Here is a 129,623-nt window from a genome sequence, read left to right as displayed (position 1 = left end):
TCTATCCGTCATCGGGATGGACAAAATCCCACTCTTGATCGCATACTCAGCTTCATACTTTCCGAATACTTAATCACCTTTATAACCACTCATTTACGCGGTGGCGTTTGATGTAATCAAGTACCCTTCCGGCACATAAGTGATTTACATGATCTCATGGTCGAAGGACTAGAGCTATGTATCGAAAGCTTATAGCAAATGAACTTAATGGCATGAATGTATGCTACGCTGTGGGTGTGTGTCCATTATATCATTCACTCAATGACATAGCCTTGTTATTAATAACATCAACTTTTTTATGGAATATAGTTTTGGTAATTTGAAACGGCCCAAAAGTGGTATAATTTTGGTATAAACGTGAGGCATACATATTTGGCATATTTGGGGGATTTCGGTGAATGGATTATTTATCATCCCTCTAACAATTATCAACTTTCTTTAGCATTCCTTTTCATTTAGGGAATATAGTTTGGGATATAGTTTTGGTTATTTGAAACGTCCCAAAAGTGGTATAATTTTGGTATAAACATGAGACATACATATTTGTGGGATTTCGGTGAATGCATTATTTCTTACCCCTCTAACAATTATCAACTATCTTTAGCATTCCTTTTCTTTTAGGGAATATAGTTTTGGTAATTTGAAACGGCCCAAAAGTGGTATAAGTTTGGTAGAAACATGAGACATACATATTTGGCATATTTGGGGGATTTCGGTGAATTGATTATTTATCACCCCTCTAACAATTATCAACTTTCTTTAGCATTTCTTTTCTTCTAGGGAATATAGTTTGGGATATAGTTTTGATTATTTGAAATGTCCCAAAAGTGGTATAATTTTGGTATAAACATGATGCATACATATTTGTGGGATTTCGGTGAATGCATTATTTGTCACTCCTCTAACAATTATCAACTATCTTTAGCATTCCTTTTCTTTTATGGAATATAGTTTTGGTAATTTGAAACGGCCCAAAAGTGGTATAATTTTGGTATAAACACGAGGCATACATATTTGGTATATTTGGGGGATTTCGGTGAATTGATTATTTATCACCCCTCTAACAATTATCAACTTGCTTTAGCATTCTTTTTCTTTTAGGGAATATAGTTTGGAATATAGTTTTGGTTATTTGAAACGTCCCAAAAGTGGTATAATTTATAAACATGAGGCATACATATTTGTGGGGTTTCGGTGAATGCATTATTTGTCACCCCTCTAACAATTATCAACTATATTTAGCATTCCTTTTTTTAGGGAATATAGTTTTGGTAATTTGAAACGGCACAAAAGTGGTATAATTTTGGTAGAAACATGAGACATACATATTTTGCATATTTGGGGATTTCGGTGAATGGATGATTTATCACCCCTCTAACAATTATCAACTTTCTTTAGCATTCCTTTTTCTTTTAGAGAATATAGTTTGGGATATAGTTTTGGTTATTTGAAACGTCCCAAAAGTCGTATAATGTTGGTATAAACATGAGACATACATATTTGTGGGATTTCGGTGAATGTATTATTTGTCACCCCTCTAACAATTATCAACTATCTTTAGCATTCCTATATTCCCTATTCGTATTTTTATTTTTTTTGGTAATTTCGGTGAAACAACTACAAGTACATGTAACTGAATAATGGATTTGTAACAAGGGATCCCTTGTAACAACTTCTAGCGCCTGATGAGCAATGATAAGAATATGATCGCAATTATACAAAAAAAAACAACCAGCCATCAGATTAGCTTGCTTCTTCAACTCGATCAACTGTCTTAACTTCTTATTCATTTTCTTTAGTTCTCCCTTCACTTCCACCAGTTCTGCATTGGGAGCATTAGGCATAATCGGAATGGCTCCTCTCTCCGCCGCATTCTCTACAGCAAGTCCCCCCCTCACAAATAGCGCTCCCCAATAGCGCCAATTGATTCCTGCAATTGAAGCCTCTGAACGTACACATCGATCCACTCGAAATACCTGCATTTCTTCAGGACCTGAAAACAACAACGTGAACCCTAAATCCCAAATTCGAGTGAATAACAAGAAAATCGAGAGAAAACAGAGCAACTGGAGCGAGATCTAACCTTATCCCCCTCTCTATATGGCAAGCTCTCGCATGCAAGGAACTCACGTCCACTGTTGCTGTTGTCGTCCGTCTTACAGATCAACCGCTTCAGAGGCTCTTGGCGTGGGCAGTCAGGGCATCTTGTCAAAGGCACGTGTCCATACTGCGGCCATGAAGAACGGGAGGTCGAAGAGAAACTAGACATCACCCGCCTGCCGGAGAAGGGCTGCCGCTGGCGGAGAAGAAGAACAATGTGGCACGGGGAAAGAAAGGGGAAGCAATGACACGTGCACAGGCGCGGGGCTGGTTCGGGCTCCCATTTTGCACGGTCATCTGGGTAAGCTGTGGGTCTGGCGCGCTAACGTGGACAAGTTGTGGGTCCCACGATGATCTGGATAAGTGGAGACGTGTCCACTGCGGAGCACCAACAGCGGCCCCACTTGCCAACACCAACCAACGGTCAACTAAACGGGAATCCTCCCGTCCGAGCTCCTTTTTCGGGTTTCAGACAAGAGTTTAGAGAAAACTGAGGAAAAACTAAGCGGCTGGAGAAAACTGAGCACAACTAAGAACCCGAGGACATAAAAATAGAAATCCCAATATTTAAACACGAGTCTTTCTACCCTAGTCAAACAGTTCAATACGATCTTGTGAAGCTAGTGGCCGTGATATTAGTTTTGTACAGTTTGTTTGCTGATTTATGATCGATGATTTCCATACGACCTGTGTTATGTTCACTGTTTCAGATTTTCAGTGGTATGGTTTTCATATGATTGAACATAGCTTCAGACTCCACCTATTTTGTTGTGTTCATAGTTCCAGACTTTCAGTGGTATGCTTGTTCTTATGACTGCACATAGTCTTTGAATGAACTTATTTACTGTGTCCCTAGCCTCGGACATTCAGTGGTATGTTTATGGCCGTCGGTTGTCTCCACGGGAGATTACGTTTGAGATGAATTAGCAGTGTAGTTTATGTTAATGGTTCTATCTGGATCTAGGATTTGTGCGCACGAAACAAGTGAACCTTTCAGCTACTCTGCAGCTGTAATGCCCAAAGACTACAAACAGTTGAGCAGCCAATGTCAATGCTAGTTGAGCTGCAGGGGTAGCTCCAGTAAGTGCCACTATGGTTTAAAATGCTCTGATGGGTATGGAAAAAACTTGTACCCATTCTGGGCATGGGTAAGGGTGATGGGTAAGATTTAAGACAACAGGTACGTGTATGAGATGGCTCTACCTGTACCCATACCATGCGGGTGCCATCCCTAAGCTCCACGAGCTTTCATCGTCGACGGAGGACCGAAAGAGTAACCGTCGGCGCATGCCGCAGAGAGGATCCACCATCTCAAAAGATTTCAAAAAATTATTGCTTTATCCATACCAAAAGAAAAGAAAAAGATTCATTCTGCAAGAGATTTTATCACTTTACACCACAAGTTGAGAATTTTTATCATAGAACCATAATCATAGAATTTTGTTTCACAAACACCAACATTTAGGGTAACTGTTTGCTCAAAACACATAATCTCTGATTTCCAGAGTGTAAAAGAATCAAAGTGCATCGTTTGTGATTTTCTGAAGACGATTAGCATAAGAGAAAGCGATGTTTGATTCCTGTACTTGCTTACCACCTGGGTCGAGGTTATTTAGAAGCTACTTTTAGTTTTAGATACAAGTAAGTTTGAAAAAAAGTAAACTCCAGCATCTAACTTGTAGTTTCATATTTGTGACAATGATTACTTATTTAGCAGCAATTTATTATTCTTACTCTTGTTTCAGAAGTTCTCTCCGACGTAAAAGGCAGGTGAGTAGGCTCTTCACCTCCTCCCGCTCGGCGATCCTGCTCAATGACGTCCCTGGCAAGTGGATCCGCTGCCTGCGCAGGTTGCGGCAGGGCGACCTTTGTCTCCCTACCTCTTCCTCATCACCGCCAACGTGTTGTAGCGTCTCATCCGGTGCGACGATGTGCTCCAACACCCCTTGGTGGACGGTTCCCCCTACCCGGTGCTCCAGTACGCCGATGACACCTTTATCATCATGCACACCGCTTGCCGTCTGCCCGTGCTTCTCTGCCAGTTCGAGCGCGCCACCGGCCTCTGCATCAATTTCTCCAAAAGCACGCTAATGCCCATACATGCCAAGCCAGGCGTGTTTTCCTACATCCAGGACGCTCTCCCAATGTTGCGTGGAAGGTTTTCCCCAGCCCTACCTTGACCTCCCGCTCTCGCAGGAGAAGCTGCGTCTGGCTGCTTTCGCCCCGCTCATTGCTAAGGTGGACAAGTACCTCTCTAGCTTGGAAGGCCCTCCTTTTCTCCTAGGGTGGACGCCTTGTTCTTCTGAACACGGTTCTCGACGCGCTACCCATGTTCTCCATGGGAGCGGTGGACCTTCCTCCCATTGTCCTCGCCGCTCTGGACAGGTTGCGCCGTGCCTTCTTGTGGGTGGTGGCGACCGCATCACCGGCGTCAAGTGCCTCATGGCATGGGATTATGTCGGCCGCTCCAAGGAAGAAAGGGGCATGGACGTGTGCTCCCTCGCCGACCAAAACTCCTGCCTCCTCTTGAAGCTGCTCCATTGCCTCCATAGCGCCCCAGGCGAGCCCTAGCCTCGCTGGGTCTAGGCGTCCCTGGCTGGCTCTCCCTGGACACGGCAGGGCGCTCGCTGTATAGCGTGCACTGGGCCTCGCTTCTCCGCCTCCTACCGCTGTACCGCAATGTCTCGCGCGTGAAGCTCGATGATGGCACCAGGACCACCTTATGGCTCGACAACTGGCTCCTCGACGGGTGCCTCGTCGTGACCATGCCGGAGCTCTACTCCCACTGCATGCTCCCGTGCGTGACCGTGCGCCAGGTGTTCATAGACGGCATCGACACCTTCCTGGTCCCGCGTCTGTCTACCCCGCTTTCAGACAGAGGGGAGCTCTCCTCGCGTTGATCGCGTCGCGGAGGCTCTCTGATGCCGCTACCAGCGCTCCCTCCCGCTCTGCGCCAAGGGCGGTAGTGGTCTAAAGACCGCTGCTCTCTATAGGTTCTGCACCTTTGGTGGTGAGCTCGACGCCTACTACGCATTCGTCTGGCGCGGGTTTGCCCCTCCCTGGGTCAAGTTTTTTTGACTGGCTGCTGATGAAAGGCCGAATCCAGAGCCGCACCAACCTACTCCGTAAAGGGATCCTCTAGGAAGAACACAATGTCGCCGAGGTCGCCACGTGCGCTCTTCTGCTCTCCGCTCCTCCGGCCACTGATACGTCTCCAACGTATCGATAATTTCTTGTGTTCCATGCCACATTATTGATGTTATCTACATGTTTTATGCACACTTTATGTCATATTCGTGCATTTTCTGGAACTAACCTATTAACAAGATGCCGAAGTGCCGGTTCTCGTTTTCTGCTGTTTTTGGTTTCAGAAATCCTAGTAACGAAATATTCTCGGAATCGGACGAAATCAACGCCCAGTGTTCCTATTTTACCCGGAAGCATCCGTAACACACGAGAACCGCCAGAGAAGAGGGGCAGGGCCACCGGACCATACCCCGGCGCGGCCAAGGGGGCGCCCCCTAGGGTGTGGGCCCCCTTCGACCTTCCTGCGCCGCCTCTTCGCCTATAAGAAGCCCCCGGATCGGAAAACCCTATCACGATTGACGAAACCCACGTAAACCTTCCGGAGCCGCCGCCATCGCGAAGCCAAGATCCGGGGGACAGGATCTCCGTTCCGGCACCCCGCCGGAGCGGGGAAGTGCCCCCGGAAGGCTTCTCCATCGACACCGCTGCCATCTCCACCGCCATCTTCATCACCGCTGCTGCTCCCATGAGGAGGGAGTAGTTCTCCATCGAGGCTCGGGGCTGTACCGGTAGCTATGTGGTTCATCTCTCTCCTATGTGCTTCAATACAATAATCTCATGAGCTGCCTTACATGATTGAGATTCATATGATGATGCTTGTAATCTAGATGTCATTATGCTAGTCAAGTGAGTTTTACCTATGTGATCTCCGGAGACTCCTAGTCCCACGTGTGTAAAGGTGACAAGTGTGTGCACCGTGTGGGTCTCTTAGGCCATATTTCACAGAATACTTACTCATTGAATGGCATAGTGAGGTGCTTATTTATATCTCTTTAAGATTGCAACATGTTCTGTATCACAATTTATCTATGTGCTACTCTAGTGATGTGTTATTAAAGTAGTTTTATTCCTCCTGCATGTGTGCAAAGGTGACGAGTGCGTGCACCGTGTTAGTACTTGGTTTATGCTATGATCATGATCTCTTGTAGATTATGGAGTTAACTATTGCTATGATAATATTGATGTGATCTATTCCTCCTACATATGCATGAAGGTGACAAGTGTGCATGCTATGCTAGTACTTGGTTTAGTAGCGTTGATCTATCTTACACTAAAGGTTACTTAAACATGAGCATTATTGTGGAGCTTGTTAACTCCGGCATTGAGGGTTCGTGTAATCCTACGCAATGTGTTCATCATCCAACAAAAGTGTAGAGTATGCATTTATCTATTCTGTTATGTGATCAATGTTGAGAGTGTCCACTAGTGAAAGTGTAATCCCTAGGCCTTGTTCCTAAATACCGCTGAGTTACTACTGCTTGTTTACTCGTTTTATCGTGTTACTACTCGCTGCAATACCACCACCATCAACTACACGCCAAGCACTTTTCCGGCACCGTTGCTACTGCTCATACTTATTTATACCACCTGTATTTCACTATCTCTTCGCCGAACTAGTGCACCTATTAGGTGTGTTGGGGACACAAGAGACTTCTTGCTTTGTGGTTGCAGGGTTGCATGAGAGGGATATCTTTGACCTCTTCCTCCCCGAGTTCGATAAACCTTGGGTATCCACTTAAGGGAAACTTGCTGCTGTTCTACAAACCTCTGCTCTTGGAGGCCCAACACCGTCTACAAGAATAGAAGCTCCCGTAGACATCAAGCACTTTTCCGGCGCTCGTTGCCGGGAGGAAAGGTAAAAGGCTCTCATACTACGGTCCCGTGTAAAGTATTTTTCTGGCGCCGTCGTGTGTGTGCTCAAAGCTATTTCCTTTAGATCCTGCAATTGCATCTTTTTGTTTCTTGTTTACACTAGTTTGGCATAATGTACAAGAGTGAGCTTCTTATTCTATTTCCTGATTTAAAACATGGATTGTTTGATGCGAAAATTAAAAAACCTATGAAATCTTATTTGCATGCTCGGTAGTAATATTAGTATGAACGCTTTGAACACCATTGTTGATAATGATATAGAAAGTTCTAAGCTTGGGGAAGCTGGTTTGCATGATATTTTTAGTCCCCCAAGCATTGAGGAGAAAATTTTCTTTGATGATACTTTGCCTCCTATTTCTGATGATGATAATGATAGTGGTCTTTTGGTACAACCTACTATGGAGAGTAAATTTTGTTGTGATTATACTATGCCTCCTACACTTGATGAGAATAATAATGATAGCTACTTTGTTGAATTTGCTCCCACTACAACTAATAAAATTGATTATGCCTATGTGGAGAGTAATAATTTTATGCATGAGACTCATGATAAGAATGCTTTATGTGATAGTTATATTGTTGAGTTTGCTCATGATGCTACTGAAAGTTATTATGAGAGAGGAAAATATGGTTGTAGAAATTTTCATGTTACTAAAACACCTCTCTATGTGCTGAAATTTTTGAAGCTACACTTGTTTTATCTTCCTATGCTTGTTACTTTGCTCTTCATGAACTTGTTTATTTACAAGATTCCTATGCATAGGAAGCATGTTAGACTTAAATGTGTTTTGAATTTGCCTCTTGATGTTCTCTTTTGCTTCAAATACTATTTCTTGCGAGTGCATCATTAAAACTGCTGAGCCCATCTTAATGGCTAAAAAGAAAGAACTTCTTGGGAGATAACCCATGTGTTATTTTGCTACAGTACTTTGTTTTTATTTTGTGTTTTGGAAGTTGTTTACTACTGTAGCAACCTCTCCTTATCTTAGTTTTGTGTTTTGTTGTGCCAAGTAAAGTCTTTGATAGTAAAGTAAGTACTAGATTTGGATTACTGCGCAGAAACAGATTTCTTTGCTGTCACGAATCTGGGTCTAATTCTCTGTAGGTAACTCAGAAAATTATGCCAATTTACGTGAGTGATCCTCAGATATGTACACAACTTTCATTCAATTTGAGCATTTTCATTTGAGCAAGTCTGGTGGCCTAATAAAATCCATCTTTACGGACTGTTCTGTTTTGACAGATTCTGCCTTTTATTTCGCATTGCCTCTTTTGCTATGTTGGATGAATTTCTTTGATCCATTAATGTCCAGTAGCTTTATGCAATGTCCAGAAGTGTTAAGAATGATTGTGTCACCTCTGAACATGTTAATTTTTATTGTCCACTAACCATCTAATGAGTTGTTTCGAGTTTGGTGTGGAGGAAGTTTTCAAGGGTCAAGAGAGGAGGATGATATACTACGATCAAGAAGAGTGAAAAGTCTAAGCTTGGGGATGCCCCGGTGGTTCATCCCTGCATATATCAAGAAGACTCAAGCGTCTAAGCTTGGGGATGCCCAAGGCATCCCCTTCTTCATCGATAAATTATCGGGTTCCTTCTCTTGAAACTATATTTTTATTCGGTCACATCTTATGTGCTTTACTTGGAGCGTCTGTGTGCTTTTGTTTTTGTTTTTGTTTGAATAAATTGGATTACATCATGCTTGTGTGGGAGAGAGACACGCTCCGCTGGTTCGAATGAACACATGTGTTCTTAGCTCATAATATTCATGGCGAAGTTTCTTCTTCGTTAATTTGTTATATGGTTGGAATTGGAAAATGATACATGTAGTAAATTGCTATAATGTCTTGGATAATGTGATACTTGGCAATTGTTGTGCTCATGTTTAAGCTCTTGCATCATATGCTTTGCACCTATTAATGAAGAAATACACAGAGCTTGCTAAAATTTGGTTTGCATAATTGGTCTCTCTAAAGTCTAGATAATTTCTAGTATTGAGTTTTGAACAACAAGGAAGACGGTGTAGAGTCTTATAATGTTTTCAATATGTCTTTTATGTGAGTTTTGCTGCACCAGTTCATCCTTGTGTTTTTTTCAAATAAGCCTTGCTAGCCTAAACCTTGTATCGAGAGGGAATACTTCTCATGCATCCAAAATACTTGAGCCAACCACTATGCCATTTGTGTCCACCATATCTACCTATACTACATGGTATTTTCCCGCCATTCCAAAGTAAATTGCTTGAGTGCTACCTTTAAAATTCCATCATTCACCTTTGCAATATATAGCTCATGGGACAAATAGCTTAAAAACTATTGTGGTATTGAATATGTAATTATGCACTTTATCTCTTATTAAGTTGCTTGTTGTGCGATAACCATGTTTATCGGGGAACGCCATCAACTCATTGTTGAATTTCATGTGAGTTGCTATGCATGTTCGTCTTGTCTCGAAGTAAGGGCGATCTACACCGAGTTGAATGGTTTGAGCATGCATATTGTGAGAGAAGAACATTGGGCCGCTAACTAAAGCCATGATTCATGGTGGAAGTTTCAGTTTTGGACAAATATCCTCAAATCTCTAATGAGAAAAGAATTAATTGTTGTCAAATGCTTAAAGCATTAAAAGAGGAGTCCATTATCTCGTTGTCTATGTTGTCCCGGTATGGATGTCTAAGTTGAGAATAATCAAAAGCGAGAAATCCAAATGCGAGCTTTCTCCTTAGACCTTTGTACAAGCGGCATAGAGGTACCCCTTTGTGAAACTTGGTTAAAGCATATGTATTGCGGTGATAATCCAGGTAGTCCAAGCTAATTAGGACAAGGTGCGGGCACTATTGGTACACTATGCATGAGGCTTGCAACTTATAAGATATAATTTACATGATGCATATGCTTTATTACTACCGTTGACAAAATTGTTTCATGTTTTCAAAATCAAAGCTCTAGCACAAATATAGCAATCGATGCTTTTCCTCTATGAGGACCATTCTTTTACTTTCAATGTTGAGTCAGTTCACCTATTTCTCTCCACCTCAAGAAGCAAACACTTGTGTGAGCTGTGCATTGATTCCTACATACTCGCTTATTGCACTTATTATATTACTCTATGTTGACAATATCCATGAGATATACATGTTACAAGTTGAAAGCAACCGCTGAAACTTAATCTTCTTTTGTGTTGCTTCAATACCTTTACTTTGAATTATTGCTTTATGAGTTAACTCTTATGCAAGACTTATTGATGCTTGTCTTGAAGTGCTATTCATGAAAAGTCTTTGCTTTATGATTCAGCTTGTTTACCCATGTCATATACATTGTTTTGATCGCTGCATTCACTACATATGCTGTACAAATAGTATGATCAAGGTTATGATGGCATGTCACTCCGTAAATTATCTTTGTTATCGTTTTACCCGCTCGGGACGAGCGTAACTAAGCTTGGGGATGCTGATACATCTCCAACGTATCGATAATTTCTTGTGTTCCATGCCACATTATTGATGTTATCTACATGTTTTATGCACACTTTATGTCATATTCGTGCATTTTCTCGGAACTAACCTATTAACAAGATGCCGAAGTGCCAGCTCTCGTTTTCTCGCTGTTTTTGGTTTCGTAAATCCTAGTAACGAAATATTCTCGGAATCGGACGAAATCAACGCCTGTGTTCCTATTTTACCCGAAGCATCCAGAACACACGAGAACCGCCGGAGAAGAGGGGCAGGGCCACCGGACCATACCCCGGCGCGGCCAAGGGGGGCGCCCCTAGGGTGTGGGCCCCCTTCGACCTTCCTGCGCCGCCTCTTCGCCTATAAGAAGCCCCCGGATCGGAAAACCCTATCACGATTGACGAAACCCACGTAAACCTTCCGGAGCCGCCGCCATCGCGAAGCCAAGATCCGGGGACAGGATCTCCGTTCCGGCACCCCGCCGGAGAGGGGAAGTGCCCCCGAAGGCTTCTCCATCGACACCGCTGCCATCTCCACCGCCATCTTCATCACCGCTGCTGCTCCCATGAGGAGGGAGTAGTTCTCCATCGAGGCTCGGGGCTGTACCGGTAGCTATGTGGTTCATCTCTCTCCTATGTGCTTCAATACAATAATCTCATGAGCTGCCTTACATGATTGAGATTCATATGATGATGCTTGTAATCTAGATGTCATTATGCTAGTCAAGTGAGTTTTACCTATGTGATCTCCGGAGACTCCTAGTCCCACGTGTGTAAAGGTGACAAGTGTGTGCACCGTGTGGGTCTCTTAGGCCATATTTCACAGAATACTTACTCATTGAATGGCATAGTGAGGTGCTTATTTATATCTCTTTAAGATTGCAACATGTTCTCGTATCACAATTTATCTATGTGCTACTCTAGTGATGTGTTATTAAAGTAGTTTTATTCCTCCCGCATGTGTGCAAAGGTGACAATGCGTGCACCGTGTTAGTACTTGGTTTATGCTATGATCATGATCTCTTGTAGATTATGGAGTTAACTATTGCTATGATAATATTGATGTGATCTATTCCTCCTACATATGCATGAAGGTGACAAGTGTGCATGCTATGCTAGTACTTGGTTTAGTAGCGTTGATCTATCTTACACTAAAGGTTACTTAAACATGAGCATTATTGTGGAGCTTGTTAACTCCGGCATTGAGGGTTCGTGTAATCCTACGCAATGTGTTCATCATCCAACAAAAGTGTAGAGTATGCATTTATCTATTCTCGTTATGTGATCAATGTTGAGAGTGTCCACTAGTGAAAGTGTAATCCCTAGGCCTTGTTCCTAAATACCGCTGAGTTACTACCGCTTGTTTATCTGTTTTATCGTGTTACTATCGCTGCAATACCACCACCATCAACTACACGCCAAGCACTTTTCTCGGCACCGTTGCTACTGCTCATACTTATTTATACCACCTGTATTTCACTATCTCTTCGCCGAACTAGTGCACCTATTAGGTGTGTTGGGGACACAAGAGACTTCTTGCTTTGTGGTTGCAGGGTTGCATGAGAGGGATATCTTTGACCTCTTCCTCCCTGAGTTCGATAAACCTTGGGTATCCACTTAAGGGAAACTTGCTGCTGTTCTACAAACCTCTGCTCTTGGAGGCCCAACACTGTCTACAAGAATAGAAGCTCCCGTAGACATCAGCCACCGCCTCCACTTTGCGTCATCTTTGTCTCTAGCATCTCTGGAAACACAGAAATAGCATCGTCTTCAACGGGCTTGTTACCTCGCTCTCCCTCCTTCACAAGAACTGCTGGGATGATGATATTCTCTCGCGTGCTAGACTCCCTATGGATCATCAGGTTGACATTGATCTTTGGCTCACCTACCTTGTCCCCCGTGATCCGTTTTTGTAGTGTTGTTCTTCTCAAGCTCGCCCCCTAACATTGGGCTGTGTCTACCTCTCCAAACCTCCTATACATCTGTTGTTATCTTTCACGGGGCTACCCCGATCTCTTTTGATGAAATGGAATATTCATGCGTGGGCTTTTGCGTCCTCCCGATGAATACTAAAAAACCTGGGTTTTGAGAGATTATGTGTTTTGTGCAACCATTTATCCCCAAAAGGGTTAGGGCACGTTTGGTAGGCTGCAGCTATTTCCTGCACCACTGGCACGCAGTGGTAAGAAGCCCCCTGCGCGTCCAAGACGGGCCATGGGCCATAAAAGCCATGTTGTTTGGTGGCCTGCGCAGAGTTTTTCGGCCCCGTGGAGATCTGGGCTCTGCCCGTTTGGTAGGTCGGTTTTCAGGCCTTGTAGCAGCCAGAATGGCGCCAGTACTGTTTGGTTGCAACCCATAATCCGCTTCTTCTTACGTCTTCCGTTCAGTGATGAGATTACCAGCGATCAACAGCACAAGCAAGAACACAATCATAGACGACACAGAACTTAGTAGTGATCATAGACGACACAAGTTCAGGACACACCATTTTGCAGACACGATCATAGTTCTGGACACGACAGACATGATCATAGTTCAACACACTAGACACGAACAGCAACTAGACACGTCATGGTACCAGGTTAGCTTCAGACATGATGCTCGGAGACGACACACCTGGTGTCATCGCCATGGTACGGGCACCTGCTCACCACCTCGGTGCAGGTGTGGTCGAAGATGACCACACTCTACTCCTTTTTTTTTGCGAATGGACCACACTCTACTCCAAGGAGGACACCTTCCTAAAGGTGAGGAACTGGCCTACCTTGAGCTGATGGGCGATGGCGAAGACCGTCCATCCCTGGTCGATGAATGCGTCATTGCCTTCTCTCCTCGTAGTCATCCGCCAGTTGCATCTAGTGTTGGTGGTGACAATGATGTTGGAAGGAATTTCTCTGAACCACTTGACGAAAGCTTTAGGGATCATGAGCCGGCCGGAGGTGGGCTTGAAGCTGATGCGGAGGAAGTGGTCCGGCCCTGCGTCCTTGTGGAAGTGGCCGGCCTTCCACGACGCTTCTTCGCCGGTCCCTCGCGGGGAATCTCAGCAGGTGACCCAAGCATGATCTTCTCAGTCTGCCAGAAGAACACATGCCATTAGAGGTGTGCCTGCTCACAAGTAGTTTAGATGAAAACGGACATTGATAACATTAGTAAGGCCTCATACATGTGCTTACACGGCAGACACAGGGAGTGGCCACAAACTAAGTGTAGTCTGCAACGACTATGGCACACATGACTAAGTTTGAGGCCACCACCTAGCCTTCCATTGTGCCTTTATTGAATCATTGGCCAATGCACTAGACAAAGCAAAACGAGGCCTCATATGTAGGATCACACCGAAGGCAAAGGGAGTGTCTGCAAACTAAGTCTAGTGTGCCAGTAATATGACACACATGACTAAGTTTGAGGGCATCACCCTGCATTCTGTTGTCCCAAAGTTAAATCATTGGCCAATGCACTAGACAAACCAAAACGAGGCCTCATATGTAGGATCACACGGTAGGCAAAGGGATTGTCCGCAAACTAAGTATAGCGTGCCAGTAATATGGCACACATGACTAAGTTTGATGGCAGCACCCTGCCTTCCGGTGTGCCATAGTTGAATCATTGGCCAATGCAAAACTGCAGAAGCGGAAACATGCAAAGCAGGGTATCAAAGGACTCATACAATTAGGACATATGAAGGAGATGTTTGACCAGAACCAATTGCATGGTCATGTTAAGTCATGCCATAGGTTTTGATCAACCATCTCCTCATACTATGATCCGATGTTATAATCATTGGCCTAGTTCAATCAAGAGACAACACAAGTAGCAGTTCAAATTGAGTACATTACGAGTGGTACTTAAGGTACATTACAAATTCTACTTAGGGTACATTACAAATCCTCCTACAGTACATCTAGAACACATTCATCATCACTCATCATAAATAGCCTTGACCCTCTTTAGCTTATCCTTGATTGCAAAGTTCGCTTGGAGTAGATCGTATATGTCGTACTCTAGCTTTCTCTTCTCAGCCTCCAAAGCCTATTTTTTCTGTCTCCCATTCCTGTTTCTTAGCCCTCATCACTTGTGCTTGTGTTCTCTGCAGATTCTTGAGCATAGCTACTTTGTTCTTCAAGTCCTCCCACTCCTCTTGCGTCTGAACAAACTAGCGCGATTCAGCTTAATCTTTCGCACAACAATCTGAACATGCTAAACCCCAGCACAAAAACCCTTCCCCTCTTTGCATGCATAGTATAATCTGTCAATTTCACCAATCTACGATCCAATCTAGGAAGGATCTACCGCGATTGGATATTAGAGTAACAGATCTAAGAAAATCGAGACCGTGAACAGCAAGAACTGGACAAGAACAACAAGCAATGGCGAGGAACATGTTTCAAACATCAATCCGAACCATATCCTAATGGAAACCCTAGCAGATCTAATGTGCATGTCGTCACAATTGCCCGATTATGACATGTTCTAGCAGAACGAGTACTGAGGTGAGAAGGAGAGGTCGTTACCGCCATTGTTCTGGCTGAGGACGATCTCGAGGTCGCGGGCGAACTCGAGATGCCGATGAAGACCGTGGAGCAGGTTGCGGCGGATGTCGCGGTGCTGCTCGCCGAAGTCTCCTCCGGTACCCGGTGCTCGACCGTGCGGCGGATTGGTCGGCGGGAGGGGAACCACCGGGTGATGTGATAGTTTGGGGGAGGTGAGAGTGCGGTCACGAGTGAGAGGAAGGAGAGGGGAGCGTTGAGGCTAATTATGGTGCGTGTCCCCCAAGGGACGCGACGTTTCCACCTCCCTTCCCAACGCGTGCAGCCTTCTGGCCGCTACGGGACTGGCCCCAGAGAAACTACCATTCCGGGTGTTCCTCCAGGACTTGTCCCAGGAGTGCTTTGAGACCCGGTTCATGCAAGAACGCGGTGGCCTGTGGCCTACAGGCAAGCAAACAGACCAAAATTTGCTGGCCTGATGCGGGCCAAGTCGAATGCAGACTACCAAACACGCTCTTAGGGCGTGTTTGGTAGCCTGGATGGACTTTGGCTCGCATCGGCCCAAAAAATTTCTGCCCGTTTGGTTGCCTGCAGGCCGCCGCGTTCTTGCATGAACCAGGTCTCAAAGCACCACTAGGACATGCCCTAGAGGAACGCCCAGAATGGTAGTTTCTCCGGGGCCAGGCCCGTAGCGGCCAGAAGGCTGCATGCATGCGGAAGGGAGGCGGAAACGCCGCGTCCCTTCGGGAACACACACCATAATTAGTCTCACCTCTCACCTCCCCTTCCTCTCACTTGCGACCGCTCTCTCACCTCCCCCAAACTGTCACATCACCTGGTGGTTCCCCTCCCGCCGACCAATCCGCCGCACGGCCGAGCACCGATACCGGAGGAGGAGACGTCGACGAGCAGCACCGGGACATCCGTTGCAACCTGCGACACAGTCTTCATCGGCATCTCGAGTTCGCCCGCAACCTCGAGCTCGTCCTCGGCCGAAACAATGGCGTTAACGACCTCTCCTTCTCACCTTCGTACTCGTTCTGCCAGAACATGCCATTCTCGGGCATTTGCGACGACATGCACATTAGATCTGCTAGGGTTTCCATTAGGATAGGGTTCGGATTGATTTTTGCAACGTGTTCGTCCCCATTGCTTGCTGTTCTTGTCCAGTTCTTGTTGTTCATGGTCTCTATTTGCTTAGATCTGTTACCCTAATCTCCAATCACGGTAGATCCTTCCTATATCGGATTGTGGATTGGTGAAACTGCCAGATTATACTGTGCATGCAAAGAGGGGAAGGATTTTTTGTGCTGGGGTTTAGCATGTTTAGATTGTTGTGCCGAATGAGTCGCGCTAGTTTGTTCTAGATTGTGTTGTTTGTGATTGAACTAAGCCGATGATTGTAACCGGGAATCATAGTGTGTGAGGATATGATTGATTAGAACCTATGGCATGACTGAACATGACCATGCCATTGGTTCTGATCAAACATTTCCTCCCTATGTCGTCATTGTATGAGGTCTATGCTACCTTGCTTTCCATGTTTGTACTTCTTCAGTTCTGCAATCGCCAATGATTCAACTATGGCACAACAGAAGGCATGGTGCTGCCCTCAAACTTAGTCTTGTGTGCCACATGGCACGCCTGACTTAGTTTGTGGACAGTCCCTCTGCCTGCCGTGTGATCCTATATATGAGGCCTCATTTTGGTATGTCTAGTGCATTGGCCAATGATTCAACTATGACACAACGAAAGGCAGGGTGCTGCCCTCAAACTTAGTCTTGTGTGCCACATGGCAGGCCTAACTTAGTTTGTGGACAGTTCCTCTGCCTGCCGTGTGATCCTATATATGAGGCCTCATTTTGGTATGTCTAGTGCGTTGGCCTGTGATTGAACAATGCCACAATGGAAGCCAGTGTGCTGCCCTCAAACTTAGTCGTGTGTGTGTGATTACTTGCACACTAGACTTAGTTTGAGGGCAGTCCCTTGAGCTGCCGTGTGAGCCAATGTATGAGGCCTCACTTATGTTTTGAATGTTCGTTTTCATGTATATACTTGTGAGCAGGGCACACCTCTAATGCCATGTGTTCTTGTGGCAGACTGAGAAGCTGAAGCTTGGGTCACCAACTGAGAGCCCTGACGAGGGAGCATTGAAGAAGCGAAGGGTGGCTCACGTTGGCCACTTCCAGGACGAGGTATGGCCGGACAAGTTCCTGTGCATCGTCTCCAGGCCCACCTTCAGCCGGCTCCTGATCCCTCAATATTTCGTTCAAATGCTTCGGACAAATTCCTTTCGACATCATCGTCCGCAGCAACACTGGATGCAACTGGAGGATGACTACGATGAGAGAAGGCGATAACGCATACATCGACCAGGGGTGGGCGGGCTTCGCCGTCGCCCATCAGCTGAAGGTAGGCCAGTTCCTCGTCTTCAAGAAGGTGTCCACCTTCGAGTACAGTGTGGTCATCTTCGATCACACCTGCACTGAGGTGATGACCAGGTGCCTGTACCATGGTGATGCCACCAGGTGTGTCATTTTCGAAAATCATGTCCGAAGCTTACGTGGTTCTGTGTCGCTGCTACCATGTCCGTGTCTAGTTGTTGTTCGCGTCATCTGTTGAACTATGATCATGTCTAGTTGCTGTTCGTGTCAAGTGTGTTGAACTATGATCCTGTCTGCCGTGTACAGAACTATGATCGTGTCTGAAAAATGGTGTCGTGAACTTGTGTCGTCTATGATCGGTGTTCTTGCTTGTGTTGTTGATCGCTGGTAACCTCACCACCGAAGGGAAGAGGTAACCAACAGTGGATTTTGGGTTGCAACCAAACAATAGTGACGCCGTTCTGGGTTGCTACAAGGCTTGAAAACCGACCAACCAAACGGGCAGAACCCAAATCTTCACGGGGCAAAAAAAAAACTCTGTGCAGGCCACCAAACGACGAGGCCTTTCTGGTCCATGACCCATCTTGAACGCGCAGGGGATCCTTCCCACTGCGCCAATGGTGCAGGATTTTGCTGTAGGATACCAAATCACAGACAGGGCTGCATCGACCAATCGCTTTTCATTGAGAATAGGAACGAACTGCTTTCGTAGACCTAGCTTTCGTACTGATCTTTTGGATTCGCCGGCCTGCCTAGCCTAGGTTGTTGTATACTCAACTTGAGTTGGTTTTGTTCCTTCGCGGGGCACTTTTCATACTCAACTAAAGAGCAGGCGCCTTCCGGGGCCTCGGATCCAGAGGTTCCAGGAAGGAGGAAGGCTGAGGAACAATCCAATCTCATTTCGTTCCATTTTTAGTAAAATAGTGAAGGATATTCCATTAAAAATGCCAAAAGGGGTGGAGGGGATACGTATTTGTTGTTCTGGTCGATTAGGGGGTGCGGAAATAGCTAGAACTGAATGCGGAAAGTATGGAAAAACATCTTGTCGCGCCTTAGACTAGTCACAATGCATAATTTCATATAGAAATATCATGTGTATAATACTACTACATGTTACTATATCTACAATGCATGGTATCATATACTAGTATCATCGTCTTCTTATATTAAGTGGTTTGTAGAATCTCAATGCAAATCTATGTATCAGATGTATTTGACATTAAATTTTCTAGTACTACGTATTATAATACGATATCTATCTATGGTAGTACAATCATCTTTAATTGTACTTTCACATCAGTTTTTTGCATACATGAGATGTATGATACTACTATGATACTCCCATTGTGAGAGTCTTAGTGTTTTGCGAAAAAAATGCGGTTGTGTGATAAAACGTCCCAAACTTAGTGTAAAGTGATAAAACCTCTTCTCAACGGGGGACCTGCGTGTCATCCAGTTACCCGTTCCAGTCTTTCTGCCTCGCTCGAGTCCTACTCCTACAGCCGCCGCATCGCACTGCCCCCTCCCGCCGACCCGCCGACCCGCGCGCTGCCGCTGGCCGGCGACCACCGCTTCCTCCCCCTCCCCGCGCCATGGAGTTTCCTCTCGCCAACCCTAGCCGCCCGCGCGACCTCTTCCACGCTCCCGCTCCCGCCCACGCCCCCGCCCACGCGGTCGGCGACGGCAGCAACATCGCGCCGAACCAGGTAACCAATCCACCATCTCCGAACGGTAGCTGTGCTAATTCTTATTCTCGTTGGCCATAATTACCTGAAACGGATCGTCCTAATTTCTAAGTGCAAACGGTACACTGGATTTTCACCAATTTAAATCACGATGATGCACGCAGCTAGCCAGAACCCAAACTGTCTAACAATTCTTTGCTCTGTCAACCAAAGAATCAAGTATATATGTTACAAGGTAGTCCTATAATCCATGGCAGTGTTTTATGGTAAAAGTCTTACTATATTCTGTTGCACATGTAATACCACAAATTCTCATCCATGGAAATACATTTACTTAGATAAAACCATAACTAAAATATGCAGCACGAATTCTGAATTTTTGAGTGTTGTTACAGATTATCTAAGTTACCGAGTTCAGTTGTTCCGGTAAAACACTTACTATTGCACTACACAAAGAGCTGTTCATATTTTGTTGCATTCACCTCTCTTAATATTGCACTACACAAAGAGCTGTACCTTGAACTCATACTAATATAAGTCTGTTAATCCAGCGCTTCAGTGAACATACATGTTTAGATCCTGAATACGTTTCTGCTCTTTATGAGGTCTGATGCATGAGAAAGCGTCTAGGAATAGTGAAGTACTAAAATGGAACTCCCTTTTTAGAATCAATAAAATGAACATTTTATTTAAGCCCATACGTGGAGATATATTCTTCTGTGGTATACCAGTGGAAGTTTAATTTTTTAGCATTCTATTATCAGTTAATATGGTACTTATAAGGCTTGAACCTCCCAACATATCTTGAAACTGTACAACTGTTTTAGCACGAGATATAAACAGCTGGTTTACAGCTCCTCTGGCACAGCTGAACACAGTTGTGGTACTGGCCTTTTCGGATCTGCAATGGAATAGGCTCCCTGTTTGTATTAATGATCTGGAGATATCAGCTCAATATATATAAGCAACCAATTTTATACAAACATAAATAAATGACCTTGATGAATCTGAATGGCACTGGGTCACAAAGTTTGCTTGGGAGATATGTGGCTTTATCGAACTCTAGATAGAGTATTGTTTGTGTCACTGTGTATCTATTTTTCTGTTTGGGGTTTCTGTTATGTGGCAGCTAAATAATGATTCTGTAATTTTTGTTGCAGCACCTGGGCGATGAAGATAGGCTCAGCACTCTGACTGATGATATTTTACTGTCTATCTTGGGGAGAGTCAGTTCATGTATGGCTGCAAGGACAGGTGTGCTTTCTACACGGTGGAAGCATCTTCCTTGGTTGCTGCCTGAACTAAGCATCGATGTCAAGGATTTCCTATCTGTTCCATGCCCTGATCCTATTGAGGCAGATGCTATGGAGAAAGCTATGATGTCTTTGACTAAAGCAACCAAGAATTTCTTGGCTGACCATCGGAGGGAATCCACCATCTCAAGTCTGCACCTTAATCTCTACTTGATCAACAATTTCTTGTGCGAAGTTGGCTCACTGGTAGGTGACGCTGTTGACAGTGGTTTGTTAAAAGATTTGGATCTCGCCATTACTGATGAGACAGCTCCTCGTGACTGTAGTGAGGTGTATATGGTACAGCGAGGCAAAGAAATTGATGGTTTTTTCAGTGCATGCCCTAGTGTGCTCCATTGCCTCACAAAACTCTCTCTACGCAATTTATGCTTCATTGAATTGGACATGCACCATATTCTGTTTGACTGCTGCAAGCAACTGAAGCATCTAAGCCTTTATCAGTGTGATACTGGTGCTAGCTCTTTGTTTATGATTGATGCACCAAACTCAAAAGTTAGCGTTCTAGAACTCACCTTGTGTCGCTTTGTGAGACTTGAGGTGGTCTGCCTTCCTAAATTGGAGAAGCTCAGCTGGGATACTTGGATGTCTCCAGATATGCCATTGGCCATTGGTTTTGCCCCGTCGCTTGGAGAATTAGAACTCTCATGTGGTGCAGTATGTGCTAACAGTGGAACTAAATTAAGTGAGCTTCTACATGCAACCAGAGGCATACATACTCTTAGTTTGGGTTTCCAAGGAGAAAATGTAAGTAGTTGTTTACTTTTGCAAAGTTCTATTCACTGTGTTGTCGCATCTATCAAAGTTAATTCTAGATTTCTTCATTCATAATAGAGAATAAACATACCTGTAAATTCTGTGATAACCTCCTCTCTGCTTGCAAATTGTTAATTCTTCGTTTGCTTATCTTCTGATCAGATTTGGTTGCAACCTGAAACTAAGCAACTCTGCACAGCTTTCAACAAGCTGAGGAAGCTGTCTGTGCAAGGTATCTTTGTTGAATTTGACATTTTATGGACTACTGCCTTTCTTGTGGCGGCACCTTCTATCGAGCTGTTACAGATTGAGGTGACACAATTGTAAATTATTATGTTGCCATTCTTTTGTTCTCTGCTTTTAGAGATCTACGTTTTGATAAAACACTGAAATCCATCTACATATGTATCAACGTTTCACCCAAATAGGTATGGGAACATCCATGCGATGAGGAAGACTTGACTGATGAGGATAGACGACGTACAAACTCTGAAAGAAGAAATCCGCAGTGGGATATGGACTTCGACAACTCGAAGAATTGGCTGTTGAAAGAGCTAGAATTTGTTGGCTTCAGATCACTAGAACAACAGTTCACATTTATAAGATCTGTTTTGGAGCGATCTCCAAACTTGCAGAAGATATTTCTCAAAGATGACGAGGAGTGCTCCTTTTGTGCAGCTCTTGGCGCGCCTTCAAAATTCCCCAAGAAGGATGATCAAGAAATGATCATAAGGCGGATTACAGATGGCATATTCTCACCCCAGATAATTTTTGATAAGTTGTAATCATAAGGCTTATATCTCAGCACAAACAATGTTTGGTATTCAACGCGTGAAAGGCAGTTTTGTATGTAAAAGTTATTTCGAGATTAGATGTTTATCATATAGCTTCACCTACTTGCCCTGTACACAGTTTCAGTGATAGTTACTAGAGGCATATATTGTTGTTGTTCTTATGTCTTCACAGCTTCATATATTTCATTACACTTGTGGGGGTTTGGGAGAACTTGAGCCTAACGCTGTTAGTTTTGTACATTTGGTTAGTTGAGTTACGATCGATGGTTTTGATACCACTTGTGTTATGTTCACAGCTTCAGATTTTCAGTGGTATGTTGTTCATATGACTGTTCATAGTTTCAGACTTTCATGTGTTCATAGTTTCAGACTTTCAGTGGTATGTTTGTTCTTATGACTGAACATAGTCTTTGAATTGACCAATTTAATCTCTAGTATTTTCAGTCTTTATTGTTGAGAATTAAGAGTACTTGTATAAATTTTATTATGCCGAGTTCTAGATCACGTGATCCATACACTGATATTTCTTCTTATACCCGAGCAGGGTGAGGCTAAGAATGCAGAGCTGGTAGGCCATGCCATCGCCAACAACCTTGCTTCCGTCGCTCTCAGACCCAGGGAGATCGCCCATACCATCGGAAGCTTGAACAACAATGTGTTCCTGGACTTGAACCACCTACTGCTTGGGCTCCAGCAGCTCAATATCGCGGGCAAAGACAAGAAATGAGACCGTTTCCTGTCATGCATGTCATGAGATGAACGGTTCTATCTGGGTCTAGGATTCGCTCTCACAGAACATGAAAGACGCCCTTGCTGTTGCAAATTCCTTTGTGAATTTGTGAGATACTTGCTACTTTTGCTGTGTGAACTGATCATGCTGGCCCTTGTGAATGTCTTCTGAGTATGTTCATCTTCGCTTCAAGCATAACGCGCGGCATGTCTGTTTCTGAGATGCATATCATTGCTTCTGCTATCTTCTATGTTTCCTGATCAATGTGCGTGTTTACCAGAGCAATGTGGCAAACCTTCACTGTCTTGTTTCTGGGGTGTCTGCTGTTATTCTCAAATTGCTCCTGCTGTTCCTGTATCTTTGTAACTGGGCTTGTTATGGGCCGTAACAGAGGGCCCATGGCCCGTGGCTCTGGGACCCCTTCTCTTTCCCGAGTATCTCTTGCAGGTTCTGCTCCACTGATCAAGCCGCAGCATCGCACCGCCCCACGCGCCGCTACCGCCGCCGCCTCCCGCCGGCAACCACCGCCACCTCCTAGGCCCGCGACCACCGCCCCACTGCGTCCTTCCGCCCCCACCCCCTCCTCGGCCGAACCCTAAAGTCGCGGCGCGCCGACGACCTCCTCTACGCCACGCACACGCCTACGCGCTCGACGACGGCAGCAACAATGCTAGAGCACCAGCAGGTAATCCACTTTCGACGAGGCCTTGCTATTTCTCAATCGCGGCTTAATATTTCTGTAAGATTATGATGAACGTGTATATGTGTTACATATCATCCTCGTCTGCAAAGATTCTGACTAATTAGTGAACTCTACATATTCTCTGAATAGTTGGATTTAGTTACAATTCTCTGCATTCATTCAGTTTGAAATATCCTAACTACTATGTGGACCAATAACTGAAGTACTTCCTCTGTTGTCTGTTCCTAAATAGAAGACGTTTTGGCAAGCCAAATTTAGTTTGCCAAAATAACTTATGTTTAAGAACCGAAGGAGTATATCATAATTTTTCAGGTAGTAGATTTAGCTACCCTATCTTAAGTTTAGGAACGGAGGGTAGGTCCTGCAAAGTTGCACGTATGGTGTTGACTGGGTCAGGTCTGCAGCGGGTAGGCTCCATGTTTGCGTTAATTCTCAGGAAATAAAAGATCGATATACCCAATTTCATACAGACATTAATACAAAACCTTGATGAATCTGGATGGCTTAGGAGCCAGATACCAATAGCAATATAGCATGGAGCCATTCGGCTTAGGAGCCATTCGGCTTAGGAGCAGGTTGCCCAGATACCAATAGCAATATAGCATGTGTGCTTAGGAGCCATTCGGCTTTATCACACAATTCATGCTCTAAATAGAGTATTGTTCGTGTCACTGTGCACCTATGTTGCTGTTTGGGGTTTCTGTTATGTGGCAGCTAAATAATGTTTCCGTGATTTATGTTGCAGCATCTGGAGGACGAAGATAGGCTCAGCTCGCTGACAGATGATATTGTACTGTCTATCTTGGGTAGAGTCAGTTTACGTATGGCTGTAAGCACAGGTGTGCTTTCTACACGGTGGAAGCATCTGCCTTGGTTGCTGCCTGAACTCAGCATAAATGTCGAGGATTTCCTATCTGTTCCATGCACTGAACCTATTGAGGCAAATGAAAGGGAGGAGTTAGCTATGGTGTCTTTGACCAAAGCTACCAGGAGTTTCTTGGCTGATAAGCAGGGAGAATGCACCATCTCAAGTCTGCACCTGAAGCTCTACTTGACCAACACTTTCTTGTGCGAAATTGGTAAACTGGTAGGTGGCGCGATTGACAACGGTATGCTGAAAGATTTGGATCTCACCGTTCTTGACAAGACAAATCCTTTAGATCGTAGTGACGAGGATATGCTGCAGCGAGCTCAAGATATTGATACTTTCTTCGGTGCCTACCCTAGTGTGCTCCACTGCCTCACAAAGCTCTCTATACAAAATGCAGGCTTTGACAAATTGGACATGCACCATGTCTTGTTTGACTGCTGCAAGCAACTGAAGCATCTAAGCCTTTCTTATTGTGATACCGGCATGTACTCTGACTTTAAGATTGATGCACCAAACTCAAAACTTTGTTTTCTGGAATTCGACAAGTGTCGCTTTGAGAGACTCGAACTGGTCTGCCTCCCGAAGTTGGAGAAATTGATATGCGGTACTTGGGAATCTCATAATGTCCCAGTGACCTTTGGGTTTGTCCCATCTCTTGGAGAATTAGAACTCTCATTTGGTGCAGCATATTATCAATGTCCGTTTAAGTTAAGTGAGCTTCTACATGGAACAGCAAGCATACACACTCTGACATTGGACTTCCAAGGAGAAATTGTAAGTACTATTTTTTTTTTCGCTAAATGGTATTTTGTTTTTTTCATCATGTTGTCACAGCCTCGTAGCTATGAGAGCTATATGCTCGAGTTATGCACTGTACATAACAAACATAGCTGTGAACTCTTTGATAATCTTATTTGTGTATTCATTCTTCTTTTTCCTTATCCTGTGATCAGGTTTGGTTGCAACCTGAAATAGAGGAACTCCGCACTGCATTCAGCAAGCTAAAGAAGCTGTCTGTGTGTGGCATTTTTGTTGAATTTGACATTTTATGGACGACTGCCTTTCTGGTAGCAGCACCATCTATTGAAAAATTACGTATTCAGGTAATGCCTTTGTCCGTATTCATTCCCTTTTCTCCACATTTGGAGATTCAGCTTTTGAAAAAGAATAGCAGAAAAATGTTAAACTTATTCCAATTACACAATTGGTCACACAAATACAGGTATCGGATCATCCATGCGAGGCTGGTTTTAGAGGTGGCATGTACAGTGACAGAGTGACTCCTCAGTGGGAAATGCGCTTTGATGGCTCTGAGAACAGGCTGCTGAAAGAGCTAGAATTTGGTGGCTTTAAATCACTAGAACAACAATTTACATTTATAAGATCCATGTTGGTGAGATGTCCCAACTTGCAGAAGATAATTCTTAGAGGAGACATGATATGCGAAGAATGTGATGCTCTTGATGCATCACTTCGTAATTTGAAATTTCCAAAGAAGGATGAGGAAGAAATGGTGGTTGAGCGGATTAGAGGTGGCATATTCTTGCCAGAGATAATTTTCGATGAAGACTGGTCCCTGAGCATCTGAGATTTGTTTTTGCTCTTGTTACTGTTACGGTGTTACCGCACATTTGCACTTATGTTGACACTGTCAAAAATTAATCTTCAGAGTTCACTTTGGTCCAAACGACACTGGTAGTTTTTCATGTTTCATTTGTTTATTTGAAGAGCACCTGAACACTGGTAGCTGTATACATTTCATCCAAGTAGTGATGTTTGTTTAGCTTGTACAGGGTTAAGCTTGTTTTCTTACGCCATCGCTAGATTTTTTTAGTTTTTTAGTTTAAATTCCAGATACTTTTGTATAAATTTTGTTCGAATTTCGTATGAATATCGTTTTTAAAATATCTTTTTAAGTTTGAATTTCTATTGGGGCTGTTGTATGGGAGACGCCGGCGTGGGAGCAGCATCCCCAAATAAAGGATGCTCTGCCGGCGCCCCCCATACGGCAGTATCGGCATCTTTGCCGACGTCTATTTGGGGGCGGCCATTGAAGATGCTCTAACTATGCTTTAGACTGAATAATGTGTTTAGAGAGCTCCAATGATTCTTACCCTCCGTTTCTAGGTGTATACTTTTTGACAAAGAATCTGGATTATAAGGTCTATTGCGTTTGCATAACTTGTCTAGACAATGGTTTTAACTAGGCAATCTTTTTAAAAAATTGTTTGTATTTTTCTATCTTTTGAAAACTCGCCTATTTCTCGCGTCAATTTTTCATGGGTAATCCTGTCCAAACTTGTCATAATTTTTCCTCAACTTGTTTTCTTTAATTTCCGTGCCTTATATCTAAGAACGAAGGGAGTATTATGTTCCTGCCATATTACATATGCACTTGAGTGTTTGGCGGTTTGTATGCAAAAGAATTCAGGTCATTGATGCATATTGGTGAAATACTCCGGTTTCTGCATATGACAGCAGCGATGGGATAGAGCGCAGCTAACAACAACAGAATTTCCTTGATCATCCCTTATAACAGCAGCTGTACTTTTATACGTCAGATCGAGAGGAACAGAACCGGACGCTTTATTATACGAGTATAATAGCACAGAAAAATAAGAGGATTTCCTTTGGCCATTGTAGGGCCCGCGTGTCAGTCAGATACCCCAGGTGTGTCTTCAGTGCTCCAGCCGCCGCATCGCACTGCCACCGCCGCCGACCCCGGCCGCCGCCGCCGACCTTGCGTCCTTCCGCCACCTCCCGCCCGCGTTACCGCCGCCTCCCTCCCGCGACCACCGCCGCACCACTTCCTTCCGCCTCCCCGCTCCCCTCCTAAAGCCGCGGCGCGCCCACGACCTCCTCCACGCCACGCTCACGTCTACGCGCTCGACGACGGCAGCAACATGCCGCTGCACCACCAGGTAATCCACTCCCAACGAAGGCTTTGCTATTTTTCAATCGCTTCATCCACAATTACCGGCAACAAGTCGGCTTGATTCCTCAACTACAAAAGGTCCATAATTTTGTAGCAGCCGCCAGATAAGGAAGATAGGCCAATTAAGAGTGCTGATAGACGAATTTAGAGTCACAGTTCCTATTGCAAAGTAGCGCGTATGGTGTAGACTCCATGTTTGCATTAATTCTCAGGAAATAAAAACTTGATATACCCTGTTTCATACACACATAAATGCACAACCTTGGTGAATCTGAAGGGCACCAGGTTGCCCATGTGTGCTTAGGAGCCATTCACCTTTCTCAAACAGTTTACGCTCTAGAAAGTATATTGTTCTTGCCACTCTTCTAACTATTTTCTGTTTTGGATTTCTGAGCTCAGTTATTTGGCAGCTAAATAATGGACCCATTGCTTTTTGTTGCAGAAATTGGAGGAAGAAGATAGGCTCAGCATGCTGACTGATGATATTTTACTCTCTGTCTTGGGGAGAGTCAGTTTACATATGGCGGTCAGGACAGCCGTGCTTTCTACACGGTGGAGGCATCTACCTTGGTTGCTGCCTGAAATCAGCATCGATGTCGAGGATTTCCTATCTGTTCCATGCACTGAACCTCTTGAGGCAAATGATATGGAGGAAGCTATGGTGTCTTTGACCAAAGCAACCAGGGGTTTCTTGGCTGATCAGAAGAGAGGATCCACCATCTCAAGTCTGCACCTTAAGCTCTACTTGATCAACGCTTTCTTGTGTGAAGTTGGCCCACTGGTATGTGACGCGATCGACAACGGTTTGCTGAAAGATTTGGATCTCACCGTTCTTGATGAGACAGATCCTTTGGACCGCAGTGACGAGGATATGCTGCAGCGAGCTCAAGAGATCGATACTTTCTTCCGTGCCTATCCTAGTGTGCTCCACTGCCTCACAAAGCTCTCTCTGAAAAATGCAGGTTTTGACAAATTGGACATGCACCATGTCCTATTTGACTGCTGCAAGCAACTGAAGCATCTAAGCCTTTGTCATTGTGATACTGGCACTTACTCTGTCTTTAAGATTGATGCACCAAACTCAAAACTTTGTGTTCTAGACATCGACAGGTGCCGCTTTGAGAGAATCGAATTGGCCTGCCTCCCGAAATTGGAGACGTTCATATACACTACTTGGGTATCTCATCATGTTCCAGTAACCTTTGGGTTTGTCCCATCTCTCGGGGAATTAGAACTCTCATGTGGTAAATTATATGATCGATTCCCATTTAAATTAAGTGAGCGGCTACATGGCACAACAAGCATACACAGTCTCACATTGGACTTCGAAGGAGAAAATGTGAGTACTATTTTTATTTTTTGCTATATTGTACTCATTTTCTCTGTATTCATATTGTCACAGCTATGAAAGTTATATCATGAATGTGTTTATGCATGCTACAGAACAAACATAGCTGTAGATTCCTTGATTTTATCTCATTTATGTGCTTGCAAACTATTCATTTTATTTATTCTGTGATCAGCTTTGGTTGCAACCTGAGATGGAGGAACTCTGCACCGCATTCAACAAGCTAAAGAAGCTGTCCGTGTGTGGCGTGTTTGTGGAATTTGAAATTTTATGGATTACGGCCTTTCTCGTAGCAGCACCATCTATTGAAAAACTACATATTCAGGTGAGGTCTTTGTCGGTATTTCTTTCCTCTTGTCCACCTTTGAAGCTTTTGCATTTCACAAATTTTTATGGGAAAATTATTGAAATCTGGATTCCAGGTATGGAACCATGCATGTGATGTGGGCGAGTTCAGAGGTGATGCCTACCGTGACAGAAGCACTCCTCAGTGGGAAATGCGCTTCAGTGGCTCCGAGAACAGGCTACTGAAAGAGCTAGAAATCGATGGCTTTAGAGCACTAGAACAACAGTTCAGATTTATAAGATCCATGTTGGAGCGCTCTCCCATCTTGCAGAAGATAATTCTCAGAGGAGATGACCAATGCGACGACTGCAGACCTCTTGATGCATCACTCCTCCATCCTTCGAAATTTCCGCAGAAGGATGAGGAAGAAATGGTGGTTGAGAGGATCAGAGACGGCATATTTTCGCCGGAGATAATTTTTGATGAAGACCGGTCTCTGAGCATCTGATATTTGTTTTTCAGAGTTGAAATACATACACTTGGCACAAACATCTTATTATGCGATACTTCTAGGTTGCGGATTCTGTCTGAGTCTGATATTTGTTTGTACAATAATTTCGATTGGTGTTTCGTCGGCGCGTTCAGTTCAGAAACTGGAGCTGTTGATGTATTTGATTGTGATCCTAGTTATTTCGATTAGTTACATCAAAGCATTAGTTATTCTCTTTGCCTCTAGTAAAGAGAGAAAATTAGTTCCTAAATGTCAATTGTCGACCAAAAATAATTGTATAGTTGCTTTGCAGCAGGAGCACTGAAATAAGGAAATTAAGAAGATTCTGTTCAGGTGTTTTACATATTATATACAAAATGCCATCACAAAATACATAGATAGTTGCAATAGCAAACAACAAACACAAATATCATACTCCCTCCCTCCCTAAAAAAATTTGCTCAACTTTGTTTAGATACGAAGGTGTATATACATGTATTTTTTTTATAGATACACTGTAAAACCATGTTCTTAGCGTATGGAGATATAGTACACTGTAACAGCAAAATTACGCGGCCGATCGATCGACTCCGTGTTGGTACGATCATGCATGTTTGCACGACGACTACCGCGTCCTCTCTGAATCCAGCTGGGACTCGGAGAGAAGAGTCCGAGTTCGTCTTGGACTTAACGATCATGCAAATCCGGCTCCTAAATCCTAATGAAGACCATCATAAAAGAGGTCCAATCCAAGCCAAAGCAAACTATCATCTTCTGGCCGTTGCTCGATCGTCTTCTTCTGGCCAACGTTTCGGCAATCGATCGAGCTCTTGGCAGGTTCGGATCGATGGCTCAAGCCGGTGACCACCTCGCCATCCGTTCCCACGACCAGGAGCACCGTCGCGCAGACCTCCGCCCAAGGTTTCCCGTCCAAAACGCCGCCTCCTTCACGACCACGACGGTGTCCTGCAAGAGGAAGGCATCCGCCGGTCACCCGGAGGCTCCGCCAGCGGCCCGGCGCCAAACCTTGTTCGATGACGAGGACGCGCTGGCCGGAGAAATTGTCAAGCTCGACGGTGGCAGCGCGGCTTCCAAGAACGGCGGCACGGAGGCGCCGCCCATCGTCATCGACGACGGCGACTTGCCCTGCCCAGAACCAGAACCAGCGGCGACGTGGCACGGGGATAGTAACACGGTCGTTTCGCCGTTCGGCTACACGACGTGGGACCCGACCGACGGCGGCCGGTACGAGCTGCTGTCGACGTACACGCCTCCGCAGCAGTGCCTGGACGCGGACGAGGAGGACGCCCTGTGGTGGCTGGCGGCCGCCTACACGGCGCCTGAGCTCTACACGTCTCCGGCCAACGTGTTTTGGGGCACGCCGGACGGGGTCTGGACGCTGTGGTGATCATGGCTCTGGATGACTAGTTGAGACGATTATCTTGCTGTGCTGCTCCCCGTTCTTTTTAGGGTTTGAAATGATGTGCCCGCTCCATAGTTAGCATGATGATACACATATATCTAATTACGCCAGAACATATATGCCAATGGGGATTGTGGCATCCAATCCCAAGTGCGTGCGACTCTGTTTTGCCGTCGAGCTGTTAACTTCACTTGACTGGCGGATGTCCGCGACTTTTTTTTAATAATATTTTTTTTGTTAATTTTATAAATACTCGACTTTGAACTTTTTTCAAAAATAATACACCGTCGGGTTAGTGTTCCCCAATTAGTACTAATCGGATTCCCCGAACCTGATTGGTGCTAATCAGGAAACACTAGCCCGATTAGTATCAAGCACATGCATGCATGCACATGCAGCCTAGGGGGCAGTCGATTTCCTCTACTCCGACTAGTACTAAATCCGATGATACGTCCAAAACGTATCTACTTTCCCGAACACTTTTGCTGTTGTTTTGCCTCTAATTTGTGTATTTTGGATGCAACTAACACGGACTAACGCTGTTTTCAGCAGAACTGTTCTGGTGTCTCGTTTTTGTGCAGAAATCCAACTTTCAGGAAAAACCTCGGGATTTTGACAGAAGGCCCTATTTTCCCAGAAAACTCACGGAGCCAGAAGGGCAAGTCAGGTGGAGGCCCGAGGGCCCCACACCCTAGGGCGGCGCGGCCCGGGAGGGGGCGCGCGGCCCTAGCGTGTGGCCCCCTCGGCCGGCCTCCGACGCCCTCCTTCGGACTACTTATCGGCCTCGACCTAAAAACGCACGGGGGAAGTCGAAGTCGCCAGAAACCCTCCAGAACGCCGCCACATCGCGAAACTCCGTCTCGGGAGCCAGAAGTCTCCGTTCTGGCACTCCGCCGGGACGGGGAATTGGAGGAGATCATCGCCATCATCACCACCGACGCCTCTCCATCGACCAGCCATGTTTCCCCCATCCATGTGTGAGTAATTCCCCCGCTGTAGGCTGAAGGGGATGGTAGGGATTGGATGAGATTGGTCATGTAATAGTCATAAGATTGTTAGGGCATAGTGCCTAGTATCCGTAGATGTTACTTTTATGATATTGTTGCAACTTGTTATGCTTAATGCTTGTCACTAGGGCCCGAGTGCCATGATCTCAGATCTGAACATGTTATTGTTTCATCATGATATTCATTGTTTATGGTCTTACCTGCAAGTTGTATACACATGTCGCTGTCCGGAACCAATGGCTCCGAAGTGACAGAAATCGGGACAACCGGAGGGGATGGTAGTGATGTGAGGATCACATGTGTTCACGGAGTGTTAATGCTTTGCTCCGGTGCTCTATTAAAAGGAGTACCTTAATATCCAGTAGATTCCCTTGAGGCCCGGCTGCCACCGGCTGGTAGGACAAAAGATGTTGTGCAAGTTTCTCATTGCGAGCACGTACGACTATAATTGGAACACATGCCTATTGATTGATTAGTACTTGGATACCGTTTTATTATTATCTGCAAATGCCCCTGCTTTGACTGTTACATGAGTTTCTCTCATCCATGCAACGCCCGTTCATCCGTCCCTGTGCCTACAGTATTTTAATCCTGTTGTTTACTATAATCACTACTGTTGTCTCTGTTACTTTGCTGATGTTATTTCACTACTACTACTGCTATAAAACTGTTACTACTGATAAACTCTTGCGAGCAAGTCTGTTTCCAGGTGCAGCTGAATTGACAACTCCGCTGTTAAGGCTTTCAAGTATTCTTTGTCTCCCCTTGTGTCGAATCAATAAATTGGGCAAGCTCGAAGTCTTCAACAGAATCAGAGTACATAGCGGCTTCAGAGGCTTCATCAGAAGCGGTATGGATGAAGAGGTTCATTGTAGAGCTCGGTGTGGTTCCTAGTGCATTGGACCCATTAATCATTTACTGTGATAACATGGGTGCCATCGCCAATGCACAAGAGCCAAGGTCACACAAGAGGCTGAAGCATATCAAGCTGCGTTACCACTCGATTCGCGAGTACATCGAAGATGGAGAAGTAAAGATTTGCAAAGTACACACTGGTCTGAATGTAGCAGATCCGTTGACAAAAGCTCTCCCTAGGGCAAAGCATGACCAACACCAGAATGCTATGGGTGTTAGGTATATTACAATGTAATCTAGATTATTGACTCTAGTGCAAGTGGGAGACTGAAGGAGATATGCCCTAGAGGCAATAATAAAGTGGTTATTATTTATATCTTTATGTTTATGATAAATGTTTATATATCATGCTAGAATTGTATTAACCGAAACATTAGTACATGTGTGATATGTAGACAAACAAGAAGTCCCTAGTATGCCTCTTAAACTAGCTTGTTGATTAATGGATGATTAGTTTCATAATCATGAACATTGGATGTTATTAATAACAAGGTTATATCATTGTGTGAATGATATAATGGACACACCCAATTAAGCGTAGCATAAGATCTCGTCATTAAGTTTTTTGCTATAAGCTTTCGATACATAGTTACCTAATCCTTATGACCATGAGATCATGTAAATAACTTATACCGGAAAGGTACTTTGATTACACCAAACACTACTGCGTAAATGGGTGGCTATAAAGGTGGGATTAAGTATCCGGAAAGTATGAGTTGAGGCATATGGGTCAACAGTGGGATTTGTCCATCCCGATGACGGATAGATATACACTGGGCCCTCTCGGTGGAATGTCGTCTAATGTCTTGCAAGCATATGAATGAGTTAATAAGAGACCACATACCACGGTACGAGTAAAGAGTACTTGTCAGGAGACGAGGTTGAACAAGGTATAGAGTGATACCGAAGATCAAACCTCGGACAAGTAAAATATCGCGAGACAAAGGGAATTGGTAATATATGTGAATGGTTCATTCGATCACTAAAGTCATCGTTGAATATGTGGGAGCCATTATGGATCTCCAGATCCCGCTATTGGTTATTGGTCGGAGTGAGTACTCAACCATGTCCGCATAGTTCTCGAACCGTAGGGTGACACACTTAAAGTTGGATGTTGAAATGGTAGTTCTGGAATATTTGTTCGAAGTCCCGGATATGATCCCGGACATCACGAGGAGTTCCGGAATGGTCCGGAGAATAAGATTCATATATAGGATGTCATTTTATGTGAATAAAATGTCGCGGAAGGTTCTATGGAAGGTTCTAGAAGGTTCTAGAAAAGTCCGGAAGAAACCACCAAGGAAGGTGGAGTCCACATGGGACTCCACCTCCATGGCCGGCCAACCCTAGTGGGGGAGGAGTCCCAAGTGGACTCCCCCTTAGGGGGCCGGCCAACCCCCACATGGGAGGTGGAAATCCCACCCTTTGGGTGGGAGTCCTAGTTGGGCTAGGTTTCCCCTCTTATGGAAGGTTTTGGTTTCGGGTCTTATTCGAAGACTTGGACACCAACACTTGGGATCCACCTATATAATGAGGGGCCAAGGGAGGGGGCCGGCCACCCCAAGACCACAAGCTGGCCGCCCCCATAGAGTGGCCGGCCACCCCTCCCAAACCCTAGCCAAGCTCCTCTCCTCCATATTGCCCGCATAGCTTAGCGAAGCTCCGCCGGACTTCTTCACCGCCACCGACACCACGCCGTCGTGCTGTCGGATTCAAGAGGAGCTACTACTTCCGCTGCCCGCCGGAACGGGGAGGTGGACGTCGTCTTCATCAACAACCGAACGTGTGACCGAGTACGGAGGTGCTGCCCGTTCGTGGCGCCGGAACCGATCGTGATCAAGATCTTCTACGCGCTTTTGCAAGCGGCAAGTGAACGTCTACCGCAGCAACAAGAGCCTCCTCTTGTAGGCTTTGGAATCTCTTCAAGGGTGAGACTCGATACCCCCTCGTTGCTACCGTCTTCTAGATTGCATCTTGGCTTGGATTGCGTGTTCGCGGTAGGAAAATTTTTGTTTTCTATGCTACGTTCTCCTACAATTTCCACTATGCTTGCTAATTACTCTTTTAATGGTAAGGTTCCAAAGAAGCTTGGCGACCCAGGTATACCTACTATTCCTTGTTCTATTAAGAATAATTATGTTAAAACTGCTCTATGTGACTTGGGAGCCGGTGTTAGTGTTATGCCTTTTTCTCTCTATAAGAGACTTTACTTAGATAAGTTGATACCTACTGATATATCTTTGCAAATGGCTGATAAATCTATTGCTATTCCTGTTGGTATATGTGAGGATGTTCCTGTTCAAGTTACTAATAACTGCTTGATATTAACTGATTTTGTTGTGTTGGAAATGCCTGAAGATGATAATATGTCTATTATTCTTGGGAGACCTTTTCTTAACACCGCAGGGGCTGTTATTGATTGCAATAAAGGAATGGTTACTTTCAATGTTGATGATAGGGAGCACACCGTCTATTTCCCCAAGAGAATTGGAAAAGCATGTGGAGTTAATACAATTTCTAATGTGAGAACTATCAAAGTGGGAACTATCGATTGTCCTATATATGAGCCTAAAGAAGAATATCAAACTCTTATGATTGGATCCATATCAATACAATTCAAGGTAACATGATCGATTTGAGGTTTATTTCTTCATATGCTATGTAAAATTTATTTGGTGGCAAGACTTGATCAACCTTGTTAACAAATACTTTTTATATGCATAGAGGAGGTAAACAACATTTCTTTCTCCCTCCACTTGCTCTAGTTGCTGTAGCACTTTTATTTTTCAAAGTTCCTTAGTTAATTAGAGATTTCAAAATTTTTCCTGGCCAGTAATAATAAACTTAATACCCAGAAATGTGCATTTTTCAAAGTTTTCAAAAATTCGCAAAAATTACACCGTTGGTCCTATTTTTCGACGAGGCACCTGGGAGCACCTGGGGATGACCAGTGGGGCACCCCAGGGTGGCACCCCACAGGCCGGCGCGGCCTGCAAGAGGGGCGCGCCACCTTGGTGTGTGGGCCCCCCCTTTACCCCACTTTAGCATCTCTTCCTCTCACACTCTTCTCTCTCCCGAAAAAATCGACACCAGCTTCCTCTCACTCGTGTTTTTGCTCAGGAACTCCAGATTTCTCGATCTCTTTGCTCAGCCCAGATTTCTGTCTGAGATTTGGCACATTTGCTCTTCGGTATGTGACTCCTTCGATTATCCTAGTAGAATTTTGTTTGGTGGAATATATCTTGCATATTTTGCTGCTGTAGGTAATATGTTTAGTGAGCTTGCATGCTTGTTCTAAGTGGTAGAAACTAGTTTTGATGCATGATTAGTACTCTAGCAAGTTCCTATGGTAGTTTCTCTCGATTATATGTCACCAAATCAAGTTTTATATTGTTTGTTGAAAAATTTCAGAAAAGGGGGATGGACAACTTTAACTTTGGAGAAGTATTCCAAGGGGAGACAACAAGCACGGGGAGGCCCTCTAGGTCATCCACCCGATGCAGGCCATCCTACAATGAGGATCTCATTGCACCAAGCTTCGCACCCGAGGAGGACAATGGAGTCCCTAACGCTGCATCTTTCCATGCTATGACTTTTTGAGTAATGCAGGGTTGTTGGATGATTTCTTTACCCTCGTCGGTAGGGCAAGTTTGACCACCTATGTGGGAGATGAGAGTGAGCAATACTACACGCTCACTAAAATCTTTGTGGAGAGCTTCAAGTTCAACAATAAGCACTTTCACCCGACAGTTTCATTCAAGATCTATGGTAAACCTATTACTATGAAGTTGGAAATTTTTTGTGCTGCATTGGGTATTGTCCCTGTAGGTACAGCAAGGAAGATCGAGGACAACCCAAGGGAATTGTTGGAGCTCTATCGAGGGATCACCAATGATGATTGTCGCACCATTCAGCGTGGCAAGATAAGAAACATTCAACTCCCCGCCATTAAGTATTTTGCTTATTACATTGGTACTAGCATTCTTGGTAGGGAGAACACTAGCAACATATCTAGCTATCACCTTGGTTTCTTAATTGCTGCACTCACTGGGGAAACACCTTATCATCTTGGTGCTCTTGTTGCTCGCCGCTTGTCTAACAAGGGGCCCATATTTGGAGGAATTATTGCTTCGCGCGTTCTAGCATATTTAGAGCTTCCTCTTGATCCTAATGATGTAAAAATAGCTCCTATGAGGCTCGATATTGCTGCTATGAAGAGTCATCAATTTGTTACAGCTGACTCTAGGATAGATAATATTGTCTATAGAGTGTTGTTTGTCGACGGGGAAGAGAGGGAAGTCCCTTTGCCCCAACCAGATTTGTTCAGTATCAACAGGAAACCATGGTCGCGCTCTAAGGAGGAGGTGGATGAGAAGCTGAAGATACACAACTTCCACCAGCAACATGACTCCGAGGACGCCAAGCCCTCCTACGACTACACCGTCACGTATCCGGGTGCTTCTTCTAGCACATACCCGGAATATGATCCATCTTCGTACTACGATGGTGCTTCTTCATGGGCACCATGGGGTTGATCTCCACTTAGGCCAAAAGCCTAAGCTTGGGGGGAGGTATACCGGAATCACTCATTCTTTGCATATTATGGTTGCTGGATACTTGTACATGCTTGTTTAGTCTCTTTGAGTGGTTTCCTAATGAGAGGGAGATGATATTTGGGGAAGTGCTGCCTGAAAACAGATTCTGGACTGTTACTAGAAAAATTCGTGCACACAGCCATAACGTTATTTTGAGCTGCCAATTTTTGTGCATGTTCCCCAGGTTTTTATCTAACTTTCATTAGTTGAACACTTTTCGAGCTGAGCAACGGAAGATTTTTGTAAAAATCGATTTCTGTACTGCTGTCAAGTTTTGGCAGATTTCTGCCATCTCGCTTTTCTGTGTTTCTTTTAATTTGCTATTTCTTGTTTTTGCTTTGTTTTTTTCCTAAAACACAAAAAGACCAAAAATATTTCTGTTGTTTCTCTTCACCACTTGTTTACTTTGGTTTCTTGCATTTGTTTCGTTTTATTTGTTATTGCTAGTTTGCTATAAGAAAACCCAAAAAGATTTTGCTTTGTTTGCTTGTTTCCTTTTATTCTTGTTCTCAAATTCGAAAACACCAAAAACATTCGCTGTTCTTCTTTGGTTTTGTAAAGTTCTTTATGAGTTCAATGATCTTCGGTGGCTGGAGCGTGGTTTTCATTTCATATTATCCAAGCTACACAAGTAAAAAGGCAATAATGACGATCTACGACAATCTGATTGTGGTGAGAGGCTGGTATGAACTCTATTTGTTTTCATTTTTGTACATATACTCATCCATGTGAGCATGCTTAGTTGGTTCATGTGAGGTATATGTCATTTAAGAAAGTCTAGTAGTTCATGATCTCTCATGTTTAGCTCCAATTTATTAATATGAGTAGCATGTCATGGATGTTTGCTTGCATTATTTTATTCATAGATAGGTATGATATTGTGGTATCCTCCTCCGAATAATTCGTTTGAATTAACTTGGCACATGCTCACGCATGCATATGACTGAACAAGAGTCAATTAAGCCTCAATGATTTACATTGCTTCAGAGTTCTGGTATCACTTTTATGCCTCAGTTAATTTATTTTGCCGCAAACATGATTATGACAGTTACTGCTCTCTTGATTTGTCGCTCCCTAGTCTTTTGCTAGCCTTCACTTGTACTGAGCGGGAACGCTGCTCGTGCTTCCAAACACATGAAAACCAAGTTATTCCAGAGTGTCCATCATAAATACCTATGCATGGCATTTCAAACCATTCCCAGTAAATTCTCATGCGCTACCTTTAAAACCTTCAAAAATGCTTCTCAATTTGTGTTAATGTTTCATAGCTCATGAGGAAGTATGTGGTGTTTAACTTTCAAGCTTGTCATTTACTCTTGACGGACTTTCATATGGACTAGTGGCACATCCGCTTATCCAATAATTTTGCAAAAAGAGCTGGCAATGGGGTTCCCAGCCCCAATTAATCAACTTTCACTAATAATTCTCTTCACATGTTTTGCTCTGATTCGTCAGTAAGCAACTTAATTTTGCAAATTGACACTCCTCCATGGTATGTGATTGATGGAAGGCACCCGAGGATTCGGTTAGCCATGGCTTGTGTAAGCAAAGGTTGGGGGGAGTGTCACCCATAATAAAACTAAAATATGTGTGTAAACAAAAGAGAAGAGGGATGATCTACCTTGCTGGTAGAGATAACGTCCTTCATGGGAGCCGCTCTTGGAAGTCCGGTTGGCGAGGTAGTTGGTGTATCCATTACCATTCGTTGACAACAACAAACACCTCTCAAAATAATTTTACTCCTGCTTTACAAATGAAAAGCTCTAGCGCATGTTAATCCCTGCTTCCCTCTCGCGAAGGGTCAATCTTTTACTTTTATGTTGTGTCTCCATCCTTTCTTTGAGCACTTTCTTGAGAGCACAAGCTGTCATTCTTAGTATAATATGCTTGTCTCAAAATATGATTGATTGTGGTATAACTTTGATGCTTTTATCTTTGACAATCACTATTTCTAGTCTTTCTATGAACTTCAGAGGTGCCTGAGCATTTATGTTTTGCTGATCAAATATGGGCAAGCGAGATACCACTCTATCATACTCTTTTATGAACATTTCAATCCTGCTTATATACATGATTCATGATGCTTATTATTAATTGTTGGTACCTTTCCATGATTGACATAGCTATTGGATGATCTTATTTGCATGTATCTTATTATGAACTGCCTAAGTGTTAGCCATAGCATGAGAATATTTACATCGATCATATGAACAAATGTGTTCGTAAAAGTTCTTTTATCGCTCAGTTGTTAACTGAATTGCTTGAGGACAAGCAATAAGCTAAGCTTGGGGGGAGTTGATACGTCCAAAACGTATCTACTTTCCCGAACACTTTTGCTGTTGTTTTGCCTCTAATTTGTGTATTTTGGATGCAACTAACACGGACTAACGCTGTTTTCAGCAGAACCGTTCCGGTGTCTCGTTTTTGTGCAGAAATCCAACTTTCAGGAAAAACCTCGGGATTTTGACAGAAGGCCCTATTTTCCCAGAAAACTCACGGAGCCAGAAGGGCAAGTCAGGTGGAGGCCCAAGGGCCCCACACCCTAGGGCGGCACGGCCCAGGAGGGGGGCGCGCGGCCCTAGCGTGTGGCCCCCTCGGCCGGCCTCCGACGCCCTCCTTCGGACGACTTATCGGCCTCGGCCTAAAAACGCACGGGGGGAAGTCGAAGTCGCAAGAAACCCTCCAGAACGCCGCCACATCGCGAAACTCCGTCTCAAGAGCCAGAAGTCTCCGTTCTGGTACTCCGCCGGGACGGGGAATTGGAGGAGATCATCGCCATCATCACCACCGACGCCTCTCCATCGACCAGCCATGTTTCCCCCATCCATGTGTAAGTAATTCCCCCGCTGTAGGCTGAAGGGGATGGTAGGGATTGGATGAGATTGGTCATGTAATAGTCATAAGATTGTTAGGGCATAGTGCCTAGTATCCGTAGATGTTACTTTTATGATATTGTTGCAACTTGTTATGCTTAATGCTTGTCACTAGGGCCCGAGTGCCATGATCTCAGATCTGAACATGTTATTGTTTCATCATGATATTCATTGTTTATGGTCTTACCTGCAAGTTGTATACACATGTCGCTGTCCGGAACCAATGGCCCCGAAGTGACGAAATCGGGACAACCGGAGGGGATGGTAGTGATGTGAGGATCACATGTGTTCACGGAGTGTTAATGCTTTGCTCCGGTGTTCTATTAAAAGGAGTACCTTAATATCCGAGTAGATTCCCTTGAGGCCCGGCTGCCACCGGCTGGTAGGACAAAAGATGTTGTGCAAGTTTCTCATTGCGAGCACGTACGACTATAATTGGAACACATGCCTATTGATTGATTAGTACTTGGATACCGTTTTATTATTATCCGCAAATGCCCCTTCTTTGACTCGTTACATGAGTTTCTCTCATCCATGCAACGCCCGTTCATCCGTCCCTGTGCCTACGGTATTTTAATCCTGCTGTTTACTATAATCACTACTCGCTGTCTCGTTACTTTGCTCGTTGTTATTTCACTACTACTACTGCTATAAAACTGTTACTATCGATAAACTCTTGCGAGCAAGTCTGTTTCCGGTGCAACTGAATTGACAACTCCGCTGTTAAGGCTTTCAAGTATTCTTTGTCTCCCCTTGTGTCGAATCAATAAATTGGGTTTTACTTCCCGCGAAGACTGTTGTGATCCCCTATACTTGTGGGTCATCACCCGACGGTGTATTATTTTTGAAAAAAATTAAAATCGAGTATTATTTGTAGATATAGCCATCATAACTTCGTCTTGTTCAGTCGTTGTTACAAAAATTATAGCCCGCTACTATGTTGTTCTTGCCAATTTTGTACTCCCTGAACATGTTTGTTTGTATTCCCTGTACTATAGGTGATGCCATTATTATTTCTATCTAGTTCATCGTAAGCTAACAAAGTAAGGACTTAGTTCGGCATGCTATCACTCTGATATCTGGCATGTAGTACAAATAAACTTGTCATACTACTAGATAATAATTTTGTGTGCTATCTTGTTCTTCAAAAGCTGCAATATTGACTTGTTTCTCTTACTTAGCATGACACTCACATATGAAATTTTCAACATATTGGTTTGCATTCCCTCTTCTACAAGTTCATATGCGATCCCACTATATTCTGTATCTGATCCATCCTAAACTCCAGCATTAACTATCCTCTATGTATTGCTCATTACAAGTTTATATCACGAAACATTTTGATTTGCATTCCCTTCACTACAAGTTCAAGAGTATTATTTAGTTCATGTCTAATTTAAAGTAATTACACTTTGCACATGTTGGTTCGCATTCCCTTCTCTTTAGCTTTTGCCATCGTAACTTCCATTTTTGGTTTATATTCCCTCCTCTGTAAATGTAGCCATCATAACTTCATCTTGCCCAGTCGTTGTTACAGAAATTATAGCATGCTACTATGTTGTTCATGCCAGTTTTGTACTCCCTGAACATGTTGGTTTGAATTCCCTGCACTACATGTGATGCCATTGTTAGTTCTATCTAGTTCGTCGTAAGCTAACAAAGTAAGGACTTAGTTCGGCATGCTATCACTCTCCTATCTGGCATGTAATACAAATAAACTTGTCATACTACTAGATAATAATTTTGTGTGATATCTTGTTCTTCAAAAGCTGCAATACTGACTTATTTCTCTTACTTAGTGTGGCACTCACATAGGCCTGCATGTGTGTATATATACATGCACACACATTCTAGGGAGATTCATGCCACATCATTCACTATTTTCGGTGTTCAATGCATGAATACCACCGGGACGGAGGGATTACATAATACTGTTTATCATGCTGGAACTCATATGTATGACTGGTCGTGTCTTGATGCAGAGTAACAAATAACTCCCTTCAGAAATAATGGCAACATTGGACATCTTCAAGTGTAGCAACCAGGTGAGCTGCATGGGACTCGACAGTAGTATGTCGGTTGTTTCATTCTGACGTGCTCGGTTATATTGGTTGTTGGTATGCGGTATGCACTCTTTATTTGCTTATTGGTAGTCTATATTAGCCCCATAAGGGTAGACTATCTGTACGCATTGCAATGATCTTGTTATAACGAGGAAATTGGGAGTTTCAAATTCTTTGGCAAACAACATTGTAGTGTGTTTGCCTTGCCATTGTTGTTGTATTAACTTATAATGTCTTTGTTTCATATATAGGTGGTGCACGAACAACATAAAAGATTGCCGAATCCGGTGTGTTTGCCTTGCCATTGTTGTTGTATTAACTTATAATGTCTTTGTTTCATATATAGGTGGTGCACGGACAACATAAAAGATTGCCGAATCCGTTCATTGTATTGCTAGGTTTAATTACCACTCAATTTCTCTGGGTTCTGAAATATTTTTTCCAAATCCTTGGAGCTGATGTAATATTTTTTCAAAGCCTTGCGGCTAATGTAATATTTAGTTAGTTTCTATGGTTCTTTCCCGCATTATTTCCTAACTGTAATTGGTTGGTTCTTGTGGTAAGTGAGGCTATCCGATTGAAATCATTTATTGTGTAAATATTCTCAGAATATAATCGACCGTTGTTGGTGCAAACTAAATCACAAATTTCCATCCCGACAATGGCCAATTAAGCGAAATCATAAATGGGCTGGTCCGAAAAATGCTAAAGCGCCTTACAGGCCAGCATGTTAACATAGAAAATCGCAGATGGGTTGGCCCAATAAATAACAACGGGCCTCACGCACCTCGGCCCAACAAGCCTATTGGGCCTTACTAGGCCCACATATATATGTTACCTATTGGGCTAATGGACCGACCCACAAACTAAACGGTCCGAAAAAGATTACACTGGGACGGCCCATTAACAAAATGGACCACTAAAATTATCAGTTAACCGGTCAAAAAAATGAATTTAGCCCGGCTCACTACCTAAAAGGGCCGGCCCAGTTATCCCGCTGACCGGTCAAAGAAGACATTAGGACCGGTATGTGCTTAATGGGCTGGCCCAGTTATCTTGTTGACTGGTCAAATAAAGACATTCGGGCCGGTCCATATGCTTATTGGGCGGCACAGTTTGCCTGTTGACCGGTCAAACGAAGACATTCGGTCTAGCCCGCATGACAATTGGGCCGGCCCGTTATCGTGTTGACCGGTCAAACGAGGACATTCGACCTAGTCCACTTGTTCAGTGAGCCGACCCAGTCATCCTGTTTGACCGGTCAAACGAAGGAATTCGGCCCGGCCCACATGCTTAGCGGGCCATCCCATTAAAATTTTGACCAGTCAACCTTAAAAGTTAGTCCCGGACCACGTACCTAATTGATCAGCCCAGTTATATAGTTGACCGATCAAACTAAGTTAGCTGGTCCGGCCCGCAAACTAAATGGATCAGCCTGCTTAAGGCGTGTCACGCCTTGTGTGGGTTACCATCTACCACTGGATTTCAGCCGGTTAACGGCGTTAACAGACAGTTAACGGCGTCTGCCACATGTTAGTTTGCATGACATCAGCAGTCAACGGCCTCTCGAAAACGCTTCTGCAACGGTCTGATTTTCCGTGGCCAAAGGGCACCCAAACGCGACGCAACGAAAAATCTTGCTTCCAAGTACTTCGCGCACATGTTATTGATACTAGTATCATATCAATTCTATTACTCCCTCCGATCCCTTTTAGTTCACTCGGGTTTAGTACATAGTTGTACTAAATTTTTTATTGTTTGAATTCCACATGATTCGTTTAATAAACAAAAGTGAAGATGTAAAAAATAATCTTAAATAAATAGATAAACAATAATTTTTAATTATTTTTAAATTTTAATTAATGTTATTTTTTTGGCAGAACCTAAAACCTGAAAATTTGTAAATCTAAAAATTTGCTAATTTATGGTTAATTAATTGTAATCTTTATGCAGGAAGGAATTATTAATTTAATTTTAAAAAGTAAAAATATATAAAATCCTTAATTTCTGGCAAAAACTTAAATGTTCATGCTTTCATATTTCTATTTGGAATTTTGAGAATCTAAAAATTGGCTAACCGGATAATCCCGGTGAATTCGGATGTAACGTTTTCCCAGGATCATTTTGATATATTATACGTTTTTTTTCAACGTCGTATGCAACTAGAAAAACCGTTTTACCTTTTTCTAAACTTTGTTTTTGCAAAAAAAAAGTTAAAATTAAATTTTGTTAATTTCTCTAGGTTGCGTAACATACATGAATCTCAAAAGATTTTACTTTTTGAATTTTCTATCATTTTCTTTTATATTTTACAAAGCTAAAAAAGGCAACAGGGGAGTGCGTGGGGAGCAAAAAAAACCTTTTACACCAGTTCGTGCCCCGAACCGATGCTAAAAGGTCCGGTTCGTGGCACGAACTGGTGCTAAAGGTCCCACACGAACCTGTGCTAAAGCCTCTGACCTCTCGAACCGGTGCTAATGCACCCTTTAATCTGGGTTCGTAGCCAAACCGGTGATAAAGCTTCGGACAACTCTGAACAAAAGTCTCTTTTTCTAGTAGTGTTCGTGTTCATGTCTACATGGTAGCTTTGAAAACGTTTATTGCTGCTACGTTTTCAGTGAAAATTGGCAACTAACACTACTACTCATTCGCAGGACCTAGACGATCCTTACCCCAGCGCACCTTTTTTTTCCGCCAGTGGCATTTATGGGCGCCGGCGGGATCACTTTTTTGGGATCACTTTTTTGACGCACCGGCATTAGCTTGGGTCCTATAAGGGCATCTCCAACGCTGCGATCCAAACGAACGCGTTGGGCCGTTCGTGCGCGGACACGCGGACAACCCCCGCATCCGCGTGTTCGTCTGGTCTATTTCAAAAAAAATAATATTTAAAAAAATATAAAATAATATCAAATAAAATGTAGCATGATCAAGAAACAAAATATGTCATAGTTTGAACAAATATAAAAATTGCAAATTAAGATTGTCAACTCAATTTATACGCTCTAGGATCTCCTTCTACCCAAGATCGACATTAAAATATTATCAGTCAGCGAGCTGAGCCTATCTTCGTCCTCCAGACGCTGCAACATAAATCACGGAAACATTACGTAGCTGCCACATAACAGAAATCCCAAACAGCAAAATAGGTGCACAGTGACACGAACAATACTCTATCTAGAGCATGAACTGTGTGATAAAGCCGAATGGCTCCTAAGCACACATGCTATATTGCTATTGGTATCTGGGCAACCTGGTGCCATCCAGATTCATCAAGGTTACGTATTCATGTCTGTATGAAGTAGGGTATATCGATCTTTTATTTTCTGAGAATTAATGCAAACATGGAGCCTACCCACTGCAGACCTGGTGCCATCCAGATTCATCAAATGAGGAAGTAAAGAGCATCTCTACGGGGCGGCCCCATAGCAGTTTTCATAGCATTTTGGGGGCGTGCATCGAAAATAGGCTCGCACCAGCGCGTCCCAAAAAGCGCCGGCAACCCTGTGCCGGCTCCTTCGCGAAGGGCGCGAATCGGACGCGCCGGCCTTGCTGCACAACGGTTTTCGCGGGTGGGGGCGCCTTGTCAGCGAGAGGACGCGACGGTTCGTGTCGAAAACGACGCGGGAAGGTTGGTCGTCGGCGTTAATGGCCTCCCGCGCAGAAACCGAAGCGACGAGCCGGAGGAGTTCTCGGCCAGAACTTCATCGTCGACCGCTCCGTCGAGGAGGACTACCGACAGATGATGATGGACCCGGGCAGGCCGCGTTGTGGTCCGCCAGGGACTACGGCGCCAACTTCGTCGACCTCGTCGGACCTTCCGAGCTGCCGGCGCCAAAGGAGGAGGATGATGACCCACAAGTATAGGGGATCGCAACAGTCTTCGAGGGAAGTATTACCCAATTTATTGATTCGACACAAGGGGAGACAAAGAACACTTGAAAGCCTTAACAGCGGAGTTGTCAATTCAGCTGCACCTGGAAACAGACTTGCTCGCAAGAGTTTATCAGTAGTAACAGTTTTATAGCAGTAGCAGTAGTGAAATAACAGCAGCAGAGTAACAAAGACAGCAGTAGTGATTTTAGTAAACAGCAGGATTAAAATACTGTAGGCACGGGGACGGATGACGGGCGTTGCATGGATGAGAGAAACTCATGTAACAATCATAGCAGGGCATTTGCAGATAATAATAAAACGGTATCCAAGTACTAATCAATCAATAGGCATGTGTTCCAATTATAGTCGTACGTGCTCGCAATGAGAAACTTGCACAACATCTTTTGTCCTACCAACCGGTGGCAGCCGGACCTCAAGGGAAACTACTGGATATTAAGGTACTCCTTTTAATAGAGTACCGGAGCAAAGCATTAACACTCCGTGAACACATGTGATCCTCACGTCGCTACCATTCCCTCCGGTTGTCCCGATTTCGTCACTTCGGGGCCATTGGTTCCGGACAGCGACATGTGTATACAACTTGCAGGTAAGACCATAAACAATGAATATCTATGATGAAATCAATAACATGTTCAGATCTGAGATCATGGCACTCGGGCCCTAGTGACAAGCATTAAGCATAACAAGTTGCAACAATATCATAAAAGTAACATCTACGGACACTAGGCACTATGCCCTAACAATCTTATGCTATTACATGACCAATCTCATCCAATCCCTACCATCCCCTTCGGCCTACAGCGGGGGAATTACTCACACATGGATGGGGGAAACATGGCTGGTTGATGGAGAGGCGTTGGCGGTGATGGCGGTGATGATCTCCTCCAATTCCCCGTCCCGGCGGAGTGCCGAACGGAGACTTCGGCTCCCGAGACGGAGTTTCGCGATGTGGCGGCGTTCGGAGGGTTTCTGGCGACTTCGACTTCTCCCCGTGCGTTTTTAGGTCGAGGCGAATAAGTAGTCCGAAGGAGGGCGTCGGAGGCCGGCCGAGGGGGCCACACCACAGGGCCGCGCGGGCCCCCCCTGGGCCGCGCCGCCCTATGGTGTGGGGCCCTCGGGCCTCCACCTTACTTGTCCTTCTGGCTCCGTCAGTATTCTGGGAAAATAGGCCCTTTCGTCAAAATCCCGAGGTTTTTCCCGAAAGTTGGATTTCTGCACAAAAACGAGACACCATAACAGTTCTGCTGAAAACAGCGTTAGTCCGTGTTAGTTGCATCCAAAATACACAAATTAGAGGCAAAACAATAGCAAAAGTGTTCGGGAAAGTAGATACGTTTTGGACGTATCAACTCCCCCAAGCTTAGCTTATTGCTTGTCCTCAAGCAATTCAGTTAACAACCGAGCGATAAAAGAACTTTCACGAACACATTTGCTCATATGATGTATATATTCTCATGATATGGCTAATACTTGAGCAGTTCATAATAAGGTACATGCAAATAAGATCATCTAACAGCTATGTCAATCATGAAGAGGTACCAACAATTAATAATAAGCATCATGAATCATGTATATAAGCAGGATTGCAATGTTCATAAGAGAGTATGATAAAGTGGTATCTCGCTTGCCCGTATTTGATCGGCAAAACATAAATGCCCGGGCACCTCCGGAGTTCATAGAAAGACTAGAAGTAGTGATTGTCAAAGATAAAAGCATCAAAGTTATACCACAATCAATCATATTTTGAGACAAGCATATTATACTAAGAATGACAGTTGTGCTCTCAAGAAAGTGCTCAAAGAAATAATGGAGACACAACATAAAAGTAAAAGATTGACCCTTCGCAGAGGGAAGCAGGGATTAACATGCGCTAGAGCTTTTCATTTGTAAAGCAGGAGTAAAATTATTTTGAGAGGTGTTTGTTGTTGTCAACGAATGGTAATGGGTACACCAACTACCTCGCCAACCGGACTTTCAAGAGCGGCTCCCATGAATTATTTGCATGTTTATGTGGCACTCCTTCCAACCTTTCTTACACAAACCATGGCTAACCGAATCCTCGGGTGCCCGCCAACAATCACATACCATGAAGGAGTGCCTTTTTAATTTAGTTTTATTATGATGATGACACTCCCCCAACCTTTGCTTACACAAGCCATGGCTAACCGAATCCTTCGGGTGCCGTCCAACAATCACAAACCATGGAGGAGTGTCTATTTAAGTTAATTAATTCGGGACTGGGAATCCCATTGCCAGCTCTTTTTGCAAAATTATTGGATAAGCGGATGTGCCACTAGTCCATATGAGAGTCCGTCAAAAGTAAATGACAAGGTTGAAAGCTAAACACCACATACTTCCTCATGAGCTATGAAACATTAACACAAATTAAGAAGCATTTTGAAGATTTTAAAGGTAGCGCATGAGAATTTACTTGGAATGGTTTGAAATGCCATGCATAGGTATTTATGGTGGACACTCTGGAATAACTTGGTTTTCATGTGTTTGGAGGCACGAGCAGCGTTCCCGCTCAGTACAAGTGAAGGCTAGCAAAAGACTAGGGAGCGACAAATCAAGAGAGCAAGAATCGTCATAATCATGCTTGCGGCAAAATAAATTAACCGAGGCATAAAAGTGATACAAGAACTCGAAGCAATGTAAATCATTGAGGCTTAATTGACTTTTGTTCAGTCATATGCATGCGTGAGCATGTGCCAAGTCGATATAAATGAATTATTCAGAGGAGGATACCACAATGCCATACTTACTTATGAATAAAACAATGCAAGCAAACATCCATGACATGCTACTCATATTAATAGATTGGAGCTAATCATGAGAGATCATGAACTACTAGACTTTCTTAAATAACATATACCTCACATGAACCAACTAAGCATGCTCACATGGATGAGTATATGTACAAAAATGAAAACAAATAGAGTTCATACCAGCCTCTCACCACAATCAGATTGTCGTAGATCGTCATTATTGCCTTTTCACTTGTGTAGCTTGGATAATATGAAATGAAAACCACGCTCCAGCCACCGAAGACCATTGAACTCATAATGAACTTTACAAACCAAAGAAGAACAGCAAATATTTTTGGTGTTTTCGAATTTGAGAACAAGAACAAAAGGAAACAAGCAAACAAAGCAAAATCTTTTTGGGTTTTCTTATAGCAAACTAGCAATAGCAAATAAAGCGAAACAAATGCAAGAAACCAAGATAAACAAATGATGAAGAGAAACAACAGAAATATTTTTGGTCTTTTTGTGTTTTGGGAAAGAAACAAAGTGAAAGCAAGAAATAGCAAACTAAAAGAAACACAGAAAAGCGAGATGGCAGAAATCTGCCAAAACCTGACAGCAGTACAGAAATCGATTTTTACAAAAATCTTACGTTGCTCAGTTCAAAAAGTGTTCAACTAATGAAAGTTAGATAACAACCTGGGGAACATGCACAAAAATTGGCTTCGCAAAATAACTGTTCTGGCTGTGCGCACGAATTTTTACGGTAACAGCCCAGAATCTGTTTTCAGGCAGCACTTCCCCAAATATCATCTTCCTCTCATTAGAAAACCACTCAAACAAACTAAACAAGTATATACAAGTATCCAGCAACCATAATATGCAAAGAATGAGTGATGCCGGTATACCTCCCCCAAAGCTTAGGCTTTTGGCCTAAGTGGAGTTCAACCCCATCGAGGGTTTGGGTTCCACGCCGGTGGATCATAAATGGAGTAGTCGTAATAAGGTACTGATGCAGAAGAAAAACGTGGAGGCTCCTCATGCCCAACTGTGTGGATGCGAAGAGCTTGCTGCATCGGATGACGAGTCGAGGTGTTCCTCGACCTCATCCGTGTTGTCTCGTGCACGATGGCTTCCTCCCTCGATGTATGCATTAACCGCACTTTCCGTGACTGACCAATCCTCCCTGGAATCAAGGTTAAACAGAGAAGGTGCAGGCAATCCTACTAATTTTTCAACTTTCTTAGTCCTTGTCCAAGATTTCTTGTAAAATGTTATTCTATAAGACAGGTTCCCTAAATTAGACGAACCAGAAAGAAATTCATGCTTAATCATGGAAGCTATGTCAAGTTTCTCCATGGGGAGCGGAATATCAAGATGGTGAGGTCCCACATTATGCATAGCTAATAAACGAGAGGCGATGAGACCCCCACAAATTCCTCCCTTCTCACGGTTAGTGGCAAGTCTGTTGGCTATCAAAGCTCCCAAGTTATAAGTCCTATTACCTTGTAATGCAGCAGCTAGAAAGGCTAGATCCGGGATAGTTAATTTACCTCCATTCTTTCTCGCTAGAACGCACTTGGTAATGAAATAAGCAAAGTAACGAATAGCTGGGAAATGAATACTACTGATTTTACCATCATCCTCTGAGAAGCTTCTTCCATGACAAATCATCTTGAAGAGGTCCAAGAGCTCTTGCGGCGATCCCTTTATCTTCTCGCATGATCCCCATTGCGGCACTCTGATTGCTGCACAAAAATCACCGAATGGCAAGTTGACAGTTTTATTATAAATTTTGTACTGAACCATGGGGTTAGATCGTGACCAATTGAATTTAAAATCTTGCACTACTGACATAGTCAACTTCACATATTGGCATGGTTCCCCATCAACAAAATCATCCAATCCCGCACGAGAGATTAAATTTTGGACGTCCCGCAAGATCCCCGCACTTCTCATGAAATCCGCACACGGATAGTAAGTGGGATATACTCCTTCTTCTCGGTGAACTCTCATGACCTGTGGCACCTCCAACTCATGTTGGTTGAGTTGGTGCCTACCTCCTTCCATTTTCTGAAATTTTCAACAAACAATATAAAACTTGATTTGGTGACATATAATTGAGGGAAACTACCATAGGAACTTGCTAGAGTACTAATCATGCATCAAAACTAGTTTCTACCACTTAGAACAAGCATGCAAGCTCACTAAACATGTTACCTACAGCAGCAAAATATTCAAGATATACTCAACCAAACAAAATTCTATTTGGATAATCGAAGGAGTCACATACCGGAGAGCAAATGTGCCAAATTTCAAACGAAATCTGGGCTGAGCAAAGAGATCGAAAAATCCTGAGCTCTTGAGCAAAAACGCGAGTGAGAGAAAGTTGGTTCGAGTTTTTTCGGGAGAGAGAAGATGCTGGGAGAAAGAGATGAAGTAGTGGGGCAAGGAGGGGCCCACACCACAGGGTGGCGCGCCCTGTGGTGTGGCACCCTGTGGTGCCCCACAGGTCATCCTCTGGTGCTCCCAGGTGCCTCGTCGAAAAATAGGACCAACGGTGTAATTTTCGCGAATTTTTGAAAACTTTGAAAAATGCACATTTCGGGTATTAAGTTTATTATTACTGGCCAGGAAATTTTTTGAAATCTCAAATCAACTAAGAAACTTTGCAAATTAAAAATGCTACAGCAACTAAAGCAAGTGGAGGAAGAAAGAGATGTTGTTTACCTCCTCTATGCATATAAAAGGTATTTGTTAACAAGGTTGATCAAGTCTTGCCACCAAATAAATTTTACATAGCATATGAAGAAATAAACCTCAAATCAATCATGTTACCTTGAATTGTATTGATATGGATCCAATCACAAGAGTTTGATATTCTTCTTTAGGCTCATATATAGGACAATCGATAGTTCCCACTTTGATAGTTCTCACATTAGAAATAGTATTAACTCCGCACGCTTTCTCAATCCTCTTGGGGAAATAGACGGTGTGTTCCTTATCATCAACATTGAAAGTAACCTTTCCTTTATTGCAATCAATAACAGCCCCTGCGGTGTTAAGAAAAGGTCTCCCAAGAATAATAGACATATTATCATCTTCGGGCATTTCCAACACAACAAAATCAGTTAATATCAAGCAGTTATTAGTAACTTGAACAGGAACATCCTCACATATACCAACAGGAATAGCAGTAGATTTATCAGCCATTTGCAAAGATATATCAGTAGGTATCAACTTATCTAAGTAAAGTCTCTTATAAAGAGAAAAAGGCATAACACTAACACCGGCTCCCAAGTCACATAGAGCAGTTTTAACATAATTATTCTTAATAGAACAAGGAATAGTAGGTATACCTGGGTCGCCCAACTTCTTTGGAACTTTGCCATTGAAAGAGTAATTAGCAAGCATAGTGGAAATTTCCTCATTGGGGATTTTCCTTTTGTTAGTAACAATATCTTTCATATACTTTGAATAAGGAGGCAATTTAATAGCATCAGTCAAAGGGATTTGCAAGAATAAAGGTTTCATCCAATCACAAAATTTATTATAGTGTTCTTCTTCCTTTGATTTTAGTTTCTTAGCAGGAAAAGGCATTTGCTTTTGCACCCAAGGTTCTCTTTCATTACCATGTTTCTCAGCAATAAAATCTTCTTTAGTATACTTTTTATTTTTAGCATGCTTTTCAGGTTCTTTTTCAACCTCTTCTTTATCAGGAGTATCATTCTTATCATTATCTTTATCATGTTCATTACCACTTTCAGTTTCAGCATCCGAAATAGAAATACTATTAGGATCATTAGCAGGTTCAGAGGATTCTACAACATTCTTATGTTTCTTTTTCTTTTTCTTAGATGGAGCACTAGTTTCAATTTGTTGAGAATCTTGTTCAACTCTTTTGGGATGCCCTTCAGGATATAGAGGATCCTGGGTAGAGACACCACCTCTAGTTGTTACTTTATAAGCATGTTTTTCTTTAGAATTATTTCCTAGCAAGTCATTTTGCACTTTAGTGAGTTGATCAATTTGAGTTTGAACCATATGAAAATGTTTAACAAGCATCTTAACATCATTGGAGGTTCTCTCCACAATATCATGCAATTGACTAATAGCTTGAGAATTTTCCATTAGATGATTCTCTACTCTCATATTAAAATTTTCTTGCTTAACAATATAATTATCAAACTCATCTAAGCATTGCGCAGGAGGTTTTGAATACGGAATATCTTCTCTAGTAAAGCGTTGAAGGGAATTTACCTCAATCATGGATGAAGGGGGAATTATCTCACATATATCTTCTATAGGAGGTAGATTCTTCACATCTTCAGATTTAATACCTTTCTCCTTGAGAGACTTCTTGGCTTCCCTCATATCTTCATCATTCAATTTAATTAAACCCCTCTTCTTCACTATTGGCGTTGGAGTTGGTTCGAGCGTAGTCCAATCATCATAATTCCGGCCTATTTTAGCCAATAATTCTTCAGCTTCGTCCGGAGTTCTTTTCCCGAAAACACAACCAGCACAACTATCCAGGTATGCCCTAGACTCAATGGTTAGTCCACTATAAAATATATCAAGTAAATCATGCTTTTCCAAATCATGGTCGAGCAGAGCTCTAATAAGAGAGCAAAATCTCGCCCAAGCCTCGGGCAATTTCTCTTCATCTCCTCGATCAAAATTATAAACTCTCTCGCAAAGCAGCATGTTGAGCACTAGCAGGAAAGTATTTCCGGAAGAAAACAGCAAGCAATTCTTTTGGACTTTTAATAGAACTAGGTGGCAAACTATTATACCAAGTTTTAGCGTCATCCTTTAATGAGAATGGAAAGATTTTAGCAACAAAGTAAGTACGCTTCTTAACATCATCAGAAAACAAGCTACTCAGAGTAGATAACTCAGTCATGTGTTCAACAACACTTTCTTTTTCAGTACCACAAAAGGGTGTTTTCTCAACAATAGCTATATGAGATAGATCAAGAGAAAAATCATAATCTTTATCCCTAATGTTTATAGGAGATGTGGCAAATTTAGGATCAGGAGATAGTTTATATCTAACAGTATGTTCTGCAAGCAACTTTTTAATTTTTCTTGCATCAGTAGTAGCATGGCATTTTTCAATAAAATCATCATCAAGTTCCACATAATCTTCATCAAGATCATCACTAGAGTATTCAAGTTCAGGTGAATTAACAGGTGTAGTAACATCAGGAGTTTCAGTGTTTTCAATTTGTCTAGACCTAGCAATTGTAGCATCTAGAAAAGTTCCCAATGAACCACTATCATCAAGCACAGCAGAAATATTATCAATATTATGAGAGTTTTCAGATTCAGCAGAAGTACCAGCATTTGAAGCATGTGGTGGTGAAACAAGTTTATCAATCACGGATGGTGAATCAAGAGCAGCGAGAGGTACTCGTAGTTGTACCTTTTCTTGTAGTGGATGGTAATATGGCGACCTTAGTATCGCGAGTTTTACCCATGATGGAGAATTTGCAGCGAACAATATCAATCCAAGTGAACTTCCAAATAAAGCTATGCTCCCCGGCAACGGCGCCGTGAAAATAGTCTTGATGACCCACAAGTATAGGGGATCGCAACAGTCTTCGAGGGAAGTATTACCCAATTTATTGATTCGACACAAGGGGAGACAAAGAACACTTGAAAGCCTTAACAGCGGAGTTGTCAATTCAGCTGCACTTGGAAACAGACTTGCTCGCAAGAGTTTATCAGTAGTAACAGTTTTATAGCAGTAGCAGTAGTGAAATAACAGCAGCAGAGTAACAAAGACAGCGGTAGTGATTTTAGTAAACAGCAGGATTAAAATACTGTAGGCACGGGGACGGATGACGGGCGTTGCATGGATGAGAGAAACTCATGTAACAATCATAGCAGGGCATTTGCAGATAATAATAAAACGGTATCCAAGTACTAATCAATCAATAGGCATGTGTTCCAATTATAGTCGTACGTGCTCGCAATGAGAAACTTGCACAACATCTTTTGTCCTACCAGCCGGTGGCAGCCGGGCCTCAAGGGAAACTACTCGGATATTAAGGTACTCCTTTTAATAGAGTACCGGAGCAAAGCATTAACACTCCGTGAACACATGTGATCCTCACGTCGCTACCATTCCCTCCGGTTGTCCCGATTTCGTCACTTCGGGGCCATTGGTTCCGGACAGCGACATGTGTATACAACTTGCAGGTAAGACCATAAACAATGAATATCATGATGAAATAATAACATGTTCAGATCTGAGATCATGGCACTCGGGCCCTAGTGACAAGCATTAAGCATAACAAGTTGCAACAATATCATAAAAGTAACATCTACGGACACTAGGCACTATGCCCTAACAATCTTATGCTATTACATGACCAATCTCATCCAATCCCTACCATCCCCTTCGGCCTACAGCGGGGGAATTACTCACACATGGATGGGGGAAACATGGCTGGTTGATGGAGAGGCGTTGGCGGTGATGGCGGTGATGATCTCCTCCAATTCCCCGTCCCGGCGGAGTGCCAGAACGGAGACTTCTGGCTCCCGAGACGGAGTTTCGCGATGTGGCGGCGTTCTGGAGGGTTTCTGGCGACTTCGACTTCTCCCGTGCATTTTTAGGTCGAGGCGAATAAGTAGTCCGAAAGAGGGCGTCGGAGGCCGGCCGAGGGAACCACACCACAGGGCCGCGCGGGCCCCCCCTGGGCCGCGCCGCCCTATGGTGTGGGGCCCTCGGGCCTCCACCTTACTTGTCCTTCTGGCTCCGTCAGTATTCTGGGAAAATAGGCCCTTTCGTCAAAATCCCGAGGTTTTTCCTGAAAGTTGGATTTCTGCACAAAAACGAGACACCAGAACAGTTCTGCTGAAAACAGCGTTAGTCCGTGTTAGTTGCATCCAAAATACACAAATTAGAGGCAAAACAATAGCAAAAGTGTTCGGGAAAGTAGATACGTTTTGGACGTATCAGAGGATGACGACGATGAGTGGTCTTTCGGGACATCCAGCGACAACGGCAACGACGGAAACAACTTCGACTTTAGCGCCTTTGACGCACGCCGTCGCTAGATTTTTTTTTTAGTTTTGTAGTTTAAATTCTAGTTACTTTTGTATAAATTTCGTTCGAATTTCGTATAAATATCGTTTTCAAAATGTCTTTTTAAGTTTGAATTTCTATCGGAGCTGTCGTATGGGAGACGCCGGCGTGGGAGCAGCATCCCCAAATAAAGGATGCTCTGCCCCCCATACGGCAGTATCGGCGTCTTTGCCGACGTCTATTTGGGGGCGGCCATTGAAGATTTTCTAACTATGCTTTAGACTGAATAATGTGTTGTTATCACCAGAATTTAACCGGATCAGAGGTGGGCCGCGATTAAAGATGGGCTTGAAGAATAGACATGGAAGAAATACATGAATCGGCCTTATATGAGAAGTTTGGGCTAGTTTGCCCGTGTATCTGTAATATAGTAGATTACGTGTCGGTTGGATAGAGTTTGGGCTCGTGCCCGGTTGGGATTATTCCCACGTTAGAAAGTCTACGGACTATAAATATGTATCTAGGGTTTATGAAATAAACAACAATCACGTTCACCACAAACCAATCTAGGCGCATCGCCAACTCCCTTGTCTCGAGGGTTTCTTCCGGGTCAGCATCATGCTGCCTAGATCGCATCTTGCGATCTAGGCAGTACACGTTTATTCGTCGTTCATGCGTTGCTCGTGCTGAAGCCTTGTTGATGGCGAGCAACGTAGTTATCATAGATGTGTTAGGGTTAGCATTGTTCATCGTATCATATGCTCGTCGTCGTGCAACCCTTAGACGTCTAGCCGCCCTTACACCTATCTTAGGTGCAAGGGCGGCACCCCGCTTGATCATTATTTAGTAGATCCGATCCGTTATGATTGCTCCTTGTTCTTCAAGGATTAGTTTAATATCTCGCATAGTTAGGCCTTACAAACGGGTTGAAGGATCCGAGTGGCGCGTAGGGTGTAGTTTGCTAGCCCTAGAAAGGATGTTCCGGGGATCAACTTCGTGTTGGTTTTTAGGCCTTGTCTAGGGTCGGTTTACGATCACCGTGCGTGGCCGCCAGGCTCAATCACGAGTAGGATGTTCCGATTATGTGGTGAAAACCCTAAATCGTAGTAGGTCGTTTTAGCTTTATCTTGATCAAGCAGGACCACCATCTGATCGTACACCTCGTACGGATCATGGGTGGATCGGCTCCTTGAGCCGATTCACGGGACAACCCGAGAGCCGATCGAGGCTCGTATTTAATGTTTACGTGTATGCCATGCAGGAAACTAAGCGAGGCACATCCAACACCTTCCTGACCAGGTATAGGTCAGGTGGCACGCCCTTGCATCAGCATCGGACGTGCGTGCCGATTCTTTGCGGGCCGTCGCTCGGAGGGACCAGGGCCAGCCGCAGTCCTGGGAGCCTCCCGGCTCTACAGTGTTGCCCGTCGCTGCTCGCCGGTGGGTTTCTGACCGCAACACATTCTGGCACGCCCGGTGGGACAGTCTTCGACATCAACCGCATCGCCATCTACATCTGAGATGGCGGAAGGCACTCCGGTCACGTACGAGGATCTGACCGAGGAGCTCAAGAAGAAGTATGACGAGGTCAAAGCAATCCTCGAAGCCGACCTCATCGGCTCTTTTCACAGAACCCGCTCACATGGCATCAGGTGGAAGGGGTTCTCACCTGAAGGCGCGCTCGATGGAGTGGACCTGTCCGCCCCGTCAGAAGAACGCACCAGGTCTCTGCGTCAGGAGATTAACTTCATGGTAGCTCATTCGCTACACCGCCATTCTGAGAGCCTGGTGAACACTTGGGAGCGTGTCGCTCTTCGCGTGATCCAGGAAATCATGAGGCATCAATACTCTCCGTCAAGTGGGTTAAGCCACAAGGTCCTCCAAGAGGGTTTGACTTCGATGTCACCAAGGCTGAGCAAATTTTCGACCTCTTACTTAAGGAGAAGCAGCTAAAGGTACCCGAAGGCCACAAGATCCCCACGTCTCAGGAGCTGAACGGAAAGCCATACTGCAAGTGGCATAACACGTTCACCCATGCCACCAACGACTGCAGGGTGTGGCGTCAGCAGGTCCAAATGGCGATAGAACAAGGTTGTCTAATTTTCAGCCAGTACGCCATGAAGGTCGACACACACCCCTTCCCCGCCGTTAACATGGTGGAGTGCACTTACCCTGGAGGGTGCCAGCCAGGTTTCTCGTTCAACATCAACATGGTAGGACCTGGGCACCACTCCGGTAAGGACGGAGACGAGGGCAGCTGCTCTCATAGCAAGGACACAGAGGAAGCCGTTCCACGCGACCGGCTCCGTCACGATGGCAAGCGCTACATCACAGAGGGAGAAGTGAGGAATGTGAGATACCAGCGACCTCTCTCTGATCACCTCCTCAACAAGTATGTGAGTCAATATGACCAACGCCGACGGTATAACAGCGAGGACGAAAGGGATCGTCTGGCTGGGGACGCCAGGAGACATCGTCGGCATGATCGCGACGAGGAAAGATATGAGCGCCACGCCAAGGAAAAGTCGAGAGAGCAAGACGACGTGGATAGGCACTGGGACTGTCCCTTCTTCAGACATTGCTGGGATTCAGGAATGAGCCGATTGCCTACAATCGGCAACCGCCCGAATGTAGACGGAAGAAGAAGGATGCAGCTAACGTGTCCGTGTTCAAACGTCTAGGGCCTCTCCCGCCTCGGAACAAGAACGCTGAGTCCTCTCGGGTAGAAGATCTCGAGGAACTAGAAGACGATGATGAAGAAGAAGATAAATACCACCGACCAAGGTGGTGCCCTGATGGACTCAGCCGTTCCCAAAAGCGTAGGGTTCAGCGGCTACGTGGTTTGGAGGAAGCCGAAAGGTTATACCTGCACACGTTGAGGAAGGCGCGGCCTGATCTGGCCGCTAAAATTCAGCGAACCCTGGACGAAGAAGGTCGGCCACAAAGGAAAGAGTGGCGCCCCAGACAAAAGAAAGCCGATGATGAAACATCGGCTGGCACAAACATGGTGTTCATCCTTCCGACGGAGTTTAGTGCTCCAGGATTAGACGAAGCACCTGTGGCACAACTTGACTGCGGCCCACGGCCGGTTATCTTTGAGAAGCCACGAGAAAGAAGCTACAGACATCTGAAGGCCCTGTACTTGCGAGGCTACATCAATGGGCAGCCTGGTCAATAAGATGCTTGGTGGACACCGGAGCGGCAGTCAACATTATGCCATACTCCATGCTACGTCGGTTGGGACGCTCTAGCTCGGATCTGATCAAGACCAACGTGACATTGAGCGATTTCAACGGCCAAGCATCTGACGCACAAGGTGTTCTGAATGTGGATCTGACCGTAGGAAGGAAAACCATCCCTACGACGTTCTTTATTGTCGACAGCAAAAGCACCTATGCTGTCCTGCTAGGGAGAGATTGGATCCACGCCAACTGTTGCATTCCATCCACGATGCACCAATGCTTAATACAGTGGGATGAAGATGAAGTAGAGGTCGTCCACGCAGATGATTCAGCCGAGATTTCAACGGCTGGCATGAACGTTTGGGAGACAACAGGCCAAGAACCACTCTCAGGCATCAATTTGGACGACTCGCGAGCGCATCGACGTGACGAAGGACGGGGTGAGGCTGGTCTTATCCACCGGCCTGACCGTGTAACAAGAGCAACATTTATGGACAAACGTGGCGATGCCGATCCGTGTGATCGGCCCCAAAGATCTATGGAGGAACATTGCAAAACCTTCATTGAGCGATTCAATCAACATGGAGGCCGATTCCAGCAATCGGCCAAAATTATCCTCACCATGCATTCTGCCTGGGTTCAACGTCGATCTATATAATGGGCAATGGGTTTACGTCGGCTGATGAGCTGGAAGAAGTCAACACTGGTCCTAACGGAGCCGATGTTCAAATATAGTGCCTTGGCTAACCACAGAGCCAATATCCGCAGTTACCTGGCAGAATCGGCTCGGGGGGCACCTAATCAGATGAACATGTGCGATACATGTGCAGTGAAATATGGGGCCGATAGGAAAATCGGCCAGTAAAAAAAAAATTTCTCATGATGTACAGCCGATGCACGGACATCGACTTTAGAGCTAAGAAACAAAGCCGATGCACATCCATCGACTCTAGTACAATTACACAGGGTCCATATGTCTGAACTGTATGTCCTCACCGCCGTTCTCGCCTTGACTGAGGCTCGGGGGGCAGCTGATTTGGTAGACACTCTGTTTTTGGAAGCCGATTGGAGTGTCATCGGCTGACCCTGCATCGTAAACTTCTTCGAAAGCGGTGAGTTGTTGCAGAAGAAGATCACCAGAGCTGCTGAAAGGAGCCTGAAAGGGAAGCCATCATCATCTACAGGGTCTGGACCGTCCTGTTGCTGCAAGAAGATGAAGGAGACTGGATTTTCAAAACAGCCGATGAAGAGCCATCGGCTATAGAATTGCAAAGATTATGGTCAGATATCAAATTACAGTCTAAATTGGTATCTGAGTCTGGCTTCATGGGCGTCTGAGGCAAAAAGTCCGATACGTTGCTATCGGTCTTGGTGCGGCAAATGGAAGACTTGAAATTAGATGAATTGAGAGACAAATTGGAAGAACAATTCTTATTGATTCAAAGGAACGGCTTTACAAGAAAGAGCCGATGGCTCTCAAAAGGATCATCCGATGCCTAATGCACTGCTACTACTAGTCCTACACTAATTGGCCCCTACTCTAGGGGCCGTCGCTGTCCTCATCGTCGCCATTATAGCCGCCGCCGGTGCTGCTGCTGGCGAGCTCCTCGTCGCTACTGCCGTAGCCCTCGATGGGGGCTTCTTCCTCGTCATCATCGTCCTCGTCGTCATCTGACGAGGCCCAGCCGCGAAAGCGCTTCGCCGACGGCTCGTCAGAGGAAGTGTCACCCTCCTCTTCCTCCTCGTCGGAAGAGGTGTCGTCCTCTTCATCCTCCTCTTCTTCCTCTTCGCCGGAAGAAGCGAAGTTACCCCAAGAGAGGAGGTCGTCCTCACTCTCCGCCACCAGTTCTCCATTAATCAGGAACTGGAGGTCATCCTCTCCATCGGTCAGGGGCAAATCCCCATCTGACCCGACGAGGGCCTCAGGTGGGCCGTCGGGCACGAAGTCAAAGTCCCACTCCGGCTCTTCATGTTGGTTGTGCTCTTGCATCGGCTCGCTTGAGGAAGAGGATTGGAAGGAGATGGCCGATGCAGCGGAGGAGGAGGATGAGTCCATGGTGGGGGAGGGTTTTTCGGTGTCTGATACTGAGGGAGAGGATGAAGAAGCAAATTACTCAATGCGGTTAAATAAAAGGGGATATAGTGGAGATTTAATGCCACGACGGTTCTCGAGGACGTGATGCCGAATCTATCAATTCATGCGAGAGAAGCCGAGGAGGCGAGGCGACATGATGAAAGATTCTGCGGCGGTTCCGCTCTGCCACGACATGACCCGACGAAGGAAAAGCAGAGTGATTTTGGAATTGTCATTTCCAAAACCAGGGGGGCATGTGTTATCACCAGAATTTAACCGGATCAGAGGTGGGCCGCGATTAAAGATGGGCTTGAAGAATAGACATGGAAGAAATACATGAATCGGTCTTATATGCGAAGTTTGAGCTAGTTTGCCCGTGTATCTGTAATATAGTAGATTACGTGTCGGTTAGATAGAGTTTGGGCTCGTGCCCGGTTGGGATTATTCCCACGTTAGAAAGTCTACGGACTATAAATATGTATCTAGGGTTTATGAAATAAACAACAACAATCACGTTCACCACAAATCAATCTAGGCGCATCGCCAACTCCCTTGTCTCGAGGGTTTCTTCCGGGTCAGCATCATGATGCCTAGATCGCATCTTACGATCTAGGCAGTACACGTTTATTCGTCGTTCATGCGTTGCTCGTGCTGAAGCCTTGTTGATAGCGAGCAACGTAGTTATCATAGATGTGTTAGGGTGTTGACTGCCAAAACCCACCGGCGGGCAGCGGCCTTGTCAACACTGTAGAGCCGGGGGGAGCCTAGAGCTGCGGCTGGCTGAGACCCCTCCGAGCGACGGCCCGCAATGCTCTTCTGGTCACACGCGGCGTTGCGAAGTGCAAGGGCGTGCCACCTGACCTATACCTGGTCAGGAAGGTGATGAGGTTGCCTCGCTTAGTTTCCTGCAGGGCATACATGTAAACGTTAAATACGAGCCTCGATCGGCTCTCAAGTTATCCTGTGAATCGGCTCAAAGAGCCGATCCACCCATGATCCGTACGGGGTGCACGAATACTTGGTGGTCCCGCTTGATCAAGATGAAGCTAATGAGATCTACGACGATTTAGGGTTTTCACCGCATAACCGGATCATCCTACTCCAGGTTGGGCCTTGCGGCCACGCACGGTGCTCGTCAGCCGATCCTAAACAAGGCCAAAAACCAACATGAAGTTGATCCTAGGAACATCCCGTTTAGGACTTGCGAACGCCACCCTACGTGCCACTGGATCCTCCCCCCCCATTGTAAGGCCAAACTATTGCAGATATTAAACTAATCCTTGTAGAACAAGGAGCAATCGTAACGGATCAGATCTACTAAATAATGATCAAGCGGGGTGCCGCCCCCACACCTGAGACAGGCGTGAGGACGGCTAGATATGCAAGGGTTGCACTACGTAAGCATGCTTAAACGAAGAACAATGCTAACCCTAACACATCTAATGATAACTACGTTGCTCGCCATCAAAAACGCTTCAGCACGAGCAACGCATGAACAACGTGGGGCTTGTGCTGCCTAGATCGCAAGATGCGATCTAGGCAGCATGTCGCTTACCTGATAGAAACCCTCGAGATGAAGGAGTTGGCGATGCGCCGAGATTGGTTTGTTTTTGGGGTTGAACGTGAGTTGTTGTTTATTCCATAAACCCTAGGTACATATTTATAGTCCAGGGGACATTCTAATGTGGGCGTGCACTAAACCGTGCACGAGTAAGATTCTATCTCTAAACTAAGATACGATCTAATATGTTACAGATACACGGGCAATTAAGCCCAACTTGGTATAAAAGGCCGATCCACATACTTCTTCTAAATATATTTCTTCACACCCATCTTCGGTCGCGGCCCACCTCTGACTTGGTCAAATTCTGGTGATAACACATGCCCCCCTGGTTTTGGAAATGATATTTCCAAAATCATTACGTTTTTCTCTCGTCGGGTCATGTCATGGCAGAGCAGAACCATTGCAGCATTTTTCGTCGGGTCATGTCATGGCAGAGCAGAACCATTGCTCCGCACAATTTGACCGTTGTCTTTGAGTACCGCCTCCTCGAAAACTGCTGTGGCATTGAATTTTTTCACCGTGGCCCTCTTTATTTAACCGCTCTGAGCAGTTCGCCATTTCACCATCCTGCTCCGTTCTGGCCATCGGCACCCAAAAAACCCCAAACTCCCACAGCCATGTCTTCCTCTTCTTCTTCCTCCTCGTCGGTCTTCCACGACTCTTCCTCCGAGCTTCCCTACGGGTCCTCCTCCTCCCGCGAGACGCCACCGGACATCCGCGCCCCAGAAGCATGGGACCTGGAAGACCATGCCTCCTCTGTCTGGTCCGAAGACGACCGGTCCCCGACCGGCGGGGACGGAGATCTTCGGTTCCTCGCCGTCGGGGAACCGGAGTCGGAGAGCGAGGACGACCGGTCCCCCGGGACGGCTGCCCCACCTCTGAAGAAGAGGAAGAGGAAGACGACGATGATGACGACTCACTCGAGGGTTATCCGCCAGCGAAGCGTCTCCGCATGTGGTGGGACGACGACAGCAGCGACGATGAAGACGAAGACGAAGCTCCCGTAGAGGGTTACGGAAGCAGCGACGAGGAATCCATCGGCAGTAGTGCCGATGAGAGTTCCGAGGACGACGACGAAGGAAGCGACGGCCCGTAGATTAAGATCTACTAATATAGGCCTAGCAATAGTAGATTGGTCAATAGACCCTTCTTTTGTTCTTCCTTCCCAAGCAATCGGCTCTTTCTTTGTAAGGAATCCCCTCATCAATGAAGAAAATCCCTCAACTAATTTCGCTCCCTTGTCGATTGCCGAATGGAGTTGACGTACAGGGAGCCGATGGCAAAATATCGGCTCATCTTGCCGTCTGAGGCCAAGCCGTGTATAAACTTATTTTGCTAAAGTCGATATCAGCGTACCGGCTCTGTTTTCTGAAGTCGATGCCCGCGCATCGGCTGTACTTGCAAGCTGTTAAACTCCATATGTTTTCTCAAGTCGATGCCTGTGCATCGGCTCTGATGTATATATATATATTTTTTATTTTTTACTGGCCGATTCTGAAATCGGCCCCCACATCTTACTGTCCATCATCCCACATGCTTGGGAAATATTTCTTGAGGTGTTGACCATTAACGGCCACGGGAAACTTTTCGCCGCTCAATTCCTCCAAAGCATGTACGCATTACCCTTCAAGGCCTGGACCACTTTGTACGGGCCGTGCCAATTAGGAGACCATTTGCCATATGCCTTATCCCCGGTTCCCAATGGCAACACAGCCTTCCCACACAAGATCACCAACTTGGAACTCCTTTGGTCTAACCTTTTTGTTGTAAGCACGAGCCACCCCGGCTTTGTTTTCCTTAATCTTCTCCAACGACCAAAGCCCGAGTTCTGTTGCGTCCTCAATAGTGTCGCTCATCAAAGCTGCATATTCTTCACTGTCGGATCATTCTCGAAACGTGACGCGTCTTGATCCAGCCGTAATTTCCCGGGCAATACGGCCTCCTGTCCATATACAAGCTGGTACGGCGAGGTCTTTATAGCTCCATGACACGACATGCGGTAGGCCCATAACGCTTCTGATAGCTTCTCGTGCCAATCCCGAGGGTTCTCGTCAATTTTCCTCTTGATCAGCTTGATCAGACTTTGATTGGACGCCTCGGCCTGTCCGTTAGCTTGAGCATAGTATGTGGATGATCGGATCAGTTTAATCCCGACATCATCACAGAACTTCCTGAATTCTTTAGAAGTGAAGACCGAACCTCCATCGGTCGTGATAGTCTGGGGGATTCCAAACCTATGAATGACGTGTTCTTTCACAAACTTGATCACGTCCTCTGATGTGACTTTTTTCATAGGGACGGCCTCCACCCACTTGGTGAAGTAATCTGTGATAACCAAAATCCATTCATGTTTTTTACCTGATGCCGGATGGATTTTGCCGATCATATCCATGCCCCACCCCCGAAACGGCCAAGGTTTGATGATGGGGTTCATCGCTGATGCTGGCACCATCTGAATTTTTCCAAACATTTGACATGCTTGGCACCCCCGTAATAATTGAAGCAATCTTCAAGCATAGTGGGCCAATAAAACCCTGATCGCTTGATCAACCACTTCATCTTATGAGCCGACTGATGTGTTCCACAGGCGCCTTCATGCACCTCATGTAAGAGCCGATTCGACTCAGTCGGTCCTAGGCACTTGAGTAACAACCCTTCTAATGTCCTGTAGAACATATCGTCTCCTATAAGGACATACTTCATGGCTCTGTATCTCACCCGTTTAGGTGCCCCCCGAGCCGAATCTTTCAAATAATCGAAGATCTCGGCTCTCCAATCATTCTCGTTCCGGGAATTGTATCTCGAACTTCTGCTCCGTCGGCTATATCTATGTAGCCCGACGCCATTTGTGCGAGATTGTTGGCATCGGTATTCCGGGACCTTGGGATCCAATTGAAGTTAATGTACCGGAACTGTGTCATCAACTCACGGCATTCCACCCAATATGGGAACAGCGATTCACTTTCGCAACTATATTCCTCCGTGAGCTGGTTAATCACCAACTTCGAGTCCCCGAAGAGCTCTACAGCTTCAGCGCCAGCTTCCAATAACAATTCCATTCCTTTACGTATTGCCTCATATTCTGCTACGTTGTTGGTGCAAGGGGTAGATAATCTGATGGAGAAGGAGTATTCTGCCCCCCGAGGCGATACGAGTAGAATGCCGATGCCGCAACCACCGTCACAAACCGATCCATCGAAGAACATAGCCCATGCACGAATGGATAGTGCTGCTATATTGGTGCTGATCCGTTCAGCGATGAGATCGGCTAACGCTTGGCCCTTAACTGCCTTCGCAGCCGGTACCGGAGATCAAATTCCGACAGCGCAAGCATCCATTTACCGAGTCGGCCTTTCAAAACAGGGCCGACAACATGTGTTTGACGACGTCTGATTTACGGATGACGATGATCTCCGCCGTCGAAGGATGTGATGGAGCTTGGTGCAGGTGAAGAATAAACAGAGGCAAAGTTTCTCGACCTCAGGGTATCTTGTCTCCGCGTCCAGCATCCTTCTGCTGAGGTAGAAAACGACTCTTTCAACGCCGTCATAAAGTTGCACCACTACTGAAGCGATGGACGTATCAGCTACTGACAGGTAGATGTAGAATGGTCTGTCTTGCTGGGGCGGAACTAGCACAGGCGGCGTTGTCAGATATCGCTTAATTTCATCAAACGCCTGTTGCTGTTCTGCCCCCCAGTGAAACTCGTCGTCAAACTTGGTCTTCACCAGCGCCATGAACGGCTCGATTCGTCCTGACAGATTAGAGATGAACCGCCGGACGAAATTGATCTTGCCGATGAGGCGTTGAAGCTCCTTTTCGTGGTCGGCGGCTGCATGGTACGCACCGCCTCCTGACTTTTCAGGCCGATCTCAATTCCCCGTTCATGAACCAGAAAACCTAGGAATTGACCAGCCGTTACGCCAAAGGCACACTTCTTCGGATTCATCCTCAGCCCGAATTTCCGAGTCCGTTCTAGGACGCGCCGTAGATCATCCAAGTGCCCCTCCACGGATACCGATTTGACCACCACGTCGTCGATATAGATCTCCACCAACTTGCCGATCAGATCATGAAATATATAATTCATGGCTCGCTGGTACGTTGCACCAGCATTCTTCAACCCGAAGGTCATGACCACGTATTCGAACAAGCCTACTGCCCCCGGTACTCTGAATGCGGTCTTGTGTATGTCTTCCGGAGCCATGAAAATCTGATTATAACCGGCGTTGCCATCCATGAAGCTCAACACCTTGTGGCCAGCGGCGGCGTTTATCAATGTTTCCGCCACGGGCATCGGATATTCGTCCTTTGGGGTAGCTCGTTAAGATCTCGGAAATCGATGGCCACGCGCCATCGGCCGTCTTTCTTCTCCACCGGAACTATACCGGAGATCCACTCAGCATACCTGCATGGCCTCGATGAATCCGGCGGCCAACATTTTCTCAATCTCCTTCTTGACTCCTTCCGGAATCTCGGCCCTCATCCGACGTGCTCGTTGTTGGAACGGCCGAAATCCTTTCTTCGGGGGAGGCGATGCTCAATGATGCTCCTGTCCAAACCAGGCATCTCTGTGTAATCCCATGCAAAGCAATCCGGGTATTCCTTTAACAGGGCTATCATCTGTCCCCTGAGCTGCGGATCTAACTTCTTGCTGATAAAAGTAGGTCGAGGCTTATCCCCAGGACCGATGTCAACTTCCTCTAGCTCATCAGCTGATGTGAACCCGTACCCCAGCTTCCCGTCACCTGTGAGGTCGACTCCGCATACTGGGAGAGCGGGTGATACGGATACAGCGGGCCGATTACTAGCGTCGGCTTCTACCTTGATCATTACCAGGACGTTCTGGCGGTGTCGGGGCCGATCACATGGAGCAGCCTCTTCCTTGTCTTTGCCATAGGAGTAGTTGCCCTCGCCTTTATCTTCATCAAGGGGGTGCCCCAGTTCTATCATGTTGATGTTGAACGGATGTCCTGGTTGGCACCTCCAGGGGTGAGTACCGTTAATCCTGTCAACGGCACGCGCCGGTGAATTATGCGCTCCTGGTGTTGCCGATGTACGCGACAACGGCAAGCGGGGCTGGAGTGGCACTTTTCCTTGGTAGGTTCTGAGAGCTGACTCTAACAAAGAGTGCTGATTCTTCATGACCTCCCTGATCATCCGAACGGCGACATGCTCCAAAGTATTCACTAGGCTCTTGGAATGGAGGCGCAACGAGTGAGCCACCATGCCACCAATCTCGTGGCGCACGGCCCTGGTACGTTCTTCTGACGGGACAGATAGGTCCACTTCGTCGAGTGGGCCTTCCGGTGAGAAATCTTTCCGCGTGACGACATGCGGACGGGTCCTGTGATACGAGCCGATGAGGTCGGCTTCGAGGGTAGCCTTGATCTCGTTGTATTGCTTCTTGAGGTCGTCAGGCAGATCCTCGTAGGTGACTGGCGTGCCGTCCGCCATCTCGGATGTAGATGGCGATGTGGTTGATGTAGACGATTGTCCCACCGGGCGTGCCGGAATGTGTTGACTGCCAAAACCCACCGGCGGGCAGCGGCCTTGTCAACACCGTAGAGCCGGGGGAGCCTAGAGCTGCGGCTGGCCGAGACCCCTCCGAGCGACGGCCCGCAATGCTCTTCTCGGTCACACGCGGCGTTGCGAAGTGCAAGGGCGTGCCACCTGACCTATACCTGGTCGGGAAGGTGATGAGGTTGCCTCGCTTAGTTTCTGCAGGGCATACATGTAAACGTTAAATACGAGCCTCGATCGGCTCTCGAGTTATCCCGTGAATCGGCTCAAAGAGCCGATCCACCCATGATCCGTACGGGGTGCACGAATACTTGGTGGTCCTGCTTGATCAAGATGAAGCTAATGAGATCTACGACGATTTAGGGTTTTCACCGCATAACCGGATCATCCTACTCCAGAGTTGGGCCCTGCGGCCACGCACGGTGCTCGTCAGCCGATCCTAAACAAGGCCAAAAAACCAACATGAAGTTGATCCTAGGAACATCCCGTTTAGGACTTGCGAACGCCACCCTACGTGCCACTGGATCCTCCCCCCATTGTAAGGCCAAACTATTGCAGATATTAAACTAATCCTTGTAGAACAAGGAGCAACCGTAACGGATCAGATCTACTAAATAATGATCAAGCGGGTGCCGCCCCACACCTGAGACAGGCGTGAGGACGGCTAGATATGCAAGGGTTGCACTACGTAAGCATGCTTAAACGAAGAACAATACTAACCCTAACACATCTAATGATAACTACGTTGCTCGCCATCAAAAACGCTTCGATACGAGCAACGCATGAACAACGTGGGCTTGTGCTGCCTAGATCGCAAGATGCGATCTAGGCAGCATGTCGCTTACCTGATAGAAACCCTCGAGATGAAGGAGTTGGCGATGCGCCGAGATTGGTTTGTTTTTGGGGTTGAACGTGAGTTGTTGTTTATTCCATAAACCCTAGGTACATATTTATAGTCCAGGGGACTTCCTAATGTGGGCGTGCACTAAACCGTGCACGAGTAAGATTCTATCTCTAAACTAAGATACGATCTAATATGTTACAGATACACGGGCAATTAAGCCCAACTTGGTATAAAAGGCCGATCCACATACTTCTTCTAAATATATTTCTTCACACCCATCTTCGGTCGCGGCCCACCTCTGACTTGGTCAAATTCTGGTGATAACATAGGGTTAGCATTGTTCATCGTATCATATGCTGTCGTCGTGCAACCCTTAGACGTCTAGCCGCCCTTACACCTATCTTAGGTGTAAGGGCGGCACTCCGCTTGATCATTATTTAGTAGATCCGATCCGTTATGATTGCTCCTTGTTCTTCAAGGATTAGTTTAATATCTGCATAGTTAGGCCTTACAAACGGGTTGAAGGATCCAAGTGGCGCGTAGGGTGTAGTTTGCTAGCCCTAGACAGGATGTTCCGGGGATCAACTTCGTGTTGGTTTTTAGGCCTTATCTAGGGTCGGTTTACGATCACCGTGCGTGGCCGCCAGGCTCAATCACGAGTAGGATGTTCCGATTACGTGGTGAAAAGCCTAAATCGTAGTAGGTCGTTTTAGCTTTATCTTGATCAAGCAGGACCACCATCTGATCGTACACCTCGTACGGATCATGGGTGGATCGGCTCCTTGAGCCGATTCACAGGACAACCTGAGAGCCGATCGAGGCTCGTATTTAATGTTTACGTGTATGCCATGCAGGAAACTAAGCGAGGCACATCCAACACCTTCCTGACCGGGTATAGGTCAGGTGGCACGCCCTTGCATCAGCATCGGACGTGCGTGCCGAGTCTTTGCGGGCCGTCGCTCGGAGGGACCAGGGCCGGCCGCAGTTCCGGGAGCCTCCCGGCTCTACGGCTGTTGCCCGTCGCTGCTCGCCGGTGGGTTTCGACCGCAACACATTCCGGCACGCCCGGTGGGACAGTCTTCGACATCAACCGCATCGCCATCTACATCTGAGATGGCGGAAGGCACTCCAGTCACGTACGAGGATCTGACCGAGGAGCTCAAGAAGAAGTATGACGATGTCAAAGCAATCCTCGAAGCCGACCTCATCGGCTCTTTTCACAGAACCCGCTCACATGGCATCAGGTAGAAGGGGTTCTCACCTGAAGGCACGCTCGATGGAGTGGACCTATCCGCCCCGTCAGAAGAACGCATCAGGTCTCTGCGTCAGGAGATTAACTTCATGGTAGCTCATTCGCTGCACCGCCATTCTGAGAGCCTGGTGAACACTTGGGAGCGTGTCGCTCTTCGCGTGATCCAGGAAATCATGAGGCATCAATACTCTCCGTCAGGACCAGCTCTAGGGACTCACCAAGGAGAGATACCACTCCAGTCCCGACCACCGCTGCCATTCGCGTTGGCAGCACCAGAAGTGCCGAGTTCATCGGCATACGTCGTCTACAAGATCGGTGGTGACCCTAATGATTACCAGTTCTTGCATGAGGCGCCTAAGGAGATCCCTCACGGATACACGTGCACATAAGTTTGGACGCTTTATACGTGTTAAGTTCTTGATCATCAGCTGTACTTTTATACGTCAGATCGAGAGGAACAGAACCGGACGCTTTATTATACGAGTATAGCACAGAAAAATAAGAGGATTTCCTTTGGCAATAGTAGGGCCCGCATGTCATTCAGATACCCCTTGTGTGTCTTCCCCGACAGAACTCATTGCAGTTTCTGCTCCAGTGCTCCAGCCGCCGCATTGCACTGCCACCGCCGCCGCCACCGACCCCGCGTCCTTCCGCCGCCACCCTCCCGCGACCACCGCCGCACCACGTCCTTCCGCCTCCCCGCTCCCCTCGGCCGAACCCTAAAGCCGCGGCGCGCCCACGTCCTCCTCCACGCCACTCTCACGTCTACGCGCTCGACGACGGCAGCAAGATGCCGCTGCACCTCCAGGTAATCCACTCCCAACGAAGGCTTTGCTATTTTTCAATCGCTTCATCCACAATTACCGGCAACAAGTCGGCTTGATTCCTCGACTACAAAAGGTCTGACTAATTAGTGAACTTTACATATTCAGGAAATAAAAACTTGATAGACCCTGTTTCATACACACATAAATGCACAACCTTGGTGAATCTGAAGGGCACCAGGTTGCCCATGTGTGCTTAGGAGCCATTCGACTTTATCAAACAATTTACACTCTAGAAAGTCTATTGTTCTTGCCACTCTTCTAAATATTTTTCTGTTTTGGATTTCTGAGCTTAGTTATTTGGCAGCTAAATAATGGACCCATTGTTTTTGTTCCAGAAATTGGAGGATGAAGATAGGCTCAGCATGCTAATTGATGATATTTTACTGTCTATCTTGGGGAGAGTCAGTTTAGGTATGGCGGTAAGGACAGCCGTGCTTTCTACACGGTGGAGGCATCTGCCTTGGTTGCTGCCTGAACTCAGCATCGATGTCGAGGATTTCCTATCTGTTCCATGCACTGAACCTCTTGACGCAAATGATATGGAGGAAGCTATGGTGTCTTTGACCAAAGCAACCAGGGGTTTCTTGGCTGATCAGAAGAGAGGATCCACCATCTCAAGTCTGCACCTTAAGCTCTACTTGATCAACGCTTTCTTGTGTGAAGTTGGCCCAATGGTATGTGACGCGATCGACAACGGTTTGCTGAAAGATTTGGATCTCACCGTTCTTGATGAGACAGATCCTTTGGACTGCAGTGACGAGGATATGCTGCAGCGAGCTCAAGAGATCGATACTTTCTTCCGTGCCTATCCTAGTGTGCTCTACTGCCTCACAAAGCTCTCTCTGAAAAATGCAGGCTTCGACAAATTGGACATGCACCATGTCTTGTTTGACTGCTGCAAGCAACTGAAGCATCTAAGCCTTTGTTATTGTGATACTGGCACTTTCACTGTCTTTAAGATTGATGCACCAAACTCAAAACTTTGTGTTCTAGACATCGACAAGTGCCGCTTTGAGAGAATCGAATTGGTCTGCCTCCCGAAATTGGAGACGTTCATATGCACTACTTGGGTATCTCAGCATGTCCCAGTAACCTTTGGGTTTGTCCCATCTCTCGGGGAATTAGAGCTCTCATGGGGTAAATCATATGACCGATGCCCATTTAAATTAAGTGAGCTGCTACATGGCACAACAAGCATACACTATCTCACATTGGATTTCCAAGGAGAAAATGTAAGTATTATTTTTATTTCTTGGGAAACGGTACTCAATTTCTTTGTATTCATGTCATCACAGCTATGAGAGTTATATGATGAATGTGCTTATGCATGGTACAGAACAAACATAGCTGTAAATTCCTTTATAATCTCATTTATGTGCTTGAAAACTATTCTTCTTACAAAAAAATCTGTGATCAGCTTTGGTTGCAACCTGAGATGGAGGAACTCTGCACCGCATTCAACAAGCTAAAGAAACTGTCCGTGTGTGGCGTGTTTGTGGAATTTGACATTATATGGATTACGGCCTTTCTCGTAGCAGCACCATCTATCGAAAAACTACATATTCAGGTGAGGTCTTTGTCCGTATTTCTTTCCTCTTGTCCACATTTGAAGCTTTTGCATTTCACAAATTTTTATGGGAAATTATTGAAATCTGGATTCCAGGTATGGAACCATGCATGTGATGTGGGCGAGTTCAGAGGTGATGTCTACCGTGACAGAAGCACTCCTCAGTGGGAAATGCGCTTCAATGGCTCCGAGAACAGGCTACTGAAAGTGCTAGAAATCGATGGCTTTAGAGCACTAGAACAACAGTTCGCATTCATAAGATCCATGTTGGAGCGCTCTCCCAACTTGCGGAAGATAATTCTCAGAGGAGATGACCAATGCGACGACTGCAGACCTCTTGATGCATCGCTCCTCCATCCTTCGAAATTTCCGCAGAAGGATGAGGAAGAAATGGTGGTTGAGAGGATCAGAGACGGCATATTTTCGCCAGAGATAATTTTTGATGAAGACTGGTCACTGAGCATCTGAGATTTGTTTTTGCTCTTGTCAGTTGTCACCAGGACCGTGTCAAAGAGTAATCTTCAGAGTTCAATTTCATACACTTGGCACAAAAATCTTATTATGCGCTACTTTTGGTTTAGTCTGATCTTTGTTTGTAACTTGGATTGGTGTTTCGTCGCGCGTTCAGTCCAGAAACGGGAGCTCTTGATGTATTTGATTGTGATCCTAGTTATTTGGATTAGTTACGATCAAAGCAGTACTAGTTGTTTTGAGCCTTATCCGTGCATGGGGGCTCTTGATGTATTTGATTAACGGCTTAATTACTTGCCTCTGTCGTGGGGGCTTATTGTCTTTGCCTAAGTAAAGAGAGAAAATTAGTTCCTAAAGGTCAATTGTCGACCAAAAATAATTGATAGTTGCATTTGCAGCAGGTGCCTGAAATAAGGATATTAAGATGATTCTGTTCAGGTTTTCTACATATACTGTACAAAATGCTATCACAAAATACATAGGTAATTGTAATAGCAAACAACAAACACAAATCTCATACTCTCCGTAAAAAGTTTCTCAACTTTGTTTAGATACACACACATGTTTTAGTTATATCTAAAAAAAAGTTGAGCAACTTTTTATGCGTCGGAGGGAGTATATACTTCCGAATGCATTTAAAATCATTCTTGTGAGCGAGAGCCAGTTTATTTCCACAGCCATGTGTACATCCAGAAAAGGCAAGATGATACACACTGTAAAACCTTTTTCGTAGCGTATGAAGATATACACTGTAACAGCAAAATTAACCGGCCGATCCATGGACTCCGTGTTGGTACGATCATGCGTGCACCGACTACCGTATCCTCTCTGAATCCATCTTGGACTCGGAGAGAACAATCCGAGTTCGTCTTGGACTTGCACGATCATGCAAGTCCGGCTCCCAAGACCATCATAAAAGAGGCGCCGCCGGGGCTCCAATGTCCAATCCAAGCCAACGCGAGTTACCATCTTCTGGCCATTGCTCGATCGTCTTCTGGCCAGCGTTTAGGCACTCGGTCGAGTCCTCGGCCGGTTCGGATCGATGGCTCAAGCCGGTGACCACCTCGCCTTCCGTCCCCACGACCAGCAGCACCGCGCCGACCTCCGCACGACTACGGCGGTGTCCTGCAAGAGGAAGGCATCCTCCGGTCACCCGGAGGCTCCGCCAGCGACCAGGCGCGGCAAAACCATCATCGAAGACGAGGACGCGCTGGCCGGACAAATCATCGAGCGCGCCGGGGCGACGGCGGCTAAATCGTCCGGCGAACCTGCCAAACTCGTCGGCGGCAGCGCGGCGTCCAAGAACAGCCACGGGACACGGCGCTCCGAAACAGAGGACAGCCTACTACTCTACGGTGCCCACACGGCGTCCAAGAACGGCGGCACGACGGCGCCGCCCATCGTCATCGGCGACGGCGACTTGCCCTGCCCAGAACCAAAACCTGCAGCGACGTGGCACGGGGATAACACGGAGGTTTCGCCTTTCGGATACAGGACGTGGGACCCGACCGACGGCGGCCGGTACGAGCTGCTGTCGACGTACACGCCTCCGCCGCAGTGCCTGGACGCCGACGAGGAGGACGCGCTGTGGTGGCTGGCGGCCGCCTACACAGCGCCTGAGCTCTACACGTCTCCGGCGGACGTGTTCTGGGGCACGCCGGACGGGGTCTGGACGCTGTGGTGATCATGACTAGTTGAGACGATTATCTTGCTGTGATGCTCCCCGTTCTTTTTAGGGTTTTGAGATGATCGATGTGCCCGCTCCATAGTTAGCATGATGATACACATCTAATTACGTCAGATTCGTCAGAACATGTATGCCAATGGCAATGGGGATTGTGTTCTTTTTTGTGTTGTGTTGTATATATAGATTGTCATGGCATCCAACTGCCTGCGACTCTGTTTTGCCGTCGACCTGTTAACTTCAGTTGACCGATGTCCAAATTGATACGAACATGAAGAGTTTCACTTGACTGGTCGAATCGATGCATGACATACTACCTCTGTTCCGTAGAACAAGGTGTAAATTTTTTTTCTTCAAAAGTTAAGCAGTATAAGCTTTAACCAAGTTTTTAGAAAAAAGATATCAACATCTACAATGTTATTAGATACATCATGACATGTATCTTCAACAATAGATTTTTCAGTAATTTGGGCGTAGTATTGTTTTGTGTTTTCCAGTACTTGTTCATCTTTGCTCTTCGGGAACTTGGAAGGTAGAGATGGTGCATCAAGGGCACTACACAAGCCGCATTGCTCATCTCCTTTGAGAACTATCTTCTGCAAGTTGGGAGATCACTCTAGCACGGATCTTATAAATATGAACCGTTGTTCTAGTAACCTAAAGCCAATGAATTCTAGCTCTTTCAACAACCAGTTCTTGGAGTCGTTGAAGTCCATCTTCCACTGAGGAGTTCTTGTTTCAGAGAAGGACTGCTGCTCTCTGAACTTGTCGGCCCATCACATGGATGTAACCATACCTATATTTGGTGCGGAAATCATTACAAATGTAGTTAGATATCAGTATTAAACAGCATACTGATAAAATTGAAGCCCTGAATGCAGAGAAGAAAAGAAAGAAAACATAATTTAGGAGAAAAAAAAGGGACAATCCATATCTCAATTTGTAACATCTCACAGAAGGTGCAACCGCAAGAAAGGCCTTAAGAGGCAGAAGGCAAATCTTAGAGGACGGATGATGGTACATAGGCTTTTCCTCAATCTATAGATGCTTTAGTGCCAGGCAGGCAGAGGCAGAGCCGCGTCGGGCAACGAACAAGTAGAGAGTCGGAAGATAGTTGCAGCTAAAGCTAGCAGAGCTAAACCCACATTAATAGCAGGTCGAATTCCGGCACTGAATAAATCTGCAGATAATCATATTTGTCTATCTGTACGGGTACCGCGCACATGCAGCTTCCTTAGCTTCTTGAAAGATGTACAGAGTTGCATCATTTCAGGTTTCATCCAGAGCTGATGAGAAAATAAATAAGCAAGAATGATCAACTCACAAGCACAGAGATAAGATTATCAAAGAATTTACAGCTATGATTATTCCCAGCGATGTAAGTCCGATAGGTTTTTCTTTAAGGGATAACTCTAATTGCTGTGACAACATGATAAATACAAAAAAAAAATGTGACCACTTTGCGAAAATAAACTAGAACTTACGTTTTATCCTTGGAAATCAAATGTGAGTATATATGTAGGGATGGCAATGGGTAGCCATGACCCGTGTACCCGTCAGGTAAAAAGTAAAAACCCATTAGGAGTACATGTATGCAACAAAAAAATTACCCATGGGTATGTAAATGGGAAATATCATACCTATCGAGCATAGTGGGTACGGGTATGAGATGGTAGAAGCCATACCCGTATACCCATTTACTTACTCAAAACGTGACTAGTGCTTCAACATGATATTCTAACGTACTTAATTTTCGTTCTAATCACACATTCACAACTGGGATGAACCTCACACTTCTCTGTCTCACAATGGGTGGAAGGTTAGTGATGATTAGACCCCTATTTAGCATCGTTGCACCACCTGTCATGTGACTGTTGCAGTGTTCATATACTATACGTGATCACATTCTGATGTGTTGTTGCTTATGGGCAAGTGTTACTCTTTATGAGAATATGTTTTTGTTAATAATACGCTTTTGTTCATAATTATGTGTTGATATTTATAATATGTTGTTTTATAAATTATAGTTAATGTTGTTATGTACAAATTTTTTATCATTTCGTTGTGTTGTGAGCGCGGGTATTTTTACCCGCGGGTACCTAGTTACCCTGTCGGGTGATGGGTATGAAAAAAACTTGTACCCATTGAGCGTATGGGTACACGTGACGGGTAATATTGACGACGACGGGTACGGGTATGGGATGGCTCGACCCGCACCGATACCCTGCGGGTGCCATCCCTAGTTCCATGTAGAAGCTCACTTAATTTAAATGCAGGTTGATCGCATATTGCACAATATATAAGAGTTCTAATTCCCCAAGAGACGGGACAAAACCAAATGTTAAAGGGACACCTCGAGTTCCAGCAGAGCTTCTCCAATTTCGGAAGCCAGACCACCTCAAGTCTCTCAAAAGCAACACTTGATGAGTTGTAGACCACCTCGCCGTACCACTCTTCTCTTCTCGGTTTCAGCTCGAAGCTTCCCACACCCACGTACAATGGCCAAGCTTCACGTAGTCCTCCTCTTTTTGCTCGCCGCGGGGATGTGCACCACGACCTTCGCCGCACCGCGGTGGCGACATCCTCGCCCCAACTATGTGCATCTGGGGGGGGGGGGCATCGCCCCCTTCAGCTTTTGACCATTCTCTGAAGTTGTTTTTTGGGGGATAGGCTTAAATGGGATTTTTAACCTTTTGCTTCCCAAACTTACAGATTTTGAATTTCGCCTCCATCAGATCTTGGCTAGCTGCGCCACTGGGCACCATGTCGGCCTCCACTAGGGACGCAGTCACTTCCTCATGGCCGTCAACGGGAACCACATCGGCCTCCACCTGCGTCGCGGTCACGTCCTCCTCACCGTCAACGAACACCACACCAGCCTCCAACCCCGGTGCTGTCGCGTCTTCCTCATCGTTGATGGGCACCAGCTCGGCCTCTACCGATGACGTGGTCACGTCCTTCTCTCCGTCAACGGGCACCACGCCGGCCTCCACCGGCGACGCGGTCGTGTCTTCCTCGTCGTCGACGTGCACCAGCTCGGCTTCCACCCGCGACGCGGCCACATCCTCCCCGCCATCAACGGGCACCACGTCGGCCTACACCAAATATGTCGATGAAACCCCCGTTGATTAGCCAAGAAACTCCTCGTTGCTTTGGCCAAAGACAGCATTGCACTTCCTCCATATCATTTGCCTCGATAAAGTTAGAGCATCTCTAGCAGAGTCCGTAAAAGGGCCAAAACCGAAAAATAACTGCCAGTTTACGGCTTCGGGCTGAAAAATGGCGCCAATCAGTTACTGTAAACAACGCGAAACTGAATTTTTTTCGGGCTGAGACCGAAAATCCAAATCGGCCTGTATTTGTAGGGGTCGCTCGAGCGAACCGAACGGTGTATCCATATCTAGGGCGCTCTGAAATTTCAGCTGACGCAACTGCTCGCTCTCTCCCTCCCCGCGCTGCCACCACACTCTGTCGCCGCCGCACAGCCCAATTCGCCCGAGCTCGGCATCCGGAGCTACCGCAGGTCGCCCCGCACCCCGCCCGCGGTTCCTTGCCCAACTCCGGGTGCCTTCGCCGCCGCGCCGTATGAATCAAGGATGAGCTCGGGTGACGAGTTCGTCGATGTTGATCTATCAGGTTCGTCGAGTTCGGACGATTCCGACCTCGACGAGCTGCTCCAGGATGACGAGATAGAGGCCACCATGCTCCTTCTCTCCGTCAAGGAGCTGGATGACCGCGCGAAGCTGCTAAATCGGAGGCGCGGGTCGGTGATGGGCCGGAACCACATCCAACGGAATCGCCTCCTCGGCCACGAGCAACTGATGGGGGACTACTTCGCCGAGGTACCTACCTATCCCCCTCATCTATTTTGTAGAAGGTATCGCATGCGCCGTAGTTTGTTCGTCAAAATCGTCAAGGCATGCGAAGCTGATTGCGCGTAGTTAACACGTCCGTTGGGAACCCCAAGAGGAAGGTGTGATGCGCACAGCAGCAAGTTTTCCCTCAGTAAGAAACCAAGGTTATCGAACCAGTAGGAGCCAAGAAGCACGTTGAAGGTTGATGGCGGCGGAGTGTAGTGCGGCGCAACACCAGAGATTCCGGCGCCAACGTGGAACCTGCACAACACAATCACAGTACTTTGCCCCAACGTAACAGTGAGGTTGTCAATCTCACCGGCTTGCTGAAAACAAAGGATTTGATGTATAGTGTGGATGATGATGATTGTTTGCGAAGAACAGTAAAGAACAAATAGGACCGGGGTCCACAGTTCACTAGTGGTGTCTCTCCCATAAGATAAACAGATGTTGGGTGAACAAATTACAGTTGGGCAATTGACAAATAAAGAAGGCATAACAATGCACATACATATACCATGATGAGTACTATGAGATTTAATCAGGGCATTACGACAAAGTACATAGACCGCTATCCAGCATGCATCTATGCCTAAAAAGTCCACCTTCAGGTTATCATCCGAACCCCCTCCAGCATTAAGTTGTAAACAACAGACAATTGCATTAAGTATGGTGCCTAATGTAATCAACACAAATATCCTTAACAAAGCATCGATGTTTTATCCCTAGTAGAAACAGCACATCCACAACCTTAGAACTTTCTGTCACTGTCCCAGATTTAATGGAGGCATGAACCCACTATCGAGCATAAATACTCCCTCTTGGAGTCACAAGTATCAACTTGGCCATAGCCTCTACTAGCAATGGAGAGCATGCAAGAACATAAATAACATATATGATAGATTGATAATCAACTTGACATAGTATTCAATATTCATCGGATCCCCACAAACACAACATGTAGCATTACAAATAGATGATCTTGATCATGATAGGCAGCTCACAAGATCTAACATGATAACACAATGAGGAGAAGACAACCATCTAGCTACTGCTATGGACCCATAGTCCAGGGGTGGACTACTCACACATCGATCCGGAGGCGATCATGGCGATGAAGAGACCTCCGGGAGATGATTCCCCTCTCCGGTAGGGTGCCAGAGGCGATCTCCTGAATCTCCCGAGATGGGATTGGCGGCGGCGGCGTCTCTGGAAGGTTTTCCGTATCGTGGCTCTCGGTCCTGGAGTTATTATCGACGAAGGCTTCTTATAGGCGGAGAGGTAGGTTTAGGGGCGACGCGAGGGGCCCACACAACAGGGCCGCGCGGCCAGGGGGTGGGCCGCGCCGCCCTGGCGTGTCGCCGCCTCGTCGCCCCACTTCGTTTCCCTTTCGGACTTCTGGAATCTTCGTGGAAAAATAATATCCTGGGCATTGATTTCGTCCAATTCCGAGAATATTTCCTTACTAGGATTTCTGAAACCAAAAACAGCAGAAAACAACAACTGGCTCTTCGGCATCTCGTCAATAGGTTAGTGCCGGAAAATGCATAATAATGACATATAATGTGTATAAAACATGTGAGTATCATCAATAAAGTAGCATGGAACATAAGAAATTATAGATACATTTGAGACGTATCAAGCATCCCCAAGCTTAGTTCCTACCCGCCCTCGAGTAGGTAAACGATAACAAAGATAATTTCTGAAGTGACATGCTATCATAATCTTGATCATACTATTGTAAGCATATGAGATTAATGCAGCGATTCGAAACAATGATGAAGATAATGAGTAAACAAATGAATCATATAGCAAAGACTTTTCATGAATAATACTTTCAAGACAAGCATCAATAAGACTTGCATAAGAGTTACTCATAAAGCAATAAGTTCAAAGTAAAGACATTGAAGCAACACAAAGGAAGATATAAGTTTCAGCGGTTTCTTTCAACTTCAACATATTTATCTCGTGGATAATTGTCAACACAAAGTAATATAACAAGTGCAATAGGTAAATATGTAAGAATCAATGCACACAGTTGACACAAGTGTTTGCTTCTGGGATAGATAGAATAGGTAAACTGACTCAACAACAAAGTAAAAGATAGGCCCTTCGCAGAGGGAAGCAATTATTACTATATTTGTGCTAGAGCTTTTCATTTTGAAAACAAGAAACAATTTTATCAACGGTAGTAATAAAGCATATGTGTTATGTATAAGATATCTTATAAGTTGCAAGCCTCATGCATAGTATACTAATAGTGCTCGCACCTTGTCCTAATTAGCTTGGATTAACACGGATTATCATTGCATAGCATATGTTTCAACCAAGTGTCACAAAGGGGTACCTCTATGCCGCCTGTACAAAGGTCTAAGGAGAAAGCTCGCATTGGATTTCTCGCTTTTGATTATTCTCAACTTAGACATCCATACCGGGATAACATAGACAACAGATAATGGACTCCTCTTTAATGCATAAGCATTCAACAACAATTAATTTTCTCATAAGAGATTGAGGATTAGTTGTCCACACTGAAACTTCCACCATGAATCATGGCTTTAGTTAGCGGCCCAATGTTCTTCTCTAACATTATGCATACTCAAACCATTTGATCATGAAAATCTCCCTTACTTCAGACAAGACGAACATGCATAGCAACTCACATGATATTCAACAAAGGTAAACGTTGATGGCGTCCCCAGAAACATGGTTACCGCTCAACAAGCAACTTATTAAGAAATAAGACACATAAGTACATATTCTTCACCACGATAGTTTTTAAGGCTATTTGTCCCATGAGCTATATATTGCAAAGACAAAGAATAGAATTTTAAAGGTAGCACTAAGTAATGTAATTTGGAATGGCGGAGAAATACCATGTGGTAGGTAGGTATGGTGGACACAAATGGCATAGTAGTTGGCTCAAGGATTTGGATGCATGAGAAGAATTCCTCTCGATACAAGGCTAGGCTAGCAAGGTTGTTTGAAGCAAACTCAAGTATAAAAGGTGCAGCAAAGCTCACATATGAACATATTGTATCTATTATAAGACTTTATATTGTCTCCTTGTTGTTCAAACACCTTAACCAGAAAATATCTAGACTCTAGAGATCAATCATGCAAACCAAATTTTAACAAGCTCTATGTAGTTATTCATTAATGGGTACAAGGTACATGATGCAAGAGCTTAAACATGATCTATATGAGCAAAACAATTTCCAAGTATCACATTATTCAAGACATTAAACCATTTACCACATGCGGCATTTTCCGTTTCCAACCATATAACAATGAATGAAATAGTTCAACTTTCGCAATGAACATTAAAGATAAAGCTAAGAACACATGTGTTCATATGAAACAGCGGAGCGTGTCTCTCTCCCACACAAAGAATGCTAGGATCCGATCTTATTCAAACAAAAACAAAAACAAAAACAAAAGCAAACAGACGCTCCAAGTAAAGCGCATAAGATGTGACAGAATAAAAATATAGTTTCACTAGAGGTGACCTGATAAGTTGTCGATGAAGAAGGGATGCATTGGGCATCCCCAAGCTTAGACGCTTGGGTCTTCTTAAAATACGCAGGGATGAACCACGGGGCATCCCCAAGCTTTGACCTTTCACTCTTCTTGATCATATTGTATCATCCTCCTCTCTTGACCCTTGAAAACTTTCTCCACACCAAACTCAAAACAAACTCATTAGAGGGTTAGTGCATAATCAAAAATTCACATGTTCAGAGGTGACATAATCATTCTTAACACTTCTGGACATTGCACAAAGCTACTGGACGTTAATGGAACAAAGAAATCCATCCAACACAGCAAAACAGGCAATGCGAAATAAAAGGCAGAATCTGCCAAAACAGAACAGTCCGTAAAGACAAATTTTAAAGAGGCACTAGACTTGCTCAGATGAAAATGCCCAAATTGAATGAAAGTTGCGTACATATCTGAGGATCACGCACGTAAATTGGTAGATTTTTCTGAGTTACCTACAGAGAGGCAGATCTAAATTCGTGACAGCAAGAAATCTGTTTCTGTGCAGTAATCCAAATCTAGTATTGACTTTACTATCAAAGACTTTACTTGGACAACAATGCAATAAAATAAAGATAAGGAGAGGTTGCTACAGTAGTAACAACTTCCAAGACTCAAATATAAAACAAAGTGCAGAAGTAAAATAATGGGTTGTCTCCCATAAGCGCTTTTCTTTAACGCCTTTCAGCTAGGCGCAGAAAGTGTGAATCAAGTATTATCAAGAGACGAAGCATCAACAGGGGGTTTGGAGCTTTCTCAACTATGCATTTTATCTTATCTATGTAAGTTTCAGAGGCTCCTTTTTCATTATACTTAGGCTTGCTATCCTCATCAAACAAATTTTCGGGAACAAGCCAACCATAGTTATTTTCTAGAGCTTCATGCATTCCTAGGAGCTTACAAGGTATTGTTGTCTAAATCTCCCCACCATCATTAATATTATTAGTGTACCTTATTCTATCCATGTCCATCTTTTCAAGTGTACTAGCAAAGTTGGTATAAGAGCCAAGCATCTTATATTTAGTAAAGACCTGTCTAGCCTCTCTTGCTACACCACCAAATTCTTTGAGAAGGGTTTCTAAAACAAAATCTTTCTTTTCTCCTTCTTCCATATCACCGAGTGTAAGAAACATATGTTGAATTATAGGATTGAGATTAACAAATTTAGTTTCCAACATGTGTACTAAAGAAGCAACAACAATTTCATAAGTAGGAGCAAGTTCTACCAAGTGTCTATCTTCAAAATCTTCAGCTGTACTAACATGAGTGAAAAAATATTCTATATTATCTCTCCCAATGATAGACCCACGTCCTACCGGTATGTCTTTTAGAGTGTACTTAGGAGGAAACATGATGAAATAAACAAAAGGTAAATAAAGTAAATGCAAGTAACTAATTTTTTTGTGTTTTCAATATGGAGAACAAGATAGTAAATAGAGTAAAACTAGCAACTAATTTTTTTGTGTTTTTGATTTAGTGCAGCAAACAAAGTTGTAAATAAAATAAAGTAAAACAAAGCAAGACAAAAACAAAGTAAAGAGATTGGAAGTGGAGACTCCCCTTGCAGCGTGTCTTGATCTCCCCGGCAACGGCGCCAGAAAAAGAGCTTGATTGCGCGTAGTTAACACGTCCGTTGGGAACCCCAAGAGGAAGGTGTGATGCGCACAACAACAAGTTTCCCCTCAGTAAGAAACCAAGGTTATCGAACCAGTAGGAGCCAAGAAGCATGTTGAAGGTTGATGGCGGCGGAGTGTAGTGCAGCGTAACACCAGGGATTCCGGCGCCAACGTGGAACCTGCACAACACAATCACAGTACTTTGCCCCAACGTAACAGTGAGGTTGTCAATCTCACCGGCTTGCTGAAAACAAAGGATTAGATGTATAGTGTGGATGATGATGATTGTTTGCGAAGAACAGTAAAGAACAATTGCAATAGATTGTATTTCAGATGTAAAGAATAGGACCGGGGTCCACAGTTCACTAGTGGTGTCTCTCCCATAAGATAAACAGATGTTGGGTGAACAAATTACAGTTGGGCAATTGACAAATAAAGAAGGCATAACAATGCACATACATATATCATGATGAGTACTATGAGATTTAATCGGGGAATTACGACAAAGTACATAGACCGCTATCCAACATGCATCTATGCCTAAAAAGTCCATCTTCGGGTTATCATCCGAACCCCTCCGGTATTAAGTTGTAAACAACAGACAATTGCATTAAGTATGGTGCGTAATGTAATCAACACAAATATCCTTAGACAAAGCATCGATGTTTTATCCCTAGTAGCAACAACACATCCACAACCTTAGAACTTTCCGTCATCGTCCCGCATTTAATGGAGGCATGAACCCACTATCGAGCATAAATACTCCCTCTTGGAGTCACAAGTATCACTTGGCCGAGCCTCTACTAGCAACGGAGAGCATGCAAGAACATAAATAACATATATGATAGATTGATAATCAACTTGACATAGTATTCAATATTCATCGGATCCCAACAAACACAACATGTAGCATTACAAATAGATGATCTTGATCATGATAGGCAGCTCACAAGATCTAACATGATAGCACAATGAGGAGAAGACAACCATCTAGCTACTGCTATGGACCCATAGTCCAGGGGTGGACTACTCACACATCGATCCGGAGGCGATCATGGCGATGAAGAGACCTCCGGGAGATGATTCCCCTCTCCGGCGGGGTGCCGGAGGCGATCTCCTGAATCCCCCGAGATGGGATTGGCGGCGGCGGCATCTCTGGAAGGTTTTCCGTATCGTGGCTCTCGGTCCTGGAGTTATTATCGACGAAGGCTTCTTATAGGCGGAGAGGTAGGTTTAGGGGCGACGCGAGGGGCCCACACAACAGGGCCGCGCGGCCAGGGGGTGGGCCGCGCCGCCCTGGCGTGTCGCCGCCTCGTCGCCCCACTTCGTTTCCCTTTCGGACTTCTGGAAGCATCGTGGAAAAATAAGATCCTGGGCGTTGATTTCGTCCAATTCCGAGAATATTTCCTTACTAGGATTTCTGAAACCAAAAACAGCAGAAAACAGACAATCGGCTCTTCGGCATCTCGTCAATAGGTTAGTGCCGGAAAATGCATAATAATGACATATAATGTGTATAAAACATGTGAGTATCATCAATAAAGTAGCATGGAACATAAGAAATTATAGATACGTTTGAGACGTATCAGAAGCCAATTCGAATTACTTCAAGCAACGTAGAAATGCTGCCGGCGTGATGGGTTTCAGCCCGTTTCAAAAAATCTCGGCTGCCATGAGGGTGATTGCGTATGGCATCTGAAAGAACATTTCCCGCCCTTTTGGGTTTTGTGTGTTTGATGTCAACACAGGTACATATTTATGTATGTTGTTGTAGACATGTACATGGTCTTATTCTACATACATGGCTGGTGGACACATCTGTCAAAACTGGAACTATTGCTGCTTGTTTGCTCCTGGCGGAAGTTCCAGCCTCAGCAGGCGGAAGTTCCGCCCAGATGCTCCAGACAATAGCACCTCCGTGGATTTCTCCGAAGAAGCACGGCGGAAGTAGGCCGGAAGTTCTGGCCAGCGGAACTTCCACCCTACTTCCGGCCAAGTTCCGAAAACGGCGTTTTTGCTTACAGTATGTTCCAGGGGTTTTTTTCTCCCGATTCCGGAAGTAGGACGGAACTTGGCCGGAAGTTCCGCCCTTGTTCCGCCTGCACTCGCTCCAGCTTCTTCTCAAACGCGATGGGATCCAACCGGAACTTCCGGCCCCTACAGCCGGAACTCATTGGGACAAGCTGCTCATTCTTTGCCAAGTTCATCCACCATTAGAGCCACCTCAAGAAACACAAGAATCACAAGATCTCCTCCTCCTCCAGCCATCCAAAGCTCTTAATCTTTGGAGAATCAAAGGAGAAGAACCTGATCTACATCTTCACCGAAGCGATTTGCATTTCCCCCTCATATGCTTGAGGGTCCCTTTGCTAGTGTTCCTCTTTTGGAAACCCTAGTTGTTTGGTTGATTTGTTCTTCTTGTTGTTGTGTTGTTACAGATATTGGGAGCCTCCAATTCGGTTGTGGATGTGTGCCCCGAGAACCTTGTAAAGGCCCGATTTCCTCCTCGAGGAAATCCATTAGTGGAAGTGGGCTAGGCCTTTGTGGCGTTGCTCACAGGAGACCTGAGTGAAGCCTTTGTGGCGTTGGTCTAGCTTTCATAGCGACCACACTCCTCCAAACGTAGACGTACTTCCTGTCAAAAGGAAGGAACTACGGGAATCATCTCTGTGTCTCTGCGTGCTCCACTCTCGGTTACCTCTATCCTTATTAGCTTCCCTATATATTGTCTAGCTATATATTGCTTAGTAGTTGATCTTGTCATATAGGTAAATTCACATAGTTGCATATCTAGAGAATTTACCTTTGTGTCAAGCATAAATTGAAAAAGAACTAAAAATTGGTTAGCACCTATTAACCCCCCTCTAGGTGCGGCATACGATCCTTTCAGCATCCCAGCGGACACACCGACGAGTATCTTCGAATTGGCGAAGATACTACCACGGAGTCGGTTCGTAGGTTTGCTCGCATGATTATCAAGTTGTTTGGGCCAACCTATCTACGAGCTCCCAATGAGGATGACACAAAAGGATTGATGGAGATAAATGAGAAAAGAGGTTGGCCTGGCATGCTTGGTAGTCTTGATTGTATGCATTGGACATGGAAGAATTGTCCCAAGGCATGACATGACATGTACTGTGGAAAGAGCAAAGATGCTACCATTGTACTTGAGGCCGTCGCATCACACGATTTGTGGATTTGGCATTGTTTTTTGGCTGCCGGGAACACTCAATGGCATCAACGTGCTTCAAAGATCCCCTTTGTTTGCCAAAACAGCAAATGGGGAAGCACCCACTTGCAATTACAAGGTCATGACCAATGAATACTCAATAGGATATTACCTGATCGGTGGCATCTATCCGGATTGGCAACTTTTGTGAAGTCTGTGAAGGATCGCAAAACAGAATAGAAGCTGAATTTTGCAAATCGCAAGAAGCAGCTCACAATGACATTGAGAGAGCTTTCGGAGTTTTGCAAGCAAAGTTTGCCATTGTTCGTGGCCTAGCCCGGTTTTGGGACAAAAAAACCTTGTGAACATCATGACATGTTGTGTGATTCTTCACAATATGATCATCGAGGATGAAAGAGAGTTAAGCTTGTCTTGCTTCAGTGACAACGTTGGCACCCAAGTGGAACCCCAACGCAATCCGGATCGCATTGGAGCTTTCCTTGAAACACATAGGTAGATTGAGAATGCCAGTACCCATGCCCAACTCGTTTATGATCTGAAAATGCACCACTGGCAGCGACATGACCATCGCGTTTGATCTGACCATTCCATTCATTTATGTGTGACATGTATCATTTTTGAAACATTTGTTCATTTGTTCAATTTTCTGAGAATTTTTGTAATTTGGTTGGGACATTTTTCATTTGTTCAATTTTCCGAAAACCGTTGTAATAATTTGGTTCAGACATTTTTTCATGTGTTGTAATAATTTGGATGATTTTTGATTAATTATGATTGATTGTTGTATGTCTTGCATATGAATTCTATGAAAAATCCTACCTTTACGGGTTCGGAAGCCGCTGGCGTAGAACAGAGCCCGTAAACCAAAACTGTAAAACAGATTTACAGTTTTGGTTTACGGGCTCTATTCTGCGCCAGCCATTTTTTAACCCGTAAACACGAGTTCGGTGAACTGAACTCCGAGTTTTAAGTTCACGTGTTTATAGGCTCTGCTAGAGATGCTCTTAGCGCATGGAACGGATAGGAAATCCTTGACAACAATGTTGAGTTCTGGCATCAACCAAGGAAGATGCCTCCACCGTGTAAAAAGCACACTTGTTCTTACATCGACTCTCCCTAGGATGGGCAGTAAAATATCATCCGTCAGTATGCTGAACCTGTTTTTCTCCTCTGACAGGTGCTATAGGATTATGGACCCATTTAGTTACTGAATAGGTAAAATTACTAGCTAAAATTTTGTAATGTGCGTTAGTTGTGGATATCCATATAGTTCCAATATTTTTTTTCCACAAAGTTCAGATAATTTGTAACTAATTCCGCTAATTCAAAGTTGTAACTAAATTCACCAACAGTTTGATATTTGTAACAATACTTCATCATTTTATTTGGTTGTGGATCAACCTAGTAACTGTATTTGTGTAGATGAGGATTTAATATGATACTCCCTCCATTGCGAAGGTATATAGACATATTTTAGCTATAGATTCATCCGTATTTAGAAAATGTTGCGAAACTTTTTTAGGAACGGAAGTATTAAATAGCAAAAGAAGATAGTAGGAGATTTAGTGGAAACAGTGGCATGGATTATATGTATGTCTAAATGCTTTGGGCCGGTGACACAAGAAAGAAATCCAGACGGAGTAAACTATGGACGGAGCAACTAAGATTTGGCAGAGAGGTCGTGGGAGTGGATTATCAGCAGCTGCAGGTGTGGCGTCATATGACTCATATTGCCGGACGCGCGCGTGTCTCTACGGGTTGGTGGTGCAGGCTGTGGGCGCAGGGAGGGAAGCTCATGGTCCGTGAACCCAACCTGGTCTCGTTTCCACCGGCGTTGTCGTCCGTCACTCGCTGCCCAACCGTTTGAGCTTATAAAACAGCCCTCTTTTAGCTATGCAAAACACAGGTTTTATGGACCGGAGATTGCTGCTTGTGCTACTGGTTCTGGCAACATGCAAAATATGGAGAGAAAAAAAGACAGCACGACCAATGACCTTCGTCAAGGCACAACACGAAAACAAGCCAGCTTGTGATGGTGCCTGGCAGCTTCGATCTGTCTGATAGGCGACGAAAGAAGGGTTGTTGGCAATGGCATGGCCTATCAACTCTGCACTTTTAGCCTCACCCTCTTGAGATATACACACATCCATCAATGTTTTGGCTCATGTGATCTCCAAGTCAACAGACAAAATGCATAGAACTGCCAGTGAAGGCTCGCCTGATCTCGAAATCAACAAACAAAATGTGTAGAACTAACAGTGTTTGGCTCAAGTGCTCTTACACTAAACTGATGAAAAATATAAAACTACCAGTGTAGGGCAAAGTGCTTCCAAACGCAACAGATGCGGTGACATATGAGAAGCCATGAAGAACAGACATAAACAACAACTAGCAATATGTCTCTAGTAACTACTACCATGAAAGTCTGACACTATGAACATAGCAAGTGGGTGAAGTCTGAAACTTACTTCAGTCATAGTAACAGCATGCCACTGAAAGTCTCAAACTATAATGATAGCAAATACGTGAAGTCTGGAAATAGGTGAAGTCATATGGAATCATAGGTCATAAACCTAACAAATGAAATGTACAAGTGTAAGGCTCAAGCTCTCCTAAACTCCACAAGTATAATGATATATATGAATCTATGAAGACATAAATAACATTGGCAATATGCCTCTAGTAAATTGTGTAACTATCACCGAAACTGTGACCAGGACAAGTAGGTGAAGACATATGAGAACCATCTATCTATCTATCTAGTTTCTGTTTTGTTTACCTGTCCCTGATAATTGCACCTTTTCTTGTCTTGCCCAGCCTTGGCACACTCTGCTTCCTGCGCTGCAACCAGTTTTGCATCAATGGGATGAGTTCTGTCGGGAAAGACGCAGAAGGGGTTATCTAACTGATACGCGGGCCCCACTATTTCTCAGTTAGTAAAGCGTCCGGGCCTGTTTTTCTCTGACGTAGTAGTATAAAAGTACACCTCGTTAATCCGACATCATCTACAAGCCAAGATCGACTCAAAATCAAAAGACCAAAAGATAACAGAAGCAATGACATGCAACTCAGAAACGAAACTGACATGCCACAGAGCTCACACGCGCCAATAACACGCTGAACATGAATGAAACAAGCAGAGATGAGCTTACTCAAAAGACATTCAGAAACGCAAGCATGAACCAGTTGATCACTCCAGAAGATCCATTGGATGAGAGCTACTAGGCACCAAATGCAAAACATTCATCCTAGATACAAGCTAACCAACCAATTCGTACTAAAACAAGCCTCACCCTGTTCAGGCATCGAAAAAGCATCAGCTGCTTCGATCAGGTGATCTACAACTCAACAAACGAAATGTATACAACTGCCAGTGTCCAGTTCAGGTGCTCCTAAAATAAACAGATGAAACATGTAAAACTACCAGTGTCGTTTGGATCAAAGTGAACTATGGAGATTACTTTTTGACACTGTCAACACAAGTGCAAATGTGCGGTAACAGTAACAAGAGTAAAAACAAATCTCAGATGCTCAGGGACCAGTCTTCATCAAAAATTATCGCTGGCGAGAATATGCCGCTTCTAATCCTCTCAACCACCATTTCTTCCTCATCCTTCTTTGGAAATTTCGAAGGACGGAGTGATGCATCAAGGGCGTCGCAGTCGTCGCATTGCCCGTCTCCTCTGAGAATTATCTTCTGCAAGTTGGGAGATCGCTCCAACATGGACCTTATGAATGTAAACTGTTGTTCTAGTGCTCTAAAGCCACCGATTTGTAGCTCTTTCAGCAGCTTGTTCTCTGAGCCGTCGAAACGCATTTCCCACGGAGGAGCCCTTCTAACACGGAAGCTACCACCTCTGAACTCGCCCACCTCGCATGCATGTTCCCATACCTGTTTTTGTGTGACCAGTTAATTATGTATGTAACTGGAATCCAGTTTTCAACAATATATTCCGGTAAAACTTGTGAAAAACTAAAGCTCCAAATGTCAAGAAAAGGAAAGAAATGCGGACAAAGAGGTCACCTGAACATGTAGTTTTTCGACAGATTGTGCTGCTACGAGAAAGGCAGTCATCCATAACATGTCGAATTCAACAAAGATGCCACACACATACAGCTTCTTTAGCTTGTTGAATGGGGTGCGGAGTTCTTCCATTTCAGGTTGCAACCAAAGCTAATCACAGGATTAAAAAAATGAATAGTTTGCAAGCATATAAATGAGATTATCAAGAAATTTACAGCTATGTTTGTTCGGTAACAAGCTCCCATAGCTGTGACGACATGATAAATACAAAGAAAATAGTACCATCTAGCAAAGAATAAGAAGTACTTACATTTTCTCCTTGGAAATCCAATGTGAGAGTGTGTATGCTTGTTGTTCCATTTAGAAGCTTACTTAATCTAAATGGGCGCGGATCATATGGTGCACCATATGAGAGTTCTAATTCCCCAAGAGATGGGACAAACCCCAAGATTACTGGGATATGCTGAGATGCCATCCAAGTAGTGCATATGAACTTCTCCAATTTCGGAAGGCATACCAATTCGATTCTCTCAAAGCGACAACAATCGATTTCTAGAACACAAAGTTTTGAGTTTGGTGCATCAATCCTAAAGACAGAGTAAGTGCCAGTATCACAATAAAAAAGGCGTAGATGCTTCAGTTGCTTGCAGCAGTCAAACAAGACATGGTGCATGTCCAAATTGTCAAAATCTGCATTTTCCAGAGAGAGCTTTGTGAGGCAGTGGAGCACACTAGGGTAGGCACTGAAGAAAGTATCTATTTCTTGAGCTCGCTTCAGCATATCCTCATCACTACGTTCCAAAGGATCTGTCTCATCAAGAACGCTAAGATCCAGATCTTTCAACAAACCGTTGCCGATCGCGTCACCTACCAGTGGACCAACTTCACACAAGAAAGCGTTGATCAAGTAGAGGTTCAGGTGCAGACTTGAGATGGTGCGCTCTCTTTGCTGATCAGCCAAGAAACTCCTGGTAACTTTGGTCAAAGACGCCATAGCTAATTCCTCCATATCATTTGCCTCAATAGGTTCAGGGCATGGAACAGATAGGAAATCCTTGACACTGATGCTGAGTTCAGGCAGCAACCAAGGCAGATGCCTCCACCGTGTAGAGAGCACGCATGTCCTTACTGACATACATAAACTGACTCTCCCCAAGATAGACAGTAAAATATCATCAGTCAGCGCGCTGAGCCTATCTTCGTCCTCCCATTGCTGCAACATAAATTATGAACCCATCATGAAGCTGCCAAATGAACGACTTTGGAAATCCAAAACAGAAAATAGTTACAGAGAGTGGCAAGAACAAATGCTATATCTCGGGTGTAAACTGTTTGATAAGCCGAATAGCTCCTAAAGACACTTGCTATCGGAATCTGTGAAACCTTGCTCCGTTCAGGTTCATCAAGGTTTGTAGGAAATAGGGTATATTGAGCTTTTATTTAACGCAGACATGAAATTAATTTGGTGCCATAAATGTTGCTACGTTTTTCTGTAAAATTAATTAAATTTGAATAGATTTGGCTTAGGACAAATGTAGGTGTACACTTATTCACGGAGGGAGTAGCAAAGTGTGCTCAACTGTTTGCAATTGCGTACATAACAGGTAAGAAACTTCTTTCATATGCAAGAGACAGATCTATGATGTTGGGCATCATCCCAGTTCCAGGTCAGAAAGCTTTCAGAAGGCAACAGGCCATTTTTAACACAAACAAAAAAGGTGATGCAAGCCAAGACCGCCACATACTGGTTATGGTAACACCTACAATTATACAAGTGAAATGCAGAATCAATGACGTTCATCGATCCAGGAAACAGAACATGCGTAACATTAATGAAAGACAGCCAAGACCAGCATGCATAGTCACCAAAGAAACAGAAAATCTACCAGAACTGGTAGCGAGACATTCAATCCAGAGAGATAAGCTAATTGACCATTCGTATTAAACCTTCTCCTATCGGTGGGAAACGATGGATTACCTGCTGGTGCTGCCAGTAAGCTGCGCCGCCGGCCGGAATCTCAGGCTTAGGGACGGTTGGTTCCGCCACTGGGTGCTGCGGCATTGTTGCTGCCGTCGTCGAGGAGGTAGCGCGCGAGCCGCGGTCTAGGGTTTCGTCGGGGGAACGGGGAAGCGGAAGGACGCGGGGGCGGCCGTGGTCTCCGGTGGGAGGCGGCGGCGGCGCGATGCGGCGGCTGGAGCACTGCAGCAGAAACTGCCAAGAGTTCTGTCGGGGAAGATGCAGAAAGGGTATCTGACTGACACGCCGGCCCCACTATCGCCAAAGGAAATACTCTTATTTTTCTCTACTACAATAAAGCGTCTATGTCTCGGAAATCCGTTTTGGGTCTGAGGTCCAGATGATCATATTATCTCCACCATCAAGCTTTCTCGTGATCCCTGCCGGTCCCGCGTATTCTAGTGTGTATTCACGCATATAGTCCCTCATTGACCACCAGTGCACGGTCCCACATACTCAGCACCTATCTTGTTCCAGTCGACCATGACGTGCGCACTTTTCTTGTACCGTGCATAAGACCTTCACTCTCATGTAATTTTTTTTGCTAAACAAAACATAAACTTGTATATCTGAGGTAAAATGCAAAAATGTAGTGGTGCAAGAAATCCATACAAAATACCAAAGGTGCCCTAGGTGGACAGACGAGTTCTGCCTCGCCGCTTGCAGTATGTTTTGACATTGCGTTGTAGATGGGGTAGACCTGCAGATGATAACACATTTAGGACTCCTTTGATTTAAAGGATAGGAAAAAGCATAGGAATAGGAAAGGTATAGGATTGGAATGGCATATCTAATTGAATCCTATAGGAAGATGAAGTTTGTTTGATTGTAGCAAAGGAATTTTTCCATGAGGTATGAGCTAATGTTTTTTTCCTATAGAAATTACACTACAAGATTCCTATAGGATTTTTTCCTATAGGATATGTTCATATGAATCAAACGACATGTATAGGAAATTTTCTCATAGGAACTAAATCCTACACAATTCCTATGAAAAATCCTTTGAATCAAAAGAGCCCAGTCTATTTGGCTTTTGTTAACTGCCGCCTAGAAATTCAAATTAGTGGATAGGTTTTTGTTCCTTTTCATCACGTGTACACTCATAAACTGAACTGTGGTAGTTCTTCAAGTTTTTTTTCTTAGGGCATCTCCAACGGGACGACGTAAAATGGACGCTCGAAAGTGGCTGCACGCGTCCATTTGCGACGGCATAAATGATCGAATTCGACCGCGGGTCCGTTTGGCTGGGGGTGCCCCTAGCGCACGACGCAATTTTGCACTGTTTGAAGAGAAACATAATTTACATAGTGAATAAAGGAAAATAAAAAAATTAAAAGGCGCATGTACCGCCTGCTACCCTAGCCTAATGCTCGTCCTCGTTGTCGATCACTACGAAATCCGGTATTGGCCATGGCTAGTTGGCAGCCGGCGAAGCGTACGCCGGCGCTGCGGTGGTGGAGGTGGAGCAGTCCACGGGTTGAATGACGGAGGTGGATGCGGTGGCAGGTACGGGGCCGAGTTTTGCAGCGCCTGTTGGAGGGCCCCATCCTCCGTGAGCCCCTACGACATGATGTCGGTGCCGTACCGGGGCAGCGGCGGAAGCACCAGTCGGTCCAACTCTTATATGGGGACACCGAGCCACGCGATCTCATCGTCGGTCATCGTGTCCGGCGCCTGGAACTTGTGGCTCTTTCCCATGGCCTTTTGCCACTCGTAGAATACGTAGCCGACGAAGTCGTCGCTGTCGTCCTTGGCCTCCTCGTTGTGGTAGGCCATCGCGTCAGTCCTCTCCAGTTCGTGATGAGGCACTGGCGAGACAAGCACCCGGCGGCAGCTGAGCTGCCAGCCACCGCCGGGCAGGTGCACGGCCCCCAGTGGTGGCACTGCATTGAGTTATCATGCATGAGCCATGGTAGGTCGACTAGGAGCGGCACCCTTTTCGTCCGCGTCCCGCTACCGGATGCCTCAGAGTCGTGCTTCTTCCCCATGGTGATACAACGGCGCGCGCTGGTGAGGGTGGGAGCGTAGGTGTCGGTAGTGTGGGCGATGGCAGGGATGATGTCGGTCACCTTTTAAAGGCCGGGCACGCACCCATTGCCAGGCGGGCCCGTGGGAAAGCGAGCGGTCACACGTCGCGTTCGCGCATCGTCTGCCTAGACGCATCCAACGCATATATTTGGTCCGTGTTTGCGTCTAGGCGGACATCCCGGTCACTGTGGGTCGGGCCGCTAGGCTGGGGCGCAGGCGCATTTTTCGACCGCGCGGTCGCAGACGGAGACGTGTGGTCCAGTTAGCGATACTCTTAATAACACCAACACAAAAATAGTATTGTTTTTTTTTGAGAACATAGTACAACGGCAGACGCTCATAAATACGCACGTACAAACACCCCTATAAACGCACGCACGCACACCCTACCCCTATGAGCACCTCCGAGGGACTGAGCCGGCATATCTTGATGTTGACGAACTCACCACTGGCGCCCCGCTGTTGACGGGCACGTCACCTACCACTGAAAGCATAGCGCCGGTTAAATTCTGGAATAAATCTAGGTAAATGCAAACACCCATGTCAAGTCTAGGACTTAAACTTGGATGGGCTGGTTCCACCACAAGGGACCTAACCACCAGAGCCAAGCTCTGTTTGCCAAAAAAAAAAGTAATGTTGAACCAAGTTACAAATGAAGTTCCTTAACAGGAATATTGCAGTCCACTATCACACTTTCAAATGCCCTACTGTCAGCTTATTAACTGCTAGTGGAAATCTGTTTTGTAGGCGAGCAACATATACAGAACAGTTGTAGCCGCTACCTCAGCTTCCAGATGCTATCGGCTAACACATATACATAGCACAAATTAACCATGGCTAATCATCGCACGGGGTAGTTACACAACAGTATATTACATTCTATGTCACAAAACATGTATTTTCTATATTTTGAAAATAGCATGATCAACTTGTAAAAATATTCAATCTAGAATTAAAATTGTACACCTGGTAATAGTTCCAACTGCATATTGCATATGATGGAAGTAAAAAACTTTGCTTCACATGGACAAGGGCAGAAATTAGAATAGAAATATCATCTGATTTGTTAGAGAATTAATAATTAAAAGAACTTCGCCCATGAATTTAATGAAACACAAAAATGCGAGAAAAAATGTAATCATTTTATTTCCAAAAAAATTAATAGACGGTAAAACATCTCCTATTGAGTATCCACATATATATCCTTTTCCTTTGTATTTTAGTTTGTGTTTGAGCCCTCCTTTTATTTTTATCAAAACACAAATTGATTGTCCTTTAAACTTAGAAAATATTGATAGTTCTTTAAAATCAATTGAGCATTTGGCTAACAATATGAACAATGTACACTCACTATGAAAACAGACCGATACCTGGGCTTCCGAAGAAACAACAGGAACTCACGCGAGAGAAAATCCTGGACCAATAATGCAAGCGGAAGAGCATTTTTCTGTACTTTTTTGTATTCCTGCACTACCGGTACAAGAAAGTCATCATCAGACGCGTGGACGGAAGCCACAACTGTCGCATTAAATCCTCTACGTTTGTCAAGGATTGTACAAACAGTGCCACGGTATTGCATTTTCTACACGTCAGAAATAACTGGCAATATCTGACACACACAGATCTCAACTACGAATTCCATGGTACAGATAATATGACCATCTGGTCCTGAGAGCCAAAACGCCTCTCTCTTTGACGTATACTACCTTCATCCCAAGACTTCAGATTTATATTTTCTTAAAAATGTCAAAGCAAGTAAAGTTTGATCAAAATTTCAGATAATCTATCAACAAATATGATATTTTGTAGATAGCACAAAAAATGTATTTCATTATCTTTCTAATAGTATTAATTTTGTATTTTGCATATTAATAGTTTTTGATAAAAACTAGTATAAATGCCCGTGCGTTGCCACGGGTTCTTAAATTTTATTTTTCAATTCACATATATAATTCACAACTCACTATGAAAATTTAAAATAAATTAGAGATATCATAATGTACTGCAACATGATAACACCAAACGCAATAATAAGACATCACTGTTATGCATTGAGGTACCACGACTTCTGCAATGATGAGGCTTAGATAACCTGGCCTGCTAACATGTCCTTAGGCTGGTGCCAATGCATCACAGGTTATAGCCTCGCCACGTCAGCTTTTACCCTCACTCTGTTGCGGTCAGAAACCCACCGGCGAGCAGCGACGGGCAACACAGTAGAGCCGGGAACAACTTAGGGCTGCGGCTGACCCTGGTCCCTCCGAGCGACGGCCCGCAAAGCCTCCGGCACGCACGTCCGATGCTGGTGCAAGGGCGTGCCACCTGACCTATACCCGGTCAGGAAGGTGATGGAGATGCCTCGCTTAGTTTCCTGCATGGCATACACATAAACATTAAATACGAGCCTCGATCGGCTCTCGGGTTGTCCCGTGAATCGGCTCAAGGAGCCGATCCACCCATGATTCGTACGAGGTGCACGAATATATGGTGGTCCTGCTTGATCAAGATAAAGCTAAAACGATCTACGACGATTTAGGGTTTTCACCGCATAATCGGATCATCCTACTCACGATTGGGCCTCGCGGCCACGCACGGTGATCGTAAGCCGGTCCTAGATAGGGCCTAAAAACCAACACGAGGTTGATCCTCGGAACATCCTGTCTAGGACTAGCAAACGACACCCTACGCGCCGCTGGATCCTCCAACCCTTTGTAAGGCCTAACTATTGCAGATATTAAACTAATCCTTGAAGAACAAGGAGCAACCGTAACGAATCGGATCTACTAAATAATGATCAAGCGGGGTGCCGCCCCTACACCTAAGATAGGTGTAAGGGCGGCTAGATGTGTAAGGGTCGCACGACTATAGCATATGATACGAAGAACAATGCTAACCCTAACACACCTAAGATAACTACGTTGCTCGCCATCAAAAAGGCTTCAGTACGAGCAACGCATGAACAACAAAATAAGCTTAGGCTGCCTAGATCGCAAGATGCGATCTAGGCAGCATGATGCTTACCAGAAGAAACCCTCGAGACGAATGAGTTGGCGATGCGCCGAGATTAATTTGTGGTGAACATTGGTTGTTGTTTATTTCATAAACCCTAGATACATATTTATAGTCCAGGGAACTTTCTAACGTGGGAATAATCCCCACCGTGCACGCGAAAAACTCTAACTAACCGACACGTATCCTACTATATTACAGATACACGGGCCAACTAGCCCAAACTTTGCACAACAGGCCGATTCACGTATTTCTTCCATGTATATTCTTCAAATCCATCTTGATCGCGGCCCACCTCTGACTCGGTCAAATTCTGGTGATAACACACTCTCACCCCACTCTCACCCCACGGTGCCAGTGCATGGGCTATAGTGCCAGCTCTCACTTCTCTCTCCTCGACATCAGCTTTTCTCTCTCCTCGACATCAGCATTTCTTTTTCAGATTAAAACATTCAAAATAATGCAAGAAAATTATTTTATTCAACTAAAATTTTGGGGTTTTTGGCTTTTTTTTGAATTTTTCGAGCCAGCAACGGCTACCCCAACGGCTAGCTGACGTGGACGAATCAGATCGCGCCACGTCAGCTAGCCGTTACCCCCTCCCTCTCGCCCCCGCTCTCGCCCCGACCCGCCAGCGCACCGCCTCGCTCTCGCCCCCCTCTCGCCCCCCTCTCGGCGCCAGCGCGGGCGGCAGCCGGGCGGTAGCGGGCGCTACCGCCGGGCGGTGGATCCACCGCCCCGCGCTGCCGTCTCGCCTCCCTATAGCCCCGCTCTCGCCTCCCGGCGGGCGGTACCGCCCGCGCTGCCGCCCGCGTTGGCACCAGCCTTATATCCAGCAAACTGAGATGATGTCTGAGAATGAAGTGCAACGGATGCGTGCACAAGGCTCTAGAATGTGTGGATAAAAAATAAACTCCAGTTTATTTATCAGACAACTAAAATCATGCGATACTATCCAACTCAAATCTTGTACATATAATAGCAAAGAGGTGACTACATATTATGCCTGATTGGAAAGATCTAAGAAACAACCCAGTCTGTTAAAGCAATAGTAAAATAATCTTCAGAATATATGTGGAATGAAAAAAAATAAAAATATGGTTGTAATGTTTTGCATCAAAGAGGCCTTCTAAAATAATAACACTGCTATCAGAAATGTGATAAGCAAATATAATGATACCATGCGCAGATCAAGCTTAATAAAAGAGAAGAGCTAAAGGAGGAGGCGTTTTGGCACATAGGAGCATTTGCTCCCATTATACAAAATAATTAAAAAACAATTATTAAAATGTAAAAAAATTCTGACATAATTTTTTTGTTGTACATCATGACATTCTATGTTCGTACACAAGTTTTTGCGGAAAAATAACATTTTATGTGGCACGTACAAAAAAGACAAAAAAATATACTATACGTAGTCGTGTTGGAGCATAAAAATTTGTCTATTTTACAGGAGACACATAAAAATTATTTTTTTCTAAAAACTTATGTACGAACATAAGATGTCTAGATGTACATGCAAAAATTTATTTTAGAATTTTTTGACACTTCAAAATGTACATTCACACAATGGGTTCATATGCTCCTATGAGCCAAAGTGGATTTCCCCATGTGTACTCTGAAACACAAGGGGCGCCGTAGCTCATAAATCAAAGGAATTAATCATACACACGGTCCAAGGTTTGTGTAGCACAACAACTAAGATTTTCTTTCCAAGCTTCCATGGATAACTTCAACATGAATTTAAATTGAATAAAATATTAAGAATCAGGCCCTTCTAGCAGATTCTAAATAGCTTTGGTACCATTAAGATATTCTAAAGCACCACGGAAGAATGAAAGAAAGAATGATAAATTAAATATGAAGAGATCAGATAAAAGGTTGATTTAAATGGATGAATCTAAATGATAAATCAAACAAAATTACCATTTCTGTTGTCGTTGGGTTTGTAAGAAACAGTATAGTGCTTTGGCCCCGCATCTGCCTTTGTCTGGCCCGAGCCTGAGCTAGTGGAGGCAAATTGGGGTCGGGGAGGTGACAAGACAGCAGGTTGCGGAGGGCACGCCAAGATCCCCTGCCCTACATATCCTAAATGAGAAATCCACATCTTTTTTATCATTTGAGAGGATAATACAAATCATGTCGGATTAAACCACCCTGCAACATTGTAAACCATCGATATTTCAGAAACCTAACTCTGCTGGAACCATACTAACGATTATGATTTAATACTGAACAGAGATTAAAAAACATTCCCTTCACTAAATACTGCAAGGCATGAAAGAACTCAGAAAAACAAACAATAAAAGTTGATTTTTTGGGTCCTGTTGGTTCATGTTTGATGTATTACATAGTATATATGCTAATTACGGGGAAAGAAAAGGTGCCACTAAAACATAAAAGCATTTACCCATGAGAGAATTCCTTATTTGGCCCTCTCTCAAATTTGGATGCCTTTTTTGGCCCTGGACAAGTTTGCTGTCCTTTTTTATCTAATTTTTTTGGGATGAGTTCCTTATTTGGCCCTCTAGTACAATTTTTGAACTAGTAGCTGTGTGAGAAGACGATTTTGCCCTTGCTGCAACATGTGACAAAATTGCAGTAGAAATGTTGTAATATAATTGGTATAAGTTATTGGAATTATTATGCCATCAAATAATTGTTCATATAAATGTTTGCATTGAAAAACTTAGCTCATATTTGAAAAAAACAAAATTTTGACAAAACCTCCTGTGAAACCGGATGCAGTTCATATATATAAGTAGAATGCATAACACATAATGTAGAAGTTTCAAAAGTACCCAAATATACAAATATCACAACCAGTGGACATATAGACCACACGGGGTGGTCACATGCATGCTGCCAAGTTCACAAAATAAGTACGTACATGCTGCCAAGTTCACAAAATTAGTGCGTATGAGTGACAGTACAAGTGTCCACAAAAGTGTGGCTTGAAAATTTATTATTCTTTACAAGTATTTGAAACAGAATTTACTCCCTTATGATTGGACGAAGTTTATGAGTGAAATCGTAACCAACAAAAGGCATCATTTCATTTAGCGAGAGATAAATAGGAGCCCCCGTGTCGTCTCCCTTGAGGCGACCCGGGTAGAAACCCTAGCCACCGCGCCGCTACCCCCTCCCTGCCGGCCCTCCCCTCGTCGCCGCCGGCATACGTCTATGGGCGAAGCCCTCAGGCGGCTGGCGGCGGCGGGACTGGCTGGTTCTCGCGCTGGGCTGCTCGGATGGGGCCTGGCCTCCCCTGGGGCGCCCGATCTTGTAACCCTCGTGTACTCTGGTTCATTGAACTCATCTTGTAGAGGCTGAAAAGCCTCATAGACAACTTGACTTAATACATGTTCATGCTGGCTAACGCCCGCCCTAGTTACAGTAAAAAAAATCGTAACCAACAAGGAGTTGAAGCACACGTACAGGTGCATCTCCTTGCGCGACACGTGTATCCGATAGACCAGGTGATGGTCCAGCTTGATCACGTAATCAACAAGGAGTCGATTAATTAATGGAACGGAAAAAATATATTGTGCGTACGATGCCTTGTTTCCGCGCTAGCCACGTTAACCATTTCCATTTTGAACATTTGCCGGCCACGATTACCGTACCTGCCGGGGGCGCTATACATACATGCGTGGCGGACTTGATCCAAAAAAAAAAATTTATTTTTTCAAATCTGAGCTCAGTTTTTCAATTCAAAGAGTTATATGGATAAATATTCGATTTTATAACAATTCCAATAAGTTTGACCAATTATATACAACATTTTTACTGCAAATTTGTAACATATTGCAGCAGGGGCAAAAACGTCTTCTCACACAGCTACTAGTTTAAAAATTGCACTAGAGGGTCAAATAAGGAACTCATCCAAAAAAATTAGGTCAAAAAGGGACAACAAACTTGTCCAGGGCCAAAAAAGGCATCCAAATTTGAGAGAGGGCCAAATAAGCAATTCTCTCTTTACCCATTGTCTACCACTTGGTTTTGGCATCTTTAGTGCCCTACAATCCCAAACAAAGGCACTACTTGAACTGTTGTACTACTAATCGACATTCTAAGAGGATAGTCAAGAGTTGCGTTTCTTCTTTTGTAAACACTAAGATACTGATAAGCTCTTCACCTGGTGCCCGCGAGTTAAGCTCGTAAAGGGAACCATCCATGAAGATAGGGCCATACATGAAGATAGGGCCATACAAAGATCTTTCTAGTGATGCTAATTTCATATAAACAATCTTTATATATTTGAACTAATTCTTGGTCAAACAAAAAACACGTAAAATGAGGATGCCTTATTTATTGAAATGGAGGTAGTACATATTAATAGCTAAATGCTTTTTTAATAACATATAAATAGCAATTACATAAGCTGATTTTATATGCACCCGGTGGCTGGTGTGAAAGTAAAATTTCAGCAAGGGTACATTCAGCAAGATCATGTAATTATATGCTGTCAAAACTGTAGATCAAACGACATGTATACCCTCTTGCATGATACATAAAAAATCATAACTACATGAAAATAATATACATCCCTGCAACTGAAGATCGCACAAATGATCTTCAACATTCAGAAATATATATACACCTTCATCACAGAACTATGGAATTACAATGATGTGTCATGGAGGATATATTACTGAAAAACTCTAATGTCAAAGAGACATTACTTGCAGTAAGAAATGAATTGTGTGACCGGAGACCATTATAGAAAAGCAAGAGGAAAAGTTGTATTTGTCAAGAAAAAAACAGAATAAAGATGTCCTTAAATAATAAACAGAAATTTGACTAATACCTTGTTCAATAAAATCCAATCTCCATAAGCAACTTCTTCTACCACCTCATTCATAATCCACCTTGGTTTCACTTCATTTAAATGCCTCATGGCATGCTCTCAACCAAAGTAACCACACGTCAAGTTTCGCCTATTTTGAGACCAATTCATGACAGAATGTCTGAATAACACGATCAGTCTTTGCAAGACCTGATCAGTGACAATGTTCTATCAGCCCAAACTCTAAATTGAAGTAGTCCTTAGACTCATGATATGGATACATGGAAATCGACCGAGAAGTAAGATGTCATGTGCAGACATAGACATGAATATTGATGTTGTATAATGTGATACATACTTGATAAATTCTTTTAATTGTCATTGACTCCCAGGATAACTTCTTCGCTAGATACATGATAAATGATCGGCCACTGACCATCATATCCATGAGGAAGGAAAATGACCCTCCGTGTCTAGCAGAGCCATTTTACTTCCCACTACTGATAAACTTGTTAAATATCAGTTGAGCTCCATCTGGAAAATCACCAAACTGTGTTTCCCGTAGAAGTTGTGAGTTTGGGTTTTCCGTTGAATGACCGAACTCAAAGCCCAAAACAGAAAATTCAAACAAGGAATTGAACAATTCAAATTCTTGCATACATCAGGTCACAATAAAGCCAGATCAATCATGAAAGGAAAACGCATGAAGTGAGAACATCCACACATAATTAAATACTTAATATCAGATGACAAGCTTATGACTCGGTAAAGTGCACCTCTAAAATCAGTAATTCGTTAAGATACGAGTATAAATAAAAGGTTCACAACAGTATTTAGTGCACTACCATATCTCTGTGATGTTTTGGTCTACTAATTTTTCGATCTCAGTATTGATGATGCTTCCTTAATTATTATATATTTAACTACATCAACTCAGTACATTATAATGCTCCGAAATTTTCTAACATGTAGCCACAATTCTGTCCCTGACCAATATGTCTGGTACACATCTCACTTTTGCTGCACAGATCATCAGATGATAATCTCGTTACACTAAATCAGCTGTTAAAAATAATGATAATGGATCAGCAAACATCCTATATAACTAAGAAGTTCATCCCCACTATCTTATTTCTCTCAACATGCAACTATGCCACATCAGCAGGCCCACCACATCCACCCCACTAATTTACTTTTCATGCCATATCAGAGGCAACAACCCAGTATATTGATTTTTTTTCTGCAATTACGTAGGCCATGCAAATGTTGTGTTCCGTCTCTTCCCATTCTTGCTCGCATGCAGTTCACTGAGTGCTTGCTACTATCAATGGGTGGGCACCGAAGTCCAGATTTTTCTTTGGGAGTATTTCCGGTTCAATCCAATTGTGTTCGGCTTCCTTATCCTACGTGGGCCGAACTAAAGGTCTGTACTCAGCCCATAGACTTGCTCCTCTAAGAACCCTTTCACTACAATAACGATAGGTCCCCCCTCAAAAAAAACTACAATAACGATAGGATTGTAAAAAAAAAATGTAAAAAAGTATATATAGAATAACTGATCTGATCGTGATGTTCATGCCAATTACCTGTTCATCTTCTCCATTGCTCCTCGCGACCTCACATCTCCCCTCCATGTTCGGCTCCTCCACCAACTGTTTCGTCATTAACACACTAGAAACTGCATCTTCCAGTATCTTCTCCATGTCGAAGAAACTGACGATGGTAATTTAGCAGTCGGCTTCGTCTTTATAAACCAGGATCGGATCAACTCGATCCGTTGCCATAGTCCCTCTATATGAGCACAACAGCTCAGATCAAAACACACACGCTGATCTCAAATGCCGTTCCTTCTGCTCAACTCTCTCAACCTTTCTTATTGCAGAGCTTCATCATGGATTTCGCCGAATTCTGATGGCCGATAGCAACGGTAATGGATGAATTGCCGTGGGGTAACTACTGTGTGCAGACTGTTTTGGAATTTTGTTGTACAAGTACCCGCCTCCATCTACAGATTCTTCACCTTCAGCAACTCATCTGCCTGCAACTTCCAATCACGAGTGGTTCGCCATGTCTTTCTCTATAGATTGTGTAATACTGATTTCTTCTTCTTTGCTATGGTTATCTACAGCTCTCTTGACAGGGTGCTGGATCAGAGAGACCGCAAAATATGAGACAAGTAGCATCTTTTTTCAGTGCAGTATTTTACAATGTTATGCCCCAGCCTTTGCATGAGACAAATCGCTTCTATGATAATTTATTAGTAGTTGCCAAATTTCCGGCATGGTAGGAAAATTAGCACTTGATCAGTAGTAGCTAGATTGTTTTTCAGGATACTGACTGTCCATTCGCTGATATTTTGCTGTGCTATTTGCGTGCACAGGGATTGGAGAGAAAGTGACGAGCTTTACTAAATGAATGCAGGTGAAAAAGTAGAGAAGTCAGTGTATATATGTCCTGCACAAGGTTAGAGAGAAAGCGACAATACGTGATGAAAGGAGCGTTAGGATCCCTCCTTTCATTTCTTCCAATCATCTCTTTGGCTTATTATGACGGCCGTGGAGTTTACGAACTCGCTTTGTACTGTATTTGATTAGCTATACAAGCTTTTAATCTATTCTACGTGGTAGATTAGTCAAATAGTTACAAAGGAAACGGGAATAGAAAATTTCACAACTTATTCTCATCATCACATGTATAGTCTCCGCTTCCTTCGTTTGTACATATAGCATAGTTGTGTCTCCGAATACAAATGAATGACATTTCAGAAAAAGTGTAACTGCTCATATATATTTTATTTTCCATAGAATATGGAATAATATTTGCATGTTTCATGCTTCAAGTTTTAACTATAGTATCAAAACGTTTTTTTTTGTAACATATCAACAAATTATTGTGCAGCAATTGTTTCAATATTTTGTAGCTAATGTTTCCGCAACAACGTGCGGGGTATCATCTAGTTACCAGTAATTTTGCAGTACAACTCTGAGGACGAATCTACCAGGTTGGAGCTTTGCCATCCCAAATGGACCCAATATTGTTATGTTCGAAACTCTGGAAATAAAAAAAGTGCATGGTCAATTCTCCTCTCCAGAATGAAGTAATAAAGTATAACTGGTCATATCCCACGCCCCCTGTCAAACTATTATCACTAATGACTTAAGTAATCCATATTCACCCCTAATCGGAAAATTAGCAGACTGTAATTCATGCATGTTACTTACAGTCAACAGTTCCTCATTTTGGTTCATGACAAGTGGTAAGTACTTATCACCAGTTTCCTGTTCATGATGATAGAATGGAGGTGGCTGCATGTACCCCTCTCGACATCCTACATTTTCTACAAAATTCAGAGAACATTCAGATTGCACAATGTAGTGGTACGCTTGACTAAGCACAAAATAATTATAAACCGTGATTCGATTCGTCTACATCTACTGACAAAAAAAATTAGAAACAATGTTTCAATTCCTACTACTCACTTTTACTTCTCAGATATCACACACGCGGAAAAGGAAATGTGGGATAGTGCTGTGTGAATCAACCGTAAACACGTATTCAGTCAATCTCTGCCACAGACCCCAGAGAAACCAAAACCTCTATATACTGCCTCTCCCTGCCCTAATTCGCCAAAATTATTGATTCAAAAGAAAGATATTAGGAGAGGATTAAAGATAGATTACCTTGATGGCGAGGGTAGGGCAGGAGAAGTGATAATCATACAGAAACGCATCCATCGCGCCAAGATCAACAAACCTCGGCCCCTTATTCTCTCCGCCGCTTCCTGCTTGTGGTTGCCCCAGCCGTCGCGGTTCTTGGGGGTGAGGGTGTGGCGTAGCAACGTCGCTTTGCTCGTGCTCGGACTCGGTGGTGCGGCCGTCGTGATGGCGGGCGGCGCGGGAAGAGGCACGACGGACGATAGCGCAGGTATGTGTGGCAGGAGCGACGCGTGCCGGCCACATCTTCGCTGGAGCAGCACGGGCCAGTTGTTCGACCAAACCGTCCGTGAGCAGTGGTGGCGGCTGTGGAAGGGATCTGGGCGCTCTATCATTGATACAGGTCCGGAATCCATGGTGGTGAAGAGACGTGATCCATGGCGGCGAAGAGATGAGATCCATGGGGAGGGGGAGGGGCCGGGGAGGGGGAGGGGAGCTCGGCCAGGATCCATGGTGCAGGCGGCGGGCGACGCTGGGTTGCTAGAGGGCAGCGGCGGCGGCCGCAGGCTCGAGGAACCATGCGCGACCGGGTTGGGCGCTTTGCGTGTGCGTGCCCGAAAAATTAGCTTCGCGAGGGCGCGACGTTTGGCGATGGAGGTTGGACGAAGTAGAGTTTTGGTGGGAGGGCAAAATGGTCATATCGAAAATATGTAGGACGAAACTTGGACCGGAGGAAACAGAACACGTTCCTCCTTTTTATATAGTAGAGATTTGGTCAAATTTAACATAGTTTGATTTTCTAAAAAAATATATAAGCCTTAAGCTTGCCTTGGGATGAAGGTAGTATATAAAAGTACAAGTCGTGAGTAAGCCTGGTCTGGTCAGTGACATTCGTGAATGCACAACAATGAAAACAAGCCAAGATCGACTCAAAATCAAAAGACATTCATAACTTCAGAGGGTAAGCACGCATAATTGCATAGATGCCTTACAAACAGGCATTTTTCCAGAGCAGAGCTGCTAGGCAGCACCAACTGAAAAAACTTCAACAATCCACACCTTATCTAAACAACCATTCGTATTCAGGCTTGCCAGGTGACTTGCACCATGGTACAAGCAGCCATGCCAGGGAGCTAACAGGCGCCAATAACATGAATCTAACAAGCAAAGATGAACTTACTCAAAAGACATTGGGAAAGGCGAGCATGATCAGTTGATCACTCCAGAATCTGTTAGAAGAAAACCACTAGGCATCAGTGCTTTGATCACGTGATCCAGAACTCAACAAGCGATCCAGAACTACCGGTGTTCAGTTCAGGTGCTCTTAAAGTAAACATGTAAAACTTGTAGAACTACCGGTGTTGGGATCCAAGTGAACTCTAGGGATTACTTTTTGACATGGTCAACACAAGTGCAAATGTGCGGTAATAGTAACAAGAGTAAAAACAAATCTCAGATGCGGGACCAGTCTTCATCGAAAATTATCTCTGGCGAGAACATGCCGCCTCTAATCCTCTTAGCCACCATTTCTTCCTCATCCTTCTTTGGAAATTTCGAAGGACGAAGTGATGCATCGAGAGCGTGGCAGTCTTCGCATTGCATGTCTCCTCTCAGAATTATCTTCTGCAAGTTGGGAGATCGCTCCAGCATGGATCTTATAAATGTAAACTGTTGTTCTAGTGCTCTGAAGCCACCGAATTCTAGCTCTTTCAGCAGCCTGTTCTCGGAGCCATCAAAGCGCATTTCCCAGTGAGGAGTCCTTCTGTCACGGTAGATACCGCCTCTGAACTCGCCCACGTCGCATGCATGTTCCCATACCTGTATTTGTGTGAGCAATTCATTACGAATGTAATTGGAATCCATTTTCCAACAATTTTCCAGTGAAATTTGTCAAAAACTAAAGCTCCAAATGTGGAGAAAAGGAAAGTAATGCGGACAAAGGCATCACCTGAATGCATAGTTTTTCGATAGATGGTGCTGCTACAAGAAAGGCCGTCGTCCATAAAATGTCAAATTCAACAAAAATGCCACACACGGACAGCTTCTTTAGTTTGTTGAATGCGGTGCGGAGTTCCTTCATTTCAGGTTGCAACCAAAGCTAATCACAGGATTAAAAAGAAGAATGAATAGTTTGCAAGCACATGAATGAGATTAAGTTACATCTATGTTTGTACTGTACCATGCATAAACACATCCATGATATAACTCTCATAGCTGCGATGACATGACAAACACAAAAGGAAGTACCATTTAGCGGAAAATAAATAGTACTTACAATTTCTCCTTCAAAATCCAATGTGAGAGTGTGTATGCTACTTGTTCCATGTAGAAGCTCACTTAATTTAAATGGGCGTTCATTGTATGATGCGGGACATGAGAGTTCTAATTCCCCGAGAGATGGAACAACCCCAAAGGTTACTGGGACATGCTGAGATTCCCAAGTAGTCCATATGAACGTCTCCAATTTCGGGAGGCAGGCCAATTCGATTCTCTCAAAGCGGCACCTGTCGATGTCTAGAACACAAAGTTTTGAGTTTGGTGCATCAATCTTAAAGACAGAGTAAGTGCCAGTATCACAATAACAAAGGCTTAGATGCTTCAGTTGCTTGCAGCAGTCAAACAAGACATGGTGCATTTCCAATTTGTCGAAGCCTGCATTTTTCAGAGAGAGCTTTGTGAGGCAGTGGAGCACACTAGGGTAGGCACGGAAGAAAGTATCGATTTCTTGAGCTCTCTGCAGCATATCCTCGTCACTGCGGTCCAAAGGATCTGTCTCATCAAGAACGGTGAGATCCAAATCTTTCAGCAACCCGTTGTCAATCGCGTCACCTACCAGTGGGCCAACTTCAGAAAAGAAAGTGTTGGTCAAGTACAGCTTCATGTGCAGACTTGAGATGGTACGTTCTCTTTGCGGATCAGCCAAGAAACCCCTGGTAGCTTTTGTCAAAGACACCATAGCTAATTCCTCCATATCATTTGCCTCAATAGGTTTAGGGCATGGAACAGATAGGAAATCCTTGACACTGATGCTGAGTTCAGGCAGCAACCAAGGCAGATGCCTCCACCGTGTAGAGAGCACGCATGTCCTTACTGCCATACATAAACTGATTCTCCCCAAGATAGACAGTAAAATATCATCAGTCAACGTGCTGAGCCTATCTTCATCGTCCAGTTGCTGCAACAAAAACTATGGATCCATTATTTAGCTGCCAAATGAATGACTGTAGAAATCCAAAACCAAAAATAGTTACAGAGAGTGGCAAGAACAATGCTATATCTAGGGTGTAAACTGTTTGATAAGCCGAATGGCTCCTAAGGACACTTGCTATCGGAATCTGTGAAACCTTGCTCCGTTAAGGTTCATCAAGGTTTGTAGGAAATAGGGTATATTGAGCTTTTATTTAACGCAAACATGGAACCTACCCACTGCAGACCTGACCCGGTCAGTAACATACGTGCAACTGCACAGGAGGAGCTGTAGTTCAAAGATCATCTACCTGTCAAAACGCTTAATTAGCCTATCTTCCTCCTCTGACTGCTGCTAGAGAATAATGGACCCATGTAGTTAGTGGGTAGCTAGATCCACTGACTCAAAAGTTAGGATATTTCTAACTAAATGCAGAGAACTAAAACTAAGTCCAAATATTCAGAGGATATGTAGAGTTCACTAATTAGTCAGAATTTTTGTAGACCAGGATATTATGCAACTCATATACTCGTCATATTCCATATCTATGACGGCATAGCAAAAGAAAATTGTTACTGTACTTGGGTTTCGCGATGTGCATCCTTGTGATTTAATTTGGTTATTTGGGGGAGAAATTCCAGTGTGCCAGAAGATATGCTCGTCATATTCCATATCTAATGATAGTGGAACCCGGCTCCGTTCGGAGGCCGTGTGAAAACAGTACATGCTCGTCATAATATTGGAGAAATTAATCTGACTTGTTCCAGGTAACTGTGGATGAACCGATTGATAATTAGCAAAGCCGTCGTTGTGAGTGGATTACCTGCTGATGCGGCGACATTGCTGCTGCTTCCTTCGAGCAGGCGTGGGGGAGGTCGCGGCTCCAGGGTTTGGTGGGCGGCGCGGGGAGGGGGAGGGACGCGGCGCGTGTGGGCGGAGAGGAGGGGGGCGGCGCGGCGAGGCGGAGGGACGTGGCGCGGCGGCGTCCTGCGGCTACCGGCTGGACTGGAGCAGAAACTGCAATAATCGGTGAAGACGGAAAGGCTATCAGGCTGACACGCGGGTCCAACCGTTCCCAACTCTGTTTTTCTCAGCCTACTATTACTTAGCTTTGTTCCAGGTCCAACTTATCTATAATATCTATAAAGTTCATCCCCACTAAAATGCATTTAATGTTTGCAAGCTGAAATCTCATGCAGCCACATCACCCCAATTATTTCTATCCATTTGATTTCAAATAGACGGTCAATAATTATATTCATAGCACTAGCTCAGCCTTGCCTAATACGGTCTCATGGTCTACCTCTAGAAAACAATCTGCATGCTTCTCAATCCCACTACTCGCTGGAGTATGTTTCGCTTTAGTGGACGTCTCTCCACCATATATTTAACTAGATGACACCCCGCGCGTTGCAGCGGAGAATCATGTTGCTCCACGGAGTGACAGTCTAATAGAACCCATAAGTTTATCATTCGTAATGGCGTATTCTATGACGAATAAACATATACTCGGAATGAGGAAGAGCATCTTCATAGCTGTGGATCATTGGAAAAAAAAGATGGTGTGTTGAATTGTCTATGTTGTGCATATTCCATCAGACCAAGGAGATTGAGCATATTCCATCCGACCCAAGAGATATTAGAAAGAAAAAATATTTGCAGAAGTATTTAAGAAGAAAAAGAAGAGTATACACAAAACACCATGTTCTATTTGTGCCAGCGTTAGTTGGATATCCTATCTGATTTTTCTAACATGCGTTGCTAATAATTGTCAACTGAAGATACTTAATTGTGCTAGATACAAAAAAAAATCTAGATAGACCATGCTACTCCCATCTGATAAAAGAGAATAACCTGCCCAAGAATAAATAATAGTGCTTCAAATATCATTGCACGTCAAGCTTGATACACATTTCAATCCAACCAACACTACATAAAGTTGAAGTCGAAGGTCAAACTGGTTCCATTGTACAAATCAGAATAGACATTGTCGGATGAAGCTGTGGGTATAACCAAGTCATCTATAGTGCAGTCTTTTCCTTTTAACCTGCATGACGAATAAAAGGTAGCTGTCGTGAAGACAGTGAGATTTTATGATTCGCAAAAAAAAAAAGTGAGATTTTATTTAATTTCTGAATCACGATATATTTTGCACATATAGAATACTGAGTTTAGCATAACAGGGGCATACCAATAACTGAGTTTATTATGTCTGACCAATCACGAAGCTACAACACAGTTTTGTTTCCTGCTTTCTCTGCATAATCGGATAAAAGAGAATGACTCGGAACTCAAAATCTATAGAGTTCAAGCCTATGCTGATCATACAATTAGCAGTAGGAAAATTTTATACGTTGTTGCAAGAAATGGTCAGTACTTTCTAAACATAATATTCCTGGTCTTGATCTGCATGAAATGGTGCATCTGCATCAGGAATAGGCATCTGGTTTATTCAGCTTCATATAAACACCGAGTGATTCAATTTAACATGAGATGAAGAGCATCACAAAAATTCAAGTAAAAATGGTGAACATACCTTGATATTCCCCTAGTAGCATATATAGCTGAAGTGGGATGCTGACACAACCTCCGTTAGGAGCTCAACAGCTACATATAGCTGAAGTAGGATGAAAGAGACAACCTCCGTTAGGAGCTCAACAACTAAACTGATTGAACTCTCATCTGGCATCTGCAAAACAAAGAACCCCAAAAAACAATTTGTTTACTTAGCAACACCCGAGCATGTTGGTTCTTAAAATTAGGTTATTGTCTGCTCATATGAGACTTATACTACCACGCACCAGGACAGCACAGACATTTGATTTGCATGAGTAGGCCAATAGGACACAAACAAAATCGACGGTGTTATCCTCCAATTCGACCAGCGCCAGGCAAGATCGTGAAGCATGCTCACAACTGGGAAGAATGTAATATCGACGACTGCATCGTCTAGTAGCTGCCGAAGTAAAAAACTTAATAGTACATGGTGGATGTGGAGGGTATGGCTCACGATTCAGCAGGCGCTAGGGCATCAGCATGAGCAATGGCGTGGACGGCCTACCATCGTGGAGGCCGGTCGAAGGACATGCTGTGTCTCGAAGTGGATCGGGGTCTTTATAAGCATCAAAGCATGAGTTATCCTTTCGCCTACCTCCACAGCTTTTATACGCGGACTCCCCATATGCCTCCATTGATTTCCTCAAGGGATCGTGGAGGAAAGGAAGACACATGATAACTCGTTCCACCAGGTGTGAGCCTCAATGAAGATGTAGTAATGGGCTTCATGTGGGCTCAGTAAATGGCCTGCACGGTTGGCATTCTTTGGTGAGCATTGAAGAGTATATGGATTGAACGGAAACTGGCTAACACGCGAGGGCAACGCGCAAGGACACTACGTGCGAACACAGTGTGAGAACAAAAGAGGTGACGTGGCTTCATGAGAGGCTAGGAAAATTAGTTAGTGGGGGCTTCCTATTAAGAGATAGAAGATTAGAGTAAAGAAAAGAGATTGTGTGGAGAACATGTGAGTGCAGCATCGAGAAACACATCTGCTTCGGATTCCAGGCCGCAATTAATTTTGGCACCTTCTATATTCCTGCAGGCCGGTATCCTTTCACCTCCTCATTGCATATAAATCACTTCCCAATTACCTTCATAGAGGTGGGAGCGTATGGCACCGAAAGTTGAGCATCTCCCGGCTTCAGACTTCATGGATGATGAGAGGAGTGTACTCATACCAGTTGCATCTCCAGGGCCGGCGTCTTTCTACAAGGTTCTTTCTGTGTGCAGTGTTGCTGCTCTCCGTCGCCGCGCACTCGGAATCTGCTCGGGTATTGAGAGAATGGCCGGGTGTGGAGCTCAACTCATGAAGGCGTTGCAGCCTAGATCAGGATGAAGGTGCCCGCAAGGCCGCAATGGTCACCGGCAAGTCGACCCGGTAGGGTATGATAGAGTCCAAGTGACTGAGGTCCGGAGGAGCTGACTCTCAACATAATTCGGTAGCCATTGTGATGCTTGCAAAAATCAAAAGGTAATCAACGAACCAACGTGATGATCTCTTATGAGTATGATCGAATGTATGCCATGTTGAACACTATAGAAAGACACGAAAAAGTCGATATAGATTTATTTTGAGACTTCGTAGAAGTAGTTTTCTTGGCCGTGCCTGTTTCTTCTCCGCTCTCCCTCGAAAATTCCAAAACAGCGCGCGCAATTAGCGTTTGAGTTTAACAGCCGCGCCAAATTCCATTAAATGCATTTTAGTGGGGATGAACTTTATAGATATTATAGATAAGTTGAACCTGCAGCCCGTCGTTCCCCCGGGCAACCCTGTGCGCCGCGTCGGGCTAATGCGGCCGCACGGTTCCTCCCTCGTCGGCGGGATCAACACCATCTTCTCCGGCGGCTCCGTTTTACACAGCCTTAAAAAAAGGAGAGAGAGGGAATGTGGTGCGGCTGGGAGTAATTTTAGGAGGTGAATAGTTAGACCATTAATTCAAAGCTCCGAAACGCTGCCCTCGGTTGTATTATGCTCACAACAACTTCAACTTTTTGCTATAAATTCAGAGCTTCGGTAGCCGGACGATCTCTAGTCCCAAGCCTCCAAAGCAAGCCTGGCAAAGATGGTTGCAACCTGAGATGGAGGAACTCTGCACCGCATTCAACAAGCTAAAGAAGCTGTCCGTGTGTGGCGTGTTTGTGGAATTTGACATTATATGGATTACGGCCTTTCTCGTAGCAGCACCATCTATCGAAAAACTACATATTCAGGTGAGGTCTTTGTCCGTATTTCTTTCCTCTTGTTCACATTTGAAGCTTTTGCATTTCACAAATTTTTATGGGAAAATTATTGAAATCTGGATTCCAGGTATGGAACCATGCATGTGATGTGGGCGAGTTCAGAGGTGATGTCTACTGTGACAGAAGCAGTCCTCAGTGGGAAATGCGCTTCAATGGCTCCGAGAACAGGCTACTGAAAGTGCTAGAAATCGATGGCTTTAGAGCACTAGAACAACAGTTCGCATTCATAAGATCCATGTTGGAGCGCTCTCCCAACTTGCGGAAGATAATTCTCAGAGGAGATGACCAATGCGACAACTGCAGACCTCTTGATGCATCGCTCCTCCATCCTTCGAAATTTCCGCAGAAGGATGAGGAAGAAATGGTGGTTGAGAGGATCAGAGACGGCATATTTTCGCCAGCGATAATTTTTGATGAAGACTGGTCACTGAGCATCTGAGATTTGTTTTTGCTCTTGTCAGTTGTCACCGGGACCGTGTCAAAGAGTAATCTTCAGAGTTCAATTTCATACACTTGGCACAAAAATCTTATTATACGCTACTTTTGGTTTAGTCTGATCTTTGTTTGTAACTTGGATTGGTGTTTCGTCGCGCGTTCAGTCCAGAAACGGGAGCTCTTGATGTATTTGATTGTGATCCTAGTTATTTGGATTAGTTAGGGCATCTCCAACCGGGCGACCCAAATGGACGCGCTGGGCCGTCCGTTTTGGGCCGTTTGCATGCCCGAGCGGACGCGGACGGAGCCCCGCGTCCGCGCGTCCGTTTGGGTCGCGCGGTGCGTCCAACGCGGCAGATTTGGGTCGCGGCGCCCTATGGTATGTTTTTCTTGTAAATTCACTAGAAAAACGCAAAAAAATATTATATAAAATATATAAAATAGTACAAATGCTCAAAATGTATTACACATTACATAGTCCATGTAATCAAGGATAAAGTATTATTCAAATAAAATGAAAAAACGATACAAATGCTCTAGGCTTCAGGATTTCCTTCATCATTGTTGTTTGCAGCATTGTTGCCTACGTGCTGCCACATGTGCTCGACCAAATCAGCCTGAAGCTGGTTGTGTACAGCTAGATCTCGAATTTCATGGTGCGCATGAAGAATGTCCTGGAATGATGCCGGAGCACCTTGCTGAGGAGTAACCAACTCTCCTTGGCCTTCCCAGTCATTATCAAAGAGTGAATCATCCCGCTCTACCTCAACAATCATGTTATGCATGATTACACAAGCGGTCATCACCTCCCACAGAGTTTGCACATCCCAGGATCTGGCAGGGTGTCTGACGATAGCCCAACGAGCTTGGAGGATGCCAAACGCCCGCTCGACATCTTTTCGGGCTGCCTCATGCTCTTTGGCAAACCTTGCCTCCTGCTCTGAGTTGGGGTTTCGGATTGTCTTCACGAGTGTAGCCCAAGGTGGATAGATACCATCAGCAAGGTAGTACCCCTTCGTGTAGTGGTGGCCATTGATCTCAAAATCCACATCAGGGGACTGATCGTACGCTAGCCTATCAAACACCGGAGAGCGCTGCAACACATTGATGTCATTGTGCGAGCCAGCCATTCCGAAGAATGAGTGCCAAATCCATGTGTCATGGGAAGCAACAGCTTCAAGAATGACTATGCACCCCTCAGAATGGCCGCTGTATACCCCTGCCAACCAAAGGGGCAGTTCTTCCACTCCCAGTGCATGCAGTCTATGCTGCCAAGCATCCCAGGAAAACCCCTGGAAGCGTTGATCGACAACAGACGAGCTGTGTCCTCTGCATTAGGTTGCCGGAGGTACTGTTCTCCGAACGAACCGATCACAGCTCTGCAGAACCTGTACATCGATTCCAAGCCGGTTGACTCACTCATGCGCGTGTACTCATCTACGAAATCACCGGCAACGCCATATGCGAGCATCCTAATCGCTGCCGTGCATTTCTGGTACGAAGAGAGGCCTACCTTGCCAATTGCATCCACTTTCGCACGAAGTAGTCGTCGTAGATCTTCACGGCATCCATTATCCGGCGGAACAGCGGCCTGGTCATCCGAAAACGACGGTGAAACATGGACGGCACGAACAATGGCTTGGGTTTGAAGTAGTCGTTGTAGAGCTGGTCGTGGCCGCGTTCTCTTTTGCGGTCCAAAGCGGCCGCGCGCCCCGGCAAGGACCCCCGATGCACGGGGATTTGCGAGACGATGTGCTCGTGGATGAGCAGCGCATCATCCGTGAAAAATTCGTCGTCGGACTCCTCTTCTGACGACGTGTCGATGAAGTTCTTGAAGTAGTACTCGTCGTCGCTGTCCACCATGATCTGAAAAGGGACACATTTTAGTTCGAGCATTTGAACGAACACCTCGCAGGCGGAGGCGATCCAAATGCTTCTGTAGGGACCTGCAGAAGCGGCCGTCTCAGACGACGTCCGGTCTGGATAGACAGTGCAGGAGAGCTCACCTCCGGCGGAAACGGCGCAGCTGCGAACGGCGAGAGGTGTCGCGACGGTGAGAGGACAACAGCGCCGGCGCCGGCGTCCTCCGACTCTGCTACGACGCGGCGAAAGCAGCGCGGGACCTCGACCTATGATTCCGCCCCGCTTGCCGGCGTCTCGACGACGATGGCCGGCGGCGACGCGCTCCCAAATCGCCGGTCCGTGGGTGGCGGCGGAGCGGTGGGAAGATGTGTGCGACGGGCTTGTGTTTTGGGAGGCAGACAGGCGGGCCAGGGGCGGACAAGGGAGGACGCGAGCGACTAGCCTTTCGCGTCCGCGGCCACGCAAACTCATCCAAGATTTGGGCCGGGTTTGGGTCGTCCCGGACGCCGCGGGCAGCCGTTTTAGGGATGGGTCGCCCGGTTGGAGATGCCCTTACGATCAAAGCAGTACTAGTTGTTTTGAGCCTTATCCGTGCATGGGGGCTCTTGATGTATTTGATTAACGGCTTAATTACTTGCCTCTGTCGTGGGGGCTTTTTGTCTTTGCCTAAGTAAAGAGAGAAAATTAGTTAAAGGTCAATTGTCGACCAAAAATAATTGATAGTTGCATTTGCAGCAGGTGCCTGAAATAAGGATATTAAGATGATTCTGTTCAGGTTTTCTACATATACTGTACAAAATGCTATCACAAAATACATAGATAATTGTAATAGCAAACAACAAACACAAATCTCATACTCTCCGTAAAAAGTTTCTCAACTTTGTTTAGATACACACACACATGTTTTAGTTATATCTAAAAAAAAGTTGAGCAACTTTTTATGCGTCGGAGGGAGTATATACTTCCGAATGCATTTAAAATCATTCTTGTGAGCGAGAGCCAGTTTATTTCCACAGCCATGTGTACATCCAGAAAAGGCAAGATGATACACACTGTAAAACCTTTTTCGTAGCGTATGAAGATATACACGTAACAGCAAAATTAACCGGCCGATCCATGGACTCCGTGTTGGTACGATCATGCGTGCACCGACTACCGTGTCCTCTCTGAATCCATCTTGGACTCGGAGAGAACAATCCGAGTTCGTCTTGGACTTGAACGATCATGCAAATCAGGCCGGGTCCCAAGACCACATAAAAGAGGCGCCGCCGGGGCTCCAATGTCCAATCCAAGCTAACGCAAGCTACCATCTTCTGGCCATTGCTCGATCATCTTCTGGCCAGCGTTTCGGCACTCGGTCGAGTCCTCGGCCGGTTCGGATCGATGGCTCAAGCCGGTGACCACCGCGCCTTCCGTCCCCACGACTGGGAGCACGGCGCCGACCTCCGCACGACCACCGCGGTGTCCTGCAAGAGGAAGGCATCTGCCGGTCACCCGGAGGCTCCGCCAGCGGCCCGGCGCGGCCAAACCTTCACCGAAGACGAGGACGCGCCGGCACAAATCGAGCGCGCCGGGGCGACGGCGGCTAAGTCGTCCGGCGAACTTGCCAAACTCGACGGTGGCAGCGCGGCGTCCAAGAGCAACCACGGGACACGGCGCGCCGAAACAGAGGACAGACCACTACTCTACGGTGCCCAGACGGCGCCCAAGAACGGCGGCACGACGGCGCCGCCCATCGTCATCGGCGACGGCGACTTGCCCTGCCCAGAACCAGAACCTGCAGCGCCGTGGCACGGGGATAGTAACACGGAGGTTTCGCCTTTCGGCTACAGGACGTGGGACCCGACCGACGGCGGCCGGTACGAGCTGCTGTCGACGTACACGCCTCCGCGGCAGTGCCTGGACGCCGACGAGGAGGACGCCCTGTGGTGGCTGGCGGCCGCCTACACAGCGCCTGAGCTCTACACGTCGCCGGCGGACGTGTTCTGGGGCACGCCGGACGGGGTCTGGACGCTGTGGTGATCATGACTAGTTGAGATGATTATCTTGCTGTGCTACTCCCCGTTCTTTTTAGGGTTTTGAGATGATCGATGTGCCCGCTCCATAGTTAGCATGATGATACACATCTAATTACGTCAGAACATGTATGCCAATGGGGATTGTGTTCTTTTTTGTGTTGTGTTGGATTGATTAGCATGGCATCCAATCCCAAGTGCGTGCGACTCTGTTTTACCGTCGAGGTGTTAACTTCACTTGACCGGCGGATGTCCGAGATAGCAAATTGATAGGAACATGAAAATTAATGTTGGTAGTTTCACTTGACTGGTCGATGCATGCATACTACCTCTGTTCCGTAGAATAAGGCGTACAACAATATAAACTTTAGCCAAGTTTTTAGAAGAAAAAAAAATCAACATCTACAATGTCATTAGATACATCATGACATATTTTCATATTATATCTATATGGTATCATAGTTCTCAATAGATTTTTCGGTAATTTTGGGCGTAGTATTGTGTTTTCCAGTTCTTGTTCATCTTTGCTCTTCGGGAACTTGGAAGGTAGAGGTGGTGCATCAAGGGCATTACACAAGTCGCATTGCTCATCTCCTTTGAGAATTATCTTCTGCAAGTTGGGAGCTCGCTCTAGCACGGAACTTATAAATATGAACTGTTGTTCTAGTAACCTAAAGCCAATGAACTCTAGCTCTTTCAACAACCAGTTCTTGGAATCGTTGAACTCCATCTTCCACTGAAGAGTTCTTCTTTCAGAGAAGGACTGCTGCTCTCTGAACTTGTCGGCCCCATCACAGGGATGTAACTATACCTATATTTGGTGCAGAAATCATTACAAATGCAGTTAGATATCAGTATTAAACAGCATACAGATAAAATTGAAGCCCTGAACACGGAGAAGAAAAGAAAGACAACATAATTTAGGAGGAAAAAAAAAGGATAATTCCATATCTCAATTTGTAACATCTCACAGAAGGTGCAGCCGCAAGAATGGCCTTAGAGGACGGATGATGGCACATATATTTTTCCTCAATATATGGATGCTTTAGTGCCAGGCAGGCAGAGGCAGAGCCGCGTCGGGCAACGAACAAGTAGAGAGTCGGAAGATAGTTGCAGCTAAAGCTAGCAGAGCTAAACCCACATTAATAGCAGGTCAAATTTCGGCATTGAATAAATCTGCAGATAAGAATATTTATCCATATGTACTGCGTCCACAAAATGTCGAATTCAACAAAGATACCGCGCACGCGCAGTTTCCTTAGCTTCTTCAAAGATGTACAAAGTTGCACCATTTAAGGTTTCATCCAGAGCTGATGAGAAAATAAATAAGCAAGAACGATCAACTCACAAGCACAGAGATAAGATTATCAAAGAATTAACAGCTATGATTATTCCCTGTGATGTAAGTCCAATTAGGTTTTTTCTTTAAGGGATAACTCTAATTTCTGTGACAACATGATAAATACAAAAAAATGTGACCACTTTGTGAAAATAAACTAGAACTTATCCTTGGAATCCAATGTGAGTATGTATGCATGTGGTTCCATGTAGAAGCTCACTTAATTTAAATGCAGGTTGATCGCACATTGCACAACATGAGAGTTCTAATTCTCCAAGAGACGGGACAAAACCAAAAGTTTAAGGGACACCTCGAGATATAAAAGTATTCCAGCGGAGCTTCTCCAATTTCGGAAGGCAGGCCACCTCAATTCTCTGAAAGCAACACTTGATGAGTTCTAGCACTACAGGAATGGCGCGATACGCCGAGGGTCTTTTATACGCTGACGGCCAAAAGTTGGGGCCGTCGGCGTATGGTCTGGCCAGGCCAGCCTGCCCGTCCGACCCTCGGCGTAGCGAGGTCTACGCCGAGGGCAGCCCTCGACATATCTTTGTCCCTAGGTGTAGACAGGGCACGCCGACGGCCACCCTCGGCGTAGGCTATTTTTCAAATTTGTCTAATATTGTAAAAATCATAACTAATTCATATGATGTCAAAAAATGCCTATAAGGTATCGAAATATTCATAAAAACATTCCCTATCCATTTATGTCAAAATCATGCATATTTGAATCATGTAAAGTACCATGTTAACATAATAATAATTCAAACACTTTCTTATATGTCTTCGGATTCCCGTTTTGGCCGTTTATGTGTCCTAATAGCCACTCCAAAAGACGAAATTGGGATTTCAATTATTTTGAAAAACCCTTGGCTATCAAGTCTGGAGTCCTATGGCTTTTAGGGGAAATGAGTAGGAAACGGTCCGTGACACCGCATAGTTTGTCGGAACGAGGCCATATTTGGTACATGTATGGTCCCTGGGATGGGAAGTAAGGCCCCGAGAGCGGATTTCCAATCCGATCCATGGGCGATGATTTTTTCATTTTCGGGGTGCCAAAAAGGTTTTTTTTGTGAAGCAGCTACATGGGACGCATTTTAGTATTGCACGAGACCTCCGCGTAGTGGTAGGACACCGCCTTAGCGCCACATATCACATGTCATATATGCGCCCAAGCTATATGGGAATCCATGCGGCTTCCTACGGTGTCCCGCTAATCCGCTGGAAACTGACCGAATTTGAACTAGGGCTACAATTTCCGTCGCTCAATAAATTCTAGGAAAAAAAAATTTAGGTCTACGACACATCACTTTATGTGCTAAATTTTTTCCGTTTAGCGCGATGCTGAACGGGTGCGCGCGCCCGGTACGGCCATACCGCATCTCCGTGGGGGCCCGTTTTGGCCAGATGGAAATTTAAACGAAGTCAGAAAATCCCGCGGAGCCGCATGGCGTCATTTTATGTGTCCTAGTAACCACTCCAAAAGTTGGAATCAGGATACGGCAATTATTTTAGAAAACCCTTTACAAATAGACCTATCACGTCCGGAGTTCTATGGCTTTTAGGGCAAATTAGTAGGAAACGGCCTGTGACACCACATAATTTGTCGGACCGAGGCCATATTTGGCACGTGTGTGGTCCCTGGATGGGAAGCAAGGCCCCGGGAGCGGATTTCCAATCCGACCCATGGGCGATGGTTTTTTCATTTTCAGGGTGCCAAAATGGGTTTTTTTTTTATGTGAAGCAACTACATGGGGCGCATTTTAGTATTGCGCGACACCTCCGCCTAGTGGTAGGACACCGCCCCCGCACCACATATCGCATGCCATATGTGCGCGCTAGCTATCTGGAAATCTCTGCGGCTTTCTGCGGTGTCCCGCCGAATCTGTTGGAAACTGACCGGATTTAAACTAGGTGTACACTTTCCGTCACTCAATAAATTCTGCAAAAATTGTTTTTAGGTCTACGACACATCACTTTATCTGCTAATTTTTTTCCGTTTAGCGTGTTGGCGAATGGTGCACCAGCACGCCCGGTACGGCCATTTCGCATCTCCCGAGGGGGCCATTTTGGCCAGATGGCAAACTGGACGTCATATTTAGATTCCTCTAATTTTTAGGTTCAAATGATGATATGGATGTTATATTTAGATTCCTCTCATTTTTCTGATTGATTTAGACATATTATTTGTGAAATTTCGATTTTCCGATTTAAAGATATTAATTATTCCATATTAAATAGAAAAAACAAAAAATAAAATCATTTTATTGTTATTTGAATTCAATATTATTATTACTTATATATTCATTGCTGTTTACTTAAGTAATTGTTTGGAATTCAATAATAAAGAGGTGTGACATCACGGTCCAAGGGTTAATAGGGTTGATTTGCTACTATTATCAGCAAGGTGTCAATTCTTTAGTGGAAGCTCATCTGAATGGAACCAAGAAGTTAAGCGTGCTAAGGCTGGAGTAGTGTTAGGATGGATGACCGACTGGGAAGTGTCGTTGCCTATTGGACGGAGTAGTGTCAGGATGGGTGACCGACTGGGAAGTGTCGTTGCCTATTCGATGGTGCCTCGGAGGAGGGATCCTCACGAGGGGGAAAAGAGGTAGGGGCCATAGGGCTGAGAGTCCTCGGGACGGTGGTACGCGATTTACCCAGCTTCGGAACACCTGCTCGGAGACAGGGCCTACTGCTGCTTGTCTGGAATTATCTGGGCGCTTTCGCGTTGTTACAATGAGTTGTGGTTGTGCCTCTAGGGCTCCCGGGATCCGGCTTATAAAGGCGCACGGATCTCGGATTTACACGGAGAGCCCTAGCCGGAATACAAGTCACCTAACTACGGTACATTATATTGTCGTGCATGTCAAGGATCCGCCTTCCCTCGTATGCCGTACCGGATCCGGCTACCTCTGATGGGCCAGGCCGGATCCGACTTCCAACGTCGGTCTGGTGGATCCGGATCCTTGTTCCTGGGCTGGACTTCATCCTTCTTGATCTACAGCAACTGGGCCGCCCGATGGGCCTCATGCCACCATCATCGTCTATGGGCCACCCGGGCTTGCCGGATCCATGCACTGTCGATGGTACACCCATGAAGTATACCGACAACAGTAGCCCCCATAGTTCTCCGAGATTCACCTCTTGTTTCTGCCTTGCTGAAGCATCGTGGCTTCCGACAATCCTCTTGGTTACATGGGGAAACTTGAAGAAATCCAACTTCACCTTTTCCAACTTTCAAGCCGGAAAAAAACTTTACCCCGCGGGACTTCATCCATCGACACACTTTTACAATGCGTCTCCGGGTTACTCCCCTGCTGAGATAACAGTAGGTAGTTTTCAAACCGTCACCGGAACCTCGAAAAGTTCAAACGGTTCCGCCAATCTTGGCGCCATTTCGGGCAATTTGAGCGGTAACTTATCCTTAGCCATTCTTACCGCTTAGGGTTTTCGACACGTGTCAGTCATCCAACGGCGCGACGCTTGCGTTCCGACCATAGGATGCGGAGCACGAATCTCCTCCCTCAGCCTATAAATATCTCACCGTTCACCCCATTCTCTCATTCACCCCCCCTTTTCACCTCTCGTCCCAGCGCCGCCTCCGAGCTCCTCCTTCGCCGCGCTGGAACCCGTCGGAAGATCACCGGAGTTCAAGCGCCACCGTGAGCTGTTCATCCAGTTCATACTGTTCTTAACTCCGGCGAGCCACCGTAGCGAAAACTTCACCGCCGGCGACTCCGACCACCGCGGAAGCTACTCCGGTGAGTCCTTCGAGCTTCATCTTCTCGCCGTACTTGGTAGAGATGACTAGGGCGTTAATAACGGATCCGGCTAAGTTTAGTTAACACGCATTATTTCGTAGATGTCTTCTTCAACTCCGCCTCCGTCAACGTCTGAGCTGATCATGGCTACGCCGATCACCTCCGCCCCTCCTTCCTTTGTCCCAGTTCAGCTGGAGCCTTCAAAGGACTCCGGCAAAGACATCGAGGGGGCATCGGCGAATCCGGAAGAAACTGCCGGAGCCGATCAAATGGAAAAGAAGGCGGAAGAAGCTGCCGCCAAGAAATCTAAGGCTCGTTCGCGAGACAGCAAAGCCAAGGGGAAGTGGTGGCCCTGCACCACCACAGAGACTAAGCTCCGCAACCTCGAGGCGGAGGGATTTCTGAGGCCCTGATCCTGGCGTACGGTTCCGGGTTCCCTGACTCCTGCTCCCGAAGACGGAGAATGGGTGGTGACCAAGGGGCTCATCGAGCGGGGATTCTCATTTACGCCCATCGACTTCTTCTCGGAAATCCTGAAGGCTTACGAGCTTCAACCTCACAATATCTCGCCGAACAACATCTTGGCCATCAGCAACCACGTGACGTTGTGTGAAGGCCACCTCCGGGTAACCCCGGATCTCTCTCTCTTCCAGTACTATTTCTCCGTCAAGAAGGAGAAAGTCTCGCAGACTTCTTCTCTTGCCACCTGCGGAAGCATCACATTCAAGCTCCGCCCGGCCGCGTCTATCCGCCCACAGACCGTCATGAGTCCGTGCGGTACTGGTCCGGAGGCTTCTTCTACCTGAAGGATGTCTCCGATCCGGCTAGCTCAAAGGTGCTGCCGGAGTTCAAGGATGGCCCCACCAGCGAGACTCCGGCCTAGACCCAATGTCTCCATCTGTCCGAGTCTCCTCAATTGACTCGAGCGGTAAGGCGGATCTGTAAGCTGACGGACAAGGGCCTGTCAGGGAAGGACCTTACAATGTCCTGGTTCACGAAACGGATCCAGCCCCTACAGCACCGGGACCGCCTAATGTTCCAGTACACGGGGCGCGACGAACTCATGCACGCCTCCAAGGACAACCTTTCCACCGACGCCTTGGACATGCGGATCCGGGTGATGCTCAAGGTTCCGCGTGATCTCCGGATCCACGTGTGTAATATCGACATCCACACCAACGGCTCCGGGACCGCGGTACATTTCTTGTCTTAACCATCGGTTCCTTTTTCGTCTTTGCAAAATTCGTCTAAGTGTTTGTTATGTGGCTTAGCTTGAGACCCTCGAGGAGAAGGATCTCGGAACTCTAACCCGGGTCCCTCACGCGGGCAACACCGACCCGGAAGCCGCGTCCGACACGGAGGTCCCTGAAGCTCCAGCTCCCGCCAAGTGGAAAAGGGGTGCTTCCTCCGGCCCAGCCGCCAAGCGTGCCCTCGAAGCTCGAAGCGCCGCGGCTACTTGGAAAGCTGAGGCGGAGAAGAAGCGCCTCAAACAAATTGACACCAACAAGTAGTCCCAGCCCAACATCGACCAGTTTTTCCTGTCCTCCTCATAAGTGCTTGATTTCCGTCTAAAATTCTTTCGCTACTGTAAGCCAGCATATGCTAAGTGTTATGCCTTCCTTGTACGCATCAAAAGTTCCGGAAGCAAGCTCCCCAAGAACCCCAAGAAGAAGGCCAAACCGTCTCCGGCCTCGATGCCCGTTACGTCGCAAGTGGTGGCTCCGCCAAAGCCCTATTCGTATGCTACGCCGATTCCGAAGGACGTCATCAACCTTGATGACCTTCCTGAGGAACCAACCACTGAATCTGGCAAAGGCGGTTCCGGCAAGGGCGAGTCCGGCAAAGACGCGTCCTCATCTCATCCTCCGCCTGAGCAAACAGATGTCACTTCGGCTGAAGCTACGGCTAATGATGCCAAACAAAAATTGACGTTAAGTGGTGCAACTAGTACGCCCCAGACGCATCCACACTTTTTTCCGATTCTCCAGAAAGTTCCCCTCTCCCAACGCCACGCGGAAATGTCACATCTGATGAGCGAAGTGTGGGGGAACCCGGAAACGGAGGAACAAGTACTGACGAAACTTGAGGGCGAGATCAAGGTCTTCTTTGCCCAACACAAGCACGTGCGCCAGGTAACACTATGCCCCAAGCATTGGGTTAGACATTTTTCCGAATAACATGTGTGAGCCGATGCTTTAACTGTGCACCTTAGAGGAAACTTAAAATTTTCCCAGCATAAGGATTTTAACTTCTCGTCTAGCCCCCAGAATTTTGAATTTCCGGCTAACTTTTACCTGCTTCTCAGAACACTCGGAAACTGCATGAAGATCTGCGCGTCCTTGTGCTGGAGCAAAAGGCAGAGATTGAGGGGTTGCACAAGAGCTATGCGGATAGCCATAAGGTTGTTTCAATCCTGGAGACCTGTGTGAAGAACTACGAAGGTAAGAATTCCGAATTGCCCCCCAAGCTTCTCCACGCATTTCTGATATGAACAAGTATAGTGTATAACTATTTTGTTTTTTAATTACCGTCTTGCAGAAGAAATTGCCAAGCGCCCCTCCATTGATGCAATTTCCGCCCAGCTCGAAGTCCTGAAGGCCGAGCATGACTCCCTCTAGAAGTTCCTTAAAGAATCCTCCGAGGAGGAGACCAAGAAGAAAAAGGAACTCGAGGAGAAGCATGCTCAAGACATGGCGGATCTTGATGATAAGCTGAAGAAGAGTCAGCAGAGGGTCAAGACTTTGGCGGCAAAGAATAAATCTTACGAGACGGAGGCGGAAGCCATCGACAAAATGATCTTCTGTAAGGACTTCTTTGTTTGACTCCGGCTTCCTCATATTCTGCCTCGATCGCGGAAGAAACTGATCATACTATTTCGCAGCAGCTCTCGGCTTCGAATGGACCAAAGAATCTACCCTCAAAAGTACGGAGGCATATGATGAAGCGCGGGGTGCCATCGATGATCTTTTCGAAGCCTGTCGCGGAATCGCTAAGTCCATGTCCCTGAAGAGAGCCGGAACCGCACTTATCGACACAATGACCAAGCTAATGCGGATGGTGCCGGAACTTATCAAGGACTGGCAAGAATCTTCCTCCCGCGGAGTCGCTTCCCTCACTCTGGCGGATGTGCAAAGCGCACTTCCCTACCATGAGCTTTGCGAGCATTGCGCGCGGAGTTCCCAAGGGCAGCATCATCAAAGCCGCCCTCGCGGAAACCCAAGGGTATGACCGGCTGTTTGCCGGATGAGTTTATCACTCGTTTTGGTATAACTAGTATGATCTTCCCGAGGGTTTTTCCGACGCAGAGGACGAAGAAGAGGAAGATGTTGAGGAAGGCTCCGGGTCGAGCGCCAACCACTCAAAGGAAGGCTCCGGCGAAGATTCCGATGAAGGCTCCGCGTATGTAGCTTCAGAAGAAGACCATTCCTCCGAGTGAACCCTGTTGAATAAACAAACAGATGCATCATTTTGGCCCCGGAGTGGGTTTGTAATATAACTTAAGTATTTGTAAGTAGCTAGGAACGAAACAACTGCATGTGGGCGGAAAAACTTATCCTGCTATCCATTATATATATTTGCATGTTTCGTCTGTTTGAAAAGCACGTGCTAGTTTCTATGTTTTCCGGCTTGCTCACTGGACCTTCCACGAGCCGGAAGACCTTTGGCCGGAAACGCTCGCCTGCGGCGACGAAGCCCAATGGCAATCCGTCAATAACCGCGGAAACAAGCCCCCAGCCTAGGTGCCGAAAGTCGCTGCCAGGAATCCATGAGCTCGCGACGAAGAACTTTTCCACCAGAAAACCTAAGCTTACGTCCTAAGGACGATTGATACGTCTCAAACGTATCTACAAATTCTTATGTTCCATGCTACTTTTATGATGATACTCACATGTTTTATACACATTATATGTCATATTTATGCGTTTTCCGGAACTAACCTATTGACGAGATGCCGAAGGGCCGATTCGTTGTTTTCTGCTGTTTTTGGTTTCGAAATCCTAGTAAGGAAATAATCTCGGAATCGGACGAAATCAACGCCCAGCATCTTAGAATTCCACGAAGCTTCCAGAACACCCGAGAGCCACCAGAGGAGGGCCACAGGGCCACCAGACGCCAGGGCGGCGCGGCCCAAGGGGGGCGCCCCCTATTGTGTGGCGCCCCCGTCAGCCCTCCGACTCCGCCTCTTCGCCCATTTAAAGGTCCCTGACCTAAATCTTCGAGACGGAAAAGCCACGGTACGAGAAACCTTCCAGAGCCGCCGCCATCGCGAAGCCAAGATCTGGGGGACATGAGTCTTTGTTCCGGCACGCCGCCGGGACGGGGAAGTGCCCCCGGAAGGCATCTCCATCGACACCACCGCCATCTTCATCACCGCTGCTGTCTCCCATGAGGAGGGAGTAGTTCTCCCCCGAGGCTAAGGGTTGTACTGGTAGCTATGTGGTTAATCTCTCTCCTATGTACTTCAATACAATGATCTCATGAGCTGCCTTACATGATTGAGATTCATATGAGCTTTGTATCACTATTCATCTATGTGTTACTCTGGTGATGTTATTAAAGTAGTCTATTCCTCCTCCATGGTGTAATGGTGACAGTGTGTGCATCGTGTAGTACTTGGCGTAGTTTATGATTGTGATCTCTTGTAGATTATGAAGTTAACTATTACTATGATGGTATTGATGCAATCTATTCCCCATTTCATAGTCTGTCGGTGACGGTGTGCATGCTATGTTAGTACTCGGTGTAATTGCAATGATCTATCATGCACTCTAAGGTTATTTAAATATGAACATCGAATGTTGTGGAGCTTGTTAACTCCGGCATTGAGGTGCTCTTGTAGCCCTACGCAGTTAGTGGTGTTCATCATCCAACAAGAGAGTGTAGAGTGGTTTTTATATGTGATCAATGTTGAGAGTGTCCACTAGTGAAAGTATGATCCCTAGGCCTTGTTTCTAAGCATCGAAACTCCGTTTATTTACTGTTCTGTTGCATGTTTGCTCGCTGCCATATTTTATTCAGATTGCTATTACCACTCATATACATCCATACTACTTGTATTTTACTATCTCTTCGCCGAACTAGTGCACCTATACATCTGACAAGTGTATTAGGTGTGTTGGGGACACAAGAGACTTCTTGTATCGTGATTGCGGGGTTGCTTGAGAGGGATATCTTTGACCTCTTCCTCCCCGAGTTCGATAAACCTTGGGTGATCCACTTAAGGGAAACTTGTCTGTTGTTCTACAAACCTCTGCTCTTGGAGGCCCAACACTGTCTACAAGAATAGAAGCACCCGTAGACATCAAGCACTTTTCACGGCGCCGTTGCCGGGGAGGAAAGGTAAAAGGCACTCATACTCCGGTCCCAGGTAACTAAGTACTTTTCTGTTGCCGTTGTGTGTGTGCTCGAAGCTATTTCCTTTAGATCCTGCAATTGCATCTTTTTGTTTCTTGTTTTACACTAGTAAGGCATAATGGACAACAATGAGCTTCTTATTCTATTTCCTGAGTTAAGACATGGATTGTTTGATGCGAAAATTAAAAAACCTATGGAACCTTATTTGCATGCTTGGTAGTAATATTAGTATGAACGCTTTGAACACCATTGTTGATAATGATATAGAAAGTTCTAAGCTTGGGGAAGTCTGGTTTTCATGATCTTTTTAGTCCCC

General features: G+C 45.1%; 6 protein-coding genes across 6 annotated transcripts; 4 read left to right on the top strand and 2 right to left on the bottom strand.

Moving 5' to 3' along the window:
* The first annotated feature begins 20,229 nt into the window (after positions 1-20,229).
* LOC124680381 lies at positions 20,230-22,028 on the top strand. Its single transcript, XM_047215452.1, has 3 exons — positions 20,230-21,123; positions 21,295-21,444; positions 21,561-22,028. Exons 1-3 carry the CDS (start codon positions 20,305-20,307, stop codon positions 21,915-21,917), a joined length of 1,326 nt encoding a protein of 441 aa, XP_047071408.1. The 5' UTR covers positions 20,230-20,304; the 3' UTR covers positions 21,918-22,028.
* A 2,085-nt stretch (positions 22,029-24,113) lies between these two features.
* LOC124680384 lies at positions 24,114-26,036 on the top strand. Its single transcript, XM_047215454.1, has 3 exons — positions 24,114-25,004; positions 25,184-25,333; positions 25,453-26,036. The coding sequence occupies exons 1-3, from the start codon at positions 24,183-24,185 to the stop codon at positions 25,816-25,818; spliced, it is 1,338 nt and encodes a 445-aa protein (XP_047071410.1). The 5' UTR covers positions 24,114-24,182; the 3' UTR covers positions 25,819-26,036.
* Positions 26,037-27,107: 1,071 nt separating this feature from the next.
* On the top strand, positions 27,108-29,502 carry LOC124680386. The gene is made up of 3 exons (XM_047215455.1): positions 27,108-28,504; positions 28,689-28,838; positions 28,936-29,502. Exons 1-3 carry the CDS (start codon positions 27,635-27,637, stop codon positions 29,305-29,307), a joined length of 1,392 nt encoding a protein of 463 aa, XP_047071411.1. The 5' UTR covers positions 27,108-27,634; the 3' UTR covers positions 29,308-29,502.
* A 634-nt stretch (positions 29,503-30,136) lies between these two features.
* LOC124680379 lies at positions 30,137-73,215 on the top strand. Its single transcript, XM_047215450.1, has 5 exons — positions 30,137-30,679; positions 70,855-71,091; positions 71,446-72,342; positions 72,528-72,677; positions 72,774-73,215. The coding sequence occupies exons 1-5, from the start codon at positions 30,137-30,139 to the stop codon at positions 73,143-73,145; spliced, it is 2,199 nt and encodes a 732-aa protein (XP_047071406.1). The 3' UTR covers positions 73,146-73,215.
* A 17,141-nt stretch (positions 73,216-90,356) lies between these two features.
* On the bottom strand, positions 90,357-93,131 carry LOC124680387. The gene is made up of 4 exons (XM_047215456.1): positions 93,035-93,131; positions 91,367-92,269; positions 91,057-91,206; positions 90,357-90,924 (listed from the first exon to the last, which is right to left on the bottom strand). The coding sequence occupies exons 1-4, from the start codon at positions 93,116-93,118 to the stop codon at positions 90,556-90,558; spliced, it is 1,506 nt and encodes a 501-aa protein (XP_047071412.1). The 5' UTR covers positions 93,119-93,131; the 3' UTR covers positions 90,357-90,555.
* Positions 93,132-107,910: 14,779 nt separating this feature from the next.
* On the bottom strand, positions 107,911-110,641 carry LOC124680388. Its single transcript, XM_047215457.1, has 4 exons — positions 110,560-110,641; positions 108,825-109,736; positions 108,498-108,647; positions 107,911-108,367 (listed from the first exon to the last, which is right to left on the bottom strand). Exons 1-4 carry the CDS (start codon positions 110,575-110,577, stop codon positions 108,002-108,004), a joined length of 1,446 nt encoding a protein of 481 aa, XP_047071413.1. The 5' UTR covers positions 110,578-110,641; the 3' UTR covers positions 107,911-108,001.
* Between the last annotated feature and the right edge of the window lie 18,982 nt (positions 110,642-129,623).

Source organism: Lolium rigidum, unplaced genomic scaffold (assembly GCF_022539505.1).
Source record: "Lolium rigidum isolate FL_2022 unplaced genomic scaffold, APGP_CSIRO_Lrig_0.1 contig_14805_1, whole genome shotgun sequence".
Taxonomy (NCBI): Eukaryota; Viridiplantae; Streptophyta; class Magnoliopsida; order Poales; family Poaceae; genus Lolium; species Lolium rigidum.
Note: the sequence above shows the minus strand (reverse complement) of the source record. Positions and strands in the feature narration are given on the sequence as shown.

What these genes read in the sequence shown, in the direction of transcription:
- LOC124680386 (XM_047215455.1), top strand. Translation starts at nt 27,635, where the DNA reads ATGCTGACTGATGATATTTTACTCTCTGTCTTGGGGAGAGTCAGTTTA. An exon ending in TGGACTTCGAAGGAGAAAAT is followed by an intron (nt 28,505 to 28,688) that starts GTGAGTACTATT and finishes TTCTGTGATCAG; the next exon opens with CTTTGGTTGCAACCTGAGAT. An exon ending in TTGAAAAACTACATATTCAG is followed by an intron (nt 28,839 to 28,935) that starts GTGAGGTCTTTG and finishes TCTGGATTCCAG; the next exon opens with GTATGGAACCATGCATGTGA.
- LOC124680387 (XM_047215456.1), bottom strand. Translation starts at nt 93,118, where the DNA reads ATGCCGCAGCACCCAGTGGCGGAACCAACCGTCCCTAAGCCTGAGATT. An exon ending in TGGATTTCCAAGGAGAAAAT is followed by an intron (nt 91,207 to 91,366) that starts GTAAGTACTTCT and finishes TCCTGTGATTAG; the next exon opens with CTTTGGTTGCAACCTGAAAT. An exon ending in TCGAAAAACTACATGTTCAG is followed by an intron (nt 90,925 to 91,056) that starts GTGACCTCTTTG and finishes ACACAAAAACAG; the next exon opens with GTATGGGAACATGCATGCGA.
- LOC124680388 (XM_047215457.1), bottom strand. An exon ending in TGGATTTTGAAGGAGAAATT is followed by an intron (nt 108,648 to 108,824) that starts GTAAGTACTATT and finishes TCCTGTGATTAG; the next exon opens with CTTTGGTTGCAACCTGAAAT. An exon ending in TCGAAAAACTATGCATTCAG is followed by an intron (nt 108,368 to 108,497) that starts GTGATGCCTTTG and finishes ACACAAATACAG; the next exon opens with GTATGGGAACATGCATGCGA.
- LOC124680384 (XM_047215454.1), top strand. Translation starts at nt 24,183, where the DNA reads ATGGCTGTAAGCACAGGTGTGCTTTCTACACGGTGGAAGCATCTGCCT. An exon ending in TGGACTTCCAAGGAGAAATT is followed by an intron (nt 25,005 to 25,183) that starts GTAAGTACTATT and finishes TCCTGTGATCAG; the next exon opens with GTTTGGTTGCAACCTGAAAT. An exon ending in TTGAAAAATTACGTATTCAG is followed by an intron (nt 25,334 to 25,452) that starts GTAATGCCTTTG and finishes ACACAAATACAG; the next exon opens with GTATCGGATCATCCATGCGA.
- LOC124680381 (XM_047215452.1), top strand. Translation starts at nt 20,305, where the DNA reads ATGGCTGCAAGGACAGGTGTGCTTTCTACACGGTGGAAGCATCTTCCT. An exon ending in TGGGTTTCCAAGGAGAAAAT is followed by an intron (nt 21,124 to 21,294) that starts GTAAGTAGTTGT and finishes TCTTCTGATCAG; the next exon opens with ATTTGGTTGCAACCTGAAAC. An exon ending in TCGAGCTGTTACAGATTGAG is followed by an intron (nt 21,445 to 21,560) that starts GTGACACAATTG and finishes TCACCCAAATAG; the next exon opens with GTATGGGAACATCCATGCGA.
- LOC124680379 (XM_047215450.1), top strand. Translation starts at nt 30,137, where the DNA reads ATGGCTCAAGCCGGTGACCACCTCGCCATCCGTTCCCACGACCAGGAG. An exon ending in TTTGGGGCACGCCGGACGGG is followed by an intron (nt 30,680 to 70,854) that starts GTCTGGACGCTG and finishes CTTCCCCGACAG; the next exon opens with AACTCATTGCAGTTTCTGCT. An exon ending in TGGATTTCCAAGGAGAAAAT is followed by an intron (nt 72,343 to 72,527) that starts GTAAGTATTATT and finishes ATCTGTGATCAG; the next exon opens with CTTTGGTTGCAACCTGAGAT.